This window comes from Mytilus edulis, chromosome 3 (genome assembly GCF_963676685.1).
Source record: "Mytilus edulis chromosome 3, xbMytEdul2.2, whole genome shotgun sequence".
Classification (NCBI taxonomy): Eukaryota; Metazoa; Mollusca; class Bivalvia; order Mytilida; family Mytilidae; genus Mytilus; species Mytilus edulis.
In genome coordinates, this window is record NC_092346.1 from 97,618,957 (window position 1) to 97,732,530 (window position 113,574).

Below are 113,574 nucleotides of genomic sequence, written 5' to 3' on the forward strand. Positions count from 1 at the left end.
AAAATTTCAGGGCAGATAGATCTTGACCTGGTAAACAATTTTATACCCCATGTCAGATTTGCTCTAAATGCTTTGGTTTTTGAGTTATAAGCCAACAACTGCTTTTTACCCCTATGTTCTATTTTTAGCCATGGCGGCCATCTTGGTTGGTTGGCCGGGTCACCGGACACATTTTTTAAACTAGATACCCAAATGATGATTGTGGCCAAGTTTGGTTAAATTTGGCCCAGTATACGTAGTTTCAGAGGAGAAGATTTTTGTAAAAGTTAACGACGACGGACGACGACGGACGCCGGACGCAAAGTGATGGGAAAAGCTCACTTGGCCCTCTGGGCCAGGTGAGCTAAAAAGGGTGAGCGCAATATACGTCAATAAGACAACTCATTTATATGGTGCTTTAAAAGAGGCGAGACGCTGTTTAGCAATGATTGGGTGTTTTACTGTCACCTTAAATCAAACTATACGTGACCTACACTTTTTTTTGGGGGGGGGGGGGGGGGCAAATGGTCTAAGCAGTCCAACTACTGTATCACTAGCCAGTCGACACTGATGTTGTGAGTTCGAATCCAGCACGGGGCATGTGCTATCGACTCCGATATTAATTGATTAGAATTAACAGTTTTCCTATCAGTGGTTCTCTCCGGGCATTTCGGTTCCTCCACTAATAAGAACTTACTGCCTCGAAGTAACAGAAAAGCGTTGAAAGAGGCATTAAATGAAAACAATCAATTATTGGCCTTTAATATTAATCATTCTACTGATGAAAGTAAACCCAGAAAAACTCTTCGAACGCATGACATCGATGAACATGTTGTTTCATTTTTCAAACAAATAAACTTTTAAAGTTATAGCTATATGTATTTTTTTAAAGCTTAAGGCGATGAATACACAATTACACATAATCAATGCTATACAAACTAACTGCCTCTCTAGAAAACGATTATCCCTCCCGATTTCGTTGCCAATGAATTTATCCTCCTGTGTAAATATTAAATTTCATTCCCATATTCATATCTAATTTCAGTACCCTATGTTTCATGCATATTAGTATTATAGCAATTATGAGATGAGACAAGACTTTAAAGATTATAGTCCCTAGTGTGATTACAGTTTTTTCTGTCCTAATTTTCCATACAGTTTTCAAATTTATTACTAAATATTGTATGCATAACAGCAATTACGATATGAAATAGGTCTGTGAGAAAACTTGTGGATTTTATGTTTCAAAATTATTCGTTATGTACATCTGGGATGTCGCACTGTTTAAACGTTCATAACACGAAACGTGTCCATTAATTATTTTAACACGACAAGACATGTTCAACACTTTGGAGCGCCATGTCAATCCGATTTTTTTCAGTAAAATGACTGTTCAAAGTCAGGTTATACTACCAGTTGTTCGAATGTTTGAGGATATTACAAAACATAACTTACAAGTGAAGAATTCTTAACAGTGCCACATCAAGACTTATATGCAGTTACCTGTAATGGCATGTGTCCCTTTATCACCAGATATGAACACGACACATTCAGATGATCTCATTAATAATTTTTATAACTTCGTGTACTTCATCTGATTATATTTACTCCTGTTCTACAAACTTTGATGTCGGTGGTTATACTTCCGAACAGATTTGCTACAGCATGACATAGACACGAAAAGAAGATTTCGTGTAATTTTATTTAAGATACCCTATTTAGAGTGGGTGTCTTAACAAAAGTTACAAGTGTCAAAATTCACAACAGAAAATATACACATTATGTGCCATCTTTTATATCTTTGTGTAGAAAGTTAAATCACAAAAGTACTGAACTCCGAGGAAGATTCAAGAGGAAAGAATCTAATCAAACGGTAAAATCAAAAGCTCAAACATATCAAACGAATGGATAACAACTGTCATATCTTGACTTGGTAGAGGCATTTTATTAGGTAGAAAATGGTGGGTTGACAATGATCTGTGAACAAAACAAACAGACATAAACGTGAATGTCATAAATAGGGGTACAACAGTCAACTTTGTGTTATAACCTTAATCATATATAAACAAACAAATATGTAACAAAAACGCACAAAATGGCATATAGTCAAAGCATATTAGCAAAAATAAAGACAAAAATACACAAATTTACCATACTACAATAACACAAGGACAGGATGCATAACTACAGAGGCACGTCATATATTTATATGCATCAAAGAAACATAAAAAGTCATGCAAAGCACCATAGAAAAAAAATCAAAATACAAAATTGTTTTACAATTGAACAAGAACGGGATGTATAAGTACAGAGCCACGTCATATGTATCAAATAAACACCAAAATGCATAAAGACAAAGCACATTAGCAAAAATGAAAGACAAGAATACGAGAATTATCATAGAAAAATAACACAATGAGCCAAGTCAAACATATATCAGTAAAAGTTATGTTCATAAAGACAATAAAAGAATAGTATAACATGTTATTAAGATGATAAACAACATCAATGCCCAAAATCTATACCTCAAGACTATTGTTTATTATTTTTGAAATTGTTACGGAACATTTATCAACAAGATCTTGGTACCTTCCGATGAACTTTTTTTTTAGAAAAAAAATGACGAGACGTTCTTTGACATACCCCGGGTTTGTCAACTTTCTGCTTAGACACTGGTGACATTTTACAAAGTCTGAGAAGGAGCTGCAAGCTCTGGAATACCGAATAAGTTCGGAAATGTATTACTCATATACAGGTGAAGTTGGTGTATTGTTACTAAGGTGGGGATAATTGATCGTTTCAAAATCAAAATCGTCTCGTTTGTCATAGATTCTAGTACTTAGATTATCGTGTATGTCAAATTCGAGGTATAGTTCTAAAAATGAGGCAGAGGAAGCTGTGTTTGTTGTTTCTGTAATTTCAAGCTCTGGAGGTTATTTTAATGGAATCCAATCAGAAACGTTTGGATTATTAATGAAAAGAACATCATCCATATATATGAAAGTCAAATTAATTGACCTGGCTTATTTGATCTTCTGATTTTTGACAAATGTCTGAAAAAACTCCGACTCATTTGAAAAAAAAAGGTCGGCAAGGAGAGGCGCACAGTTCGTGCCCATATGAATGCCGACAATTTGTTGAAAAGTCTCTCTCTAAATTCAACAAATATGTTATCAAGAAAAAACTCCAGCAAACTTATCACTGATCTCTGTGTAGCATATTTTAATAAAGGTCACATGAATATTGATAAAAAAAGTAAAATGTTTCGTTTCATAAATACACCAGCAATGTGTTTTTGTTTATTTGACATATTTGGGTCAAGATTACTGTTTATATCAACAAAATTTTATTTTAAAATCCGGTTTTTTAATACTCAAAACAAAAAGAAACATACTTTAAAGGAAAGCTTTTCAAATAGTTATCAGTTTCAAAATTTGTATTGAAAAATGCACACTGTATTTAATATTCATATATAAATTCAGATAAATATATTCTCAACAACAAAATGACTCATAATTTTCTTTGGAGTATATTTTTAAATGCACAGAACATTTTAATTGATTTAAATAAATCAAATTGTGAACTACACATTTTTGAAGCCATAAAAACAAGTTTGTGAAAACATTTTTTTTTTAAATTTCGGACCATATATTAACTTAAAAATACAGTAACTCAAAATTGCCATCTCTCTAAAAAAAAAACAAGGTGATTCCCTGTCACCATCATATTTTTACTGCGTGTAGAGCTACAAGGTATAATTATACGGAATAATGAAAAATTAAATCCCAATAAATGACTCAGGGTATCTTATTTAACAATATACAAATGATACTTCTCTTATACTTGATGGATCAACAAAATATTTAGATGCATCTCTCCTTACCCTAGATAAATATACAGATTTTTCAGGTCTTATATAAATTTAGACAAGACAAAGGTTGTTTAGATAGGGAAGAAAAGGTTTAGTCAAGAAACTATGTGTTTTGAGTGGGGATTTGAGACTTCTTAGGATACATTTCTCAGTGTATCTTATTGAAATTGAAAATTATAATTATGACCCCAAGATGAAAGGAATTCAAAATATAACAACTTGGATATAACAAATACTCTCACTAATGAAAAAGAATAACAGTGATAAAAACACTTATGATATCAAAATTAAACCATCTATTCCTTCGAACAATGTATAACAAAAACAATAGACTGTAAACCTACTGTAGATGGTATGATGGGGAACATTATCTATTTTGTTAAGCATAATATGCCAATATTTCTAATCACAGCGCCTCAAATATGGCATATTTAGGCTGAGTTGGGAACAGTCAACACTGAAAATAAAATACTTCTTTTTGAATAAAGGTATATATAGACTGTAAAAGTTTAATAAAGGTCTATATAGACTGTAAAAGTTTAATAAAGGTCTATATAGACTGTACAAGTTTAATAAAGGTCTATATAGACTGTACAAGTTTAATAAAGGTCTATATAGACTGTAGAAGTTGAATAAAGGTCTATATAGACTGTAGAAGTTGAAAAAAGGTCTATATAGACTGTACAAGTTTAATAAAGGTCTATATAGACTGTACAAGTTTAATAAAGGTCTATATAGACTGTACAAGTTTAATAAAGGTCTATATAGACTGTAAAAGTTTAATAAAGGTCTATATAGACTGTAAAAGTTTGATAAAGGTCTATATAGACTGTAAGAGTTTAATAAAGGTCTATATAGACTGTAAGAGTTTAATAAAGGTCTATATAGACTGTAACAGTTGAATAAAGGTCTATATAGACTGTAAGAGTTTAATAAAGGTCTATATAGACTGTAAAAGTTTAATAAAGGTCTATATAGACTGTAAAAGTTTAATAAATGTCTATACAGACTGTAAAAGTTGAATAAAGGTATATACAGACTGTAATAGTTTAATAAAGGTCTATATAGATTGTAAGAGTATAATAAAGGTCTATATAGACTGTAAAAGTTGAATAAAGGTCTTTATAGACTGTAAAAGTTGAATAAAGGTCTATATAGACTGTAAAAGTTTGATAAAGGTCTATATAGACTGTAAGAGTTTAATAAAGGTCTATATAGACTGTAAGAGTTTAATAAAGGTCTATATAACCTGTAAAAGTTTAATAAAGGTCTATATAGACTGTACGAGTTTAATAAAGGTCTATATAGACTTAAGAGTTTAATAAAGGTCTATATAGACTGTAAAAGTTTAATAAAGGTCTATACAGTATAACCTGTAAAAGTTTAATAAAGGTCTATATAGACTGTACGAGTTTAATAAAGGTCTATATAGACTGTAAGAGTTTAATAAAGGTCTATATAGACTGTAAAAGTTTAATAAAGGTCTATATAGACTGTAAAAGTTGAATAAAGGTCTATATAGACTGTAAGAGTTTAATAAAGGTCTATATAGACTGTACAAGTTGAATAAATGTCTATATAGACTGTAAAAGTTTGATAAAGGTCTATATAGACTGTAAGAGTTGAATAAAGGTCTATATAGACTGTAAGAGTTAAATAAAGGTCTATATAGACTAGTTTAGTTTAAACATATTTTATTGTTCAAAATGACAAAAGGATCAGACACAAGTTTTACAACTTAGTAACGTCTTCTCCAAAACAAATACAAAATATACACATTAATTAATGAACACATCAAATATTTCATACTAACAAATAGTTTAAGAATAAAGACATGAAAACAAAAGGAAACTTTGAAGCGAATCAATGGATTTTAATCGAGTGCATCTTTTTACTGTATAAATACGACACAAACACACCGAATAGTTAGTGGAATTACCTATGCGCAAATTTTGTTCTTGTGGACATAACTTAAATAGGTGTGTGTGTTTTTCTCATAATAAAGCGTGGGATCTTAACATATAATCCAAGTTTACGAAAAGGATGTATGCTGCGCAATGGTAAGTATAGATTTGAAACTTATTCTTATATTCTTTCGTTAAAATCCATTGAATCGTTATTGATAACAAAACATAACAGTAAATATTCACCAAGATCATTCGATTATTGTCGTTACATGTATATAGAAATATCTTTAATCACATGTGTTGTAAAAAGAATTAAGGTTGTCAATGCAGAGAAAAACGTTTGGTATTTTTTATATACCTTTGAACAGATAAACAAATATTATCATTTTCTTCAGTACTTAAAGCATGATCACCAAATAATAATAAATCTATAGTAATATTTACATTTAAGACATTAATTTCGTTTAACATCAGATTTCTCTGAGCTGAAAAATTAATACAATATAATAGATAGTGTTCAACATTTTCATTAATAAAACCACATGCACAATATGCATTTTGTATCAAATTTGCTTTGAACAAGTCAGCACGCAGTGCGCTACATCTGTTACGCAGCCTTGTGTGTAAAACAGAATACAAACGATCTCCTAAAGAACCAAATCTCGGTGATTTATTATTTCTATAGTATAGTTTGTGCAAGTTTAATTTAAAAAAGGAAAATGTAGGAATATGTCTTATACTTAAGTCTAAAGAGTTCCACAGTGCAATAGATGACGGAAAATAAGACTGTTGATAAGCTGATAAACGATTTACGGGAATAGTAATATTTTGACTGTTACGCAAATTATAATTACAAATATCTGATACAAAATCCGGAACCAAATCGTGTAAATAATCTGGCGCTTGGTTATTTATAATCTTATAAAACATAGATAATTTTTTAACCTCCCGTCTGACGCTTAATTTTTCCCATCCCGTCTCCAAATAGATACTGTTCCGGCTAGCGTAACTTGTTAATCCCGTAACTATTCGAGCAGCCTCGATTTGGACATTTTCCAACCGATCAGAATTTGTTTGTCCACAGTTATCCCATACTTCTGACGAATACTCCAAAATAGGCCGAATAAAAGTCATATAAATTTTTTCCAAATATTCCCTCTTAAGTCTAAATTTTAGTTTTCGTAAAACATTAAGCTGCTTCGAAGTTTTTTCTATCAGCTTATCAACATGCTTACTCCATTTACAATCACTACTAAATATGACACCAAGATGTTTATGCGTATGAACTGGCTCTAATGTAGTGCCATCAAAATCAAAAGAAAAATTACTTTGTATAGTTTTCATACTAAATATCATAATATCTGTTTTATTTGGGTTAAACTTCACTAGCCATCTTTTTGACCATGCATTTAAATAAACAAGATCTGTGCTGATTAAATTTCTTAAGATGGATTCATTAGGAGCAGTATGACCTATTGAAGTGTCATCTGCAAAAAGCCTCCCAAATCCAGAAAAACCATCAGCTATATCATTAATATATATCAAAAACAATAACGGTCCTAATACCGAACCCTGAGGCACACCGGCGTTTAATTTTCCAAATTTTGAAAGTGAATCTTTTAAGACAACTTTCTGAGATCGGCTACATAGGTAGCTTTTTAACCAACACAGCAAGTCTCCCTTTATACCATATTTTTCAAGTTTGTATAGTAAAGCCTTAATCCAAACCGTATCAAAAGCTTTACTTATATCAGCAAATGTAATGCTAGTAACTAGCTTATCATTTAGCGCCAATAAAATTTTGTTGTAAAGTTCAATTAATTGGTGCGTAGTGGAATATCCTGGAATAAATCCAGATTGATACTTATACAACAGTTTATTTTCATGTAAATGGTTAAAAATATTTTTGAAAACAATCTTTTCTAATAATTTACTCACACATGACAATAAGGAGACAGGCCTGTAGTTAGAAGGTAGTGATTTGTCACCACTTTTGAATAAGGGAATAACATATGCAATTTTCCATTGATCGGGAAATACTCTCTCATGAAGTGATTTATTAAAAAGTAAACATAATGGTTTTGAAATTTCTTTTCTAACAGCAAGTAACATTCTGTTGCTAACAATATCTGGTCCTACCGCTTTATTTGGATCAAGCGTGGAAATAATATCAAGTACATCTTGTTCACTAACAATTATCTGCGAAAGAAAATCATGACAGCGATCATCAAATTCCGGTAAATCTTTATTAGCATCATTTATATTAGAAATAGAACAAAAATATTTATTTAAAATCTCAGACTTTTCTGTTCCTTCATACGCAAGGTTAAAGTTATGATCCGGGTCTCTTAGCGGAGGAATATCATGAGTTGGTCTGTCGCTTTTAATTAGCATATTGATGGTCTTCCAATACTGTTTACAGTTTGCAACTTTAAGTTCATCCAAATTCTCGTTTATAGTCGCATAAAAATGCTTTTTAGCTTGCTTTTTTAAATTATTAACTTTGTTCCTTTGTTGCTTATATTTATGTTCAGCAGATGAACTATGTGAACGCATAAAAATTTTTCGAAATCTGTCCCGTTTTCTCGTTTCCCGTCTCAAATTTGAATCAAACCAAACTTTATCATCACATCTTATAGTTACTTCCCTTGTAGGTATACACGCAAATGCTATATTAATAAAGGTGTTAGTGAAATTTGTAGCAGCAACATGAACATCACTTGCATCAGAAATCAAAATTTCCCAATTAGTATTAAGTACTATATAGACTGTACAAGTTGAATGAAGGTCTATATAGACTGTAAGAGTTTAATAAAGGTCTATATAGACTGTACAAGAGAGGTGGAAGATACCAAAGGAAAGTCATGACAAACTGGTGACAAGGAAACTGGTATAAAGTAAACAACAGTTAACAAAACACAATGTACAAAAGATGGAACAACATCATGCACATGTACCTTATAAAAATAAAGCTTAAGGGGATCTCATATGCTCTAGAATCGTCTAGAATATGACAGTTGATATCAATTCGTTTGGTGTGTTTGAACTTTTAATTTTGCCATTTGATTAGGCACTTTCCGTTTTGAATTTTGCTCGGAGTTCAGTGTGGTTGTGATTTTACTTTTTACATCTTTGTGTTGTCTTCTATATGGAGGATTACTGTACTGGCAATCATAGTCACTCTCCCTGTTTCCATACTGTTGTGGGTCGTTTGTCAAAGGATTCTTTTGATGTTTTGTATCCAGAAAGAATCTATTAAAAAATCTTCTCATAAACATATATTACCTTATTGCTAATTAACTGCAATGATATATTCATGTTACCTTTCTCAAGCACTGTCCATGTTATAATTGTCATTCTTTCATCTTTTGATGTCAACTCAGATCAATAAGAGGCAACAATCAAATTTCAATAACAAACAAATATAATAAAAACAAATCCAAAGTTCACAAATCCAAACGGAGCGGATCCTTTGAAAGGAAAAACATGCTTCACATTGTATTATGAATCCAGACTAAGTAAAATGCTTCGTTATGGAATAGAACACAATCAGTAGATGTACAGATCAGACGACTATTCGGGTATTTGAATTTAGAACCGGTAATATTGTCACTCAAGAGTTGGAACATAGACACTGTGTGTCAATTGACCAAATCGTTATCGTAACCGTAAGTTATTTACGGGGAAGGGGATCGCTTCCTATATGAAGTGTATGAAATGGTTTTCTCAATTTTAGAATACGTCAAATATATCAATGGTTTATGATTTTGTTATGAAATATTTTCATGGATTGTGTGATTTTTACAATCGCATATGCTCTAGAATCGTCTAGAATATGACAGTTGATATCAATTCGTTTGGTGTGTTTGAACTTTTAATTTTGCCATTTGATTAGGCACTTTCCGTTTTGAATTTTGCTCGGAGTTCAGTGTGGTTGTGATTTTACTTTTTACATCTTTGTGTTGTCTTCTATATGGAGGATTACTGTACTGGCAATCATAGTCACTCTCCCTGCTTCCATACTGTTGTGGATCGTTTGCCAAAGGATTCTTTTGATGTTTTGTATCCAGAAAGAATCTATTAAAAAATCTTCTCATAAACATATATTACCTTATTGCTAATTAACTGCAATGATATATTCATGTTACCTTTCTCAAGCACTGTCCATGTTATAGTTGTCATTCTTTCATCTTTTAATGTCAACTCAGATCAATAAGAGGCAACAATCAAATTTCAATAACAAACAAATATAATAAAAAACAAATCCAAAGTTCACAAATCCAAACGGAGCGGATCCTTTGAAAGGAAAAACCCTATTGATAGTTGAAAGTGTTAACAACCTGTTCAGTCTATTGTTTTCAATCACATGGTTTAACCGACTAATTCTATTTGAAGTGATGATGCAATGGCGGAATTTATATGCGGTTGTAAATAGCCTGCCGACCTATTAGATTCTTATATAGGTCAAGTGGTGGATCCAGGGAGGGGTGGTTCCGGGGGTTGGAAACTCCCTTTTTTGGCCGATGAATGCATTTGAATGGGGACACATGGTTGGACCCCCCCTTTATCCTTTACCCTTTAGGAACCCCCTTTTGAAAACGGCTGGATCCACCATTGAGGTCACACTGCTATAGCCTATCCACATGGGTAATTTCGAAATAGACAAAAAATATCATTACTTAAAAGAAAAAAAACATTTATTCAAACAGTCCAATCCAATACAGCTCCAAATAACAATGAATGTTCAAATGGTAAAATAAATATTCCAAACAAATTAAAATGTATAAATGCTGATGTCCCGAACTTTGAAGATACAAACTGAGTCGCCTCAAACTATAAATTGAACAACTTCAGATACAACGAAAATCAAAAATTTTGTCAAACAGAAAATGTGTTTATTATCAACATAGAAAAAAATATTGACAAGGTTCTTTTTGGATATCAAAGACTTTTCCCGTTGGTAAATCGATATCTCTATGACCATAATCAGCTTGCCGCATGGACGCTCTTTTACATCGTAAGGGGCATTCCTATGGTCGGGTTGTTGTCTCTTTGACACATTCCCCATTTCCATTCTCAATTTTACTAATATTGATATAAGAACAACACCGCTATGATATTTAAAAAGTACCGCATTGATATTAGAAATAATAGCATTTGTATATTTATGTATATAAAAAAAACACAGCACTTCAAATTTTACACGGACATAAACGTTTGCTTCTAACTAACTTCTGAATAGATATTTAGACTCAATTGTTGTTTATATTTGAACAATAAGTTTTCAAGTTAGTATTTTCTTAATTTTTCGTTGCCGAAAACAACATTTTTCGCATGGAATGTCTGCATATTTACAATTGATATTAGACAATATCGCTATGTGATATAAGAAAAGTTTTAATCGATTCGCTTCTTTCATAGACTGAACTTTAAAAGTTAACAAGCAGCATATTGAGAGACGCAACCAAGCTATAGTCTCTTGATAATAAGGAAATTCTAATGTGACATTTATCATTTCAGTATATTCACATCAGTTTCAAACTTTAAAGGGAAGTCACAGGTCAAATGTATGCCTTAACAATGAAATCATCAATTAATAAACATGTATTGGTATTTAAACAAATAGCAAGAAATTGAAAAAATATATTAACAAGACTAATCATTTGAAACTCGTTTTATAATCAGCATTATATCTCTATTTCCCCAATACCAAAATAAATTAAAAAGGTGAGCGCAGTATCCGTCGTCAATGAGACAAATAATCTGTGTTGTGAAATAAAAGAGGCTGACGCTGTTCAGTAATGATTGGGTGGCTTACATTCACCGTACATCAAACGATAAGTGACTCACGCGACCAAACAATTGCTTGCTTTTCAAAACACAATCTCTCCGGTAATGTTAATCTTTTATGCCATTTTCTATACAAAATAATCCTTACAACAGACAATACATGACAAAATGCTCTTCATTTTGCATTTACTATATTTAGAGTTAGAATTTGCATGACAATTGCTGCATGTCTATAAGGAACAGGTTTTATATACGAAACACTTCGTCTCCTTCCTTTAAAGTTCATGTGACTCCCTTAATTTTTATTTCTGACCGTAATTTGTCTTTCTCTAATCGATTTACGAGATTTGAACATAAGTTAACTTTAGTTGCCTTAAATTAATTCAACACTTGTACTGATAATACTTATATAATAGTTTCTCAACCTGGATTAAATTATCAAAGTTTTAAGGCCACACGAGTATACCTAATGACTTGTATTAGATTTGTACCGAGTGAGCTCGTAACCTTTGATAATAACATTTCCTGGGACAGAATTTTTCATTTTAAATTAATTAATTTTATATTTTTTATTTTTTTTCACAGATTTTGTCTTTAGAATATACGAGAAAACATCATCAATGTAAAACAATAATTTACATCTATGAAAATTGGTTGTTGTGTAACGTTTTATATGTTGATATAACGGAAGTATTATATCTAATATCTTTATACTATACTCTATGTAAAATAGCAGAGGGGTATTTAACTTTAATCAGATATACGACTTCAAAACTGTATATAAGAAATCATTTTCATTGTCAGGTTTCAGCAAGATAATGGTCCGAGACCACAATTATTTCGTAGTGCATTTCTTTTAAAACATAAATGATAATAAAAACAATCCCACCTGCGCTTTCTCAAAGAAACTTTTACAGTGTGTTGTACTACTTTGGGACAAATTATATTAAAATTATCAAAAAACTTCATCGGCTCTAACTCAAAATATGGACAATTTTATGTTTAGGGCGACTTGAAATTTTTTGACAGCTTCCGAAGTGCTAATTTTAAACCTTTTTCAGCTGGACCAAATCACTACTTTCCTTTAAAATTCTGGACCCAATTTTAATAATCCCCCCCCCCCCCTACTTGCAATTTGAGCCGGCTTTGAACATGGAGAAATAATTTTGAAAGGGGTATAAAAATTAATGGCTAGTAACCCACTGTCATCACTAGGGACTACATTTGTGACAATTGTGGTCTCGGACCTAATAGCCGTTTACACTCAATATTGTTTTGTTCTATCAATGAATATATAATGTCTCAAGATAACTATTAATACTTCCTCGACAATTGCATGAACTTCATTCTGTAATTTAATATTTTTTGTCTTCTTTTATTGCATAGGCGAGTGCAAGGGTGGTAACTTTTTATTTGTAGTTATTAGATAGATATAGAAAGATGTGGTATGAGTGCCAATGAAACAACTCTCCAACCAAGTAACAATTTATTAAAAAAAACGTTATAGGTCTTATTTACATAGAAACGAGAAACGAGAAACCCTTATGAACCACATAAACAGACGACAACCACTGAACATCAGATTCTGCCTTCGGACAGGTGCAAACAATTGCAGCGGGATTACACGTGTTAATGGTACCAAACCTGCTTCCTTTTCTGAAATAACAGTATAACGTCACAACATAGAAAGACACACTATAAAATATCCATTGGAAGGCTTAACTCAATCAAAAAACGTAGTTACACAAATTAAAACACAATGAACGAATAAATACAATGCAAATACATAATTGATAAAAACAAAAATAAGGGATGAATAATTAAGTCAAAAGGTAAATAACTAGGTTCAAACTAAGGTAAAAGTCGTTAAGTATACTTCTTCTTCTATTTTTATAATCTTACGTTTAGGAATATCAAGAAATGTCTTGTATATTAAAAAATTAATCTAAAACTTGTTACATATAAAACTGTACAATAGAATTCATTACAACATTATAACAAATACATTTGCATGTCTTATAATACAGTTTTCAATACAGAATTTTTCACAAAAATAATAAACCCTTTTTATCCGTTTTAAAATTCCTTCTGATGTTCTTCTAGTTCTTTATTTAAGGAAAACCATCAACTTCCTTAGGATTACTTTTCGGCGCATGCCAGTCTGAGGTTGTTTTGAGTTAATTTGTTAAAACTAACATCATCTAAGTCATAGTTTAACACTTGCACCTCATTATTTTCCAAAAGGAACGACGAAAATCTTTATTGGTATAAGCATAGATGATAGGGTTAAGGGTTGAGTTTAAGTATGTCATCCAAAACATCACTGTATATAGTAACGGTGGAACCAGATCGGGATGGAACGCATATATATCCCCCCATGTCACGTAAAACGGAAACCAAAATGTAAGATAACTCAAAACTACATATGACAAGGTGATAAAAATCTTTCTCTCTGATTTGTTATACTTGACATCATTTGTTGGTTCATTGGTGCATCGATTTCCACCTTGCGTTCTCTGCGTAGTTTGAGATGATGACGTTGACGTCTGCTGGTCTGGAGCAACAGGTCGATAATTTTGTGAACTACTTATGAATACAATCTGGTTATTTGTAACGTTTTTATCAGGTGGCTTTGTGGTATCGTTTGAGGAATGATTTTGTGTACTCTTGTTTATTGGGAGATCTTGTATTTTACTATAAATACTGGTGACTGTGATATTCGAGTGTTGTTCATTTATGGTAGACCTGGCGTTCAAATGAATCTTAGGTTTAATTTTCCCTCTTTTTCTCATTACAGTCAAAACTTTAACGTAAGAAATCATCATAAGGGCGCATGGTAAATAATGCCCTATCACATCTACTACAATTATAAACTCCCTGTTTTCGTTTGGTTCCCAAATACATGAATATTCTTCGTTATGCTTCAGTCGATCTCCAATAAATGGTGGAGTCCATATCGTAACCACAATAACCCTGAAATGAAGAAAAAAACATTAAACATAAACGATTTGGAATTTATATGCCATCTAAAACATAGTACAGTGATATTTTGATTAATCTTCATGGCCTTTAAACAACAATTATTGTATGGAATGGTCAATCTGGAGAATTTTCAAACATCTCTCTGTAAACTATCATCAAGGGCTATATTCAATATAAACAGAAATCATAAAAAAATAGTACATCATGATATATAGTGTTAGACTGAAATGGTGAATCGTTTGTTCATCTTTTTTATCTTGATCTCGAATTTCCTTTTGAAAAAGAACATTTGTGGTATGTAAGTCTTCATCGTTTTTTATTGACTCGATATTAAATGTATTCTTATAAATTCGAATGCTTCAAAAATTTGGACCACCTAAGAAAGGATATGAGTGATATTGAAACTTTTCAAAAGTTATTAGTGAATCAAAGATTGATTTGATGGTATAAATAAAATGATTTTTTGCCGCTTGTGCTCAATATCTACAATGGCAATTGACAATTGAGTGTAAAACTGTATTCACATGAAATATTTCTAGTGTGATCAAACATTTGCTTAAGCTAAACGATCTGGATCTGGAACGTCCAACTGTATAGGTTGCACTTGTAAATACAGCTGTTTTGACAAACCACGGAGATATTCATCGATATTTTGTTTTGTTTCCTTGTTCCAAGATATGATCTCTATGTTTTATCTCATAGAGACATACCTTGAGAATGTTACTAGTACATAACACATGCTTGCGGCGAATTTTGAGGAGGACATAAAGCGAAGGGAGGGGTAATACAGTATTTAAGGAGAAGTTTAAACTCTCAGAAGTTTGGGGCATGCATATACATGTTGAAAATATGTCCTACAGCCTTGTTTTGACCTGTGAAATATAGTAGGGCATATCAACTTTCCATTCTAGGATATAATGTTCAAGGAACTTCATGGTAAAAGTGGCTCAGTTAAAGTCGTAAACGAAGTTCCTATGGGAAATTGCATTGTCTATATTTACAGAAATGCAATCTAGATCTTTTAAATTATTAAGATCATGGTCATTTCAATGTGAGTGAATGATCTAATGTCTATGCTTTTTGTCAAATTTTGATATAATAATGGCCGAGATTCGGCTTAAGAATGTACTATGCGTTATATGTATAAAAAAAAATGTAATAACTGAAATACCAATCTATTTTCCTTTTTCAATGTACTACTTTGCATTTGTTGTACTTTAAATTGGTTGTCCAACAAGTTCTGGTGTAGTATTATTAATGTACGAAGAATATAAAAATATGTTTGAAATACGCACAAAAAATCAAAAAAATGATAGTTCAATCTTTTATTATAAATGTTGTACAAAATCAGTTTGTTTTTTAAAATGTACCATGAAAACATGCAAATCCATAAGAAAACAAAAAGACAACACCATGACCCAAACGACGGGAAGATATAAAACATACAAATTACCTAGACTAAATAAAGGCAACAGTAGTATACCGGTGTTGAAAAGTCATAAATAAATTGGGAAAAAACAAAGACAGGTAACAACTTTAAACCGACGGAACCACGTCAACTCTTAGAGGAAAATAAAGGAACAACAGGATCACTGAAGTGAGCAAAAAAAGGGTTATTTCATAATTTGTCATTATGGCAAGAAAACAAATGATTAACGTAAGATATTCAGTTGCTGCATTTAATGATATTTTGGTTTCAGTGAACACGGGTTTCCAGAACACAAAGATTTATTTTAAACAATAAATGAAACTAACACCATATAGTGTGTGCTTAGTTTCAAATAAAATGTTTCTACTTCTTTCTTTCTTTCTTTCGTAAAAAATAAAAGGGTCTACTTGTTTCTTTCTTTCTGCCTTTCATTCGTTTTCATTCCTTCTATATTTTTTCCTTTCCATCCTTCTTTCTTTTTTTCTTTCTTTACTAATTCACTAATTTGTTTATTTAAATATTCATAAAAGCGATTAAAAGTCATTGTTTGGGGGTCAAACCTTCAAAGTTTAATATCATATAATAATGGTTAGTAAACGTGTTACTGACATTAGTAACTAACAATTATTGTACATTACAAAAGTATTCGTTTGTTTTGGGGATCTTTGTAACATGTGTTTACATCTTTGAAATGACATCTTGTATATATAAGCATATTATAGAAACAAAGAGAATTTTCCTATTCATTACGACTAAACTTGAAAATTGCGAAAATGAAAAACTAAATTGATATAAAGACATTTTAAGAAGATAATTAATTTCATACAAAATATCGCCCATGGTAATTGATTCGTAAGTAGCCGTTAAAGGGACTATAGATACTTAATTGTTTGGGTAATGTATACGTGCATATTCTCAGATAAAAAAAAACCATGCAATATCGTCTGGAGATTACGAAATATAGATTTTCATTGAAATGCCATAGAAATATACAAAATCAACAATAAAAAATATAACACAGAGAAATGAAAATTGATATGAGTGATAATCAGTTAGGTATATAATGATTCTTGACGATCTCCTGTAATCCTATTTAATATCAGGATTTAATCAGGTCTTTCAACTTTTGAGAGGAAAGTCCTTTTTAACTTTGTTGTAATTGCTAGTATTATTAAAAAAAAAAAACTTTTGATTTTTTTCTGATTTTTTTGTTCAGTCTATTTATTGTTTGTTCTTGCGCTGTATTATTTGTTGTTTGTTCTTGCGCTGTATTTATTGTTTGTTCTTGCGCTGTATTTGTTGTTTGTTCTTGCGCTGTATTTGTTGTTTGTTCTTGCGCTGTATTTATTGTTTGTTCTTGCGCTGTATTTGTTGTTTGTTCTTGCGCTGTATTTGTTGTTTGTTCTTGCGCTGTATTTATTGTTTGTTCTTGCGCTGTATTTGTTGTTTGTTCTTGCGCTGTATTTATTGTTTGTTCTTGCGCTGTATTTGTTGTTTGTTCTTGCGCTGTATTTGTTGTTTGTTCTTGCGATGTATTTGTTGTTTCAAAAGATGTCGCTTAAATATTTTGTAAATGATAATAGTACATTCTACATGCTTTGGAAACTGATCCTCTTTAACGAACACTTTTATTTGGGAGAGTTATATCCCCGAACACTGTTTTTCTTGTTTTAACTATACATTCGCACCATAAAAGAAAGAGAGAAATTTATTCTTACACATTGCTCGTTATATTCTTTTTTGGATTCTTAATGCTTCTCTTCCGTAACCTTATACGATACCAACAACATATATATGCACTAAAATGTAAGGGTCGAAACATATATAATTGGTTGAAAGGGTTCGTCGAAAACATTAAATCGGAATTTCCTCCCTTATTAAGCTTGGAGGTCATTGCTTTATGATTTTAATATTAAGGTAAGGGTATTACAACTTCACTTTCCAGTGCATGAAAAGATGCAGGAAAATAAAATTGTCTGATTATTGCACTGCATTTAATGTAAATTCATAGTATACCACCTTCTTGGATTGTACAATCGCCATAAATAATCGGTTTAGATTTTTTCCAAGTCTGGAAATTTGTAGACAGATTTGCAATTTATCGGTTAGACTGTTTATTTATAGAAAAATAAATTATTGTTGATTTATTGCATTATCCAAAATGTTTAAATAGATACCAAGTATTTTTGTTTTTAGAATAATTTTTCAACTTTGCAATTTCAGGGGGGATAACTCTTTTAGTAAAAGTTTTTATACTGGTCTGAAAGGGATATTTTTGTGGTGACACAACTTGTTTTCCTTTTATCGTTTCAAGCATATTATAAAACCTATCTTTTCATATTTCATTTCAAAATTCTATCAATCTGTTTTTTAATAAACAATCTAAGCAAATATGGGTTAATTCGTACTACCCTACCCGTAGCTTGAAAAATAGCACTGTGACACATACTTTTTATTTTATTTTTGGAAAAAGCATAGAAAAAATCTTTATTTTGGCAAAGTACGTCTATATAAATGTAACAAAAGTTTGGCATCTTTTCCAGAAATTAAACAAGGCCGAGGCAAGGATCTCGGGGTCGGATGAAAACAACAAACAGAAATTAGAAAAATGAAGTTTTGACCTCAAGGTTGATTGACCCTTTTTTTTCGTGGCAAGGTGTGCATGAAATCATTTTAAAACACCACTAAATGCATATGTACATGGAAAAAATCTACGTTGTTTTTTGGAATAACAAATTTTTGAAGATTAGCCTATTGAGATGGCAATTACAGGACCACAACCTTAGTTTGTAACTCGTCATCGATAATTCTTACAAAAGTACAGAAGCATATTAAATTCGTTATGAAGAACGTTAAAGTCGTCAAAAATATGAATGAACAAATGACTCAAACTAATACAGTTTACCACAACTAAACGGAATTTAAAAAAAAGGAGCATCGACTTAAATCCCATGGATGTGAAGTTGGTTCAATATTCAAAATGATAAAACATTTCTATTAAAAAAAGAAATCCTTTTAACAATTTGTTTTTCTTTAATCTATTTTGTTTAATGTTCATATTATGAACATTCCACGTCGAAATTGTTTACATTCGATTTATAATAACAGTCATGACAGTAAATAATGAATTTCATTATTCGATTTCAAAATTCAACATTCGATTTGAACATTCACGTTCGATTTCAATGCTAGTATTCAACTTGCAAATTGTTTTCCATCATCCTATGTCAAATCCTACTGTGTTAAAATGATCATAATCTTTTTTTCATCATTTTAATCTTTAATCTGAACTATGAACATCAAACGATTAAAACTGAAGAAGAAGAAACTTAGATGCGTGATGTATACCTGCAAACAATAAATCTCATTACATTCTTCAGGCAAATGGTTCTTTTTAGGTCCTCTTAACTCTAATCAAGTCAACATGCATAAATTCTAAAGCTTTTGAAATCAACTCGGATGAATATTTTTCTTTTAATCATTATGTTTTGTGCTTTCGGTAAGTAATATGACTATTTAATATAGAATGACAGGCTTGATGTTTATTCATTTACTAAACAGAAAGGTGAGAGAAAAAAAATGATTAGGTTTGGTATTCTATCCCTGAAAACTTTCTGTGCTTATTTTGTGAATAAAAGAAATGTCAGATAAACACCAAAGAGATATCAACATAACAGTTCAGACACAATACAAAAGAGGGTCACAGTACTTTAAAAAATAAACACGTTCTTTAAACTGAAATAAAAAATTGCAAACAAAGGAATGTTGAATGTAGAACATTGAATTTTTGAACCAACTTCACATTTTTTTCAAATAACGAACATGATATAAAATGACGAACAAAGCATATATTCAAAAAATGAAGATAATATCAAAACAGAATGCATGTATAGTAAAAAAAATTAAGCAAAATAACCAAATATTTAGATATATCCCAAAATAAAGTTTATGTTGTCTTCAGCTAGTAAAAATCCCGAGATTTCACTTAAAACATGAACTTCCAAACCGATAAAACAAAGGCGAAAGATATCAGAGGCACATGTAACCTCATTAGTCGAAAATAAACTGACAACGCCATGGCTAAAAAAAAGAAACAGACAAATAAGAGTACACATACATTTTGTAATACAACATAGAAATCGAAAGACTAAGCAACACAAACCTACAAAAAACTGAGGGTTATCTCAGGTGCTGATTCTGCTCCACCTGTGGCACTCGTTATGTTGCTGATGTTAGTACAAACCAGGTAATAAGTCTAATTTGGTGGTTTGAATTCGGGAAAAGAGACAGGATTGTAGTTACGACATTAAGAACATATTCCTCAGTTATTTGTGTAACGGATATTTCATAACGACCAAACAACTCGTGATGGCGTCCGTACAACGTACGCAGGTATAATTGTAATTTCACCATTTTAAACAATTGGTTTAATAGATTTCTCGTCAGCTGCAACCTTCTATCAAGGAAATAATAATAGGTAATACAAACCAAGGAATATCGTATCAACTGGGATATATATTCTCCGTAAGTCGTTAAGTGTTGAATTGACCCTCATTGTCAATTTCTAGATGTTAGTAAAGATATGATGAACAGCTGTATCTTTTGTATACTTTATCTCATGTTCGATGGGATAGATCCGTTCAACACAGTCACCAAATTCTTAGTGAGGGAACATCATCTATATAGCGGATACTGATTACTTCATTTATCGCAATCCTGTATTAAGTCAACCTCACATGAATGAAGGGACAAGTCAGCAAGATAAGGAACACAGTTTGTTCCCATGTGATTGCCGATTGGTTGTTGAAAAAAACGTCCTTAAAACGGTCCATGAAATATACCAAACTACGGCTTAAATCTGATAAAACAAAGTCCGAAGTAACCGTTTTTGGAATCTTCATGTTCAATTATGTATCATCCGTGTAAAATAAAGTGCTTGTACACAACTTTGGATACTAGCACTACATATTGAAAACAGCTAAACACTAATTTCAAAATGCAATAACTTGATTTGTTTTATTTGTTTTAATAGAATCTACAAATCACCATTCTTAAAAAAAAATTAAAAATATTTGGCCTAAAGTTTTAGAGCAGACGAAATATAAAAGTATATCAAACTAAATGAAGATAAACGGCAAGTTTCTCGGTCGATCGGTTCAAAATTAGAATTTGTTTAAGGAATCCACCATGGATTATTGCTTTTAATGATGTTGCAAATTTGAGAGCAAAAGTGATAGCCCTAACTTTTATTGGGCAAATAGACATAGAAGACGTTGTTGTACCGTATACAATATCAGAAAAATTAAGAAATGTACATATGTATGCTTCTCCCTGGTATTAATAAGTTTTGATATATTGAAACTATTCGATTATTCGTCTTTTACGAATTAAAATTGGCAAATTATTCACTTACGTATGAGGAAACGAAAATTCACAATCAAAGGTAGCATTAACCATAGTAAAATTACATTAAATGCATTAAGGTATTGTTTCTTGATGACGTGAATGCGCTAGTAGATTATGTTAGTCATATATCATAAAATGCGTATGCACAAGCAACGGAATTTAAATTTTTAATTTCTCTTCTTTACATTTTTGTTCCATTCAGTCATTATCGAATACAAAGCATGTCAGGTTCCCACGTTATTAAGTATACAGCTATACATCATAGTGTACGTCTAGTATAAATACAAAGAAACTTTTAAAGGTATTCTATTTATATTGAAGTCTAAGAATTAATAAACCATTCAAGTTTTCTCGACATAAATATCTACATAAAATTGAGAATGGATATGGGGAATGTGTCAAAGAGACAACAACCCGACCATAGAGACGTGACGCACGGTATTGCGTCTCAAGACGGAACATGTATAATTGACAAATGTGACGCCATATATACTAACTTTGACATTTTGTTATCAAGAGCGGAAAACCTACTCAATCGACTTTTATCAAATAAATACAATAAGCTGAAGATATGTTTCAAAATTTATCAGGTATAAGGCAATTAAGTAAGGATCGTTTTTATTTTCTGATCTGTAATAGGATGAAAACAAAAGCAAATTTTTCCAATTTTATTTTGGATAGGATACATAGCAACCTTTAAAAAAATCTTGCTCCCGGAGGGACACATGAAAACAAAAATATAGCTGAACATTTTTTTGACAAATTGAACATAAACACTTATGGTATTTATTTCATAAAAATGGGTCTTATAATAATTCAGCAATATTTCTTTTTATAAGGATTTTAGTTGAAATGGTTTTATTTTAGATTAAACTCACTTTTGTTCAATATTTGTATGTGTCTGTGCGAGTTTTCAGACTAGTTATCTATCTTTTTAGCACTGATGGTTTTATTTTACAAATACGTATTTATTTAATTCTTTAAAAATTATAAGACCATTGTACCTTGGATTCCAATCGGTTTCTAATCTATAAAGGTGTTTTAGATTTGCGTGAAAACTTTTAACCATAAGAAATTATTCCTCGGCCCTTCCCCCCTTTTCCCCTATGTCTATAAAGGGTTTATTCCTTATGTTTGTGTGTTTTTCTAATCTGAGTGTTATTTTGATTCAGCAGACCATTTTGGAATCAACATTTCCCGGCATCATTTTAACTGCCTAAACAGTTCGTAAATAGTGTGTATTTGTATAAAAGACGCCACTGTGCAGAAACGTCAAAACGACGCCCTTGGACATAATGGCTAGACATAGGGAATGCTTTCCGAAAAAAATTGTACGGTCATCATGTTTGTGAAAACACTCGACTCATTTAGCCATTTGTATGAACTTATAGTTTGTATCTTATAAATATGTTAGTTTTGTATTACAAATGCACATTTAGTATTTATACAACATGTTTCACCTAAGGAATGGACAAAAATTACGTTGGGACATAGTGGCTAGACATTCGATTTTTAAACATTCTGCTTCAAGAAAACGGTTTTTTTTTTACATTTGAAACATTGGAAATGTTTATCTTTTACAGAACTTTCTATTGAGTATAGTTTTAATATGGTTTTATTACTTTAGAGGGATAATAATAAAACTGAAATGTTGATAAACTTTCCTCATAACACATTAAGACAGGTTCCTCTGCTGAATATTTCGTTGAAGGCTTGCTTCAAATTTCAGCCAATACCAAAAAAACGGTTATGATGTTATAATATAAATCTATTAGGAAGCTGATATACTAAATTTCGCAGATTTTATGTGCAAAATTACAACGATACATAGAAAAATGCATTTTATTTAATTTGAAATGTTACGCCGGACATGCAATTTTTAACGTAAAAGTAAGATTTGTCTGTTCAATAAAATAAATGTATGGTGCAAAAATTTATAGAATTAACTTGAAATAAGAAAAACATGTCCGGGCCTTTCTGTTGATATATGGATGTTGGTGATTTTATTTTGTATAGGCAAATGGTTGCTGTTCTTAAATCATATGATAACGTAATTTTAATCCGAACGCATTACCGTGCGTAACGTCAGAGCAGACAACAATAGAAGGTCACCAACAGGTCTTCAATGCAGCGAGAAATACCCGCACCCGAGGGCGTCCTTCAGCTAGCCCCTAAACAAATATATATACTAGTTCAGTGATAATGAACGCCATACTAAACTCCAAATTGTACACAAGAAACTAAAATTAAAAATAATACAAGACTAACAAAGGCCAGAGGCTCCTGACTTGGGACAGGCGCAAACATACGGCAGGGGTTAAACATGTTTATGAGATCTCACCCCCTATACCAATAGCCAATGCAGAAAAGTAAACGATGTTTAGATTGACTTGGTTTATTTTTATTATCAACTATGGCTTTAAAAAAAGCTCCTTAAAGGCGATTTCATCAAATCGAGTGTCGATTGTTTTTGTTAATGGTAATAGCCGTATTGTAATTGTAACTTTTTTGGATTCGAGCGTCACTGATGAGTCTTTTGTAGACGAAACATGCGTCTGGCGAATATACAAAATTCAGTTCTGGTATCTATGATGAGTTTATTTATGAACTTTCGCTTGGGTGGTCACAGTTTAAAATAGTTAACTCTAAAGGTTTGAAAAGTCAAAATAAGATAATGCAACAGTGAATAGGTAATACACGTCAATATTTAAAAAACGGTTAAAAAACAGGCTAATAAACCGTTCCTTTAAACGCATGCATCGTCTATATATTTAGACTAAAAAAAGTAAAATTACAAAAATACTGAACTCCCTAATCAAACGGCAAAATCAAAAATTCAAACACATCAAACGAACGGATAACATAGATCTGTCATTTTCCTGACTCGGTATAGACATTTTCGTGTGTAGAAAATGGTAGATTGAACCTGGTTTTATAGCGCTAAACCTCTCACTTGTACGACAGTCGTATGAAATTCCATTATATTGACAACGATGCGTGAACAAAACAAACAGATAAAATGGGTGAAAATGTCAAAATAAGGGGTACAGCAGTCAACATTGTGTTATAAAGTGCGTTCGTATAAAAAAAACCAGTTGCAAGATAAAATCAGGGGGTACCAAAAACAAATAATCCAAAAGAGCTAAGGCAATGTAGGCTTAGTGTCAAGTTAGTTCAAATTGTAGAGTAAATGTATTATACTTACCATACAATGGCAATCATAATGATCGTCTTCTTAATTGATGAATTATTGCGGTAATGGATGGGCCATGTGACCGACCAGAATCTGTCAATAGAAATGGCCGTCAAGGTGAAAACCGAAGCAAAAGTCATGGCATAGTCGGCATATATCCAAAAGGCACACATGGCTGGTCCAAAAGGCCAGTATCCTAAAACTGTATCTATCATGTAAAACGTCATGGCTGTTATAGCTACTAAAAAGTCCGTTATTGCTAGATTGAATATAAAATAGTTGAAAGCTTCCTTTCGTAACTTTGACTCTATTATGAAAGCTAACAAAACAAAAAAGTTTCCTATTATAGTCACGAGTACTAAAGCGGTAAGTATAATAATAATGGCTATATTCTTACTAGAAGGAACAAATTCTGGAAGTTCTTCAGTTTTGTTGCTCATATTTTTTCCAGTTGCAGGCAGCTTCCTTTGTCTTACTTGCTTAGCTCAAACCACTTTCGATTGTTTATAAACTAGTTAAAACGATGTTTTCTTTCAAAAATAATTTTCAATTCTCCATTCGTTAAAATGTAATGCAGACTACAGCTCTATTACTTTTTTCTATAGCACGAATTGAGGTGAAATGTTGATCCTCCTATGAGTTCAGTGAAATAGGTAACTTCTGTCTTTTAGATCCGTACACTGATCGATTCTGTTCCGGAACTATTTTCCTTTGGTGACACCAATATTATTGTAGAGTAGTATGTGGATCGGAGCTGGAACTGCCGGGAATTTTGATTATGATGCTGTTAATTATTGGTTTTCTAGATATAAAGTGAAATAATAAAAGTTCGGAAATACTTTTATACCTGAGCTTATTGATCAAACAGACTTGTATTCATTATCCTTCCAAAGGATGTTTAATATTGTAAATTAGTTTCTTTGAAAATGTCGTCATTTCCCATTAGAAAAAACAATTTTATTATTATTGAATGAACTTTTAATTCGAACCAAAATTTATAAACGAGAATTTCATATGTTTTCCAGAAGATGATGTTATAAACAATAGAATAACACAACTTTTGTTTTGATAAAGACACTGTAAAGGAGTACGAAGATAATAAACAAGAAACAAATCATATAATGAAGAAAAAAATTGCCAATTAATTGTAAGTTATCAGTATAAAGGAAGTAAAAAAAAAATAATTTAAATCAATATATTTTTCCTAACGATGAGAATCTCTACACTTTGATGTTTATGACAGTGAAAATAATAAGTGGTATAATGACAAGTGGGATATCTTTCCACCAGAGACCAAATATGTATGGATCATATTTTTAACAACGGTTTTGTTACAATGAATTAGAATATCATGCTTGGCATTTGTTAAGAATGATATGCAGCAAACTACTTTAATGTTGACATAGTATTCCTCATCTAAAATTTTGGTTTCGATAGCTTAAAGCCTTTTGTGATAAGTATCAATTTCAATACAACACAAGATACCAAGAAAAAGGGAAAAAGGAGGGGGGGGGTAAAAGATGAACTTACAAATTGACGATCAACAGTAAAAACCTACGTCTAAAGAAAATACAGGTATCAGTCCACACGATATTACACACAGAACTAAAGATTTTATTAGTAAATTTAACTGTACCTTTAGAAAAACGATATTTCATATTCTAAATTAAACGGTAATATTGTACTAAAACACAGAACTCGCTATATCATCCGTGTTAACTTGTTTAACTTTTAGGCAAACTTATTAGTAAAGGTTATCTTACCAATATTGTAAAAGAGGGGCGAAATATACCAGAGTGACATTCAAACTCATTCGATCGAAAACAAACTGACAACGCCATGGCTTAAAAAGAAAAAAGACAAACAGACAAATAATAGTACACAAGACACAACATAGAAAACTAAATTTGTGATTAGATCTATGAAAACCTGATAGTTATAAAACCACACAATTATTTTATTAATTATTATTACTTTTACTGTTAAATCTGTTTTCTGTTATATCTACTTAACGTGACTCTAAATTTATGTATGCCGTCATACTCTGAACGACAAAATTATTTTTATGTCTACCTGTGCGAATTTCAAACGCGCAATTTTACACCAGTACTGAAAACGTTCTATCCTTTATGGGTAGACTTTACATAGATAAATAAAAAGTCGTATAAGAAAAACAAAATGAGTATGTTAAATTTGATGTATGCCTTTTTGTGCTTCTTCGTTACATTTGTTGTTTTTATAGTGATATTAAGATGATAACACAATATTGACTGCTGTACCCCTATTTTTGACATTTTTTACTCTTTGAGTATGTTTGTTTTGTTCATGCATCGTTGACAATGTAATGGAATTTGATACGACTGTCATACAAGTGAAAGGTTTAGCTAGCTATAAAATCCACCATTTTCTACATTAGAGAATGCCTGTACCAAGTCAGGAATATGACAGTTGTTATCCATTCGTTTGATGTGTTTGGACTTTTGATTTTGCCTTTTGATTTTGGATTTTCCTTTTTGAATTTTCCTCGGATTTCAGTATTTTTGTGTTTTTACTTTTAACAATGGCACAAATATCAATTTTGTCATCAGCAAATTAAAACATAACTAAATTTGTATTCTTGTCAAACATTTTTGGGGGATTTATATATACACATCCACGTTCATTTTCTATATAGAGATTACTCTATCTAGGTATTACATTATACTTATTTATTAAAAGGTTAATTCCCGACTATCATTCTGTCTGTTGATACTTTTATTTTTGGCACGTCTCTTTATATTTAATATATGACTATAAATTTTCACTTCTGTTCTTGGTTTTTGTAAAAAAATATTTCCGAACTCCATTACTGTATACAATACAACAAAATTATTTTTATTTACCTGCGTACATTATTTTATTTGGCGGTATTTTGTCCAAGGTTATGGTTGTCCTTCTGATATTGTTTAACATATCACCCCTTTTATTAATTTTGTATTAACATTAATATTGTTTCATAGATCATTTTTTTTTCGTTCAGTGTATCTTAACTTAATTATATGTTTTTGATTGAATAAACCTTTGATTATCCCGTTTGAATGATTTCACACTAGTCATTCTTTTGAGCCCTTTATAGCTTTACACCAATGCTAGGTGTTGCAACTGTTTTACTCTGGGTTTTGTACCAGGGTTGTTTCTCTGTATACAACCAAGGCGTAACAATTGCTAGCTTTCATATAATAAATTGGATGTTCGGGTACTCTATACACCTAGATGATGGGCTTCAAGCATGAGTAGGGTTTTGGTATTAGACGATATGTGCCAAGGATGATAAGTTTGCTATTTGACGTCCCTATTTGGTATAAGGCTTTACTTAATATGACAGTTTTAATTATCTAATTTTACATAGCCAGTGCTTTCTAAAAATCATGGCGTATCCACTGCTTACTAAACTACTTTGATTATAACAAATTCTTCACCTTTTAGCAAATGCTTCTCCCTGAAACTACATTTTCTGCAGCAGATATTATTACTTATACACTTGGTTCCTTATTCAGGAACACCGCTTACAATTCTTATTCAGAATTATATAGATACTTAATCTCCCCTTAACCTGCATGGTCGTTTTGACTTCTAAACTCAGAACAATCTAATCTGAGAAAACCTTGGTTTATATACTAAATTGTAGACTCGTTTGAAAACAATACACGGGTCCAAAACGACTTTTTCCCTAAAACGTTTTACGACACCTTAGCATAACTGTTGGAATTTACAACTTTGTTCTAAAATAAGCAAGAAACGGGTAAATTTACAAATTCATCACATTGCTTTACATAATTAGAACAATCTTTTGCCGCATTTCTTAAAAGAAAGGGTCGGATCAAAGTCAATATTTAGCCCCGTAAATTTCAAAAATAGTAAAATTACTCAAACCTTTCCAAATTATGTTAATGTCATTGATAAATGAACAAATGAATATAATCTAGACTTTAGTGCGGACAAGTCACTTGTTATGTCACTCTAATGTTAGAAATATATATAAGTTTACATTACAACTATATGCACAATTTGTTGACAAATTGAATATGAGCAGCATTCAAAAGGATATGTGACACACATTTATACCAATTCAATACAAAAGACACTTTTATTTGTGTGCTGTTTCCTTCAAGAATATAGTCCTTAGTGTGGACAGTGTGTTACTTGTCAATTTTTGTTATACCCCTTCCAAATTTATTTCTCCATGTTTTATGTCTCATATAGCAAGTTGGGGGGTGAAATGACACTGTAAAAAAATTTGAGTCATAAATATTAATGTAAAGTAGTGATTAGGTCCAGCTGAAAAAGGTCAAAAATTAGCACTTCGGAAGCTGTCAAAAGATTTCAAGACCCCCTTAACATAAAATTGTCCATATTTTGAGTTAGAGCTGATGAAGTTTTCTATAATTTTGATATAATTTGTCCCAAAAGTCGTACAACACACTGTAAAAATATTATTGAGAAAGCGCAGGTGGGATTTTTTTAATTTTCATTTATTGTCTAAAAGAAATGCACTACGAAATAACTGTGTACTCGGACCACGTGTATGTTTCAAAATTTGTGCAGGCTGTGACAGTCACTTAGATATGTGATATTGCCTCTTAGCTATTGTATGTATGATTGTTAAGACATTAGTGTAGGCGTGTGCATGCTGTGCGTTGCTATTGATTTTGTCGTTTAATTCCACTATTACCTTCATTTTACATACTATTCTAATACTTTCTTAGTTGCAACTTTTTATTGACGTGACACATTTTTACTTTAGGTAGAGAGAATTACAGATAAGACCGATTGTCTAAGAAACCAAATATTTGTGATTTTACAATTACTAACATTCCAATTGATCCCAAGATTATACCTGAACAACTACATCGCAAGCGCAGTAGGGAACAATGCTTGAACGTTTTAATATTAAACAAATTTCATGGAAAACAGCATTTTTTAGAGAATAATTCGCTAAACATATCATGTATTATAAATCAAATATAGTTTTGTTTCATTGGATTGCTGTTTCTTGCATGTATGTCTCGGATCTCCTTTCAATAAGACATATTTCTATTAGTTATAATAATGTATTATATGCAAATTTCGAGTTTCTGAAATGTGATTTAAGCAAAATATGCAAAAAAGCTCCTTAAATATGTTACCACAAATATTGATGAATGGGACCAAAACAAACTTGTTTATTTTTTATTGATGTTTAAAAAAAATGGTATCCTTTTATAATGTTTAAGCTTCTTGTGGTGTTTGTTGTAATCCAGATAACACTTGTGTTCCTAGATTTTTAGCAAACTGTGCTCCAGCTTGGCCAGCAAGGGCAGTTCCGTGTTGTACAACATTTACTAAATGTGGCTGCATGTTTGTCAGGGTCTGGTCTGTAATAAAGTAGACATGGAGTGTAATCGTTAAATACATGGAATGTAATTGTTATAAATAAAATAGATATAGAGTGTAATCGTTAAATACATGGAATGTAATCGTTAAAAACATGGAATGTAATAATTAAATACATGGAATGTAGATCTAATCGTTAATTACATGGAATGTAATTGTTATAAATAAAAAATACTTTTGGGGGATTTAGTTGTGAACATAAAGACGGGGTTGTGAATATGAAGATCAGTAGTCGTCCAATTTAACTTACATGAAATTGGGGAAGGGTAAAACAATACATGAAAAGAGTTTGACTACTAGTATTCATTCGTGAATGCTTATATAGGCCTATATGTCGTTACAACTAAGCATTGATTGAACAAAGTTATCATTGGTCTATTTCATGGCCATTAAGTCCAACCATCTGTTTTAAGTTTTACAGTTTTTTCTTGTGTTGTGTTGTTACACTCCTGTTCCGTTTTGGAGCATGGTTGAGCGCTTACAAACATGTTTAACCCGATAATATTCTGTATGTGCCTGTCCCAAGCCTGCAAATGTTGTTTTATCCTAATAATGAGCCCGCAGATTTTCATTGTTTGAGTGTTCATTATAAGTCCGTTTATAGCTAACAATGCAGTATGAGTGTTGTATATTGTTGAAGGCCGTACACTTACACCCACTTTATTTGGTACATAGTTTTACCGTTGATTACCATACCACATACTCTTGCTATGACATGGAATATAGGAGTAAAAGGTTACAGCAGATTATTTGTTTTATCTTCCTTGTCCTTTTGTATTAGACGCATCCTTTGGGTTTATCTGTCATTAGAAGCACGATGGGGCAACATAACGAGAAGGGCCTTTCATTGCGGAGCGAGCACTTCAGATCAGCTAGTATTATGTCAATTGTTTTATAAAATTCCTTTCATATTACTTACGTAGAATATCTGTTACAGCATCTTTCAAAGCAGCAAGTGCATTTTGTCCGTGTTGTAATAAGGCTGCTCCGGATGTTTTCAAAGCGTTAACGTGAGGTTGAACGGCTGGGCCGACATCTGTTCCTGTTTGTTTTACAACGTTTCCGAGACCATTGATAAGCTGAAATTGAAGGAATTTTCAGATAATTGTATTTAAAAAACTAAACTGCATGTTGATTTGAATTAGATTGAACTACCCTCTCATGACGCAATACTTAGAATCGTTCGACAATGCTATGAATAATGTATTAGATTAACTCAGAAATTACTTTAAAAAGTGGTCAAAGAATATTTTAAATGGCCAACTTAAATTTTGTACAGGATTTTCGACTTCTGTAAATCGTCTAATTTACAATGAATTGTGAATCTTAGCTATCATGAACAAGAATGCTGTTTTTAAGCTATTTGTAATTCATCTGATATACTACAGTAACAATACTCACGTTTTTGGCTGCCTCAAGATGAGGTTGGAAAAATTGAGCTAGACCTTGTCCAACTTGTCCGAGTAAATCAGTTAAAGCTGATCTTTTGGTGAGATCAATAGATTTTCCAAAAGCTTGTTGAACTTCCTGGATTAATTCTTTCAATAATTTGTTGGAGGCTGTATTGTGTGAGTCTGAAAAAAAATATCATCGTAAGTCAAAAGCCAAATAGACCAAACTATGTGTTTTCCTAATACCAATGTTGATAACAGTAAAACTGCATAAACACACATACCCATGCTACAAAAGGAATAGCTACACAATAAAAACTTTGGTCAAGATAACTAGAATGTAAGAGATGAGAATTAAAAAATAGATATGCTGTATGATACTGGAAGTACTGATCACATGGAGCTGTTATCATTCAAAAGCAACAGAGGACATGATGATCACGTATGACATTATTGTATGTTTTGATAAATTAAATGTTTAGTCAATGTGGAATCAAAACATTACAGGGAATCTTAATCCTTTGGTTCTCATCGAACTTGTTCATGTGTGATCTCGTCTATGAGTGTGATCTCGTCTATGGAGTGTGTGATATCGTCTATGAATTAATGTCGCTGATTCTACATAGTCCTCAATAGATTCAGTCAACAGGTGTTTCTTTACCAGTTTGTGTTGGGATGTCTGATGTTTCCATTAATCAACAGTTCACATAGACAATTATGTTTGGCAATCGAAAAGTCATATACCATATTCTTAAGACTTTACTGGTATGTTGAAGATGAACAAATGCATTTGTAAGGTTTTCAAATAAAGTCCTCAATTAGACTTTAAAGCTCAGAATATGTGGATCCCTTTATTCCGTCTTTAATGGTAATCGAATTGAATGAAATAGGGATATTTTGAGTAAAATGAACAAAGTATATGGTTTGAATACAATATTAGTTCAAGTAAATAAGGAGATTAAGAAAGATATTCTTAAATTATATACTTACGGACGATTTCATCAACAGCTTCTACCAATTGTGTTGGATCGGTACTATGAGAGAGAGCTCCTAGTTTTGTCAAAGTATCAATGGCGCTGTTGAAGGTTGTTTGATATTTTCCTAATTTGTTGGCAAGGATATTTTTCAACTCAGCCTCAAGAATTCTTGAATGAAAATTAAGTAAAATGAGTGATCGAAAAACAACCTTCGTGAATTGCAACCCCGTAGGGCTCAAATTTTGTTTGCCGAAAGATAAATGAAAAAATCTAATAAGAATACAATTCTTAAAGTTTTCAATGCGGAAGCAGCTTCATGGAGTCAGTTGATTTGATCATTTCTTTCGTATTTTTATCCTTGTGGAGGTTAGTTATCAGACCGTTGCAAATACATGTAAATATGATTGTCTGTGAAATAGATATAGCAGGGTCTGGTGAGTTAATACAACAGAGATCAATGGACAAACAAAACAAACATTTTTTTTTCGAATCCCGGTCACAATTGTTCTAGAAATACATGTCTCCTTATGGGATGACGTTTTTTCTCTTCTTGTCTCATAAAATATGGATTGATGAAACGGTATAATGTTTTGAAAAGTATTCCCTTGGTGTGTTTAAAAGAACTTACTGTGCTTCTAGATTCCTCTTAACAGGAGTATCGGTGACCTGGGTGCTTTGTAAAGCCTGCATTCCTCCTAACAATAGACCTAAAATAGCGTTGTACTTGTTAACAGATACATTTACAGAAGTGAAGTTTAAAAGAAAATGTAAAAAGAAAAATCTCTAGGTATTATCTATTATTTATATATTTATAATAGCTATTGTGCTGATTTTTATTATTGTCATCCTTTCGAGTTTATTTTCATCTGTCTTTTACGCTCTGTTTGGTGTATTTAACGTTTTTGTGTTCATTAGGTTTAAAAATTGAAAACAGCACATGATTAATTGGTTGCATCCGAAGAAACGTTTCTGGAACATAAGCGTTAACAAAGACGGCAATGTGAAAGGTGGATAAGTGTTGTTTCCTCAGGTTTTGTTTTTAATTTAAAATGATTAAATTAAACATGACCTTTTTGAGGTCAGTTTCAGAACATTTCAAATATTTTTTGTAAATGTTCATGTTTATGAAAAATGTTAATAAACTTTGTAACACGTAACTGGTGTAACGAGTTTCGGATCACAATGCAATTTCGGTTGTGCTGTTACTAAATACAAACCAAACAAAACTAGTAATGGCTCTTAAGGTCAATAATATGGAAATAAACTTAACATCTTCCTATATCTATATAAGGTAGAACTAATTAATTTGTACTGTTAATGAATTCTTACTTTGTACAGTCTGACCAAGAAGGCTCGTGCCTTGTTCCTTAAGTGTTCCCAAAAGTGTGTTTCCTACTTGTTTGGCCTGTTCACCAACTGTGTGGAAGGTTGTGGTAAATGCATCTCCAACTTTGTGGAAAGTTTCTTTCAAATCAGCTAACAGGAATCCCTGGCTTCCGACGGCCAATACCAATACAAGAAAACAAAGTTTCATGGTGAAATCTAAAACGATAATTTATTCATGTTGTAAGATATATGATTTAACACATTGCATATTTAAAAACGTATAACAAACCTTGGTTGCCATTTTACATTACTGAATATTTAACAAGTATTTGGGCCATTTTACATTATAAGTATGTAACAAGTCATGGTCGCTATTTTTGTCACACTGTTGAATAGAAACAGTTGTGCGAATTATCTATATCATTTAAGACATGTCTTTTGTTAAAAAAAAAGTTTTTGGGTGTGGGACTTTTCAATTAGTATATCTTTAAGCTACACTATGCGATATTTTTAAGTCTGTTAAAGCATATCTGAGGTAATACTTTTTTTAATGTTAAGTGTATTCTGAAAAGTGTACACGATAAAACTATTATCGCACCCTTGCCAGTTGTTTGATTTACCTATAATATTTATCTAATCTATATGGGCATTGAGTACTAAAAGTAATATAAAAAAAATACCGCACTCTGAGGAAAATTCAAAATGGAAAGTTTTTGATTAAATAGCTCAAACGCTTAAAACAAATGGAAAACAACCGCCACATTCCAGGCTTGATACACGCATTCCCTCATGTTGAAAATGTTGGTTTAAACCTAGTTATATAGCTAGCTCTCACATGTATGACAGTCACACGAAATTTAATTTTTTTGAAAACGTTAGTGAAAAAAAACCAGGCATGATAGGTAAAAATTTCCAAAAAAAAGGGGTACAATGCTTTTACTGTAAATTGTTAAAATAAGTAAAAAATATATTAACTTTTTAATTAGTTGTGTAAAAAGCTATCACACAATTGTATTCACATTTCAAAAGTGTAGTTATTACATCGACTAACGGCATTTCTTACGTGGTTACATGCAGAATAGTTCATTTAACACATGATAAAAACTATGTACAGGCATTCATTACATGCACGAACTCATTTGAAACATCTATTGTAATACTCCAGCAAAGTTTCACATACAGTTTACCGTTTGTTTTAACGCACAATATTATTCTATATTATATCACTATCAAATTTAAAATATAGCACTTCCAGTAACACATATCTAAACATGAATACTATCCAAGTTTGTTTCTAACTTTCTTTTGATGTGTTTAAAGCCTTATAAATCCCAACAACCAGAACAATGTTTTACCTGTACTAAAGTCTTGAAGAATAGACTGGGTCCGTATCGTCCCGTCTTTTATATGCCATTATAAGGGACCTAATTTGCATATCATGCCAGATTTTGCTTATCTTTCGTTAAGATTTTGATCGTGCGACTTCAACTTTCTCATGATATATTGATAGCAGATGCATACATGTGAGAACAAATGAATTTGGTAACATTGCTCGTTCAATAACATCAGAATATAGAAAAGAAATCAGATTCTTAGGAAACAGTAAAAAGATGTTCTTAAACTCTGATATATGATGTATATTATAAAACGATAATAACCGATTCTTAAAGTCATGAAACGAGTTTCCAGAGAAAATATTGTCGAAATTATCGAACCAATGCATGCAGATACAGTAAACTAAGTCTTGCATGCAGGTTTTTTTTATATTTATTACGAATCTATAACGTATTATCTACAAACAATATTTCGTTCAGTGATTATAAGTTAATTAACTTTCGAGATTGTTGCCGAAGTAAACCGGATCGTGACATTGATAAACCATAAAAACAGAACACTTGAAAAATGTGACATTGACCTTTTTTTTCTACGCGTTCCTATTTGTTAATAAAATTGTTCATTAACAGTTATTAAATGATTTGTTGTGTTAAATATTCTGAGGAATCTGTTACTACTATTTATTTTTCAGGTCACGTTTGTTGACATTCTTTCATCACGGTTTCCCCCCTCGCAGATGTGCTGTGCGGTGACCGAAGTTATAATGAGAGGTCTCGTGGTTAAGGTCATTGCATACGGGAAAATTTTCGATAAATTAATGTCTGGGAAGTCAATTAATGAAGGTTTTTGATAATATAAAGGATTTTCTTTTTTATAAAAAGGAGGATCACGTTCTCATTTTATAGATTAAAAGTGAGCCATTCAAGAATATAAAAAAAAACATTATTTAAAGTTTCCTATTATTTTAAAAGGTGAAAATACAGATATCTTGCAAGCTTCTTCGACAAATCCTGGTTAAAATAATGTAGAATGTACTTTATACAAACTATAAAGCCTTTCATTTGTCCTCTCATAGAAAATATCACATACTTTGTTTGGTTTTTTTAATTGGTTAATTTCGTTGTTGGGTTTCTGCCTTATTGACGTTATAAATCATGTATTTGACTTTTTCCGAGATATCAATGTATTTCCTGGCCAAGTATAAATGACTATAATTGTATATTTATCTATGATCTTTCACGAGACCTTCAAACATGTTCGGTCTTCTCTCGTTCGGTCAATATTTCTTGATAAGGAATCATTTCTAGATAAGACATGATTTCATGATTCTTTAGCATAACCATGTTCTCAAAGGCGGATGTTTGATGATATAGTCCTACTTTCTGAACAATGCGCAGTTAACATGACAAAATGTTTTGTATAGAAGTACAAGTGTACTATTCCGCGCGCGCTTTAGTGCAACAATGACCAATCATTTTTTTGGTCAAAGTCTCAGCCAAACTTTTAAATCATCGAAATATATGTTGATTTCAATATCATTGAGATATCTAAATAATTTTCAAATGTAAATTTGTAAAGAAAGAAAATTGTCAACAAAGACTCTAAATTGACCTCTCCAACTGTTAGTGCAACTTACAGTTCATGTCAGACAAGGTAGTAGTTGCAAATTAAAAAGTTTATCAGAATGTTTATCATTTGTTTGACTACACTATGCTTTTTTTATTATTGTTTTGATACAAGACAAAAAAGATGAGCGTAGGCAGACATACTTTCTGTAATTCAAAAATTTAGTACTTTGAGCTATAGTAGTTTTTAGTAACTGTTACAAACTTTGGTTGTTTGTTCATATAATTAATATCCTTATTTTTGCATATGATGATATTTTATTTTTTGACTTATTTTCACTAACACCAGACAGTAAAGTTTAACAGACCTTTCATATGTTTCACGTAATTACGCACCTTTTGAACTTCAAATCATTCTACACTTGGCCAGTTGGGTATTAAAATTGTTGATTCAGGACGTGGATATCTCAAGGCTTATATTAACAAAACGCAAGTAAGACATGTATGCATATTATTTTTTGGCAGAGTTTTTAGGCATGGTTTTGCAGTCTGTATAGCACATAGTAAATACTGACGACTGGTCAGTGATATATTGGATTGGGGGTACACTGTTGTCATTGTTACTATGATCTTGATGGGTGCTGTTATCAATTACAACGCCTGGAGTTGGGGAAATTTATCTGTTACTTATATGCAAAAAAGGTCCGTTAAGGGTCATCTAAAGGAATTGAAAAATATGGCCGTTTTAACACCACTAAATCTACTATGAGAACAGACTGGTGGATCTTGGAACATTTTTAGACATGACAGGACCGATATATAGTAAAGTTATATAAAGTCTATGTTTCAGAAAATTGAAAACTTACCTGGATTTTAATGTGCATATTTTTCTAGTTTGCAGAAAATAGAAAAATAAACAAACACACGAGTTTCATTTGATACAGTCCACTCAGTTGCACAGTTTGAATCATCTATTTTTGGCTGATGTCTATTGTCCATTTAAATCAATATAACTAATAACATGTTTTATATGAGGGGAGCTTCTCAAACGTCTTTCCCAACTTAATTAATTTTGGCACCTTCTGCAAGAACGAACAAAAATGAATAGCAAAATCTAGTAATTTTTTTAAAATTCTGAAACTTAAAATGCGTTTAAATTTTGTTTATTAAGTTCCAGTCATACTCTAAAACTTTTCAAGATGCAAAGGTTTTACTGTACTCAGTAAAATTTGTAGTGTAAATACGGCCATATTTGCAACAAGGTTATGATGAACCTTAGAATAAATGTCAAAGGATTCGAGCAGTCCGTCCAGTATTTTGCTGTTTAAAGTCGTCATAGCTTCTTGATGTGATTATTACAGTAAAATTATATAATCTAGTATGATTTTCATCAGATAAGAGTCAAACAAAAATGTCATACAATAGTTATATCTGTCCCGTTTATGATTAAAAGAAATCCGATGGGAACAACTCTCATTTTTTTTCTCATCACTTTATGTACAGAACGTGCAACGTTCAACCTTACCGGGGGAAAAAGTAAAATAACAAAAATACCAAACTATGAGGAAATTCAAGACGACAAGTCCCTAATCAAATGGCAAAATCAAAAGATCAAACACATCTTTTGGATAAGAACTGTCATATTCCTGACTTGGTGCAGGAATTGTCTTGCGTAAAAAAATGAACTTGGTTTTATAGCTGAAGGACGCCTCCGGGTGCGGGAATGTCTCGCTACATTGAAGACCTGTTAGTGACCTTCTGCTGTTGTTTTTTCTATGGTCGGGTTGTTGTCTCTTTGACACATTCCCCATTTCCATTCTCAATTTTATTTATAGCTAACTATATTTCTAAAACGTTTATGACATACTAAAATTGGGAAGTGTACAGAACTCATGGTATAAAGACCGTATAATCATTTAGTTTCATTTTGTTCATGCCATAACATTATATCAAGTTCCTTAATATTTGTGTCATTTCATTTATGTTGAATATATTAACAATCCGTAGGAATTACCCCGTTACAGTAACTATAACTATCAAATGTCAATCCTGGTATCTATGATGAGTTTATTCACATAGTTTCATTTATAATTGATTGTCATTCAATCGTGATATGTTGTCTTTCATGAGTAAACTGTATCAAAGCAATGCAGGTGTTTGTTTATTTTTACACCTTCTGCAGAAATGAAAAAAAAAAATGCCATTCAAAATCCAAAAAAGATTGTATCATTCTGAAACACAAAATACATTTAACTTTTATATATCTAGTGGGTGTCAGGCCTTAATCTTTTCCAACTGGACAGGTAAGGCTGTACTCAGAGTAGTTTTTTTTACGTGAAAATATAGCCATTTTTGTCCGTTTTTTATGATGAACCTTGTGTTAGAGTAGACATATGTTTATGGTGTTTATTCGATAACCTCTGTTAAAATGATGTATTGGTCTAGATTTTGGCGATGTACAGTAAATGTATATGTTTGGTGTTAGTTTAATGAGAGATCTTAATCATTCTCTGTTAACAATCTTCGCTCGTCTAGTTATGTATATTGTTGGTGTTGGTGTTATTGTAGATTTTCGATAACCTGTTCATTCGTCTAGATTCGGGTGGTGTACTGTATAATGTTAGTGTTAATGTAATGATAGATCTTCGAAAGTCTGTTAAAAAAAGTTGCCTGTTATAATATAAAAAAAGTAAAATCGCAAAAATACTGAACTCCGAGGAAAATTCAATCGGAAAGTCCCTAATCACATGGCAAAATCATATGACAAAACACATTAAACGAATGGACAACAACTGTCATATTCCTGACTTGGTACAGGCATTTTCAAATGTAGAAAATGGTGGATTGAACCTGGTTTTATAGCGCTAAACCTCTCACTTTTGCAACAGTCTCGTCAAATTCCGTTATATTTACAACGATGTGTGAACAAAACAGATATAACAAATAAAATAGTCAAATGTCTCATATATTTCATGAGGGTATAATACTAAACCCCTAACAGGAGGGATTATACCTGATATTCATATGATGAAGACATAATCTTTCAATTAGTTTAATTGAGGTCTGGAGCTGGCATGATAGTAACTGCTAGTAGTCTGTTGTTATTTGTGTATTATTGTCATTTTGTTTATTTTCTTTTGTTTCATATTCTGACATCGGACTCGGACTTCTCTTAAACTGAGTTTTACTGTGCGTATTGTTGTGCGTTTGTTTTTATACATTGGCTAGAGGCATAGGGGGATGATTGAGATCTAAAAAAAAAACATGTTTAACCCCGCTGCAATTTTGCGCCTGTTCCAAGTCAGGAGCCTCTGGCCTTTGTTTGTCTTGTATGATTTATAATTTTAGTTTCTTGTGTATAATTCGGAGTTTAGTATGACGTCCATTGTCACTGAAATAGTATGCATATTTGTTTAGGGGCCAGCTGAAGGACACCTCCGGGTGCGGGAGATTCTCGCTACATTGAAGACCCATTGTTGGCCTTCGGCTGTTGTCTGCTCTATGGTCGGGTTGTTGTCGCTTTGACACATTCCCCATTTCCATTCTCTTTTATAAAATATGGGTACAGCAGTCATCACTGTGTTACAATCTTACAATTTTACAAAAAGCACACAAGCATCTATCAAATTAAAAACGCATTTATTGCTTCGCGTGTCTGACGTCAGGAATGTTATACGTCACTTAGGAAGAAATTTTGTCGTTCAATGTTTACAGAACAATTTAGGCATACAGGGTTAAAAAAAAAAGTAGGTAAGAATTTATTTCAAAATTAGACCGAAATTCAAAATCGTCCAGAAGATCTGTAGAATTATAATAATTTTTGTCGTTTGTCGCTCAACGTATTTTCTAATTTATAATAGAACTATAAAATAATGAAATTTTATAGAAGAATAACATAATGACGGGATATTTTAGTGTACACATTCTTTTATTTGATCATCAAAATTCCTATAACTTCGATATATGCCCAACTTAAAAAGTTAATTATAGTTTGCGGTTGAACTTTAGATGGCTATGTATGTGTGTGTACGTGTGGCTGAATTTATTTGTATAAAGCTTTTGCTCTTGTTGTTGTGCACAAGACATGGTATTTAATTAGTGCATTTTTGGTACATGATTGATAATTTGTTATAGCGTGTCTTCTGAGAAGTCATTGCGTGAATCTTTCCATACATCATCACATTATATATTCGATCACTAATACTCTTATGGAAATAAAGCTACTTTCTTTTTTATATATTATTTTATTTGATTATCAAAATTGACAAATACTGGTTTTTTTTAAGAGATTAAAAACAAAAAGTTGTAAACCTCGATGTTTACTTTTTAGAATATTTGCTTTGATTTGTATAAATTGAAACACTATTACACCTTTGATTTGTTTCATAATTATTCATTTGTTTATGTGCCTCACACAAAAATGTGTCAGCTAGGACCTTCATGATATCGTCAGTTTCCTAATTATGTCAGGTCAATGTCGGATTGTATGAATCTCAACCAAACCAATGTTTACCTGTATCATATATCTGAGTTTTAAGATGTCACTAATTTAGTTTCTTCTACCTCTATATTTCTTATGCATACTGTTACATCTCTTGACAGTCTACTTATGCTCATGAGTTGTTTAACGAGTTTTTGACTTCCAGTGAAACATGCCAAAAACATCCCGTGCCACTAATGTCTTACAAGGTATGAATAAAGGAGATTAGAAAGCCTTCTCTAAGCAGTATTATTACATACAAGAAAAATCTTTACGAGGCATCCTATTTGTATGAGTGTTCAAAGAAAAAAGATAAATATTTTGTTAAATAGGATAATTAATTTCACTATGCTTCAAATGCAGATAAATGGAAGTATAAGACCGTGTTGACATTGAGCTTAGTTAGTATATTGTAAATGTCCTCTACGCGTAAATAAAGGCAAAAGTAGTATTCCGCTGTTCGAAAGTCATTAATCGATTGAGAGAAAACAAATCCGGGTTACAAACTAAAACTGAGGGAAACACATACACCATAAGAGGGAAACAACATAAACTTAACTCTACTACGTTCCCATAAATACTTAAAGGAAATACTCATATATGAAGAGTCGACTTGCAATTGCTGCCATTCGACTTATATATAGGCCAGGTCTTGTATAACTGATCCTTTAAACTATTTCAGTATTCTCTGTCTATTATAGTTTCGGAGATAATAGGCAAATTTGAACATGTTTTAATAATCTCGAAACATTCTCATTAAAGGCAATAACACCTATCATGAGTCGTCTGACAGTTTAGCCGTAAATAGACAGTTGGTAGAACTCATCATTTTGAACATTTCTGTCTCTGTTTAGCACTGTAGCCCTAGTTGATTGACGAGTGAGATCATCGTTCACATTGTGTTAACTAGAAATCTAAATGATTATTGTGGCCAGAATTTGTTAAATTTGGTTCAGAAGTTAAATGGGGGAGGGAGGATAGGTTCTCAGTTCTCTTAAAAAGTCTAAAAAATCCGTTACATTGAGAACAATGTGTGAACAAAGCAAACATACACAATGGGTAAAAATGTCAAAACTTGGGGTAAAACAAAAGTGAAATCCCAAAAATCTGAACTCCAAGAAATATTCAGAAAGGAAAGCCCAATCAAATGGCAAAATCAAAAGTTTAAACATATCATTCAGCGAATAGATAACAACTGTCATATTCCTGACTTGGTATAGGCATTTTCCACAAGTATCTGAAGATACTCCGACTCATATAAAAATCAGTACAGGTCGGCGAGAAGAGGCGCACATTTCGTTCCAACGACAATTTGTTAAAAAGTCTACCTCTAAAAATGTTGTCAATAAGACACTCCAGCATATTGAATACTTGTTCTTCCTCATAGATTGTTTTACCTATTTATTCACTATTTAAATGCACTAACATAACACAAGTAAATAATTTAATTTTGGATGTAACGCGTCTTCTGATTGGCTGACGTAATTTTTTTATCAGCCCATAGACATAATTTAGTCATGTGACCGTGACATCATCAACGGTTTTTCATGGTTTTCTACGGTTTAAAATGGAATTTAGAATTTAATTATAAGAAATGACTGTAATATTTTTTTCTGTCTATTCGAAATAACATAAAAAAGGGGGGGGGGCACACTGTTAAATAACCCGCTACGCGCGTTATTCAGTGTGCACCAAAAATTTTATGTTATTTCGAATAGACAGAAAAAATATTACAGTCATTCCTTAAATAAATTTTAACTAGAAACAAACTGCCTGTTTTATATACATTATAACTCTTCTTTTCGTTTGAGTTTTAAGGCTTACAATTGTATTATCTACGGATTCAATCACTTTTAATCACAAACGAATTAGAAATATATAAAGTGTAATCTTTTTTCTATACTGTATAAGTTAACGAGATACAAATTGAGTGTTTTGTTTTCCTTGTACATGTTTGTACGTTCAATCTGGTTATTTCTATCAGGAAAGTAATAGTTTCAGTATTTATTTTTATTAATCAAAATTTACAAATGATATTTCAGTCAGTAGCATTATGCAACATATATATATAACATTACAAAAAGTCAATATATAAAATAAAAAACCCGCTGAAAGATGAAGTGAAAACATATTTTTGCATTTCAATTTTTTATGCAATCCAATTGTTAATGCATAATATTTGTTTTTGCATTACACTTGTGTATGCATTATATATGTTTTTGCATTACAGTTATGTATGCATTATATATGTTTTTGCATTACAATTGTGTATGCATTATATATGTTTTTGCATTACAATTGTGTATGCATTATATATGTTTTTGCATTACAATTGTGTATGCATTATATATGTTTTTGCATTACAATTGTGTTACACTTTCATTTTCAAAACATAGAAGACTTGCTAAGCAAACAACAAAGTAGAATCAAAGGCAATAATGATGGTCCTATTACTGAACAATCTGAGGATATATCCGTTCTTAACGTCTCTTCTATCCATTCATTCACAAAAGTATCTAAAATACTCATGGGAACAGCACCATGTACCAGAATAGTGGAATGAAATTTCTTTATGTCGAATTTTGATCCTGAAATATAAACAGACGATTATATTTTCGTGTGTTTTATTTTTCATCATGAATATTCTATGTTATGATAATATTATAAACAATTTGTTGTCCAGCAATTAAAAAATACTTGTAACAAATTTTAAGAGGTTTAAACTGAACAGAATATGCATTCAAACTTACGTTATGGCAAGCATTTTGTAATACAAATATTATTGATCAATGTATATAGCCGAGATTTTGTTGTCATTGACAATAACTAATTATCTTCATGCAATAAAAAAATATCTAATAGCAATAAAAATTATCTAATAGCAGTAGAAAATATAACAGCTCTCAATTTAATCATTAAGAGATATTTTTAACGGATGCAGAGTGTCAGGTTTTTGTATTAACAGTTTAACCGCTACAGTACATTTCGTATATAAGTTATATAATTGGACCAAAACTTATGTTGCAATTCGCGGACAAGGAAACCTAAATTTATCTTTCACCGGGTTTGTAGTTTCATGATTAAGACGACTTGTATCACATGTAGGACAGGATCTGCATATCCTTTCTGACCACCTGAGATCATCCCCAGTTTTTGGTTGAGGTTCGTGTTGCTCAGCTTGAGTTTTTATGCTGTGTTTTGTACACTGCTGTTTGTGTTTCTATCTTTTCCTTCAATTGTTATGATGTTGTCAGCATATTTCCGGCTTATGAGTTTGAATGTCTTCTATCGCCTTTCTATATATAATTGGACTAAAACAAGGGAATATCAATTATATCAATTCATTGAACTAAAAGTTAAGTTGCAATCCTCAAGCAAGAAAACCTAAATTATATAATTGGTAATTGAACTAAACTTGTATTTACTGAACTCAGTATAATACAACTCAACAAACCTAAACTTGTTTCTGCTTTTTTTCTCAATTCTTTTATTTTGATCTCTCCTAACTTGTAAGCACAAGCTTGTCCAGGCCATGTGACATATCTATCAACCTCAATCTCGGTTGCTTCCCTTGCATACGCTGTATAATTCATCATATATTCAACCGCTTTTTGTCGATCCCACCTAACAAAACATCAATAAAATAATAAAGATATATGTTTATATATATCCTTATAGAAATATCAAGGATATCGTGTATCCATGGCACAAATCAGTATACGCACCCTTCATCTCACACTGAAGCGGAGCAAACAAACTCTCAACTCATTACAAGTTTAAGACGGACCCTGGCGCCTGTTCCAGTGGAATTTGTTTTTAAACTGACGTTAAACAACACCAAATAGGACCAGGTCGAAAATGACATATTAGAAAGTAGTACATATTCTAAATAAAATAGTTGTATGTGTATAGTAAGTATGTATGATATGATTAAAACAAAAATGTATGAATAAATCTAAAGGAAGCATATATTGACTGTTTCTCGGATAAGAAATACCTGATTTGGTGTCTCCAAAGGACTGGTGGAATGTATGATCCAATGGGTAAATAACCGTATAGGCTGAGCCCATAAATAATAAAAATTGAAAACAAAACGTCGAAAGTAATTGGGCGAATTTGATGTGCGTCTCATTGAAATTTGAGCATACAATCTGGCCTAAAACAGAGAATGATTTTGCACAAATAAGAGACGGTATTGAAGAACACTATAACGTTTAAAATACAGAAGAGGATACACCTCAAGAACTTGGAAAATTTCTACGGCATTCATGCACACTGCACGAGGGACAAACTCCGTTAGTATAATAGAAACATATTTATGGGATATCCATCTATGAAACAAAATCAGTACATGCGAAGCAAAATCAATATTGATTGGTTGGGTGTTAAATGCCATTTTCGGCACTATTGCGTTATTTCGTGGCGGTCAGTTATTATTGCAGAGGAAACCAGAGTGCAAAGGGACAACCACCGACTTTTGGTTGCAAATTTTATAAATCCTGATCAAAAAGCATTGAAGTCATATATGTATATATATATATATATATATATATATCAGAACGAAAGGATAATGATGAAAACGTTTTGTGCAAAGTGTTATGATAGATCCTTAACTATACACAATAAGCAGTACAGTTTATATATCCTTACTTTTACTTCCTATATTAGTAATTTTACCTTTAACTTTAATAATTAAAATAGCTGCTCCATGAGATGATACTTGATATCACCCATTTTCCATTTCTCTTTACGTGTATTCGATCATGTATATAAATAGTTTTAGCAGATCCATGGGCACAACAATTACCCACCTTAAACAATTAAAATAAATAATAACTGTTTTGCGAAGATTACTCATAATCATTAAAAACTGTCTCAACAACCAATCGACAGGCTAAATATTCACCTACCCATAATGATGCAGACCTGTGTCAACAACCAATCGACAAGCCAGTAATATTCACTTACCCATAATGATGCAGACCTGTGTCAACAACCAATCGACAAGCCCGTAGTATTTCACCACTGAAACGTCCCAACCTTTAAAAAATATCAAAGTAATTTAAGGTAGCTAAATGAAAATTATTTTCCGTACCCTTTCGATTTTTGAACTTCCTTCTTCATCACTTAAGTATTTAATTATAACACTGACACTTTTGTTAAGGATATCAATACATCAACCGATATTATTTTCATCGTCGATGCAAGAGATGCAACTCTAGATTTCTTTTTCCTTGAATATCGACTAATCAAGTATTCTTCTCGAAAATAAAGTCATCATTATATTTTAGAAAACAAATAAACTTATCATAGATTGGTATCTATGATAAGTTTATTTGTTTACTAAAATATAATGATGATTTTATTTTCGAATAAAATTTAATATTTACGCCAGATGCGCGTTTCGTCTACAAAAGACTCATCAGTGACGCTTGAATCAAAAATGTTATTAAAGGCCAAATAAAGTATGAAGTTGAAGAGCATTGAGGACCAAAAATTCCTAAAAGTGGTGCCAAATACAGCTAAGGTAATCTGTTCCTGAGGTAGAAAAGCCTTAGTTTTTTTCAAAAATTCAAAGTTTTGTTAACAGTTAATTTATAATTATGAACATATCAATGATAACTCAAGTCAACACAGAGGTGTTGACCGCTGGGCTGGTGATACCCTCGGGGAAATAAATCTCCACCAGCAGTGGCATCGACCCAGTGGTTGCAAATAAACTCAAATACACTCAAAGCGGGCGTTCAATCTATATTTATTAATTATTTTTCTCAATTTCCCAAAAAATAAACCTCTCTTTGCAATTTACGCAGGACTTATCATCTGTTCTTTAACGTTTCTCATCTGGCTTGTAGAAGGACAGCAGTAAATGTCGTAATTGTGTGACCCCGGCTTAACGGACTAAAGATAACTTACATTTCATAATCATCTGCATATAGACCCATTTCTACGCCTAGATATTCCGAATACAATGCCCAGCCCTAAAAGTATGAAAAATGGCAATAAAACAAATCAAGGCATGCCATTTATAGCATGCAACTGCTGTTTTATGTTATATTCCCTTTCGAATCAAGCAATCAAAATATTGTAATACAATTAACCTCTGTTTAAACAGTATAAATAGAAACAAAACCATCGAAAATAGCTTGTACACAGTTAACGTGACTGTAATAATTACATTAGATGTATGTTTCATTATAATACTTTATTCTGATTAGCTAACAGCACATCACGTGTTATTCCGTAAGCAATTGTATCACTCAATAATACTTTTCATTCATGATAGCACGTGGTCCCACAATAAAGTGCACAGGTGAATTAAATAAAAACAATATAAAATTCGTTTTTTTTTATCATAGCTAAAAAAAATGTAATTATAAGTATTGAATGCTTCTTTTTGTAACTTCATAGGGTTGTAAAAGCGTTGACCGTGCGCACATTTTTAGAATGAAGCGCTTCCGCGCTTCATACAAAATGTACTTCGGTCAACGCTTTTACACCCCAATGAATTTACAAAAAAAAGCATTCAATTCTTAAATATCATTGCATTAAAATATTCAATATAATTGCTTATTCCTAATAGTACTTGAAAGGGCAAAAGCTATGATTTAGACAACAATTCAAGTTTGGTTTTTATTGTTTATTCAAACATTTATGTCAATTTCCGGGTTTGAACTTGCATGAGCAACACCTGAGATCACCCCCACCCTTTTTTTGGTTTGGGAGATGTATTACTCAGTCTTTAGTTTCTATGTTGTTTTTTGTACTACTCTTTCTCTTTTGTCGTTTTTGTTTTAGCAAGGGCCTTGTCAGTCTATGTTCGACTAATAAGTTTCAGTATCTCTTTGTTGTCTTTCGCTTCTCTCTTACAAAAGCGGAATATTGAAATAACAGTTTTCTATTAACAATCAGTGGGGTTCAATGTTGTCGAAATAAATTTTAATATCGCCAATTAAATATCGCTGTCAATAATTCAATCTTATTTGAATTCTTATTCATGTAACTTCCCATTTTACTTTTAGCTAGAGATGTGTGATAAGCGTGCTAATTATTGAAAAGAACCGAATGTCAATATTAAAAGAACAGAAAGAACCATTTCGATGACGGATTCGGTCCATAAAAAAATCATTCATATACAGAAAAAAAAACCACAATGATTCACATGTTTGATTTTCAATCTGTGACATAAAATCCAACCTACCAAGTAAAATCGTTATGACACTATTGCACGTATTACTTATATTTGAATTGGGTTGTGTGAGTCGGGCTTCAGCGGTCATGTTGATGGTCAATTTAATCGCGTCTTGTCGAATATACGCACGAAATTTTGATACATTATAACAAATCAATGCATTGCTTGTAAATTGTGTCTTTCGGACTTTTTCCAATTTTGATATATTTTTTAGTTTGTTTGTTAATTAGATATATCAGAGTTGAGGTGAAATCAGTGATCATAAATTTGACGGCTAATGCACCTTTTTTTAAAACACATCAAATGCTAAACTAGTACTACAAAGTAACTAAGATTCTCACTCTTATGAATAACAGAGGTACATTTGCAAACAATATTATAATATGTAATCCAATACAATATTACAATTTTCAATAAGCCTGACAGTTTTAACAAAACAGGAAATTTGGTAAACATATGACTTTACAATAGACGGTAATAAAATGGATAAATAATTGGAAATTTTATTTGAAGGAATGGACATTTGCAAAAACTCTGAGGTCTGTGTCTTAACTCATTTATAATTCTTACGAGTTTGTACAACTTGCAGATATATTTTCTATAGAGGCAATAATAATATTCGGTCTTTGGGTATCACATGAAAAACATTTTTTTACTTATTATTATATATCGAAATAACCTCTGAATAAGCTGAATAAAAAGGAAACCAAAATGGAACATCATAAAATGAAATTTCTGTATGTTGTCTGTATTCCGGGAGAGCTGCCTTCATTGCATAACTATGCTGTAAAACAAAAAATGGAAAAGTTACTAAAGTATTTTCAAATCGAGGATCTTATATTCATCAAACAGCTCATTTCTAAAGTTCAAACTGTATATTCTTTTATATGTTACTTATGATCTAATATAATTCATGGTTATCATACTTGAAAAAAGAGTTCCAGTTCCATGTCACCACATTTATCATATAAATCGGTCAGTAAGTTTTCTTTCAAAATTACCGTTAGTATTGATCTCTCATTGTATTGTAGTCAAACATCCACTACTGATACCACAAAATCCCACCCCTGGTACCGCAGTATATCACATTCGATATATCAAATTGCTAGTATCGAATTATCTATAACATTCAGAATGAGTAAAGATATCTTAGCTACAGGTACGAAAATTGTATGCTGATAAGAATAAATGAATTGTGCTTAAAAAAACAACTAGCAGAATGATAGTTTTTTTATTGCTTTCATCTCGAAAGTTTTATTGACACTCCAATGATTTAGTTGATCGTTATAGAATATATATTTGTCACAAATGTCAAAAGATATGTTGAAATTGTTACTTTAAATATAATCCCTTCCTCTTTCTATCGGTTGTTACATCACCAACTGATACATATCATCAAAGTTGTAATAACACGACAGGTATCACATGTGCACAAGAATTCGTTTATCTTTCCACTGTGTCTCGTTTGCTTAGTTATCTATGTATTGCTATGTTGACTTTTATTTGTTGTTTCGTCTTCATTAGTTTTCTTGCCATTGTATTGTTGGTTTATCTTCTACCTGTACTGTTTTATTGTCCCTTTGATAACGTCTGCCTCTTTTGATAGTGAAAAATCTAATGTTATTGCCAAAATGATACTGTTGTAGTTGCCATAAAACATTTATTTATCCGTTTGTCACCTGCATCATTTTTTAATATCACCACCAGAGTAACTTACTTGTAAATGATGTCCTGGACTTGCCTCATGTAAACTAAGCGACATATAATCAAATGTTGGACTGAAAAGAAAGATTGTTTTACCAATATAGGTTATGAAAGTTTAACGGTTTACATAAGTGAATACGTAAGTTAGCACTTACATTATTCAATATTTTAATTCTATATTTATAAAAGTGTTTTCTCTCAATAATAAATGCCATGATAACAGTTCATGATTTTAAGTTTGTTTAAACAACAACGTTGGTTTCTTAATTAACTGTCAATTCTTTCAGGAAAACTATTATACTTGGATGTTATACTAAGATCGTTTCAAGTCATTAAAAAAATGATTCACTAAACTTCTTAAAGATTTTTTTTATTTTGACATAATTATGTATTGTAAAAATAAGGTTACTTCTCCCAAGGTCGGATGAGATTGATCCAAAACACGCCTGGCCTCGTTTCCGATGCTGATGAATAACCTCCACCTGGACCATCATACGTCATTTCCTTTATTCTAAATATGCATTTTGATTATTTATAAATTAATACAGTTTATTATGTATTTATACAAATTTGGTTTGAAAATGAGATTTTGAGATTATTGTTCAGCTATTGGCATTATGTATATGACAATTTATCACTAGTCTTATGGTCATATATCAATGCTTTCTTTGATCACAAGTATTCTCTTTGCTCTAGACACAAAATGACAAAGCTTTCCATGTCGAATATTCAAAGCTTTTTTCGGTATGGGTATTGTTCCTTGATGAATGATGTGCTGTAATATTTTCGGTTGTTACTATTTTCGACATTTTTGTCTTTGGAGGATAGTTGTCTCTTTTTTAGCTCACCTGGCCTAAAAGGCCATGTGAGCTTTTCTCATCACTTGGCGTCCGTCGTCGTCGACGTCGTCGTCGTCGTCGTTAACAATTTTTCAAACATCTTCTCCTCTGAAACTACTGAATGGATTTGAATGAAACTTAGCATGATTGTTCCTTAGATTATCCTGCACAAAGTGTGTGCTTCGATTTTTGATCCGTCAAAAAACATGGCCGCCGTTACTAAAAATAGAACATAGGGGTCAAATGCAGTTTTTGGCTTATATCTCAAAAACGAAAGCATTTAGAGCAAATCTGACAGGAGTAAAAATGTTCATTAGGTCAAGATCTATCAGCCCTGAAATTTTCAGATGAATCAAACAAACCATTGTTGGGTTGCTGCCACTTAATTGGTAATTTTAAGGAAATTTTGCAGTTTTTGGTCATTATCTTGAATATTATTATAGATAAAGATAAACTGTAAACAGCAAAAATGATCAGCAGAGTAAGATCTACAAATAAGTCAAATGACCAAAATTGTCAATTGACCCCTTAAGGGGTTATTGTCCTTTAATGACAATTTTTCACAATTTGTTCATCACATTTGCTAACTTTAAAAAATCTTCTCCTCTGAAACTACTGAATGGATTTGGATGAAACTTAGCATGATTGTTCCTTAGATTATCCTGCACAAAGTGTGTGCTTCGATTTTTTATCCGTCAAAAAACATGGCCGCTGTTACTTAAAATAGAACATAGGGGTCAAATGCAGTTTTTGGCTTATATCTCAAAAACGAAAGCATTTAGAGCAAATCTGACTTAGGGGTAAAAATGTTCATTAGGTCAAGATCTATCAGCCCTGAAATTTTCAGATGAATCAAACAAACCATTGTTGGGTTGCTGCCACTTAATTGGTAATTTTAAGGAAATTTTGCAGTTTTTGGTCATTATCTTGAATATTATTATAGATAAAGATAAACTGTAAACAGCAAAAATGATCAGCAAAATAAGATCTACAAATAAGTTAATATGACCAAAATTGTCAATTGACCCCTTAAGGGGTTATTATCCTTTAATGACAATTTTTCACAATTTGTTCATCATATTTGCTAACTTTAAAAAATCTACTCCTCTAAAACTACTAAACCAAATTCAACCAAACTTCAACTGAATGATCAGTAGGGTGTATAAAATAAAGTTTATGCTTTATTTTTTATTTCGTTAAAAAACATGGCCGTCATGGCTAAAAATAGAACACAGGGTAAAATGCAGTTTTTGGCTTATATCTCAAAAACTCCAGCATTTAGAGCAAATAAGACAAGAAGTTAAAGTATTTATTAGGTCAAGGTCTACCTGTCCTGAAATTTTCATCCGAATTGGGTAACTGGTTTTTCAGGTAAAATGCCCCTGAATTGATGATTTTAAAGAAATTTTGCAGTTTTTGGTTATTATCTTGAATATTATTATAGATACAGATAAACTGTTAAAAGCAAAAATGTTAAGCAAAGTAAGATCTACAAATAAGTCAATTTGACCAAAAGTGTCAATTGATCCCTTACGGAGTTATTGCCCTTTAAAGACTTTTTTCACAATTTGTTCATCATGTTGACTTACTTTAAAAAATCTTCTCCTTTGAAACTGCTGTATCAATTTCAGCCAAACTTAGGCTAAATGAGTTTCAGAGTATTTAGTATAAATTTTATATTTCATTTCCTTGTATGTCAGAAACATAGCTCCTATGGTTAAAATAGAACATAGGAGAAAATGATTTTTTTTTTGCTTTTGAAGAAAATAGGACGATTCAAAGAACATTTAAATAAATTGAAAAGCCAAAATAATCATTGATGAGAGATTTAACCAAAAAAATTAAGGTGAGCGATTCAGGCTCTTGAGAGCCTCTTGTTTATAAAAGTACCATTAAAGAGTGATTTAGTTCAAAATATAAACAAGTAACAGTTTTTTGATGGCTTGTTGTATATTTGTAGAATAATACAAACAACTTGCTTCATTACAATAGTATTTTAGAGATACTGGAAATTTAGTATAATCAAATGAACAACTTTTTATGATTCGAGCTTTATAGCTCGTTCAATTTAAAAAGAATGACTTCTAACTGTAAACGGACTTACTGTAAAGGAACATCAGGAATGTTCTCAAAGTAATCAGGAAGTTTTGGAATTATCTTGTTGTAAACAATGTCCTTGTATATCTCTAGTATTACACTCTGAAATAAAGTTTGATGCTTTACAATTCCAACTTCATGGTTTATTTTTCTAAAGCATTCAATGTTATCAAAATTCGACTAAAGCAGCATAATTACTCTCCTTTTATTTGGGACAGGTGAAAGATTATCTGGCCTGGATAATCAACAATCCCTGCGATGAAGTATAATAATTACTTTATTTAGCCTTGTCAATTGTTTTATTCGAGTTTCACTGTAGAATCTTTTGTAGTCGACACGCGCGTATGGCAAACAGAATTTCAAATCCAAGTATCTTATTATACACTGTATGTTTATAATTATGTTGTTTTCGTAACTGTTGTATGCGTCTATATATTTTGTTATACAGTGGATTTGAAAAGCTCAAGGGCTTGCATTCATGTAGTTTACTGAATACCCGACTTACATTAACTTCGTATTGAATTGAATTGAATTGATGAGTTTACTTATCACAGGTACTGGTGTTAGTACAAGCGTATATAAATAAAATTAGTTTTAATGCATTTTGTTCTTTATTATTATATTCACTTACAGTGTTCGTATGATAAAACCTTGAATCATTTTTTAACACGTCAAAGAACTCCTTGACAGTGCCAGTAAATCCTAGTCGTCTAACAAGCTGTCAAAAAAAAAAAAATATTTCAAGGTATAACACTGTATACATTGCGTTTACCATTGGAACTATCTGATCATGTTGAAAATTTACTGTTTCTTTTCTTCGTGTACTTCGCAACACACTTAAATTATAATTATAATTGTGGACAAATGATTAGCTACTTTTAATCAGTATACATTCTAGTCCATAGCCATTTTAAAGATCACCTGTATTATGTGGGTTTTTTCAATTACAAATGACTATTTATATACATTGTTTATCCAATATTTTTTAAATAATTCCTCAATAATATCATACTATTACTTGATTTATTTCACTGGACTTGCTTATTTAAGACCAGTCCATCTATAGACAGGTGTTTCGGGATAAACTCATCAATGAAGTGTCCAGTTATTCGTCCCATATCAAACACTCGGTTCATTTCTATTTCAGTTTGGTGACACTGATAGGTGATTAGAAATCAATTATAATTATAACGATCATCATCCTTATCACACACATCTTCAAATAGACTGTCCATATGCAAATTAAAACGTTAGCTCCGCCCGATCAGTTGGAATAACATTGTTAATATTTAGTTTCGAAATTTCTTCAAGATAAAAGGTTATTTCAGTCACGATTCATCTTTGACCACTCGACAATATGACGCCCAGTCGCAAACAGGTTATTTTACTTTCTTGAGCACTCTTCATTTATAAGTGTATTGCCACTTATTTTTTTCTTTTATATTTTTTTGTGTGTCATGTCATATCTGACTTTACTCTTTGTCTAGTCTTTGTAAAGTGTTCTAAGTTGATATTGATTCATCGAAATTTACTTTTCGCAACGTGAGCGCAAAAGACTAATCATGGCAAATCTGCATTACAATATCAAGATTCTCTTTTTTCTTTTTTATGATAATTTTCATTGTTTATACTTTGTTGTTGTTTTGGGTCCTTTTTTCTTTGTATATTTTCATTTATTTAATTTTAATTTTTGTATTTTTTGTGTTTTTGTGGTTTTTATACTATTAGAATAATGTGTATACTATGTAGCTATGCTTTTTGTCATGTTTGCTTTGATAATGTAGTACCCTGTATGATTAAAATGTTACTTTGTTTTACACACAAAAGGTTCACTTGATCAAGGATGAGGGTGTGCATCATTTAGACATTGCAGTAGATAAGAATTACCACACGTTTTGACTGTGATAATTAGAAAGCATATTCTTACCTTGACCATTTCTGAGTGTATGCGTTCAACTTCTTGTAGACCTATTTGGTGGACTTCTTCGGGGGACATTTCATAGGAAAGATGCCATTTTAAACATGCCTGGTAATAACGTCTTCCATCAGCCATGCTAGAAAGCCCTAGGCCAACTCGTGTATGCGGCATATATTCCTGGAAAATCATCAAAATTAGAAACAATTGATTTTGATTTATTCGCAATGTTAATCTACATGTTGATTGCTCGTTTTTTTTTATTAATCTTTCTTTTACAGAAGCTGGTATAAAAAAAAAGAAAAAAAACTAACGGGTCAGTCATCCGACATCACCTTACAACAAAACCGACTGTAGCTAAAAAGATGAGATAAATTTCTCTTATTTTTGTTTTCTCGTAGTGCCAATGAGACAACTATCCATCGGGGACTACAGGATGAGGCTTAAACTTCAACGTTGAGTAAAACTGATACCGTTGATTGACTTATAAAATGTCCCGACATAAGAAAATGTCATACAATTAAAATAGAACACCAACGACCTAATTTATGCTAAAAAAAAGAGGCGAAGGACACCAAAGGGATATTCAAACTCATTATTAGAAACAAAGTGACGATACCATGGCAAAGAAAAAAACAAAAGACGAACAACATTCTACGATTCATAAAATAGGAAAATTAAGAGTGAGCAACACGCACGGGGATGATATTGTGTGATCTGGAAAGGTAAGGATTATCCTCCACGTGTGGTACTTATGTGTCTCATGTAATTACCAATGCGTTGCATAATATTTTCTATGGTACACCAAACAGAATATATACTTATAGTGGTAGTGATTTACAATCTATCATCTATATTTCCGGCGGTAATGATTTACAATCCAAAATATATACTTACGTTGATAATGAAACTCCGAAGTGTTCTGTAAGCTGTTATTGTTCTATTAGTTGCCAACAATGTCCTTATTCTTAAGTTATTTCTTGTATAAAAGAAATAATAGAAACATGTTAAAATATATATATGAACATGCCTACAAATTAAAGTGTCATCATGGGGGTATGTTCCTACACGAAAGCATATGAAAACATTGTGTAAAGCAGTCGGCAGGGCTTCGAAATGATTATAAACATACCTTTTACACATTTTCCGTTTATTAATTGATATTATTAAGAAATAAAGGTTTGAAGAATGTAAGGCAAAATCGACCTTAGTTATTAAAACTTTTTTTCTTCGTGTAGCTAATTGATTATTCACCTTGGTTTTAATTTTGGGGTTTTGAGAGTTCCTGGTAAAGTAGTTATCAAAGGTATCAGGCTTATAATTTGATACGCCAGACGTGCGTTTCGTCTACATAAGACTCATCAGTGACGCTCAGATCAAAATAGATGCCAAACAAGTATAACAGTTGAAGAGCATTGAGCATAAAGGAAAGTCAATAAAATGCTATTTTCATTTGTAAGTGACATGAAATATTTAGGAAATATACTGACGGACAAGATTATCTTTTTCATTCTCATATTCAAATATCAAATTCTTGTAAATTAAATGCATAATCATAAATTTCAATCAGTATCTCATCGCCTAAACTATTTTTATAGTGGAATTGCTTACGTCATGACTAATGTTCAAATCATGTGGTATGCACTGAAACCGTACGCCCTCCCTTACAAATGGATGCGTCACCGAAGATGTCAGTGACTGTCTATAACCAACGCCTAAATGATTGACAGAAAAGTCGACCCGTTCTGTCGGGCATGTTTTGAAAGAGGAGTTTCTGACGAGAAATTGGCTTACTACAGCATGTTGATTTTATCCTGTTTGCAATTTTCGTGTGGCTTGATTCAGTTTTTCAATGATCGGCAATAAGTAATTGAAACATGTGTTTTACTGATTTAAGTGTGGGTATGGATTGAAAGAATTGTTTCACGAAGAAAGAAAACCTTTTAAAAATCATATTGGGTTTACATTACCGCTTTGTTGCGTTTTTTGAAGTCCATCCGTATAAGTTGAGTATACTTTCATATCTATTCAACACCAAATGTTAAAACTCTACAGTTTAGTGTTATAATTTACATAAGCAACTGCACAATGAAATTGGAAACAGAAAGATAATCGGAACTTGTTAATAACAATAAACTCTCAAATACCAACAGAAAGTACTAAAAGACCAGAACCATCGTATAATACATACATTTTACAAAGTATAAAAATATTATCTTTTTGTAAATTTTGGCAATGATCTTAAGGCATAGAATGTATGGGTAAAAGTATAGTTGATTTAGACTTACTTGTCAGTTTCGTCAATATTATCAATGACTGATAGCGTGTAATTTATACCAATAAAGAACGTTGATTCACTCGGCTCTACCAACAATTCATTTATATCATCTTTTACTTTGTTCTGAAATCATTTAAGAAAACAAAGGGGTACATGTACATAAGAAATGAACGCATAAAGACGAAATAACGGTTAATTAAGTCACAATGTACGACTTTGTGTATCGAAATTGTAGTGCACTACGTCGAAACTACCATTTTAGGTCCTTTTCATACAGAAAATCGTGTCCGGTCATCTAACATATGTCTTGATAAAACCATTGGTTACCCTTTGAATAATATTGGATCTGTATTATGCAAAGAGATTGTCGGGGGATTTATAACAGTATTTTAACAATTTCACACATTTTTACAACATGACACAACTTTGCCTGTTATAGTTTTTATAAAATAGAATTATGTTATGAAAACCCCCACCGCTTTGTTCTTTGGTGCATAGATGCGACAGCGGGCAAAACCATCTACTCAAACTGAAGCTTCATTTTGAAATGAGGTGCAGTGTCTGTGAATAAACTCATCCATAGATAAATACCAGGATTGAAATTTTATATTTACGCCAAACGCGCGTTTCGTCTATAAAAGACTCATCAGTGATGCTCGAATCAAAAAATGTTTAAAAGGCCAAATAAAGTACGAAGTTGAAGAGCATTGAGGACCAAAAGTTCCTAAAAGTTTTGCGCAATACAGCTAAAGTAATTGAAGCCTCAATATACCCTTAAAACGGTAACTTGAGCAATGTTCCTTTTCCATTTTTTGTCAAGTGTGTGTTCTGAATTTGTGTCAAGGATCAATCAATTAAATAATATTTTTCATTTAATTGACATTATGAGTCGGTTTTTTCTCTTACGAGGTTTTGTTATATTTTGAAAGTTGTGACGAGCCGTATTTATTCTAAACATTTTACATGTTATCAAACGCTCAGAATAGATACATGTAGGGAGAAAATCTGTTGTAGTACTGGAAAAATATATCACGAAAACATTAAGTTCTGTCAACATTTTCAAGTATAAGCAGTCAGAAATAAGTTGTTTAAACGTGACAGGCTCAAATTTTTGCTACTTAATGTCAAAGATTATTATGCCATAAGTGAATTTGATGAAGTTAGATCATCAAAGCTCTAAACAGCTATCTTAAAGTTTAAAATAAAAAGTGAACTGAGTATAAATACTTACAATTGACACAAAGTTGTATGTTCTGTTCAGCCTAATTGCCTCTTTAAAACTATTTATAATTTCATTTATCTATAAAATGGAGAAAAAATTTAATTAAAGTTGAAATTCATATCACAAAACGATAACTGTTATGCAAGAAACAAGTGCTCTGCATTTTTGGAAAATAACACTTTTTACAATTTCGTGTTGCGTCCGAAGCAGTTTTCGTTGGGTAGAAATTCTTGGTAGAGTTAATATAGATGAAAATATGATTTAAATTTCGTAACTATTCTCCGTAATTTCACATATTATTTTAAATGACAGTTTGGTGTTCCATTAGTAAGTTTTAAAAGTCTATTAAAGTAGGTGTTCTTTCAAACATCTATCAGTATATGGTATTTACTGAGAACCATAGTTGATTAATGTGTTTGTTCCAACAGCTAATAATTTTTGGTATCTACTTAGGACCATAGTTGACTTACGTGTTCTTTCCGTCATCTAATAATCCTTAGTATCTACTTTAACAATATTGCATTCGTGTGTTGATTTTGCTTTACGCTCCAAAACGTTTCATTCGATTTCATCCAATATAATCGTGTAATAGCGAACTTGTTGAGGATTATGTCAGAAACAGAAACATATATTGTACGTGTTGAAAGGTTTTGTTGGTGGTTTTTTTTGGGGGGGGGGGATATTTGTTAGAAAATTATTCTTATTTACGATATACATGAGTGTATAAATAAATCTTATTCGAAGGCTGTTCTTACTTGATTTGGAATGTTATTGAGTCTAACAATGTAGTTCTCAAAATCTCCTCTGGTCCGGGTTGCTGCCATTGCTGCTGAATAATATATATGGATTCCTTCCAAGTTATTTATAGGATTCAATGCGCCATACCTGAAGTACATCAATGATTGAATAGGGTTACAATTGATTGTACTTAATTTAGAACATTTTGAGAGTCCATGTTCTGATGAAAATAGTGTGAATGTTATTAAATATAGAGATTAATAACCTTACTATCTGTACCTTGGAAAGTCCTCTGCAGAATCATCATCAACATAATTAGAGATGCTATTGACAACAAACTATGTAAAGAACAAGCTGTGTTACGAAGAGGTCAAGGCTGTATCAACCAAATATTCATCCTTAGAAATATAATAGAACAATGCATTGAATGGAACAGCCCCCTATTTATCAACTTCATCGACTTCAGAAGGACACTTGACACTATCCATCATAAAACCTTAAAAAAGATCATGGCAAACTAATGAATCCCAGGAAAAATAATTAGGATGGTACAAACATTTTATGATCACTTCAGTTGTGTAGTCGAACATGAGGGTAAACATTCGGAATGGTTCCACATTAAATCCAGAGTCAGACAAGGATGTGTCGAATTATAATGTCTGGATTCCTTTTCTTACTGGTTATAGACTGGACAATGAAGCAAACAACACAGAAAAAGCGTGGTATCAAGACTAGAGGTATTAGAAGATCTTGATTTTGCAGATGATATTGCTCTCCTGTCGACATTAGGAATAGCATTAAAAAATCAAGAGCAGCATACTATAAGCTAAGAAAAGTATGGACATCCAACCAATACAGTAGAAACACCAAAATGAAAATTTATAAAAGCAATTTTATATCAGTGTTACTATATGGGGCCGAATGTTGGAAGATAAGCACGATAGATGGAGATAGACTTAACACCTTCAACACCAGGAATGTTGGCCAACTATGATATCAAACGCAGAACTGTTACAAAAAGCCAACATGTGCAGCATAACCAACACCATTAAGAACGGGAGATGGAGTTGGATAGGTCACATCTTGAGGATGGACCCATGGAATGATTGTAGAATCGCCTTGACATGGACACCACCAGGAAAGAGAAATGTAGGAAGACCAGAAGAAACTTGGAGACGAATAGTAGATAAGGAAAGAACATAATTTGGATGGAGAACATGGGAAGAAGCACAACAAGCAGCAGCAGACAGACTCAGATGGAAGTCTTCCATTTGCGCCCTATGCGACACATGGCGCTAACGGGAGTTGTAAGTTATTAAATATCAATTCTATTAAATATCAATTGAACTTGTGGCTATAAACTTTAAATGCAGCTACTTTAATAAAACACAGTAAAAAAATGATTTTCTTTACATGCATAATTGTCGTCATCAACTGGTTATGTATGTCCATATGACTGGTTATATATGTCCATATGACTGGTTGTGTATGTCCATATGACTGGTTATGTATGTCCATATGACTGGTTATGTATGTCCATATGACTGGTTATGTATGTCCATATGACTGGTTATGTATGTCCATATGACTGGTTGTGTATGTCCATATGACTGGTTGTGTATGTCCATATGACTGGTTATGTATGTCCATATGACTGGTTATGTATGTCCATATGACTGGTTATGTATGTCCATATGACTGTTTATGTATGTCCATATGACTGGTTATGTATGTCCATATGACTGGTTATGTATGTCCATGTGACTGGTTGTGTATGTCCATATGACTGGTTGTGTATGTCCATATGACTGGTTATGTATGTCCATATGACTGGTTATGTATGTCCATATGACTGGTTATGTATGTCCATATGACTGGTTGTGTATGTCCATATGACTGGTTATGTATGTCCATATGACTGGTTATGTATGTCCATATCACTGGTAATGTATGTCCATATGACTGGTTATGTATGTCCATATGACTGGTTGTGTATGTCCATATGACTGGTTGTGTATGTCCATATGACTGGTTATGTATGTCCATATGACTGGTTATGTATGTCCATGTGACTGGTTGTGTATGTCCATATGACTGGTTATGTATGTCCATGTGACTGGTTGTGTATGTCCATATGACTGGTAATGTATGTCCATATGACTGGTTATGTATGTCCATATGACTGGTTGTGTATGTCCATATGACTGGTTATGTATGTCCATGTGACTGGTTGTGTATGTCCATATGACTGGTTATGTATGTCCATGTGACTGGTTGTGTATGTCCATATGACTGGTTGTGTATGTCCATATGACTGGTTGTGTATGTCCATATGACTGGTTGTGTATGTCCATATGACTGGTTATGTATGTCTATATGACTGGTTATGTATGTCCATATTACTGGTTATGTATGTCCATATGACTGGTTATGTATGTCCATGTGACTGGTTGTGTATGTCCATATGACTGGTTATGTATGTCCATGTGACTGGTTGTGTATGTCCATATGACTGGTTATGTGTGTCCATGTGACTGGTTGTGTATGTCCATATGACTGATTATGTATGTCCATGTGACTGGTTGTGTATGTCCATATGACTGGTTGTGTATGTCCATATGACTGGTTATGTATGTCCATGTGACTGGTTGTGTATGTCCATATGACTGATTATGTATGTCCATATGACTGGTTATGTATGTCCATATGACTGATTAAAAGTATAATAACACAAATACCGAACTCCGAACAAAATGGAAAATTCCGTGTCAATTTATAGACAAATTCAAAAGCTCAAACACATCAAACGAATGGAAAACAACTACAAAAGGACACAATAGAAAATGCTGTGGTAACAGTACCCTTAAATAGTCTTAAATCAAACACCGAGAGGGCACCCATAGGGCACCAAGATTCTCTGGCTGTGGGGAACGATTAACTAGAATGCGCTGAATGTATAAATATAACTTTATAGACATTTACCTTCAAACTTTTTATAATAGTATAGCTATAGCGAATACCTGCATTGTAAACGTAACAGACAAAACACAGGCATACCGTATCTGTAAAGGTTAATAGATACAAGACACATGGGTCTGCCTATTATCTAATAAAGACATTCAATTTAACACACAAGGTTCATCGACCTTTCTAAATCATCTATCAAAAGCGCCAGATATATATTACATGTAGGAAATGAACACTTGATCATTGGCAAAGTGTTTTGTCATAAATATCGACTTACAATGCAAATTCGTATCCATCAATGTACGTTTGGAAGGTGTCTTTAAGAATTAAGTAATTAACCCTCTCTGATGGCAGTAGACGTGTTTCTTTGATAGTGTTTAAATCATCTAAGAACTGCTGAACTTTGTCCTAAAACAAAAACACAAATTATATTTATCGTGAATTCATTATTGAATTAGGCTAAGTGTTTCTATTTTGGTAGATCGCATTTTAAAACCTTTTTACCTAATACTATCTAGTACAATGTACGGGTGGCCGAACGATATCTCAACTTCTTCATTTCCCATTTGTCGGACTTACAAAACAAAGTGTATTGTTTGTTTTCTTATTTTTCTTCTTTTACTTTTTTTTCTTTCCTTTTATAACTTTTTGATTCCTTTTTACTTTTTAATTTTGGTCTTGTTTTGTTTAGTTTGGTAGTTTGTTTGTGAATACGGGTTCATTTTCCTGATGTTGATAATAACATACATGTATATAGTTATAAGGTCCACACACTAAAGTTTTTCTATACCATGTATACTGCAAACTATATCTCTTAAATACAGATTTAAAAGTGTGATATGTCAAAAACCTTACAATATGACTGTTTCAGTTCATAATGTTGCTTTTTTTCGCGTTTGATAAGGTACGACATGTATATTGGTAGAGTGCGTGTTAATTTTATGTTATTAAATGATAAGATATATTAAAATACTAAAATGTAAGTATTTGAAATCAATTGATATAATGTTGACTAAGATATCAAGTGGCGAATAATAACAATTACCACCTGATCATGATTATGTACATTCTGCGTACGAAACATGGGAGACAAATCAATAAGATAGTAACACAACATTAATAACCAAGTTGTTGTATGTTGATATCAGTATCATTTTAAAAAAAATGACCTCTCAGAAGGAAAAGTTCGATCAAGTTTACATTGGGATTATAATGCTTTAAGAATCATACTTACTCTTTTTCGTGTGAAGTCGTTTACGCTATATGATCGTAATAAATCATTATATTCGTAATAACCCAGAAATGTAGAATATTCTGGAGAATCTCTCAGACGCCATTGCCAGTAATCCTCCTGAATAGTTTCAATTGTTGGTACATATTGTCCGTCTGAAATACAGCTAAATGTGAGATATGCAGTTTTTTTGTATTTATGTCAATGAGGTCGAAACCTTTTCTTAAATTAGTAAACAAAAACATAACAAAACCTTAAAAACACCAACGAAATGAAACCAAAACAAAAAGACAAAACAAAACAAAACAAACCAAAAAGTCACAATTCAGTTTTCAGAAAAAAAAAAAGACTAGTCTAAGTCTAAGATTAAGTCTCTATACTATGTTTATGTGTTAGACTCGGGTCGACATTTGTTCTCTAAAGCTAGGTTCACACTGCCGATCAGATCAACTCGATGATCCCGATTGTCCAAATTTCCATGAACAAGCTCAACCAAATTCTTGATCGGGCCTGTTTGCGACTTCTACCCGACTGTACACGACCTTAACTCGACAATTCACGACTCCCTTTTTGACTCCATCACGACTCCATCCCGACAACAAAATGAATACGTATTCGATAATTCCGACCATTTCACGATCTTTACACGATCATTACTCGACTAGCTAGAACAAAATAATTGATTTGATCTCGACCAGACCAGATCGACCTAATCGGATATGAGTCGTAGGGATAATGCTGGAATTGGTCGGGTATGCACAATTTTAGTATTAAAACGTCCGAATTTTTTTATTCCCTGCCGCTTCGAAGTGGGCATTAATTAAGAGTTACCCTTGTCCGTCTGTACGTACGTACATCCCAACAATATAAGTTTCCGTTCTCTAATTTTATTTTGCCACAATCAAATTTTATGAAACGCCGTATATACAATGCTTATTACCATGAAACACATTTCAAATGGCCGTTCTTGAATACTGACCCTTTATAATATCATACATGCTAGCTGGGGCATTATCAGTGTCCCATTAACACATTCTCTGTTTATTTGGTTATATTCAATAGAAGGTCCGAGTAAAATCATACATTTAAAATATCTACATAGAAATAAAGCAGTTGGATTTGTGGGCAAGGGGGTAAGAGCTTAGAGAGACAGATGTATAGCTGTGACGGAGCTTGAAGAGTGCATAGAAGACGAACAAGAAGGTGAAGACAGCAACGGGCGCCGAGAAATCTAGGTGAGGCAGTGGCTGACACGACGACCACTGTGTCGGCAGTATGAGAGACTTGCAGTAACTCAACAAAGAGGAATCCAAAGTTTATAAAAACTTCCTCATAGTAGACATTGATATGTAATGGCAGTTTTATTGCTCTTTTTTTGGAAATGACATGATTTGTCACTGGATTAGTACTTAATATGTTAGATAGCAATATACATAAACTTTACCATCCCCTTGTCCTTGCTTTCTTACAAATAAAGCGTACCGTTTGTGTCATATATGTGCATAAGTATGTAATCAGTATTTTTCATAGATATCCTATAGTAGAACGGTCAAAGATATTTATTTTGTTTTGCTGTATGGCAACAACCTGCATGTATTTGGTAAAAAATATTGCAAATAGAGGGCAAAGATATCACATATTTACCCACAATTTTACCCATAGTAGAATTGTTATCCCCTGGAGTGATACCTTCTCTGAAACTGTTCACAACTTTATATATATCTATAAAGAGATCAAGAGTGCATTGGTTTATAACCAAAGTTTGGTTAACGTTGTGTGCCGTTCGTTATAGTTTGTTAAACGTTACAGAAGTAAAAACAAATGCATCGTTTAATCAGAGTTTGCTGACCCTGTTTGAACTGTCAAAAACGCATGCACATTTTGATGTTATTTGAACTTATTCCGCGGGGGAAATGGCCTCCGTAGAAGACGATATAGACACAGAGGACATCGCTTCTCTATGCATATTTAATGTTATTGACAGTTCCTCATCTTAATCCGATGAATTTATGAAGGTATTGAAGATAAAGCCATTTAAAAAAGAGGTATGTTCTTGCTTGTCATAACTCAAAATATTGTATAAAATTACTCAAAATTTCTTTCATAGCTGTTATTTTAATGAAAGAAAGGAGGGTAATACATGACAAGCAAGAACACGCTTAGATAATTGATTTAATATTAGAGTTAGAAAGAAATGCATCGTTTGAACTAAAAAATGACGAACGAACTGTAGACGCATTTGCAGCTAGTGTATAGTTTGTCAAAGTTTATTGAAACTTTCCATAGGTATGTTAGAAACAAATGATCAAAACGTGTGCTTACTGGATACATTGCAGTGTGTATCGTTAGTGGAAAAGAAAGAAATTCGCTACAAATAAAAAATATTTGTCTTACGCTTGATTTTTGTGTGAAATTACGTCTAAAAGCTCGAATGGAAAATAAATTGACTGTAAGGTGACCTATAGTTGTTATTAATAATGTCTGTGTTATTTGGTGTTCTGTGAAAAGCTGTCTCATTGGCAATTGTCTTCTTAGTTTATACTACAAACATTTCTGGACAAACTAAAAATACGGACAGACTAAACTAAAGATAGCCCATAAAACAGGAAAAAATATAATCTTGATGTTGGGTTACGTGTTGCTATTTTTTTTTTTAGTTTTCTATGTTATGTGGACTGCTGTTTGTCTTCTCGTCGGTTTTCGTTTTTCGCTATAGCTCTTTTGGTTTGTTTTCGACCTTTGAGTGTGATTGTTCCTTTGGTGTCTTTTGTTTCTCTTTTAAAATGTTACCTCTCCTTGCAAAAGTAAAGACACGTACTGTTAACATGGAGTAATTATTGCACAGTTAAAAATAATGTTGCCAATATATTTTTGCGGAAGCAGAATTATGAAAGTTAATCAGATCTACACACACTTTAAAAGAATCGCGTAGCAGTTATGTGTTCTCGTGTATGGCCGATTAGAGATTGAAGAGTGGTCGAATCTGGTCGCGAAGGGATCGGATATTGGTCGAGTTAATCTGGAAATGATCGGACATTAGTCGAGCAAAGGTTGAAATGATCGAGTACTGATCGGTAAATTTTTGTATTCCGACCAAACTCGATCTCTACACGATCCTTTATCGATCAATTCGACCGCTACTCGACGAATTTTCGATCTCTTCTCGATCCTTACTCGAATGTTTTTTAACATGTCAAAAACTCTCGGGTAGAAAGTCAGATCGATGAAGAGCAAGGTAGACCAACCCGAACATTCTTGTCGATAGAGTCAGACCAGTCTCCCGATCACGTAATTTGTCTTGATCGGGCTTGATCGAGTTGATCTGATCGGCAGAGTGAACCTTTATCACGACTCCAACCCGACAACTAATTGAATACATATTCGATTATTCCGACCAATTCACGATCCCTACAAGATATTTACTCGACTAGCTAGACCAAATCACATATACTCGATCTCTGTCCGACCTCGACCAGACCAAATTAACCTGATCGTATAGGGATCGTAGGGGTAGTCGGGAATTGGTCGGGTATGTACCATTTCAGTATAAGAAAACGTCTGAATTTTTTGATAACCTGCAGTATGTTTGTACGTATGTACGTACGTCCCAACAATAAGTTCTTGTTCTCTCACTTTAGTTTGTCTCAACCAAATATTATGAAACGTATATACACAATGCTTATAACCATAAATCCCTTGGAGTCTCGACGAATTCCCGATCTCTTCTCGAGTGACTTGCTTCTCGATCCTTAAGCTAGGTTCACACCGCCGATCAGATCAACTCGATCAAGCCCGATCAAGACAAATTACGTGATCGGGAGACTGGTCTGACTCAATCGACAAGGATGTTCGGGATAGTCTACCCTACTCGTCTTGATCTAACTATCTACCCGAGAGTTTTTGACATGTCAAAAACAATCGAGTAAGGACCGAGAAGCAAGTCACTCGAGAAGAGATCGAGAATTCGTCGAGTAGCGGTCGAATTGATCGGGAAAGGATCGTGTAGAGATCGAGTTTGGTCAGAATACAAAAAAATTTCCGATCAGGACTCGATCATTTATACCATTGCTCGACTAATGTCCGATCATTTCCAGATTAACTCGACCAATGTCCGATCGTTTCCAGATCACTGCGACTTCTATATTTTTTTTACCCCAGACCAACTCGACCAATACCCGATCCTTTCGCGACAACATTCGACCACTCTTCGATCTCTACTCGCCCATACACGAGAACACATGACTGCTACACGATTCTCTAAACGTTTGTGCAGATCTGATTAACTCTCATAACTCTGTCTCCGCAAAAATATATTGGCAACATCATATTTAACTGTACAAAAATTCCTCTTTGTACAGTACGTGTCTTTACTTTTGCAAGGAGAGGTCACATTTTAAAAGAGAGGCAAAGGACACCAAAGGAATAATCAAACTCAGAGGTCGAAAACAAAGTGACACAGCCATAGCAAAAAACGAAAACCGACGAGAAGACAAACAGCAATTCACATAACATAGAAAACTAAAAACTTAGCAACACATAACCCAACAAAAACCTGGGATGATCTCAGGTGTTCCGGAAGGGAAAAATTTCCTGCAATGTTGGCACCAGTTGATTTTTCAAATATGAAAGTAATTGTGCAAAAATATTCATTATTAGACTGCTGACGACTAAGTTATCTTTCGAAGTTGGTTCATTAGAACATCGATCCAGATTATATTTACCTGTTTTATGGGCTATTTTCTGTTTTGTCTGTCCATATTTTTCGTTTGTCCAGAAATGTTTGTACTAGTATAAACAAAGAAGATGTAGTACAATTTCCAACGAGACAGCTCTTCACAGAACACCAAATGACATAGAAATGATTAATAATAACTATAGGTCATGCTACTGTCAATTTATTTTCTCATTTGAACCTTTTTTACGTAATTTCACACAAAAAGGAGACAAATATTTTTTTTTAATTTGGAGCGAATTTCGTTCTTACACTAACGATACAAACAGTTCAGCGTGAACACGTTTTGATCATTTGTTTCTAACATACTTTTGCAAAGTTTGCATAAAATTTGACAAACTACACTCCCTGCTAATGCGTCTTCTGTTTGTCGTTTGTCGTTTTGTTAGTTCAAACGATGCATTTCTTTCTAACTTTATTATAACATTAAATCAATTATCTTAACGTGTTCTTGCTTGTCATAACTCAAAATATTGTCTAAAATTACTCTAAAAAAGACCGATACAACTACCATTACATATCAGTGTCCATTATGAGGACGTTTTTGTAAGCATTGGGTTCCTCTTTGTTAAGTTAGTGCAAGTCTCTCATACTGCCCACATGTGGTCGGCGTGTCAGTCACTGCCTCACTTAGATTTCTCGGCGCCCGTTGCTGTCTACACCTGTTTGTTCGTCTTCTTTTCACTCTCAAAGCTCCGTTACAGCTATTTACATACAGTCTGAGCTCTTACCACCTTGCCCACAAATCCAATTGCTTTATTTCTATTTAGATATTTTAAATGTATGATTTTATTCGGACCTTCTACTGAATATAACCAAATATACGGAAAATGTGTCCATGGGACACTGATAACACCCCCAGCTAGCATATATAACGTTATAAAGGGTCATTACTCAAGAACGGCCAACCAAATTTCCATTTGAACTGTGTTTTATGGAAATAAGCATTTTGTATACGGCGTTTCATAAAATTTGGTTGAGGCAAAATAAAATTAGAGAACGGAAACTAATATTGATGGGACGTACGCACATACAATGTACGTACGGACGGACAAGGGTAACACGTAATGCCCACTCCGAAGCGGCGGGGAATAAAAGTTTCTGATATTTTTATACTAAAATTGTGCATACTCGACCAATTCCCGATTATCCCTACGACCCATATACGTTCAGGTCGATCTGGTCTGGTCGATGTCAGACTGAGATCGTGAAAAAATGATTTGGTCTAGCTAGTCGAGTAAAGATCGTGTAAGGGGACGACCATTTGATATTCTGGGGGGGAGGAGGATTTTGAAAATAAAGAACTCAGCCTTGATAATCACAAAAATAAATGGTTTGTTCTGTGGTAGTTTGAAAATGAATTACCTGACTTGAAATGTATAGAAAATAAATAACTCAGCAGGTCTAATCGAAAGTATGAGATGGCACCAGATTCTTCATAAATTCATCTTTATTCCCCAAAAAAATCGGGAAACACTTCCCAATTTTTTTAATAACAAAAGTATAAATATTATTTAAATATACTTGAAATGTTTGAAAATTTGTTTCATTTAACTTGAAGTATATTGTCTCAGGAAAACTTACCTCACCTTTATTTTAACAGGGCCGTAACTACATGTAGGAAATTTCAAAACCAAACGCTTGTCTCCATATCAAATTGTGTTCACGGCCTTGCAAGAAGAAAGTTCTCTTTTCCCTCAGACTTATAGCCTTGATTTTTCGGGATCAATGTTTCTTATTTTATTTGTCTTTTGTTCATTGATTGCCCTTCTGTATTCTGTTAGTGTTGCATTCCTTTTGTAATCTAGTAATTTTGTTATGAACTTGATCATGAGTATTAAAAAAAAAACAGCCACAGGCTTAACTATGTAAATTCCATTTTTGCTTTATCGTGCACATTGGTCTTTTGATGTTGTCCCTAGAAACTTCAGTCTTTCACTGAATTTATACATTTTGCTTTGAGACCAAAATATTGTCAAAAAATTATTAAAACAAAACTTCATTTTCAGATTATGAAAGGGTCTTCCGAACACCCAGAAAGCATGATTTTGCATCATTTGTTCTATAGCTTCATTGGCCTTCAGTGGCTCCAAAACCCTTCAATTTTTTTTTTGCCTAGCTCCGCTCGGCGTAGTATGTTTGTCAATTCATTTAAAAGTGCCTAGTTATAACTAAACTTTAAAACTATGTATGTATGCAATACATGTAAAATACTATATGCAGTTGGGAATTTATAAGATTCATTTCTGCAGAGGGGATGGTTAATCTAACTAAATGGTACATAATGACTTGACTATACTATATGTATTATTTATAAACAAATCATTTAAAAAATTGTATGTTTTCGAATATCAAAAATATAGTTGTGAAAAAATGAATAATCAGTCCCTTGCTATAATGAAAATGAAAAATCTTGCTTCAAAAGTGCAGAAAATGAATAATCTGTCCTCTTAGTTTACAAAAATAAATAACCGATCAAAAACAAATCCTCCTGCCCCCCCCCCCCCCCCCCCCCCCCCCCCCCCCCCCCCCCCCCCCCCCCCCCCCAAGAATACCAAATAGTCGTCCCCTAAAGATCGTGAATTGATCAGAATAATCGAATAAGTACAGATTTAGTTGTCGGGATGGAGTCCTGATGGGGTCGTGAATTGTCGAGTTAAGGTCGTGTACAGTCGGATGGCGGTCGGGTAGAAATCGTAAACAGGTCCGATCAAGAATTTGGTTGAGCTTGGTTGTGGAAATTTGGACAATCGGGTTCATCGAGTTGATCTGATCGGCAGTGTGAACCTAGCTTTACTCCAATGTTTTTGACATGTCAAAAACTCTCGGGTATAAAGTCAGATCAATGACGAGCAAGTTAGACAACCCCGAACACTAATGTCGATTGAGTCCGACCAGTCTTGATCGGGTTTTGTCGAGTTGATCTGATCGGTAGTGTGTGTGGTAGTCTCTTTATTTTGTTTATAATGTAATTGTAAAATAAAGATGTATAATTATGTTATTATTAAATAAAACTTCAAAACACATTGTCTTATATAAACTTTTATTACACTGAAACGTTTCCATACATTTTTGTTGAATATTTATGATTACTTGGAGTTCAAGTAATCTGATTGGTTAGTTCAAAGTTGTACCGCTGAGTTCCGGGTTTCTTTGTTTAGAGTGAAAATGACTAATGGAGTCGAAATGGACAGACGTTCATGTCCAGTAGTCATTGAAATAGTTTGAAAGTATAGAAGTAAAGTTATGATTGTATTGTATTGACATACTTGACATTTTGACAATTTGTAAGCTGTCATATGGATATCACTCGGTGATATACCAGTATGTACGTTTGAATTGGTTTGTGCCACAGCAGTAACTACATTGATCCACAAGATGCGTGTTTTACGTTACTGATTAATAAATATCCTGAACCCTATCAAAGTGACTTTAGTCTTATATGAAGCCCAAAAGTCAGCTATTACATGTGAACCTTAAACGACGCCTGTTCCTCATATCAGTGTCCAATATGTTTGCCCTCTAGTCGACGTCGGATCGATCGGAGCCTTCGCTCTTCAATGTCAGTATTTTTCAAGAGGGGGATAAATATGGCTGTCAATATGGAATCGTATTTCAATTTTACTTCAAATTTGGACGTTAATTTGAGGAACAGACGTAGATTCGAGACCAAACGTCGATTTGAATTCTACATATATACATATATAAAACTCTAATTCACAATGACTCTCATCTGTTTAAAAAAAAATCAAAGCAACTTCAAAAGATCTGCAGTAAATAGCAGGCCCCGCTTAACATCGGTAAGCTGTGCATGACTTGATTCTTGACATGTTCACGTGGCGAGTCGACAAAAATGGTTTCATTGTTTAAACATACAACTAAAAAGAAACCCAACATTACAATTAACGATGTATCACGCTCTTTATTTAAAGTTCCAGTCTAGATCAAGTTTTGTTTATCAGTTGAATCAGATAGGCAGAAAAGAAAGTTTCATCAATTAAAACATTGATATTTAATACGATACAAAAATATCAATACTTAAATAACATACATGCTCGCAGTTACACAAACATATGTATACGTACTTAGTCTTTTGATATTGAGATCTTACACTCTGAAAATGATATAGGCAAATAATCTTTTAAATAGATTTCATATAGGAATCTCTTTGGTCGTATATACGTATTATAGAATATTTATCCATAGAAATATACGTGCGTCTAAAGGTTTTTTAATTACATAATTGCATAGATTTTCAAGGTTAGAAAAAATTTGCCTGCTTTGCTTTTAATGTGGTATGAACTCAGTCTACTGTTATTGTCTTCTTTCAAAGATATGATTAGAAATGATAGGTGGTTAATTTTAAGCATGTTTCTTTTAATCTCTGCAAATACCTTCTTTAATTGTTAATGAAAACCTGAACACCATTATCACTAATAGCTTATTAACAGATAACAGTAGACCGTTGCCTTAATATATCTCTTTGGGTGTGTCTGATGGCTAACTATACATTTATAAAACCTAGAGATACATTCCATCATAAGAAAGACGATAATATCTTTACTTTTTTTTCTAGTTCTAATCAATTGTAATTACCATTGCGGAGTGAATCAATCTAAGATAGAATATTATGGCATTACTTATTGCAGACCGTGTGTTCAATTCCCTCGAACCTGTACACATTGAGTGACTTGAATTATGCAGTCATGGGCTACTATATATCATATGTACTTACATAAGGTGATAATCAGAATGAAACTAATAACAATAAGCTGGTGACTTGCCATACGTTGTCATGGACTATTAGATTATATGTACTTACCTACTGTGATAATCAGGATGAAACCATTCAATACCAAACTGACAAACAATGTCTGAAAAGATGTATGTTGATTAGTTATTGAAATACACTCTCTTTGTTTAAGAAATAAATTAGTACATCTGTTAAACATGTTATACTGACAGTTGGTAATCATTTAATTTATTACCGATTTTGCACCATTTAAATCATAAAATAGAGTGATGTTATGTCTATAGTTTGTTTTTCTAGGTTGTGTTCTGTTGACTGTTTGTCTTTTTGTCGGTTGTTTTTACTATGGTGTTGTCTACATGGTCTATTTGTATCGAATTCTGATTTTGATAAACTCGTGAATAAAAATAAGGAAAAGCGGTATGATTGCCTTTGACACAATAACGACGAGCAAATGAACAAAAAATTAACAAATCAGGTCATAGTACGACAGAGTGGAAGTATTCAACAGCAACGCCTTCTTTTATAACTAACTTTCTAAATTATGTAACATCGTGTATTTCCTTGTTCAAGTTAGTAAGTGTTCATCCTGTTGGTAGCCGTACTTGGGAGGTTTTTGAGGTTTTTTTTGGGTGTTCTACTTCTAAAACATTTTAATGGTTTTACACTAGTAATTTTTGGGTCCCTTTATGTGTTACTGTTTTCGGTGTGAGCCAAGGCTCCGTAATTTGACCTACAATGGTTTTTCTTTTACAAATTGTGACTTTGATTTAGAGATGTCTCATTGGCACTCATACCGCTTCTTCCTATATCTAAATATGATCTAAATGGGCAACAAGTTTACTAACGTTAAACTGTTTTAACCCACCACAGTGTGCATATAACTCGCTTGACACGAATAAGGAATTGTTTTTGATTTGGCTTTTGTTGTCTTTGTTTGTACTTTTTCAGGAGGAATCGTGTGTCGGTGGTTAGTATGGTCTGTTGTGGTTTGTTATACTTTGTTATACTTTGTTATACTTTTTGTTAGTTATGCATTACGATAGACTACTAAAGTCAAAAAAGAAACATCCTAAAGGTGCTTTTCTCTCCCCAGTTATATAGTTAAAAAGTGGACTCTTATGGATTTCATCGAGGGGTCAAATTCTCTTAGTGTAGTTGACAAAGAATACCCATGCCAAACTACATTAACAGTCATTCATAGCATATATATACTCTTATAAATATGTCAAGATTCTATCAATATCAATTTAATGTGCCGTAGGAATATTCATCAACGCATTTAGAAGATTTAAATTAAAAACTTATATGTGTATAACATTTTATAGCTTTATTGAACAATAATATAATAAAACTTCAAATAATGTAATAAAAGTTAATAAAACACTAAACTTAATATTGCAAGCTCTTATGTTTTATTACATGTAACTGGCGAGTGCACCATGAGTGAACATTGGGGCGTGTTCAATCAACTATCTGCAACCAGATACTGCGAGAAAATTTTCTCCTTTATTTTTATGTTGTTGTATATCTGTTAATTTTTTTTTGGGGAAACGTGCAATAAATGGTTTAATGATTTAAGTTGCAAAAGATGTTTCCCGTCGTTCTATCTAGCATCAATCGATTCCTTTAGGATCTGGAATACATTGTATCTAACGCAACACATTATTAGTTATACTTGACATCTGATCTATGATTTAATAGTGCCAATGATGCTTGCTCAAAATATACACAGCGGTTTATTGCATTGACACCTACTAGCACGTGTATATCAAGTTTTCCAACAAAGCTACACAGGCAAAACCCTAATACAGGATAAAGTAAAAATTGCACTAGACAGTATATTTGTATTTCATTTAAAAAACATCTATTCTAAAAATATCTTGTAGGGTTTTTAACCTCAAACGATTCAAGTTCTTCTAGTTTCGATTAGTCATGTTAATATAACTTGATCCGATGTTATCAAGTATCTACATTGTAACATACAAAGATACCCAAAACCCGTCAAATGAATCGTAACTATAAAATATCATATTTACAATATTGCGCCGAAAACCAAAAACCAAATTTGAACATAACACAAGAGCAACTGAGATTAAAAGCTTTTGATAACATGAACTTTAAGTTGAATGAAACTTTTCCTCATTAAATGTTATCATTAGCTAATTGATGAATATCGTATTCCATACTCATTATCAGTACCAATTATAGTACATCTAATAACCTTCCATATTTAACTCGTGTTTGATTTTTCTCTAAATGCTGTTCCTCCGTCGCAGTAAAACTGCTATCTCGTAAAGAGTTACATGTACATTGGTCCAGTGAGTTGTGAAAAGCAAAATCACAAAAATACTGAACTCGGAGGAAAATTCAAAAAGCGAAGTTCTTTATCAAATGGCAAAATCAAAAGCCCAAACACATTAAACGATTAAATAACAACTGTTATATATTCCTGACTTGGTACAGGTATTTCCTTTATAATATGTAGAAATGGTGAAATAAACCTGGTTTTATAGCTATATTATACTTAATAGAGTGGTTATATATCCTTTATCCCAGGGAACTCAGGACTATGAATATCAGAGAGGTATATATCCTTTATCCCAGGGAACTCGGGGTTGAAAATGTCAGAGAGGTATTCATCATTAATCCCAGGGAACTCAGGACTATGAATATCAGAGAGGTATATATCCTTTATCCCAGGGAACTCGGGGTTGAAAATGTCAGAGAGGTATTCATCATTTATCCCAGGGAACTCAGGGTTAAGAATGTCAGAGAGGTATACATCATTTATCCCAGGGAACTCAGGGTTAAAAATGTCAGAGAGTTATACATCATTTATCCCAGGGAATTTAGATTTAAGAATGTCAGAGAGGTATAAACCCTTTATCCCAGGGAACTCAGGGTTAAGAATATCAGAGAGGTATATATCCTTTATCCCAGGGAACTCAGGGTTAAGAATGTCAGTGAGGTATAAATCCTTTATCCCAGGGAACTCCGGGTTAAGAATGTCAGAGAGGTATAAATCCTTTATCCCAGGGAACTCCAGGTTAAGAATGTCAGAGAGGTATAAATCCTTTATCCCAGGGAACTCCGAGTTAAGAATATCAGAGAGGTATACATCATTTATCCCAGGGAACTCAGGGTTAAGAATGTCAGAGAGGTATTAACCCTTTATCCCAGGGAACTCCGGGTTAAGAATGTCAGAGAGGTATAAATCCTTTATCCCAGGGAACTCCGGGTTAAGAATATCAGAGAGATATACATCATTTATCCCAGGGAACTCATAAGAATGTCAGAGAGGTATTAACACTTTGTCCCAGGGAACTCAGGGTTAAGAATGTCAGAGAGGTATAAACCCTTTATCCCAGGGAACTCAGGGTTAAGAATGTCAGAGCGGTATAATGATATTTTACGACAAATCAGCTGATAATCTTTCAAACAATTAATCTTTCACTGATATTTATAACAAAAACAAAAACCCTATATTATGTCATACAATCTTAACAATTTATTATTATGCATGCGGCTACCAAAGAATTTTTAATATAAATTTGAGGTTCCGATTGACTAACAGTATAAATGCCTGCTGAAATGACTTTTTTTTATTAATGTTTTTGTCGTCAATGGTCTGGTCTATCCTTTATTAATTTTCTGTCTTTATCCCATGGAAATTAAGAATATCAGAGAGGTATAATAACATATTATATCTACAAATCTTAGCTGCTTATCTTTACAACAATTAATCTCAAATTGGTATTCTTAACAAAAACAGAAAACTAATATTATGTGATAACATCTTACATGTATACGGTTAATGAAATTCACATCTATGTAAAAATAGGGAGATGTGGTATGATGACCAATGAGACAACTATCCATCAAAGTTTAAATGAAGTGGATGTAAGAAATTACAGGCAACCGTACATCCTTCACCGACGAGAAAACTCATACTGGATAGTTCGCTATAAAAGGCCCCTCGTTCATTTATGAACTGCTTTACGTTTTTTGAATAATTAACTAGGTTCTCTTATTCAATTAGATAGTCCTTTGAAAATCTATTGCAGATTTATTTGTTGCAACTCACATAAAACCATCTTCTATAACCAAAAAAGTAAATATGCTAGTCATATTCACTTATTCACTGATACTGTGATGAGATGATTAAAGCTGTTTTTTTACAACATATATATGCACGTTTCTGCAACACGTTTATGTTTATATACAGGTTGTGGGCATTCTTATGAGCACAAAATGCGCCCCTTTAATTTCAGACGTGCAGTATTTATGTTCTGTGTGTATGTCCTCCATACCAATCTACTTCAAATTGACCAATTTTCAGTTGTTTCTTATGTTGTTCTGTCACACCACTATCATGAGTTAGGAGTGTATTAGAGCTCATAAAAATGTTTCACCACATCATATTATGTATTTGCCTATTCCAAGTCAGAAGATTGTAATTCAGTTCATGTCGTTTGTTCATGTCTGTCAAATGAGTTTTTGATTGTTATTTATTATGCCGTTAGCTTTCTCGTATGAATTTTTCTACATTTTTCTTGTCTGGGCCTTTTATAGAAAACTATACACTAAGCGGTATGCGATTTTCTCATTGTTGAAGGCTTTACGGTGATCTATAATAATGCTTACTCACACGCAATTTGAACTCCGGTAGACCACTTCTCTTTATTTTTATAACTAGATATGTTTAGGCCTTAACAAGAGACATCAATAAAATAAATAAGCTGAATGACATTCAATAAAAGTAAACTCTGGCTTCATCATAAATGCAAACCATGGCAAGTGTATTAGTCTCTCTGCGTGTTACAAGGGAAAACAAAATGGAAACACAACTCAATGTCTAGATAATCATACATTAAATAGATGTTTCATCTGATTCCGTAATTTTTTATTGGCAGACAAAACAATCGTAAGCCATTCCAAAAATGTGTTAAATTTCCAAAAAAAATAAAAGATTTTTCATGACTACACGTGTTCTCCATGATAGTGTTTCAACAATACATAGTACAGCAAACGGAAATCTTGTTTAATTAACTTATAATTGGATAGAAAATGAAAGCGTTATGTGATTTCTCGAGCCTATCATGTTTTCCTAGACTGTTTATGTCGTCTTTCCCGTTGTATGTGAACTGATCGATATGGATATTTTTACTTTGTATCCAATGTTATTTTATTTGCTTTTATTAATTTTGAAATAGAGTTAAGAAAATGCAAGTACTCTCACGTCAGTACTTTGTGTTTTAGTCATTCAAGCTCTTTTCTACTGATTTGTTGTTTGTTTTTTGCTTGTCAGGAATCTTTTATTTTAGTGGTTGTCATTTGCACAAGTTGTGGTTTATGAGTGTTTCTCGTTTCTCGTTTTTTTATATATATAAGACCGTTGGTTTCCCGTTTGTATGGTTTTACATGTCATGTTTTGGGCTCTTTGTAGTTTGCTTTTCGGTTTGAACCAAGGCTCTGTGTTGATTACCGTGATTTGACCTATAAGGGTTTACTTTTACAAATTGTGACTTGGATGAGAGAATTGTCTCATTGGCACTCATACCACATCTTCTTATATCTATATAATATTGATTTTTAACCTTTAGTCTCCAAATTTGTTATTTAAAAATTAAAACAGTAATGTATTTTGCAAATAAAACTTAACTTTTTTTCATTCGCATAGGTTTTCTTTTGTTCCCCATAGATTTACGATATCTGACATTTGGTAATTAAGTACATAGATCTTTATTATTTATAATTAGTCAGTACAAGTACTAGACTGATAATATGCATTGGGTTAATGTAGAAGGTATTTGTGCTAATTCAGCAAATGTGAAAGTTAATTTAACTAATGTTACAATGTCATTTTAACTTCTATAGAATTCTATTACAATATTTCTTGAAAATATGTGATTCTTGACATAATTTTTTGCTCTGAATAAATAATTGAAAATGACGGAAAATGGTGTCAAAAACTTCATTCTTACAATCATATTTACCGATTAAAGAAAAACATTACCTGTATTAATTTGAGTTCCATGTCCCTAAGATATTTTCAACACACTACAGGTGTTTAGTGGTTCCTCCAGAATTTTAAAAGTCCTATTAATTTTTGTACGTCGTCAATATGCAATCATAAATTAATGTAAGTATCTATTACCACTATCCACGAGTCTGATAAAATTCATATTTATAACCCATACTGATCTTGAGAGAATGAATCTAAACGAGACAAGTATATTAACTAGAGCAGATGCCTTTTGTAACATAAATGCATTAGGTAATTTTAATTGGCCTTTTTCATGCCTTGTTAAAAATACGATAAAAACACATAAGTAGTTTCATCAAGTTCTGATTTTTCTATGACCCATAACTATATTATTCAGCGCGCATTAAGATGTTACACGTATGTTTCTTTGTTGTGTTATATACACTGAACGAATTAACCGTGTCATGTAGTTCTAACCTTAGTTCTTGTATCTCACTATATACCATGCTCTCACCTCGTGCCGATAACATTTTGAAGCATTTTTTCAGTCTACCATTAAAATAGGTTACACTGTCAAATTTGATCAGTTTGGATATATACCAGGAAGAGTAGAGTATGCTTTAAAACCTGTGAGATCTTTTAAAAATATAATAAAGATCTGTACGCCAAGTATACACTAAAAATAAATGGATCAACTATATACTTCGTAGGTCTGGTATATCCTTCGTAAGTTTATCCTCCGTCGTAGGTCTGATAAATCCTTTGTAGGTCTGGTATATACTTCTTAGGTCTGGCATATCCATTGATGTCCTACGGCTGTTTACTGCTCTTTGATTCGTTTTATTCGTAAGTCTGGTCTATACTTCGTAGGTCTGGTATATACTTCGGAGGTCTGGTATATCCTTCGTATGTCTGGTATATACTTTGTAGGTCTAGTATATAATTCGTAGGTCTGGTATATACTTCGTTGGTCTGGTATATCCTTCGTAGGTCTGGTATATCCTTCGTAGGTCTGGTATATACTTCTTAGGTCTGGTATATACTTCGTAGGTCTGGTATATCCTTCGTAAGTCTGGTATATACTTTGTAGGTCTAGTATATACTTTGTGGGTCTGGTATATACTTTTTAGGTCTGGTATATACTTCGGAGGTCTGGTATATCCTTCGTAGGTCTGGTATATACTTTGTAGGTCTAGTATATACTTCGTAGGTCTAGTATATAATTCGTAGGTCTGGTATATACTTCGTAGGTCTGGTATATACTTCGTAGGTCTACGTAGGTCTAGTATATACTTCGTAGGTCTGGTATATCCTTCGTAGGTATGGTATATAATTCGTAGGTCTGGTATATACTTCTTAGGTCAGGTTTATCCTTCGTAGGTCTGGCATTCACTTTGTAAGTCTTGTATATACTTCGTAAGTCTTGTGTATACTTCGTAGGTCTGGTAAATACTTCGTAAGTCTAGTATACGGGTCATTATAAAAAAAAGTGCAAATTTCGACGAGGTAATATTTTGAAAAATGATGTCATTGTTTAAAACTTTTAAATGTGTCCCGCTATTTTATAGTATGGTAGCAACGATATTCAGAAATATGCAATGGGGAAAATGAAGAGTTTCTTCAATTTTAACAATTTTACGTCATCCTTTGAAAGAATCGTGTCAATGGTGTTACCAATTTAAAGCATATATTTAGGTACTAAATATTATTGTTTAACATCAAACAACTGTTCCAATTTGTTGTTTAGTTTTAAATTACGACTTATTGACATTAATCATAAAGCTGTGCATTCTATTTAAACATAAATTTCCGAATACATTGTCGAATAAAAGTTGGCTGTCCTAATTATGGCCGTTGTAAATTAAATACTAAAAAATATATATGTGAATTGTATAAGATAAATGATAATAATATACCTAATCCTTCATACACGACCTAAAACCACTTTCATTTATGAATAAAGATAAAAACTGTCGCATTTTTATATAGTAACACCACTGATTCTTCAGTAACTCCAATAACACAAAAGTATCACCAATGGCATCACATTTCAAATTTTACCTTTATCAAGTACTGAACACAAAGCAAAGATCATCGAGCTTAAGAAAAAGATAAAAAAAATAATTCTTAGGCTAAAAAATCTCATATTATATAACATAACATCCATTACTAAAAATGTCAATAGTGTTACTAAATAGTGTCATTGGTGTTACCAGCATACATCAGTTTGTGAAAACTGTGTATATGTAATACATGATATTGTTAAAACATTGTTAAATAAGTATTGTTTTTCATAAATAATATGATGTTTAGCTTGTTAAACATGAAAGAAACACAAAACAATGCTGATTGTCATGATATATTCAGTGGTGTTACTAAACTGGTCAATGGTGTTATTTTATCAAAATGGTCTCACCATTGACAGTAACACCAATGATTTAAGGTGTATTTTAAGATTCAGTTACGAAATAAGTGCTCCATTCCCCTATTCTGTATGTTTTTAATGGTGCGTGTTTCTATAATCAATATGTTTCATTATTCAAAGTTAAGGAAATGTTTTCAAAAAATGATTTTTATAAAGGGTACACCATGGACACTATTTCCAATTACGATATAACCTTTACTTACTTTTACGATTTTTTCACTAAATCTTCAACAAAATTGTTTGTTTTCTTTTGCATAACATGCTTACAGGTAACATTGCTAAGGGAGAAACTGTTGTAAATGCCCAAATCTTGCGAAAGATAACTCTTATCCTACTAATTTGTCCTTTGGTAACACCATTGACTTAAAAAATGTTACATTTCCTTTTGGTGAAACTTTTTATTATAAAACCAACATACGCCTCCCAAAATCATTAAAAAATGTTTGTATGTATCAAAATGCAATAAAAAGTGATAAATCATATAAACAAATGATATGAATAATAGTCCTATTTCAAGTCTGAAAGGATTTATAGTAAAAAATAACAGTTAATTCTGGCTATCTTCAAGGGTTTGAGAAAACATTAAGGATGTTTTTATAACATTTCATACTGTAAACAGTATATTGTGTATCACAAAACATTCATATCTAACATATGCAAGTGTTATTTTGATATATTTTCATGTCCGTGATTTAAAAAGACCCAATAACATAGTTTTGCATGTTTTTTTGATAATGACCCGTACATGCATTAAAACTATATGGGTTAAGATTACAATTAAGATATATGGGTCAAGTATAAAATTAAAATATATGGGTCTAGTATAGTACACACTACATAAGTCAAATATTCAATATTTTTTTAACAATATGGCTCTTGATTACACTGATACTCTTCAGGTCTAGAATACACCAATCATTTGTTAGTCTGCTATACACATACACTGTGTAGGTCTTGTTTAAACTTAAACTAAAGTAAAGTAAAGCATACACTACTGTCTTGTATACTTACTAAAGTACACTTGGTACAATCAAAAACTTTCAAATATTAAGGCCTGCAACAATAGCGGAACTATTTATTTTTGGAGTTTAAAAACATCATTGGAAGTACTTGCTAAATTGCATGCTCATATTGGTGCTTTCGAATCTGTTCAAAGTTAAGATTTTTCTACCCTGTATACTCCTTAGCTTCATTATCTCGTATACGGAAACATTCAAATACCTTATCAAACGGGCATTATAAAAGTCATAATGCAATAAAATTATGATCAAACTCTTCTGTGTCTTATTAAGTAACAACAAATAAAGCAGTATACCAATTTGACCAGCTTTGATATGATAGCTGCACTTGACTTTTTACAAGAAAACCTTTTTTTGTTCGCCATGTAGATACTTTATATCGCCAAGTTATCGGAATTCCAATGGAGACTAAATGTGCATTACTTGTTGCGGACCTGTTTCTGTATTTTACGAATTACAATTTATGACTAAAATCAGCAAAGATTCATATAAACAAAATCTGATACAAAAATAATATAACACTTTCAGATATTTGGATGATATATAAGCTCTCAACAATGACGACTTAAGGTAGCACAATACAAAGATTTTTTTACTTTTTTAATTTACCGGTAAAACATAAATTACTGTCATCGAAATTATAGCTTATATTAACACTTATACCTCTATTATGAAATAAAACTATGTATGTCTAGTATATACTTAGACTTAGTAACCGTTCAACTTTTTTTAATAAAACTATATAGGTCTAGTATAAACTTAGACTTTGTTTCCGTACTACTTTAGTTTACAAAGATTCTATATGATTCTAATACTTGTGTGTACTAAAATATGATGGTATAGTATAAAAATCTATATACAGTAGAACATTTGTAACTTTACTATACAATAAGACAATATGATTAGAATACTAGTAGTATACACCAAAACTATAGAAATCTGGCATTTTCTTTCAAAAATTGTATAGGTCAAATTAACTAGAGGCTCTCAAGAGCATGTGTCGCTCACCTTGGTCTATGTGCATATTAAACAATGAACACAGATAAATTCATGACAAAATTGTGTTTTGGTGATCATGATGTGTTTATAGATCTTACTTTACTGGACATTCTTCTTGCTACAGTTATCTCTATCTATAATGAACTTGGCCCAGTAATTACAGTGGAAAATATATTCTAAAAATTTACAAAAATTTACAAAAATTTATGAAAATTGTTAAAAAATTACTATAAAGGGCAATAACTCCTTAAGGGGTAATTTGACAATTTTGGTCATGTTGACTTATTTGTAGATCTTATTTTGCTGAACATTATTGCTGTTTACAGTTTATCTCTATCTATTATAATATTCAAGATAATAACCAAAAACTTCAAAATTTCCTTAAAATTACTAATTATGGGGCAGCAACCAAACAACAGGTTGTCTGTTTTGTCTGAAAATTTCAGGGCAGATAGATCTTGACCTGATAAACAATTTATCCCTATCAGATTTGCTCTAAATACTTTGGTTTCAGAGATATAAGCCAAAATCTACATTTTACCCCTATGTTCTATTTTTAGCCATGGCGGCCATTTTGGTTGGTTGGCAGGGTCACACCACACATTTTTTTAAACTAGATACCCCAATAATGATTGTGGCCAAGTTTGGACTAATTTGGCCCAGTAGTTTCAGAGAAGAAGATTTTTGTAAATTAAAGATAACTAAGATTTACGAAAAATGGTTAAAAATTGACTATAAAGGGCAATAACTCCTAAAGGAATCAACTGACCATTTCGGTCATTTGACTTATTTGTAAATCTTACTTTGCTGAACATTATTGCTGTTTACAGTTTATCTCTATCTATAATAATATTTAAGATAATAACCAAAAACAGTAAAATTTCCTTAAAATTGCAAATTTAGGGGCAGCAACCCAACAACGGGTTGTCCGATTCATCTGAAAATTTCAGGGCAGATAGATCTTGACCTGATAAACAATTTTACTCCGTAAGATTTGCTCTAAATGCTTTGAATTTTGAGTTATAAGCCCAAAACTGCATTTTACCCCTATGTTCTATTTTTAGCCATGGCGGCCATCTTGGTTGGTTGGCCGGGTCACCGGACACATTTTTTCAAACTAGATACCCCAATGATGATTATGGCCAAGTTTTGTTTGATTTGGCCTAGAAGTTTCAGAGTAGAAGATTTTTGTAAAAGTTAACGACGACGGACGACGGACGACGACTGACGCCGGACGCCAAGTGATGCGAAAAGCTCACTTGGCCTTTTAGGCCAGGTGAGCTAAAAATGAGATTATCATTGAATAATATTGCCAATGAGACAACCATCCACCAGTGTTCAAATGACGAAGATAAAATCAATTAAAGGTCACCGCAAGGCATTCAATAACGGGAAAACATACCATATAGTTCGCCATAAAAGGCTCCGACATGAAACATATGTAACAAATAAGGGCATACAACATCTTTGGTTTGAAGGAGGATAACAAAAACGTGAAATCTCATTAAGAAGTTTTAAATTTATATCAAGAAAAGCTAACAATTTATCCATACGAAGCTTGTTGATTTATATAAAAAGGATTCCAGCATTCAGATAAAGACAAGGAATGTTCTTCTAACTCGACTGCAACAGGATCACAGGTGTGTGTAATGAAATTTTACATTCCGTCTTCGCATTAACCAGAATTAATATCAGTCCCTCTCCGTAATCGGTATCACTTACTTGTAGCAATCGTATATATCCGCTAATATAACTACAGAAATATTCGGGTTATCTTCGCTACAATTTCTGATCATTGTCGCTTGGTATTGATTTGTTTTGTAATTATGCATATTAAAAACAAAATCTTGTTGATTTGATATTGGGCATACTATTATGTGCTTTTATTAATGATAATTAGATCCAATAAAGTTCCAGACTAGCATAGTAAATGGTCTGCTCGTGTCTGTTTTATGTTGTTATATTTTTTTATTTATTTTTTTTGCATAATCGAACAATGAGTCTGTGTTTATACTATGTATTCAATGAATGAATATATCTTGTTTGAAGGTATGAAGATCATTCGATATTAAAATACAACACAACTCACAATGAATTTATACGCCAAAAATGTTCGTTCATTATATTTCTTGCATTTTAAAAATACAGTGAATTAACACAATAAGTCTCATTCGTTGTCGTAAATTGTTTCTTATAATTATTGAATGAAAATATGAATTAACTATCCAATCTTTAACATTGTTTATTTGACATAACAATAGGTCACATGAAGGTATTTTTTTTTTTATTATAGTTTCATCGATTTTATCTAAAAGAAATCAAGGGGTATCAAACTCATAAGTCGAAACGATTATACAATGCCATGTCATAAAACTAAAACGATTATACAATGCCATGTCATAAAACTAAAACGATTATACTATGCCATGTCATAAAACTAAAACGATGATACAATGCCATGTCATAAAACTAAAAACGATTATACAATGCCATGTCATAAAACGATTATACAATGCTATGTCATAAAACTAAAACGATTATACAATGCCATGTCATAAAACGATTATACAATGCCATGTCATCAAACTAAAACGATTATACAATGCCATGTCATAAAACTAAACGATTATACAATGCCATGTCATAAAACGATGATACAATGCCATGTCATAAAACTAAAACGATTATACAATGCCATGTCACCAAACTAAAACGATTATACAATGCCATGTCATAAAACGATTATACAATGCCATGTCATAAAACTAAAACGATGATACAATGCCATGTCATCAAACTAAAAACGATTATACAATGCCATGTCATAAAACGATTATACAATGCTATGTCATAAAACTAAATCGATTATACAATGCCATGTCATAAAACGATTATACAATGCCATGTCATAAAACTAAAACGATTATACAATGCCATGTCATCAAACTAAAAACGATTATACAATGCCATGTCATAAAACGATTATACAATGCTATGTCATAAAACTAAAACGATTATACAATGCCATGTCATAAAACGATTATACAATGCCATGTCATCAAACTAAAACGATTATACAATGCCATGTCATAAAACGATGATACAATGCCATGTCATAAAACTAAAAGATTATACAATGCCATGTCATAAAACTAAAACGATTATACAATGCCATGTCATAAAACTAAAACGATTATACAATGCCATGTCATAAAACTAAACGATGATACAATGCCATGTCATAAAACTAAAACGATTATACAATGCCATGTCATAAAACTAAAAACGATTATACAATGCCATGTCATAAAACTAAACGATTATACAATGCCATCTCATAAAACGATTATACAATGCCATGTCATAAAACTAAAAACGATTATACAATGCCATGTCATAAAACGATTATACAATGCCATGTCATAAAACTAAAACGATTATACAATGCCATGTCATAAAACTAAACGATGATACAATGCCATGTCATAAAACTAAACGATTATACAATGCCATGTCATAAAACTAAAACGATTATACAATGCCATGTCATAAAACTAAACGATGATACAATTAAATTGAGAAAGGAAATGGTGAATATGTCAAAGCGACAACCACCCGACCATAGAGCAAACAACAGCCGAAGGCAACCAATGGGTCTTAAATGTAGCGAGAATTCCCGCACCCGTAGGTGTCCTTCAGCAGGCCCCTAAAATATGCATAATAGTACAGTGATAATGGACGTCATACTAAACTCCGAATTATACACAAGAAACTAAAATTTAAAATCATACAAGACTAACAAAGGCCAGAGGCTCCTGACTTGGGACAGGCGCAAAATTGCGGCGGGGTTAAACATGTTTATGAGATCTCAACCCTCCCCCTATACCTCTAGCCAATGTAGAAAAGTAAAAGAATAACAATACGCACATTAAAATTCAGTTCAAGAGAAGTCCGAGTCTGATGTCAAAAGATGTAACAAAAGAAAATAAATAAAATGACAATAATACATAAATAACAACAGACTACTAGCAGTTAACTGACATGCCAGCTCCAGACCTCAATTAAACTGATTGAAAGATTATGTCTTCATCATATGAATATCAGGTACAATCCCTCCCGTTAGGGGTTTAGTATCATACTATCATAAAATATATGAGAAGAACATAACCCGTGTCATGCCAACAACTGTTTTTTTAGAAATAAATGTGTTTAGTTCCGATGCAAAGACCCTATCAGTGAATCAATGTTAAAGCCAAAATATGCAATCTTTAATGACCTGACCACAGTATCGTAACTATATCCCCTTTTAATAAGTCTATTTAAAGGTTTTGTTAGTTTCTGAGGAGAATACTGACATTTTTGTGCTTTATAAAGAATATTTCCATAAAATTTTGGATGTGAAATACCTGAACGTATAAGATGTCTGCATGTTGAGTTATATTTACGAATTATTTCCTTATACCGGTGATAAAATTTAGTAAATGTTTTGACCAGTTTGTGATATCGAAAACCCTGGTGTAATAATTTTTCAGTAATACATAAATTTCTCTCGCTAAAATCTAATACATTGTTACATACAATGCCATGTCATAAAACTAAAACGATTATATAATGCCATGTCATCAAACTAAACGATTATACAATGCCATGTCATAAAACTAAAAACGAGTATACAATGCCATGTCATAAAACGATTATACAATGCCATGTCATAAAACTAAAAACGATTATACAATGCTATGTCATAAAACTAAAACGATTATACAATGCCATGTCATAAAACTAAAACGATGGTACAGGTGTAATACCACCAAATCATGATACGCCACATCCGGTTGCATACGAAAGTAGGTCTAAAAAAATATTCCCTTGAATTTGACAGTTGTAGAAAATTAACCCTGCATTTCAATGCACTTAAATTTTTCTGAGTCATAAACATGTATGTTGGGTGTCTGAAAGCATCATTCTTTTTTTATTTGATGGTCTTATAAAATATTTTGGAAAGTTAAGGTTACATAGTTGCCAAAGCAGGTAACCAGTAAATAACCTGGTAAAAATGTGATTGTTTACTTCCGGTGCAGGTTACTTTCTTATATGCAATGAAATGTAGTGTGAAATTTTCACTGTAGCACTGGAAAGGATTAAACTTTATTCATGCAAAGTATTTCTTTGGTTGAAATAAAGGTAAATTCTGTACATTTTTTTTAAAAGTACCAATTTAACAAAGACTAATAGGGAAAAATCAATGGTGGTATTACACCTACAATGCCATGTCATAAAACTAAAAGATGATATATAGCCATGTCATAAAACGATTATACAATGCCATGTCATAAAACTAAAAACGATGATACAATGCCATGTCATAAAACTAAACGATTATACAATGCCATGTCATAAAACTAAAACGATTATACAATGCCATCTCATAAAACGATTACACAATGCCATGTCATAAAACGATTATACAATGCCATGTCATAAAACTAAACGATGATACAATGCCATGTCATAAAACTAAAACGATTATACAATGCCATGTCATAAAACGATAATACAATGCCATGTCATAAAACTAAAAACGATGATACAATGCCATGTCATAAAACGATTATTATACAATGCCATGTCATAAAACTAAAACGATTATACAATGCCATGTCATAAAACGATTATACAATGCCATGTCATAAAACTAAAAACGATGATACAATGCCATGTCATAAAACGATTATTATACAATGCCATGTCATAAAACTAAAACGATTATACAATGCCATGTCATAAACTAAACGATGATACAATGCCATGTCATAAAACTAAAAACGATTATACAATGCCATGTCATAAAACTAAAAACGATTATACAATGCCATGTCATAAAACAATTATATAATGCCATGTCATAAAACTAAACGATGATACAATGCTATTTCATAAAACTAAACGATTATACAATGCCATGTCATAAAACTAAAAACGATGATACAATGCCATGTCATAAAACGATTATACAATGCTATGTCATAAAACTAAAACGATTATACAATGCCGTGTCATAAAACTAAAAACGATGATACAATGCCATGTCATAAAACTAAACGATTATACAATGCCATGTCATAAAACTAAAACGATTATACAATGCCATGTCATAAAACTAATTGAATATACAATGCCATGTCATAAAACTAAAAACGATTATACAATGCCATGTCATAAAACTAAAACGATTATACAATGCCATGTCATAAAACTAAACGAATATACAATGCCATGTCATAAAACTAAAAACGATTATACAATGCCATGTCATAAAACTAAACGATTATACAATGCCATGTCATAAAACTAAAAACGATTATACAATGCCATGTCATAAAACTAAACGATTATACAATGCCATGTCATAAAACTAAAAACGATGATACAATGCCATGTCATAAAACTAAACGATTATACAATGCCATGTCATAAAACTAAAACGATTATACAATGCCATGTCATAAAACTAAACGATGATACAATGCCATGTCATAAAACTAAAAACGATTATACAATGCCATGTCATAAAACTAAACGATTATACAATGCCATGTCATAAAACAATTATATAATGCCATGTCATAAAACTAAAAACGATTATACAATGCCATCTCATAAAGCGATTATACAATGCCATGTCATAAAACTAAAAACGATTATACAATGCCATGTCATAAAACTAAAAACGATTATACAATGCCATGTCATAAAACTAAACGATTATACAATGCCATGTCATAAAACTAAACGATTATACAATGCCATGTCATAAAACTAAACGATTATACAATGCCATCTCATAAAACGATTATACAATGCCATCTCATAAAACGATTATACAATGCCATGTCATAAAACTAAAAACGATTATACAATGCCATGTCATAAAACGATTATACAATGCCATGTCAGAAAACTAAAACGATTATACAATGCCATGTCATAAAACGATTATACAATGCCATGTCAGAAAACTAAAACGATTATACAATGCCATGTCAGAAAACTAAAACGATTATACAATGCCAAGTCAGAAAACTAAAACGATTATACAATGCCATGTCATAAAACAAAAAACGATTATGCAATGCCATGTCATAAAACGATTATACAATGCCATGTCATAAAACTAAAAACGAGTATACAATGCCATGTCATAAAACGATTATACAATGCCATGTCATAAAACTAAAAACGATTATACAATGCCATGTCATAAAACGATTATACAATGCCATGTCATAAAACTAAAACGATTATACAATGCCATGTCAGAAAACTAAAACGATTATACAATGCCATGTCATAAAACGATTATACAATGCCATGTCAGAAAACTAAAACGATTATACAATGCCATGTCAGAAAACTAAAACGATTATACAATGCCATGTCATAAAACGATTATACAATGCCATGTCAGAAAACTAAAACGATTATACAATGCCATGTCAGAAAACTAAAACGATTATACAATGCCATGTCAGAAAACTAAAACGATTATACAATGCCATGTCATAAAACTAAAAACGATTATGCAATGCCATGTCATAAAACGATTATACAATGCCATGTCATAAAACTAAAAACGAGTATACAATGCCATGTCATAAAACGATTATACAATGCCATGTCACATAAAACTAAAAACGATTATACAATGCCATGTCATAAAACGATTATACAATGCCATGTCATAAAACTAAAACGATTATACAATGCCATGTCAGAAAACTAAAACGATTATACAATGCCATGTCAGAAAACTAAAACGATTATACAATGCCATGTCAGAAAACTAAAACGATTATACAAGGCCATGTCAGAAAACTAAAACGATTATACAAGGCCATGTCATAAAACTAAAACACACCATAATACAAAACACAACAAAGTCTGAGCAACATACCCCCACCAAAAACCGGGATAATCTTAGGATCTCCGAAAGGGTATTAAGATCCTGCTCAACATGTTGTACCTTCATGTTGCTAATATAAATACAAACCCGAGGGTATTACGTCTTTTCGGTAGGTCACAGAGAAGGTTAGACATCGGGTATAACACGACTCATTTTAGCGAAGGTAGGGAATGTTGCGATATATACCGTAGAAATCATCATTATTCTACACGTTAAACATAATTATCACTTTTGTGAAGTTTTCCATTCTCTTCCATACTTTGATTCATTGATTCCATTATTTGATTCATTGGGGTTAATAAGATTTTATTCCGTTCGACGACCTATTATGGGGTTTCATTTACAGATTGTGACTTGGATGGTGAATTGTTTGATTGGCACTCATACCACACATCTTCTTATATCTATCTTTATGTGGTTATTTAACAGTGAAACGTTTCCATCCATTTGGAAGCAATACGATATTTTATTCCACAAAATATTTAAATGCGTACTAATTCACGACATATATAATGTTTTATATTTTAGAAATCAATAAGACAAATCACTGTCACCACACCCTAAACAGTTATCATTTCAAAACGATAGAAGATTACACAGGTAAGAAATATATATATATAATAACTATTTCCCCGTCACAATTGTATTGCAACATATATTTCAGTTCAAATGTAATATTAAATATTGTTAAAATTTCAAAGACCAATCAATGTTCTAAGAATGCAACTCGAGAAATTGAGATTTAATGGTTATTTGTCAACAATGCAAATGTATGTCGCAGTCACATAATGTATATTTATATCATGAAGACATAATCTTTCTATCAGTTTAATTGAGGTCTGGAGCTGGCGTGTCAGTAACTGCTATTGTCTTTTGTTAATTTATGAATCATTGTCCTTTTGCTAAGTTCTACTGTGACATCGGACTCGGACTTCTTTTAAACTGAGTTTTATTGTGCGTATTGCTATGTGTTTCTATATTTAACTGTGTGACAAAATTGTTCATGAAAATCACTTCCCATCGAGTTCAAATTAAACATAAGTTGGCTGTCGGATAATGTGGGGATACCAAAATACACCGCACGTGCTTCATGGCAACAAGGAGGTTATATACCTCAGTGAATGGCACATAGTTGAACTTATCATCTGGTAGTTTGAAAACTTGCGAATAAGTAATAATTTTTCATTTTGGTGTTGTTGACCGTTGATGAATATCTTCAATACAGGTAACAATTGAGTTGTCCACGTGTCATAATCAAAATTCTGTCCATCATTCCTCGACTGTAACATTACTTGCTATGTGTTACACGACAAATTAAGCTAGTCACGCAAACACTTCTTACCCTTCCGGAGAACCCACGAGCTCTCACAATTCTGTTGTTCAATCTTTAGTTTTTCTGTGTAGTATTTTGTAATCTGTTATGTTGTTTGTCCCTGCGTTATATTTCTTTTTGACCATAGTGATGTCTCGTTTTTATTAGACTTATGACTTTAGGTTACCCCTTGTTGTCTTTCTCTTTTACTTTTTTTCTTTTGCTTCTCATTTTTTTCGTTTTTCTTTTAGTTTATTAATTTGTCACTCTCTTCTTGGTGAATCAGAATTAACTAATACATCATGCGAGAAAATAAACAACTACATTCTTAAGAAAAGTTAAGGGTTGATTGTATCCTTTTTCCTTTTGTTTGAAAAAAAACCCAATTGGGTCTGAAATCAGTTGCAGTACAATTAAAACATGCACGAAACCAATCTTCTTTTTTTAAGATACGGAAGGCATCGCAGTATCAAAAGTTACGACAGTCCTTGTTCGTTTGCGTATTAGAGATTTGTAGGGAAAAAGGAAGGATTTTTTTTATTTTATTGGTTTCGCCTTATAGTCCCCGTGCGACGCGTTGCGACGGACATAGAAATACTGTCTGTCACTCGGACGAATTCAATATTCTGCGCTGATAATTTAACGTAAGTTATTTCCCTTAGCAACGAACGGCATTTCTTATGATTGTTATGTAATTCATTTCATATGTTGTTTTTATATATATATATATATAACTGCAGCTGTGCTATTTGAGCAGTCAAATTGCATTGACCGTATATTCATATGTGATATACAGTCACTGACCGTATATCACCTTGTTTATGACGTTGACAATGTGTTTCCGTAGAGTTTTATTTATGACGTCAATAAAACATACAGGTTCGCGGCAATTTTACGTTGTCCGCTCACAATTAAAGAACGACGGTTTTTACCCTAAATACTTCATTTTGAACAGTTATAAGAGTTGCAGTATATAAAGAATAACCATACATTGTCTCGAAATATCAATCTGTTATTTGTACTCGGCTCGAAACAGGTAGAAATGCTCGGCACAGCCTCGCTTTCTACCTGTTTCTAAGCCTTGTACAAATAACATTGATATTTCGAGACAATGTATGGTTATTCTATATATATCAACACAGTATTGGGGGAGTTCTAAATAATCACGCACTTTGAAATATAACATTTACTGAACTTTGCATTTTAAGTACTAGTACACCTACATTTTATGCTGAATCTTTATGAATGTTATACCAAAGGCTAAAATCGGCAGGGTCTTGGGAGGTAGGGAAAGTACTGACAGTTTATTTTTACAGGATTTATGTATTTGAAAGTAGGAATATTTGGAAAAAAACTTTATTAGCGATACCATGTTTACATTTAAGAAGATATTTATTACAGATTTTAAAAAAAAAAATTTTGTTATTGTCCTTGGACAGATAAAATATGTGCAATGCGGGCAACATTTGAACCGTGCCTCATGTTCATTTTTTGGATACTATGTTTTATATTTCCGTTAGATTAATATGATCTATAAAAGACAACATGAGATTTAACAGGATAAATGCTCGTTTAACAATAATGAGCAATTGAGTCACGATAAAGGGTAGACTGGGAAAGGAAACAAAAAGAAAGTGAAAAAAGAAAGCTTATCTATTAAGCTATATAGTGCTATTGGACTGAATAGTGATGCCGTTAGCATTTTCTTTCCTCTCTCTAATGAACGTAAAAGTGATACTCTCTAAGTAACCAAACGCTAAAGATGATTCAGATTTCAAAACACAAATTAACAATAAAGCAAAAACAAGAAATGCAATATCGCCACTAGGATAATTAGATACAATTTCTATACAATAATAACGGAGGATATCTATGTGTTATATAAGTAGTTATATATGTATCTAATTCAAGGAATTCTCCTTTGTTTGGTAGTGTGAAACGAACTTCAATCTGAGTCAAAAGTATTCAAAGTCGTCTGCATATTCGTTTACAGAATGTGTATGCATTATAGAATTTTCTACCATTTGTGATTTTCCCTGGCGTTTGGATCTGTGGTGATAGCAGGTATCTATGTAGAAGCTGCCCATGACTGCTAAGAGTTTTCGTTATACAGGATATTTAAATAACGCATGTTGCCTATAGTTGCTTAAATTCACTTCTTTTGAACTTTGATAGAAGGTTGTTTCATTGGCAATCATATCTCCTTATTTCTATATTTTGAATTTAAAAAAAACGTTGCTTTTCTGCTATGCCATTTATTTCAGCACTGGTTAGAAAACAAAGATAAAACTTTCGATAAGAGTGTACTCAATTTCTGCTAACAAAAAAAATTCAAAAGAAAAGCAAACCGATTTAAAATATTTTAAAATGTTTTAGAAAATTAACTATTTTTAAATTACTGAGGGATTCACATTTGTACTCCAAGTAATACTAATATAAAGTTATCGAAATTCTCGGCAAGATTATGAACTTGCATATTATATATATAGTGTCCTACGATAGCACATTCCATAACTTAAATGTCCATTTTTTGTTGAAAAAAACCCGTCTTTCAAACGTGACAGATGATAATTTTATTTATTTATGTTGTCACTAAAATAATCTGTTACTGAGTATTTTTTGTTTGAATCAGATGGGTTTTTTTTTTCTAAGCCAATCCACAAAATAAGATATTTGTAACATATGAAGGACGCGTTTTTGCTACAAATAATCAGCATTTTCATTGCAAATGTGCTCCTCTTCTTGCCGATTTATACCTTTATTCATGTGCGGCGGTCTTTATACAAGAGATTCTTAGGAATATTGAACATAAGCTAGCATTACCCTTTGAATTAACGTTCCGGTATATACATGATATCCTGTCACTGAATAATTTCTAAGTTTGGTAATTCTTATCAACACATATATCCCATACAGTTTAGTTTGTTTCATATCTTGAACAACTTCATACTTTATTTGGCATTGTTATTTTTTTATTCGAGCGTCACTGACTTGTCTTTTGTAGACTCAACGCGCGTCTGAGCGTACACAATTAAAGCTTTGTATCTTGGTGATTTTTTTTTACAATGTTTACAAGGTAATTAATTGATTAGAGCAGAAAAATAAAGATATCATCGACTGTTTTACTGATGTACCTGTAGGTTTTTTTATTATATTTTTTGCCAATCAGACACGCCTTAAGAGATATGTAAATAAACTCATCATAGATATAATACCCAGGACTAAATTTTGTATATACGCCAGACTCGCGTTTCGTCTACAGAAGATTCATCAGTAACGCTCGAATCCAAAAAAGTTAAAAAGGCCAAATAAAGTACGAAGTTGAAGAGCATTTAGGACCAAAATTCCTAAATGTTTTGCCAAATCCAGCTAAGGTAATCTGTGCCTGAGGTAGAAAAGCCTTAGTATTAAAGGATATGGTATACTTTTATCTGGTAATAAGCTATTAGAGATATTTAAGTAAATGTTTTCATAAACAATTAAAGATGGTGTTTGCAGACAGAAAAAGGAACATGCTAAAATATAAAAATGGACAATGATTGCGGGTTGAGAGAGAAAAAAAAATGTTTTAAGCTTCCCAATTGTAAACTTTTCGTTTCTATTAAGAGACACTACATCAGCGGCTGTATATGGAATATATATCTCAAAGATGATATTTCCTTTTCTATCATAATTTCCTTGATAGTGGATAGCCTTCTAACAAGGACGCTACTAAACCAAAGGGTTCCAAGTGGTGCAAATGATTCTTCATTCAAAAGACAATTGGACGTCACCATAAGTAGGCTGACCGCAATGAAATTTCTGTTCCACAAATGACGACGGATGTGTTTCAATTGTCGTAACCACAGAATGTTATCCTCTTGTAGAAATAAAAAAGGAAAGAAGTGCACATGTAAGACATGCAATATGTTAATCACTACACCAGATTTCACTAGTTATAACTTAAAACAGATACTGAATAATGGTCAACAACTCTTGATGATGTCCGATAGAAAGGATGATTTCATCTTCATCATTTAAAACTCTCGGTTTATTAGCTTCTTGGTTAGCTAAAACCCTATATCAAGCAAAACATGATAGGGAATACAAGCCCGGGAATATGGAACAATCGGGAGATATATACTCCGTATGCAGGCGCTGCTAAAATGATGCTACATAAAAATGGAAAGTTTACAAAGAAAGAGAGAACAAGAAGACGAAATCATATATTTTCTCGTAATGTTTTATTTTAAACTGACCATCATTGTTAATTAATTTCAAGATGTGAGTCAAGATATGGGACCGTCTTAACTGTATCTGTTGTATCCTTTATCTTAGGTTGATGTGATATATGCGTTCAACATAGTCAATAAATTTTGAATTATTTAGTGATAGAACCTTGTCAATACAGAGGGAAGTAAAGATAAAGGATATTGCCTACTTCTTTTCTTTCTTCCTAAGAAGTTCCTGTAGGAAGTCAACCTCATCAGAATAAAGACAAAAACAGGGGCATAGTTGTTTCACATTGAGAGGGCAAATTATTTTTAACTTAGAAATACGTCTTCCTACCGTAACAAATTGGTTGTCAATTATGAAATGAAGCGTCTTGATAATGCCAGAGAACATTTTGTTTGGATCAGAGTACTTTTTACACAGTAATTGAGGGGCGAAAGATACGAGAGGAGCAGTCAGTCATAAATCGGAAATAATCTGACAACGTCATGGCCAAAAATGAAGAGTACAACAGACAAATAATACTACATAAGAAACAACATAGAAAACTAACGTCTATAAGCAAAATTAACCCCACCAAAAACTAGGGGCGATCTCAGGTGCTCCACATGTGGCACCCGTCGTGTTCCTCATATCATTTCAAACCCGGTAAATAGTATAATTTGGTAGGTCACAATCATGAAAAGGGAAGGGGATTGTAGTTACAACGTAAGAAACATATCCGATATCATCTGTGAAACGGTTATGTCCCTCCCTAAGACAGGATACTTGTTAGATCTCGATCTTTCTTTGAAATGAATTCCATCAAAACCTTTGGTTTTTTAACCCTTTATACAACTTTTACCCGTGTGAAATGGTAAGATCGTCTATAAGAACGTATTCACATAGCTTTTCAATATAAAAATGGTAGCATCCGCAAAAAGGTTATTGCTTTGGAATACCACACGGCATATTTTGTTTTTAGTGAACAAGAAGGTGAAGCATGATATACCGAGGAACAAGTGACTAGTATGCTGGAGTTTCTTATTGATAACATATTTGAATTCGGAGGTAGCATTTTCCAACAAATTGTCGGCATTCCTGTGCTCCTCGACATTGCCGACTTATTCTTGTTTTAGTAAAATAGTAAAAGTGAGAGTTCCTTCAGACACATCAATTAATTTAACACTCAGATATATTGATGATGTTCTTTCAGTTAACAATCAAAACGTTTCTGATTGGGTTCCAATAATATATCCACCAGAACAAGAAATTAAGGAAACAACAGACACTGCTTCCTCTGCCTAATTTTTAGACTTATACATTGAATTTGACATCTCAGTTCCAGAATCTATGCCGAGCGAGACGATTTCAATTTTAAATTATAAATTTCCCCCATTTTAGCAGCAATATACCAACTCCACCTGTATAAGGGGTAATACATTTCACAACTCATTCTGTACTCAAGAACTTACAACTGCTACTCAGACTTTACAAAACGTTATATTTGTCTGGGCAGAAAGTTGATGAACCAGGGCTATGTCACAGAACGTCTCGTCTTTAGATAAAAGTTCATTGCTTACAAAAAACTTTGTAGATAAATATTCCGTACCAATTTCACAAATAGTACATGATAAATTATACAATAATAATAAACACCGGAATAACCGGAATAACCGTTTCACAAGTGATATCGGATATGTTCCTTACGTCGTAACTACAATCCCCTTCCCTTTATTGAATGTGACCTACCGAATTAGACTATTTACCGGATTGTTATCACATAAGCAACACGACGGATGCCGCATGTGGAGCAGGATCTGCTTACCCTTCCGGAGCACCTGAGATCACCCCTAGTTTTTTGGTGGAGTTCGTGTTGTTTATTCTTTAGTTTTCTATGTTTTGTCGTGTGTGCTGTTGTTTGTTTGTCTTTTTCATTTTTAGCCATGGCGTTGTCAGTTTGTTTTAGATTTATGAGTTTGACTGTCCCTTTGGTATCTTTTGTCCCTCTTTTATAGATTTTAGGTACTGGCGTTGTTTATCCACTTTATTACGTGTTACAGTGTTCTTTGTATTTGCCTTTGTATATTTTTAACCTTTACTGTCAAGTCTTTATATATATATATATATATTGACGTGGCTAGGTATTTATACATTCGACCATTGTGGTATAGTACAATGATATTTTTCGTCTTTTTAATCATTCATTTATGCTTATGTGCCTAGAGTGTCCATATGCTTTTTTGTTTTTCTTTGATGACATAATGCTTGTTTTTATACTCATTTAGATTATTACACAATATCGACTGTAATTTTTGACGTTTTTACCTATTATGTATGTTTGTTTTGCTCACACATTGTTGACAATATAATGAAATTCTATTCAATTGTCATGCAAATGACAGTTTTTAGCTGACTATGGAACTATGTTTAATTCACCTTTTTCTACATAGCAAATACCTGTACCAAGTCAAGAACATGAGCTGTTTCCCATTCAATTGATGTGTTTGGTGTATTGACCTTTGGATTTTGCTTTTTGATAAGAAACTTTCCGTTTAGAATATCCTATGAGTTTTTTTGTGCGAATAAGATGATAGGTATGCCTCACTTTTACTTTGTTATTCTTTAAAAAAAAATATACATTTACAAGTATGAAGAACAACAATTTAGGTAACAAACGATTATTTTGTTATTGAGACACACTTACTCTGTTATGATCACTCAATACATATGTATTTCACTTAACCTATACGTTTGGTTTTCTAGTAAGTGAATTTTGAATATAAATTTATCAACATTTAACAATTAAATATCAAATCAATAAATCTAAAGAGATATGCTACTTAATTTGTTATAAGTTTATACATTTAAAGGACAATGCAGTTGAATCATAGAAACTTTATTCACAACCTTTGTTTTTATTCTGTTGAACTTTCACCAATCTTCCATTTTTTTTTTTATTCTAATGATACCTTTGTTATTGTCATCTCTCTTACCGTTATTATTTTAACAGTGAGTCTTTTTCATCAATGTACTTTGTCCTTTTTTAGTCCATTCCTATATAGCTTGAACATTCATGACAACTTTTCCATACGGTTTTCATACTGGCTTAATAAATACACAAGTTGAAGGAAAATTTATTCATCATAGATATATACCAAAATTTTGAAATTTTGTAGTTGCGCCAGACGTGCGTTTCGTCTACAAAAGACTCATCAGTGACACTCGAATAAAAAAGTTAAAAAGGTCAAATAAAGAACGAAGTTGACGGAAGATCATTAAGAATCGAAAAATTCCCAAATGGTAGAAAAGCTCTAATATATCGAAAATTATAAGTTTTGTAAACAGTTAATATATAATTATGACCATATCAATGATAATTCATGCCAAAATAGAAGTGCTGACTGCTGGGTGGTGATACCCTCGGGAAATAAAAACTCCAACAGCAGTAGCATCGACCCAGTGGTTGAAGATATAAACTTAGACATGTCATTTTCTTGGACTTACAGTATGAGTGACTCATAATTATCCTGCTTTTAAAGAGGCTATGATTGCGGAAAATGTAATAAAAGAAAACGTTTGAGAATACATCTATAGCTTGTAATTTGGTATTTTCAAAAGTGGGGCGTACTAAGTTTTATTGTTGTTGCTATCAGTACGGTCGTGGTATTAAACATTTCTTGTAAGATTATCGTAGTGAGAATAAGAAATAAACCAATCAGAATACTCCGTTTGGTTTTTCTAACATAAATTTTCTACTCCAAGTACTGAGTAAAGTTTTATGACTGAGGGCCCAGATAACTTAATAGTATGTGTTTTGCAGAGGTATATATTTCACAAATGCATTTTTGTTACTTCTGTTAAAAAAAGATTAAGGGGGCTCCTGGGTATAAATCCAATTTTTTTTTCTAATATAGGATTTCGCTATATTTTTTTATAAATGAACTTTATGACCCTCTGCTGTTGTTTTTTTGTTTGGTCGGGTTGTTGTCTCTTTGACACATTCCCCATTTCCATTCTCAATTTTATTTATCATATACTTAAAAGAAAAATGAAATAATAAAATGGGGTCACCGTTCATTTAAGCTCACAATCTGCCTCTGGAAGAAGCATACATTTTTGTTAATGTCCTTTTTTTCTGTTGAACTAATAGGAGAAATAGAGTTAATATCGAAATATATCAATAACCTAATTACAGAAATCGCTTAAATTTTACAATTATTTAGTTTATGTACAGCTTATATGAAAACAATAATAAAAAATATAGGTCAGCGATGAGTTAAAAAAGATATTTCAAATTAGATGCCAAAAAATTGGCATTTTTGCACCAAAGGGAGATAATTTGGAGCTTTTTCAATGATATAAACATTTTAAAAGTTATTTGGGGTCAAACCGAATCGATTTTTTGGATTGATTTTTTTACCATATCATAAAGTAATAACTAATAGTGTAAGAAGTAAAATTTGCAATGAAAAAATAAAGGTTAAATTTTTTGCTGAAATTTTTGTACCCACGAGCCATCTTAAACAAAAACCATTTTTTTGTTATTTCGAACAAATATAAATAAACGAATATCAAGAAATGGAAACGTTCATTGTTTCAAACATTTAAAATGACATTTTACAATTGTCTGTCAAATCACGTTTCAATATCATATTCCAAACATAGAAAAGGATGGCATTTCAGATAAAGGCCTGTTTAATAAATGATATTGATATATACATTGTCATCCAGAACAAACCATCTGTAAAGTAAAACGGACATCCATTAATGTAAGTATATAATCCTATATGATATCATACTGGATTGTTTTAACATATTTTGTTATAACTTCAATAATTATTTAAACGCAGAATCGAAATTATTGCAATTAAGTCAGCGTAAAGAAAATTATAATTTAAATTATTATTGTCTGTCTAACAACAATTTATTTTGTGATAACTCATACTTAGAGCTAGGAAGGAGCGAGGTTTGTGTATTGTTGGTCCGTCTGTAGGAGTCGAATGGTATTTAATGAGAAGACTGGTTATGATGCTCGAAGTTCAAGTTAAGGAACTTCAATCTGAAACAGGCATTTTTATCTGAAGTGCTCTTAAAAGCCTTTTATAGCTGACTATGCGGTATGGGCTTTGTTCATTTTTGAAGGCCGTAAGATTACCTATAAATGTTAATTTCTGTGTCATTTTGGTCTCTTGTGAAGAATTGACTCATTGGCAATCATACCACATCTTCTTTTTTATGTTCACAATAAATTAAAAAGTCATTTTAATTTTCAATTTTCCAGCATAACACAGAATCTTATATAGAATTGAAACCAAATGTAATTATGTATAATCAAATATAATGAGAGAAAAAAGTAAAATCACAAAAATACTGAATTCCGAGGAAAATTCAAAACAGAAAGTCCCTAATCAAATGGCCAAATCAAAATCTCAAACACAGCAAACGAATGGATAACAACTGTCATATTCCTGAAAGATCTTTTTTAATTTTAAGAAGTTCAATTTCATGACCCAATTCAGAAACAAGAATACCGCACCCACTGCTAATAGAGGTTTCTCAACATCTTACGAACGGACGAAACTCGACGAACGCATCGTTAAGGAGCAGTCATTTTAACCGGTAAGAAATTTCTAACGATATTGCAGCGTGCTAAAAGACAGTTCAGTAAACAATTTTATAGTCTTTTTGCAACCTTACATTTTATTGTTCTGAATGTTTTTGTGTTGTTGAATTCTGCGTAATCTTACGTGGAGGTTCCGTTTATTTACATGTCATACATGGGTTTGATTTGTCTCCCTTATCCATTTAAAAAGATCATTGTGTTTATAAAGTCGTGGTTAAAAAAAAATCGGCGCATTTGGTTTGCATTTGGTTGATTGATTGTTGGATGTTTAACCTACAGTAGAAAGTATTCATGACAATATTAGAATTTGATGAAGGATTGAAAATGGGTTGCGATGACAAAACATTAATACTCATAATGTGTTTCATTTTAAAATTATATCCACACGTATTTTGGATAGTCCAGCACAAAGTTCTACAACACAAAAAAAACTGTCATACCAGACCACAATACAACGAACTAACGACTCTAAACGATTTCAATTCTTTTATTACATGTTCTACAAACACACGCCTGCTGTTGTTAACGTTTCCTATCCTACTCTTTCTCTTGCATATGCCCGAAAAAACTAGGCGGCCTTATATGGAACGATTAGAGGAGGAGTGTTCAGTTCAACGCTGTCTCCTAAAATAATGCACCGAGCACGATTATATGTCGTTATCACCTCTATTTATGTTTTTGTTTCAGTTAAAAGTTTTTTTTAATCAGTTCCAGACATATAAAAAGGTGCACTCAATCGTAAAGTAATAGAGGGGTTCTGTGTATTTTTATTGCTACAGAATCAACAAAACTGATAGTTGCATAGTGTGTTCGATAATAAAAAACCTGAAAAAAAGAGTAATAACTAATGACCATGAAAACAAAACAAACCAACACAAAAAAACCCAACAATTCATTAATTTACAAACGTAATTTTCAAGTGAAATGTTTTTTTAAACATTTATTCCAATAATTCCTTTTATTTTATCTTCTTGCCAATTTAGCTAGAAAATAATAATTATTTTAGGTGAATAAGTTACCATTTGGATTTAATAAAGTAATCCCAAATCCGAAGATGGCTTTTTTCAAATAAAAAACCGGGTTTTGTTTCTAGAGGCGTTTACTCCTTTGATGTACCTCTCCCTTTTTCCGCAGGGCTTTTAACCTTTGATCTGAGTCAAGCTAAGTTTTCAAAAAGATGCATTGCCCCTCCCCAAAAAAGACACAGATCTGATAGTTCACCCATTCAATATAATATGTATACAACTCAAAATGGTTTAAAAAAGAATGCACAGCCGATAGTTCAAAATTATTGACAAAATGAATGGTACCTTTTTTCTCGTTACGGCAAGTTACGTCAAATTACGGCGAATATCGTCCGTTCGTAAGATGTTGAGGGGAATGATATTCTACGAAATCAAAAAAATATCAGGGTTAGAAAAAAGTGAAGGAAGGAATACAGATTTCCACCTAAATAAAGCATAATATAGTGTGAAATAGAGCTCTAAGGTTTACATTAGTGTCTCGGGTTGATACGGGTGTGATATTGAAAAAGCCATTGAATATTGTCTATTCATCACGAAGATAATCGATGGGTAAATCAATCCACCTGGTCTTTTTAATAAGTAAAACTTTTACTGCGCCAGCTGTGTCGGCATCATGTTAATTATCTGTGTACATCATAATTCTAAGCCTAAAAAATAATCATATTTTAACACTTTCATACATATCTTAGTCTTATATAGCTGACCGACTTTTTTCGATTTGTTGTTAAATAATAGTATATACAGGTGGTGCAGGGAAATATTTTCCTTGATATATTCATTAAATGTAAGTATTACAAGACATTACAAGGCGTTGTTTGGTTGTCTGTAGAGTTTGTAAAATACAATCCATATAAATATATTGATGTTTGTAAACTGTTGTCTTAATCGGTAATAATATTCTGTTAATATATGTATCATTGTATAGTTATATATATTCAGAAGGTGCCGATGGTTGAAGTCTGCCATAACAAAAGATTTTAGCCAGTTGATTTCATTTCTTAATTGTTTGGCATTTTTTATATGAGGCTTTTTATAGCAAACTATACGATATGTTGTTTTCTCACGGGTGAAAGACGTTAACCTATAACGATATGGTACTCGAATTTCATATATTCCAACACTTTTTAAACCTATGTTTATTAAAAAAACAGATAACTCTCTGTTTATTTTGCAGATGTATACTTATTTATTTATATAGTTCTGCAATGCAATTTTGAATCCATACTGAATCATATAAAATGAACGACCTCAAAACGACCCCATATTCTGTAATTATGAGGACCAAATTGGCATATATGCAAAACTTTTCATCTGTAAAGTCGAATATATGAGAGTTTGTTTTATTTCTCCATATTTTTAGAACAATTTGTTAAAAAGCCCATGGTTACTATGCCTTTTCTGAGCTATTTTCTTTATCTATTTTCAACAAAGCGCATAATGACAAATTATAAAAATACGAGTGGTTTGGTCTCTATAATTCCTATAAGATTTCAAAAGTTTTACAAAATAGATACAAATTTGGTAATGAGATCAATTTCGGTACAGTTTCATTAGCTGTGGAGATAGCAGTGCTTTGGTTGGTGTGAATAGTGGCCAATGCTGTTTCATTCACAATCATACCAATTATCCTTATTGTATATGAAAATAATTCCATTAATGAAACTTATAAATCTATATCAAGAATGTGCAATACACAGATTCGCCTTTTTCTAATTTCAGATCAAAATGTTGATATCAATAAATGAATCAAAGATAGAAGAAAACGGTACAGATACTAATGTTACCGATTTGCCAAGAAAAGAGTACAGTTGGAATATCTATATCGAAACAGTTATTCTCAGTGCTGTTTTTGTGGTAGGCATAGTGGCAAATATCCTTGTGATGAAAACTAATTTCCAAGTCAAGACAAAATTCGCTCATCAGATAATGAGTCTGTTCTTTAGTGTAGCCTTAACCGATATTACTGTGTGTTTAATCCGTATTGGAATCCTGATTTATATATTGTTTCATCCTGACTTGGATGATGGTTCATTTGTTTGTTTTCTCTGGTATATGTCGTTGGCAATCGTCGGAACAGCTATTTGGGAGAAACTATTTGTAGGGGTTCAAAGGTTATTCATCTTGAAAGCATTTCCGATGTTCAGAAAATATTGTACTATCCCGCTGATGGTAGTATTGATTGTTGGTATTTGTCTTTCCCAATGTATCATTCATGCAGGGACATTCATTGGAGTCGACATAAATGTCAGATATGATAATAGACAGTCTGGGAGTATTTGTATGTATCAAAAAAGAATACTTCTCGAGTCGCTTTGCTATAGAATAGTTGTTCTGGGTGTCTTTACAATAGTACCGCTTGTTCTTGCAATTTCTTGTCATTTCTGGATCGTTCATATAATATTCAAAGCAGGACAGACAAAGCTTTCGCAATTCGATGATCGAGAAGATTTTATCAAAATTACAAAAACAGCTTTGATTCGAAGTTTTGCCCTCTTTGTTTGTTTCGTGCCTTTTCTGTTAGTAAATTTTATCGATCCTTATCATGACGTAATGCCGGGACCAGTCTTCCGATATTCAGACTACCTTCTATGTGCACATTCTGCCATTAGTCCTCTCATTACATTACAAGACTGTGATTTTGGGGATGATATGTCAAATCGGAAATCAACAAAACAACGTAGAAACAGTATGTCGGCATTCAACAGCAGTTTCCGTCGGATAGGAGTGAGCGTAATTACGTCAGAGAATCTCAAAACAAATAAAAACAGTGACCTGGGTACTTAGATGTAACAAATCAGGATAAGAGTCACACAACAAACTAAAATGGAAGTCAGAAAAGTGTAACAAACTTTGAGAGAATTTTGTTTCATTTGTACGTGTAAATGTCTCGTTCGTTCTTTTTGTCTTCAACCAAACAAGAAACAAAACTAGATCATCTGTTTGTGCTGTGGCATTGCTTCATTGTAAATATTTGTATTTTTAGTTTGCTTTTATACATTTTTTGTACATTGTATTTATTTTTGTATATGTATATTTTGTAACTACATAAAAACTAATCAAATACATTTTCCTGACTACTAACCCTACTAATCTTGATTTGAGACCATCAATTAATATATAATCTTTCGAATGCAAGTAGAATAATTAATTCCATTTCTAAATATACTCTTCATATTATAAACCTGTCGTGATTGCATTTGCATTTAGTGTAATCTGTGAAACATGATATGATCAAATTGTTTATATAAGTATATGGAAAGTACATTCGAATGAAAGGTTATGTAGGATAAACGCCGATTGCAAAACAACACAACAAAACATTTAATGAGAAACATCCAAGTTGTCAATAATACACAGATGTAATTATACTGTGTTAATGTATTGACCTCTAGAAGCAATTCCAATTCATACTAAAATAATTTATCTTACCACTTATTCAATTAGTTATTGTTTTATATTATGGATTAGTAGCAGAAAATCTTAAAATTACAAAGGAGAGCTACTTGGCAGTTGAATAGAAGATAAAATGTGTGTGATGATATTTAGGTTCATAAAAAAATTGATGCAATTATCTTACTAGCAAGTTTCATTATGTTTCAAACAGAAATCCACACCGTTTGAGGAATATTGTTCAAGAAAACCTCATTCTTCCTATAACCCAAAATCTGATTGCTAAAAAAATCATGTATTTATTCTGGACCAACCTTATGACACAATTTACCTGCATCTTTAAAAAAATATAACACATGCGATTTATTTCCAATACAAAATAACAGATCATTTATTGAAACCCACCATTTACCAAAATATTAATTATAATATTATTGGCATGTAGAATGAGCCGATGATTAGGTCTTGAGCTGTTTTTAATTTGAGTTTAACCCATTCAATCTCGCATTTTGTTATGAATTGTGGTTGTTCAGTGCCAATCATGCTGTTATGACTAGAATGAACTCCTCTGTCATTCCTGTAATTATCAGGGAATACATATGCTGATTTTATTGCATCTCTAGTACCCCTCAGAATTAGATTACCTTAGCTGTATTTGGCAAAACTTTTAGGAACTTTTTATCCTCAACGCTCTACAACTTCCTACTTTATTTGGCCGTATAAAATTTTTCGATTCGACCTGATGAGTCTTTGTAGACAAAACGCACGTCTGGCGTAAATATAAAATTTCAATCCTAGTATCTATGTTGAGTTTATTTACAACCACTGGGTCGATGCCACTGCTGGTGGAGTATTAATTCCCCGAGGTTATCACCAGCCCAGTAGTCAGCACTTCTGTGTTATCATTGATATGTTCATAATTATAAATTGACTGTTAACAAAACTTTAAATAATTTTTAATACTTAGGCTTTTCTACCTCAGGATTAGATTACCTTAGCTGCATTTGGCAAAACTTTTAGGAATTTTTGGTCCTCAGTGCTCTTCAACTTCGTAATTTATTTGACCTATTTAACATTTTACGATTTGAGCGTCACTAGTGAGTCTTTTGTAGACCATCCGCGAGCCTGGCGTGAATATATAATTTCAATCCTGGTAATGAAGAGTTTATTTAAACCAATACTCCATGTCAATAACGATATCCGACTTTGTATATTGTATTGCTGTTTTAAATATTCAGATGTTTTGTCTTTGATTATTTTTCTGCAGTTTACTTTCATAATTCTGAGGTTTCTGTCATTGTTGATGTTGTAGGGTGGTGGTGTTATATCCTTTACCCTGTTTCTTGTTCTGTTCACATCAGAGATTGTTGGTTATTGATTTGTCTATAAGACTGCATGTAACAAGTGAACCAAATTATTAAGAAAAAGAGTCCATGAAGCTGATGTCTGTTGTTAATGGTTCTTAATAGCTTACGTTTTTCTCGTACGCATGGTTTGAAGTCACAAAAATACTGAAATCCGAGGAAAATTCAAAACGGAAAGTTCCTAATCATATGACAAAATCAAAAGACCAAACACATCAAGTGAATAGATAACAACTGTCATATCCCGACTTGGTACAGGCGTTTTTTTAGGCAGAAAATAGTGGATTGGACCTGGTTTTATAGCGCTTAACCTCTCACTGACTTTTTGGGATTCGAGCGTCACTGATGAGTCTTTTGTAGACGAAACGCGCGTCTGGCGTATATACTAAATTTAGTCCTGGTATCTATGATGAGTTTATTGAATTACAGTCGCATCATATTCTATTATAGTGTTAACAATGCGTGAACAAAACAAACAGATACAATATGTAAAATGTCACAAATCACCATTCCCCTTTAAGCAGTGGGTTTGACAGTCTTTTTTCTGTCACAAATCATCATTCCCCTTTAAGCAGTGTGTTTGGTAGTCTTGTTTCTGAATCACAAATCATCATTCCCCTTTAAGCAGTGGGTTTGGTAGTCTTGTTTCTGAATCACAAATCATCATTCCCCTTTAAGCAGTGGGTTTGGTAGTCTTGTTTCTGTCACAAATTATCATTCCCCTTTGAGCAGTGGGTTTGGTAGTCTTGTTTCTGTCACAAATCATCATTCCCCTTTAAGCAATGGGTTTGGTAATCATTCCCCTTTAAGCAGTGGGTTTGGTAGTCTTGTTTCTGAATCACAAATCATCATTCCCCTTTAAGCAGTGGGTTTGGTAGTCTTGTTTCTGTCACAAATCATCATTCCCCTTTAAGCAGTGGGTTTGGTAGTCTTGTTTCTGAATTGGGTCACGAATTTTAGCAAAATGACAATGAGCAACATCAGTTTACAAAATGACCGCTGAAGACCTCAAATAAACTAATTGAAATAGTATGTTATCATTATGTGAAAATCAAGCACAATCATTCCCGAAAGGGGTTTAGTAACATACCATCATAAAATATACGAGAAGAACATAACCCGCATCATGCCAATACATGTGTTTATTTTTGACGCGATACCTTTATAACTTTATCTGTATTATTTTTTTCAAATGCCATCTTTAATGACTTGACAACAGTATCGTAACTATTTCAATTTTGAATAAGGCTTATATATGTTAGCACAATACTACATATATATTTACAATGTACCACAACATCAATATAAAGATATTGTTCAGAAATGTCATTATTTTCGGTAGTATCCTAAATATCAAGTTCAAGCCCTCAAATAATACCATACTTGAATACTCTGTATGGATTTATATTATGTGTACAAAAACATGTCGACCAGTGGGATTGCGCAAAATGTACCCATTTGAAAACCGATTATCTCATAGAATATCAATGCCCTATTCAGAACAAATGAGTTGTCTTTCAAAAGTCTAGCAATCTTATGATAACGTAGGCAAGGTCATTGTTGTAGGAATCGGTGAGGTTCTTCACAAAAGAAAAATATTTCATGCGCAATGTTCCTTACCAAATAAAGGTAATAGCAGTATTATGCTGTCCAAAAGTTATAATTCGATTAAGCAAAACAAATAAATCGGGGGAACAACCTAAAATCGAGGGAATCACATCAACTATAAGTGGAAAACAACGGGACAACAGAAACATTGAAGTGTAAGGAAAAAAACGCTAACACAAATATGAAATTGGTAAAATCACAAAAATACTGAACTCCGGGTAAAATTCAAAAAGGTAAGGCCCTAATCAAATGGCGAAATCAAAAGTTGAAACACATCAAACGAATCGATAAAAACTGTCATATTCCTCAGGCATTTTCTTGCGTAGAAAACGGCGCATTAAACCTGGTTTTATACCTCTCACTTCTATGCCGACTGCAGAAAATTTCATTTTAATGACAACGATGTGTAGACAAAACAAATAAACATAATAGACGTGTTAGATAAATGATTACTGTTGACAAACAACAAACGAGAGTCGAGAGACAATACACATGTTAAAGGGGTCGTCTCAAAAAAACCAGCGCAAAGTTTAACACTCAGATTTATTAAACATTTAAGTCTGCGAATAGCATGTTCGACATTAACTCGTCATTATTGTACAAAAGAAGGCATTTATCATATCTGCTAATATAAAAAGTTCTCTATGTAATCGTCAAGTTTAGGTCCGTTTCCTTTTCTGGAATCGAGTTTAAATACTGTGAATCATTTTGGTAGCCCAGAAAACCACTGAGTACAACATGTACAAGTCGTTTGGGGTTTTGGTGGTCAATCAAAACCTGTGTGTTCTTATGTTGTGTTGTTACCCGGTTAGGGGGCTGAGCGCTCACAAATATAAATAACCCCGCCACATTATTCATGTGACTGTCCAATTCAGGAGCATGTAGTTCAGTGGTTATCGTTGGTTCATGTCATGTTTGTTTTTCGTATATTTTTTTGTTTTAAATTTGGATTTTAGTTTTCTCAATTGAAAACAAACTCATCATAGATTGTTTCATATTTTTCATGGAGGCGCCTTTTATAGACGACTTTACGGTATTTTGTTCTCAATGTTGAAGGCCGTATGGTTGCCTATGATTTATCACATCCATTTTTTTGGTGGATGGTTGTCTCATTGGTAATCATACCATCTCGTTATTTGTATACAGCGTGCAAATCCAATGTAGTGATCATCTCCCACAACAACGTTACTATACCGTCAATTGTATATAACATAGGGGATGAAGAAACACCAAACAACAAAGACATAATCAAATATAACGACTAAAATTAAATTCTTAGCCACAAGCCGACCATGAAAAGGCGATTTCTCTGAGACCAGTTGCAAATGACCGATTCATTAGGAGTTCCAAACTTTTAAAGTTTTTTGGTATTGACTTACAATCTGATTCCGATTCTTATTAGAATAAAAAGAATAGGCTTATCCTACTGTTTGAGTCATTTACTTTTGTTATTATATCGGTATTTCATAAAAAAAAAAAAAATAAATACATGAAAATAGTTTGACACTCTCTCTCTTAACTGCAAAACAGTACCGTCGAGTGAGGTAGCCCTGGCGGATCCGGAGTTTGAACTTCACCATGTCTTCCGTTTTTTTTTAATTATATGAACGTTCCATGGTGTGTCTGGTGTTGGAACACCCCCTCCCTTTTTCAAAATGGTTGGATCCGCGCAACGTTAAAAGAATATTATTGTATCGAGTAAATCAATAAGTTCTACTCTTTTGAGATTGTCCCTTATTTAAATGTCTCAATTGTAGACTGTCGACTTTCAATTGTCAACAATAGTCATGTATCTAACATGTCTAATAGTATGTCAAAAATAGGGGTACAGCAGTCAACATTGTGTTATTATCTGAATCACTATAAAACAACAAACATTTACCATGGCACAATAACACAATGACAGGATGCATAAGTATAGAGCCACGTCATATATAACAAAGAAACACAAAAAGGCATATATAAGTGAATGAAGATAAGTTTAGGGTGTCGCATTTACAACACATCTATTGCATATCTGACCTCTGTAGAATAAATATCTGTAGCAATGTAAATCATTATTGATTTTATCTCGAGCTCCAATGTAGCAAGGGATTTACTTACTAATTGAATTGGTTGTAGTTGATGTTTTAACAAGTATAGCAAGGGATATCCCTACTGGTCTAGTTTCCAACAGTTGGTTAATGCATGTTAAGTTATTTTCCTTAGCCAAAATTTAACTTGAAGTAGTCCTGAGTGTATCCCGTCAGGGTATATCCCAAGGCTGAACGTTTTTCTTGTTGGTGGTGTCCTAGTTCTTTTCTTTTTTTTTATTATGGATGATGTCAGTTGAAATAATGGCGAGTATATTAATTCATCCTTTTTGAGATATCTGATCTTCTTATTCAGTTTGTATGTTTGTGCTTCTAGGTTTTTTCATATTCCTTTAAGTTTTCAGGTGTTTAATGGTGGGAAGTTTTCAGGTGTTTTATGGTGGGAAGTTTTCAGGTGTTTTATGGTGGGAAGTTTTCAGGTGTTTAATGGTGGGAAGTTTTCAGGTGTTTAATGGTGGGAAGTTTTCAGGGGTGTTTTATGGTGGGAAGTTTTCAGGTGTTTTATGGCGGGAAGTTTTCAGGTGTTTTATGGTGGGAAGTTTTCAGGGGTGTTTTATGGTGGGAAGTTTTCAGGTGTTTTATGGTGGGAAGTTTTCAGGTGTTTTATGGTGGGAAGTTTTCAGGTGTTTTATGGTGGGAAGTTTTCAGGTGTTTTATGGTGGGAAGTTTTCAGGGGTGTTTTATGGCGGGAAGTTTTCAGGTGTTTTATGGCGGGAAGTTTTCAGGTGTTTTATGGTGGGAAGTTTTCAGGTGTTTTATGGTGCTCATTTTCCTATCTAACCATTTCCTTTGCTGTCGGAAAGTGACAAGAATACAACGCACATGCTATAAAATAGAATGATACTGAATAATTGCAAAACTCTATTGTTGTGTGAATAGTCCTCAAGCTCTTTGTGGGTGAATTGTACAAAAATGTTTAGTCTACCCCTTGATGCAGACATAGAAAAAGTAACTTAAGTACCTGTGTTCAAGTATGTTCAAGTGGGTTGGCCAGACATAATGGAATAGCTGTGCCACAGATATGGCCATTTGAAATCGTACTCACTGGATGGTTGCCTTTAATGATACTTGTACAAAAAATAAGTTTCATTTGTAAGGGCACATATGCCTGGGTTGGTTCGCTATGCCCGAGTACTTGTGCTACAGATTTGTCCATTTGTAGGTGCACTCATGGTTTGGTTAATCATGAGGGAATATGTGTGGCTAAGATATGGTCCGTCTGTATTGTGTTTGTTTACTGTTGAATAGGTGTCACATATATTGTTAATTTGAAGGTGCACTCAGCGATTGGCGAACCTTGATGAAATACCGGAAATAAATATGTGCCACAAATATGTTTCATTTAAAAGATGCGATCATGGATTGATTGACCATGGTGGCATACTTAGGCCACAGATATGTCCATTTGTAGCTTCACTCATCAGGTGGTTGACCATAATGGAATTCCGATGTCACATATATTATCCATTTTTAGTTTCATTTAGGCCTTGTTTGAGCTGCACAGTATTAAGTTTTGTGGAGAGTGTTTTAGAGACTACCATAGTGTTATTTTTTTCTTACTATAAGGACATTTCTTACATTGTCTATCTAAAGGCCATGATCACATAGTATATCTTAAGGCAATGATTACATAAGTCTATATTTAGGCCATGGTATAAATCGTTTATCTTTTATTTGCCATGGTGAACATTGTCTTACCTTTAGAAAATGGTGTACATTTTCTATCTTTAGGCTATTGTGTAAATTTTCTACCTTTAGGCCATTTTGTATTTTCTATCTTTAGGTCATGGTGTACATTGTCTTTATTTAGGCCATGGTGAACATTGTCTTACTTTAGACCATGGTGTTCATTGTCTATATTT

General features: G+C 32.5%; 3 protein-coding genes across 3 annotated transcripts; all 3 read right to left on the minus strand.

The window, feature by feature from the left end:
- Positions 1-13,055: 13,055 nt before the first annotated feature.
- Positions 13,056-24,997, minus strand: LOC139515525 (alpha-2A adrenergic receptor-like). The gene is made up of 2 exons (XM_071305102.1): positions 24,570-24,997; positions 13,056-14,520 (listed from the first exon to the last, which is right to left on the minus strand). The coding sequence occupies exons 1-2, from the start codon at positions 24,995-24,997 to the stop codon at positions 13,761-13,763; spliced, it is 1,188 nt and encodes a 395-aa protein (XP_071161203.1). The 3' UTR covers positions 13,056-13,760.
- A 4,752-nt stretch (positions 24,998-29,749) lies between these two features.
- LOC139517880 (uncharacterized) lies at positions 29,750-35,071 on the minus strand. Its single transcript, XM_071309367.1, has 7 exons — positions 35,019-35,071; positions 33,667-33,879; positions 32,966-33,044; positions 32,351-32,505; positions 31,371-31,543; positions 30,889-31,048; positions 29,750-29,950 (listed from the first exon to the last, which is right to left on the minus strand). Exons 2-7 carry the CDS (start codon positions 33,869-33,871, stop codon positions 29,805-29,807), a joined length of 918 nt encoding a protein of 305 aa, XP_071165468.1. The 5' UTR covers positions 33,872-33,879; positions 35,019-35,071; the 3' UTR covers positions 29,750-29,804.
- Positions 35,072-43,038: 7,967 nt separating this feature from the next.
- On the minus strand, positions 43,039-79,060 carry LOC139517902 (uncharacterized). Its single transcript, XM_071309395.1, has 18 exons — positions 78,728-79,060; positions 72,781-72,832; positions 63,230-63,381; positions 62,273-62,403; positions 59,046-59,175; positions 58,300-58,368; positions 57,079-57,191; positions 55,688-55,769; positions 54,803-54,970; positions 53,507-53,593; positions 52,883-52,977; positions 50,349-50,450; positions 49,953-50,013; positions 48,915-49,019; positions 46,960-47,024; positions 46,012-46,083; positions 44,498-44,667; positions 43,039-43,631 (listed from the first exon to the last, which is right to left on the minus strand). The coding sequence occupies exons 1-18, from the start codon at positions 78,746-78,748 to the stop codon at positions 43,429-43,431; spliced, it is 1,878 nt and encodes a 625-aa protein (XP_071165496.1). The 5' UTR covers positions 78,749-79,060; the 3' UTR covers positions 43,039-43,428.
- Between the last annotated feature and the right edge of the window lie 34,514 nt (positions 79,061-113,574).

Bases quoted from the DNA above. Each gene is read 5' to 3' on its own strand.
- LOC139517902 (XM_071309395.1), bottom strand. From the start codon at position 78,748: ATGGAACTCAAATTAATACAG. The intron at 63,382-72,780 runs GTAAGTACATAT...GCTGTATTTCAG, and splicing joins CATCCTGATTATCACAGTAG to ACGGACAATATGTACCAACA. The intron at 43,632-44,497 runs GTTTGTTGAGTT...TTTATATTTCAG, and splicing joins AAAAGCAGAAACAAGTTTAG to GATCAAAATTCGACATAAAG.
- LOC139515525 (XM_071305102.1), bottom strand. From the start codon at position 24,997: ATGAGCAACAAAACTGAAGAACTTCCAGAATTTGTTCCTTCTAGTAAG. The intron at 14,521-24,569 runs GTAAGTATAATA...TCTTCATTTCAG, and splicing joins ATTATGATTGCCATTGTATG to GGTTATTGTGGTTACGATAT.
- LOC139517880 (XM_071309367.1), bottom strand. From the start codon at position 33,871: ATGAAACTTTGTTTTCTTGTATTGGTATTGGCCGTCGGAAGCCAGGGA. The intron at 32,506-32,965 runs GTAAGTTCTTTT...TTTTCATTCAAG, and splicing joins AAGAGGAATCTAGAAGCACA to AATTCTTGAGGCTGAGTTGA. The intron at 31,049-31,370 runs GTGAGTATTGTT...CTTCAATTTCAG, and splicing joins ATCTTGAGGCAGCCAAAAAC to CTTATCAATGGTCTCGGAAA.